Source organism: Durio zibethinus, chromosome 7 (genome assembly GCF_047325235.1).
Source record: "Durio zibethinus cultivar Kanyao isolate XHJ-2024 chromosome 7, ASM4732523v1, whole genome shotgun sequence".
NCBI lineage: Eukaryota > Viridiplantae > Streptophyta > Magnoliopsida > Malvales > Malvaceae > Durio > Durio zibethinus.
The window spans coordinates 24,288,210-24,408,365 of NC_143168.1; the positions used below are offsets into that span (position 1 = coordinate 24,288,210).

Below are 120,156 nucleotides of genomic sequence, written 5' to 3' on the forward strand. Positions count from 1 at the left end.
GAAAAAGCTCCTCTCAGCAGAGGCTCAACAACTTTAAAATTCATCTTGGAAAAGCTCCTCTCAGCAGAGGCTCAACAACTTTAAAATCTATCTTGGAAAAGCTCCTCTCAGCAGAGGCTCCACAACTTTAAAATTTCATCTGAAAAAGCTCCTCTCAGCAGAGGCTCAACAACTTTAAAATTCATCTTGGAAAAGCTCCTCTCAGCAGAGGCTCCACAACTTTAAAATTTCATCTTGGAAAAGCTCCTCTCAGCAGAGGCTCAACAACTTTAAAATTCATCTTGGAAAAGCTCCTCTCAGCAGAGGCTCAACAACTTTAAAATCTCATCTTGGAAAAAGCTCCTCTCAGCAGAGGCTCCACAACTTTAAAATTTCATCTTCTGTTTTCAAATTTGAGTTCTCATCTTTGAACAAGTAAATTTCCTCTTTTGAATTCCTTTGTTTGATCATTGTCTTTACCAAAATCTTGTTTTTTCATTAAGAAATGGAAAATTTCTATCTGGGTTACAACTTCTCATGGATGCATGTACTGAGTGCTCATGATGCAATGCATGTAATGCAATCAAAATCGTTCATTGTAGTAAAAAGGTTCTCGAAATCTCTCGCTTTCGGCTTCTTTTATCTGAATTCTTATATGACCAATCTGTCTTCAACATCTGACCACAATATTTTTTTTTTTTAAAAGTCTACAATATCAATGACTTGTCATGCTTTTCTCATCCTTTTTCATTTGCCTTTGTCAACTTTAAAAGTAATGCTGAGATCTTTCATGTTTGTTTTTCTTTTCATCATTTTAAGTTCAAGACAAATAAAATGCAATCACATTTCTCTGATGGACAAAAAAATATCGAATAAGGATAAAGGAAAGGATAGGCATTATTTTCAAATGAAGGATAATGTATTTTCTATGGCTGATACCAAGTGTATGTCAAAGTGTTTGAGTTGAAATAAAGGTGTCAAAAGAATGATCACAAGATAATCATGAACAAAATATTCTCAGATTCTTTCTCTAAAACTAAATCAGATGACTTTCTTGATTATTCAAAGTTCGTCAAACTACACTTGCCCCTACATTGTGGGATCTTTTCTTGATAATGCTTTTGCTTCACATCTAAGCCGCCTTTTCAGGTTTTCAACTTAGATAAGTCATCATTTTTTTCCTTTTTTTTTTCTTTTTTTTTAAGCAAAATATTTCTTCACAACATCTGAATTTATTGGGGTAGGCAGATCACCTCCATCCATTTCTGCCAAAATCAATGCCCCACCAGAAAAGGCCTTTTTCACCACATACGGGCCTTCCCAATTTGGTGTCCATTTCCCTCGATTATCATGTTGATTTGGAAGGAATCTTTTTAGCACTAAGTCTCCTTCCCTAAAGCAACGGGGACGAGTTTTCTTGTCATGTGCTCTCATCATCCTCTTTTGATATAATTGACCGTGACAAAGTGCTGACAGTCTTTTCTCTTCAATGAGGTTTAACTGCTCGTAGCGATTTCGAACCCATTCTGCTTCCTCTAACTCTACCTCCATCAGGACTCTCAGTGAGGGAATTTCCACTTCGATCGGTAGCACAGCTTCCATTCCATATACCAAAGAGAACGGTGTGGCCCCAGTAGATGTTATGACTGATGTTCTATAAGCATGCAAGGCAAAAGGCAACTTCTCATGCCAATCTTTGTAAGTTTCAGTCATTTTCTCCAGGATTCTCTTGATATTCTTATTCGCAGCCTCCACTGCCCCATTCATTTTTGGACGATATGGTGCCGAATTACGATGGCGGATCTTGAACTGAGTGCATACTTCATTCATCATTTTGTTGTTCAAGTTTTTGGCATTATCAGAAATAATTGTCTCCGGAAGCCCATATCTACACATTATCTCTCTTTTTATGAACTTACATACCACAGATCGGGTCACACTAGCATATGATGCAGCTTCTACCCATTTGGTGAAGTAATCAATCATCACAAAAATGAATCTATGCCCATTCGAAGCTTTTGGAGTAATGGGACCAATGACATCCATACCCCACATTGAGAATGGCCAGGGAGGAGCTAGAACGTGTAATGTTGATGGTGGAGCATGAATCTTGTCAGCATAAATCTGACATTTATGACATCTCCTAGCATAATCAATACAGTCACTCTCCATTGTCAACCAATAATAGCCAGCCCTCATTATTTGTCTAGCCATCATATGACCATTTGCATGTGCCCCACAAATTCCATCATGCACTTCTTCAATAATCTTCTTTGCTTCAGCTGCATTTACACATCTTAAGAGCACTTGATCTCGACTTCTTTTGTAAAGGATATCTCCATCAATGAAGAAGCTCATAGCTAATCTTCTGATAGTTCTCTTATCATTTTCTGTTGCATGTTCTGGGTATTGCTGGCTTTTAATGTATTGCATGATGTCATGATACCATGGCCTTCCATCAATTTCTTTTTCAACACCTGAGCAATGTGCTGGTATATCTTTCACATCCATCTTGATGGGTTGGATTTCAGTATTTGCATCTATTTTGATCATTGCAGCTAAAGTAGCCAGTGCATCAGCAATTTGGTTTTCCTCTCTGGGTAGATGCTCAAACTGAACTTCTTTAAATTGCTTAACCAACTCAGAGATGTATTTATGGTATCGAATCAACTTAGAGTCTCTTGTTTCCCATTCACCTCGTAACTGATAGATGACTAAAGCTGAATCTCCAAACACATCTAACACTTTGATCTTCTTTTCAATTGCTGCTTGTAGACCCATAACACAGGCCTCATATTCAGCCACATTGTTTGTGCAATTAAAATTTAATCTGGCTGTGATGGGGTAATAATGTCCATCAGGAGATATCAAAATTGCCCCAATACCATGACCCAAAGCATTAGCAGCTCCATCAAAATACATCCTCCATGATTTTTCAACAGGTTCATTTTTTTCAATGGCCATCACATCCTCATCAGGAAAATCTAATTTCATTGGCTCATAATCTTCGACTGCACGATCAGCAAGGAATTCAGCTATTGCACTCCCTTTAATAGCTTTTTGAGTCACGTAAATGATATCATATTCTGAAAGCATAACTTGCCACCGTGCTATTCTTCCTGTCAATGAGGGCTTTTCGAAGATATACTTAATAGGATCCAGCTTTGCTATGAGCCAAATAGTGTGATAAAGCATGTATTGTCTCAGCCTTCGAGCTGTCCAGGTTAATGCACAACACATCTTCTCTAATGGTGAATACTTTGACTCATAATCAGTGAACTTCTTGCTCAAGTAGTAAATTGCTCGTTCTTTCCTGTCAGTTTCATCTCTTTGCCCTAGCACACATCCCATTGAATTTTCATGCACTGTCAAGTACAAAATCAAAGGTTTTCCTGGCATTGGTGACACCAACACAGGTGGATTTGACAAGTATTCTTTGATCTTATCAAAAGCTTCTTGGCATTCGTCATTCCATTCTCCAGGATCATGTTTTCTGAGAAGCTTGAAAATAGGATCACACTTATAAGTGAGTTGAGAGATGAAACGAGCAATATAATTTAATCTCCCTAAGAAACCTCGCACTTCTTTTGAGGTATGAGGAGGAGATAAGTTTTGGATGGCTTGTATCTTATCCGGGTCCACTTCGATTCCTTTTTCACTGACTACAAAGCCCAATAGTTTTCCTGATTTGGCTCCAAATGTACATTTGGCAGGATTCAACTTCAACTGAAATCTCCTCAACCTGTCGAACAGCTTTTTGAGATTGACGATATGATCCTCTCCTTCACGAGATTTTGCAATCATATCATCCACATACACTTCTATCTCTTTATGCATCATGTCATGAAAAAGAGTCACCATTGCTCTTTGATAAGTAGCACCAGCATTTTTCAACCCAAAAGGCATGACTTTGTAACAGAATGTTCCCCACATGGTCACAAATGTAGTTTTCTCCATATCATCTCGAGCCATCTTGATCTGATTATAGCCTGAGAAACCATCCATAAAGGAAAACGTGGAGTGCCTAGCAGTATTATCCACTAGAGTATCGATGTGAGGTAAAGGAAAGTTATCCTTAGGGCTTGCTCTATTCAGATCTCGATAATCGACACACATTCTCACTTTTCCATCCTTCTTAGGAACTGGCACTATGTTGGCTATCCATTCAGGATATTTTGCCACTTCCAAAATCCAGCATCGAATTGTTTCTTCACTTCTTCTTTAATTTTCAGCAGCATCTCTGGTTTCATGCGCCTTAGCTTTTGCTGCATCGGCTTACATCCTGATTTTAAAGGTAACTTGTGCTCTACAATATCAGTGCTGAGTCCTGGCATATCTTGATAAGTCCATGCGAACACATCTACATATTCTCGGAGTAGTTCTTCTAGCTTCTGTCTTTCAGCTGGTAAAAGAGATGTACCAACTTTGACCTCTCTTTTGTTCTCACCACCTCCCAAATTTACTGATTCAGTAATTTCTTGGTGGGGTTCAATTGGCTTATCTTCATGTTCTATTAATTTTAACAAATCAAGAGGCAATGTGTAGTTATCTGAATCTTCCTCATTATCAAGTTCATCAACATGAATTAAGTTTTCAAAATCAAATCTGAGATTATTGCCATGATTATCTTCATGTTCATTGTTTGGGACCCTGCAAAGGGTAAGATGAAGAAAATATTGGCACACAAAGATGGAATGACAAGAAAATGTAGGAAAGAAAAGAATGAAAGGTAAAATGAAGATAAAAACAATAGAAAAAATATGGATGCATCTTCTAAGTCTTTTATTAAAATGACAAACATAAACACACCATAAAAGATCTCCTAATAAAAAGTAATTAGGGATTTAAAGTTTCACATTACTTTTCCAAAGTTTTAAAAACAACAGGCAGCTCCATAACTTTCCAATTATCCAGCTCAAAATCTGAAGGACAAGGGTACACGAACAACTCTTCACTTCGACTCTTCTTTTCCCCATCATCCACCATTTGAATGGCCAGCTCTGAAAATTTTTCCATGAATCCTGCACTTGAGGCTCTCGGTAAATCTGAATAAATGTATCCTCCTGAGTGAAAAGAATCATAGAGGTGTGGAATGACTATAGGCTCTGACTCCAGCTCATATCCCTTAAGATTAGCTATCCTCTTATCTCTTTTCTCATTCACCATTCTTGTTCTGTCCCCTCTTGTTGGCTTATATCCCAAGCCAAATCTATCTCTCTTTTCATTTATAGTCGATGGCTTCGTGATTCCTTGCAGGTTCTTCCCAAGTCCGGCTTCAGGTCGCCATCCCATCTTGGTAAGCTGTTTGACTACCATTTTAGTAGTCGTAGATAAGTATGGCGAATACAATTTAGATCCTCCAGCTATATATGTTGCATTGGCAATCTCGAAAGATCTATAAGAGCATTCTAAAGCTTCATCTGCTGATTCCACATAAGGAGTATTTATCGGTTGAGTTACCAATAAATCTTCTTCCCCTGCCACACATGTTAGCTTCCCTTCAACAACGAATTTGACTTTTTGATGTAATGAGGATGGAACAGCACCTGTCATATGGATCCACGGCCTACCCAATAAGCAACTGTATGAAGGAGAGATGTCCATAACTTGAAATTTCACATTGAAAATGCATGGGCCAATTTGCAATGGCACTTCTATATCTCCTAGCACCTCTCTTCTGGTTCCATCAAAGGCTCTCACTATCATATGACTAGGTTTCATATAAGATCCATCAACAGGAAGTTTTGTTAAAGTAGTCACAGGCATAACATTGATGGATGAACCATTATCAATCAAAACCTTAGCCATTATATGACTTTTACATTTCACAGTAATGTGAAGAGCCTTGGTACTTCCTCTACCTTCAGGAGGAATCTCTTCATCACTGAAAGAGATATAGTTTGAAATCGTCAGATTGCCAACAAGCTGTTCCACATATTCAACAGAAGCATTGTGAGACACATATGCTTGATTTAGCACTTTCAGCAAAGCATTACGGTGTGACTCTGAACTGAGCAATAATGACAATAGCGAAATTCTAGCTGGCATCTTGTTCAGCTGTTCTACCACGCTATACTCGCTATGTTTTATTAACTTCAAAAATTCACCTGCTTCACTTTCAGATACTGGCTTCTGCCATTCTTTTTCTAGGGTTGTGTCAAGACCACTCTGATTTTCATTTTCTTCTCCTACTTTGGCTTTCTCCTTTCTAGCTTTTTCTAGAGCTTCTGGGGTATAACACCTCCCACTTCGAGTTATGCCTCCTACACCCGTTATGTTGGCAGTATCTGGGTTAACTACGACATCATAATCATACTTCCAAGGTACTGTTTTATCATTCTGATATGGAAAAGGGCCAGGAACTTTAATTGTCACCACTGGTCGAGAGACGGGTTTTTCTAGCTTTGATGTTGGCTTTTCATCATAATAGATAGTTACCGGTCTACGTACAAACTTATTCTTTGAATCAATGGTAGACACTTCAGTTTTCACCAACTCTCCTCTTTCTTGATAAAACTCCATTCGACCTTCATCTATCAATTTTTGCACCTCCTGACGAAATTGATGACAATTCTGGATAGAATGCCCCAGAACACCTCTGTGATAATTGCAGCTTTCAGTTGAGTTTATTATTTCAGAGTAATTTTGAGGTTCTATTGGCTTCAACATGTCAGTTTTGACCAATACTTCGAACACCTTAGCCATAGGAGTTTTGACCTCTTCTATTCTTCTTTTCACATAGCTTGTTTGCCCATCAATCAAAGCATTTATTGATGGTCTGGTATGATTCGGTAGAGGGTTCCCATTGACATTTGGAGTCCCTTGTTGGCTGGTATCAAAATTTAATACTCCTTCATTGATTAACCCCTGCACTTTACGCTTCAAAGCAGTACAGTTCTCAGTGGAATGACCTGGATTCCCATAATGATAATCACAATGTGCATTGGGGTCATACCATTTGGGAAACGGAGGTTTCATAGGTTCAATGATAACAGGAGCAAGCAGATGTTTCTCAACAAGTCGAGGATACAAATCTGTATATGTCATAGGAATGGGATCGAAAGTGAGTTTTTCTTGGGTATTTCTTGGGGCTCTTGGACCACTATTAGGTCTCCAGTCTGGTCTTGTAGGTATAACAGGACGATTATAGGAATAGGTGGGTGTTCGAAAGGATGGCTGAAAACGGGGTGAATAAGCTGGTTGTGGTAATGACTGGTATGGTTGATATGAATGGGGGGTGGATGTAACATGGTTTACAGAAGGGTAATGGGTTTGGTAGACTGGTACAGAGTAGGGTGTGAAACCTCTGAATTGTTGCCCCATAAAATTTACTGCTTGGGCCTCATTCTCTTTCTTTCTAGGAGCTCCACTCTTTCTTGCTCCACTTGTCTCTCCCACATCAAGCTTACCATTTTTATGGCACTTTCAATGATCTCTCCTGATATCACCATATCTGTAAAGTTCTTGGTTGCATTGCCTATCAATCTCTCATAATATGGTGCTTTCAAGGTGTTCACAAATAAAATAGTTGTTTCTTTTTCAGTGAGAGGAGGTTGGACTTGTGCAGCCACATCTCTCCACCTTTGTGCATACTCCTTGAAGTTTTCAGTTGCTTTCTTTTCCATGCTTTGAAGAGATAGACGATCTGGAATCATATCCGTGACATGACGATATTGTGTAAGGAATGCCTTTGTAAGCTCTTGCCAAGAATGAATACGAGTTCTATCTAGTTGGACATACCATCTAGCTGCAGAACCCGTGAGACTATCTTGAAATATGTGCATTAACAACTTCTCGTCTCGAGCATATGCTGCCATCTTTCGACAATACATGATGATGTGGGTCATTGGACATTTTGTGCCATCATATTTTTCAAATTCAGGGACCTTGAATTTAGTTGGAATTACCACGTCTGGAACTAAACAAAGGTCAGCCGCATCTGTGGAGCCATAAAAATTCATTCCCTCTACAGCCCTAAGCCTTTCTTCCAATAACTTCATCTTCTCCCGGGCACTAGTATCTTCTACCTTTTCAGGTGTCTGGATCCCTAGCTTTTCTCTTTCCTTGGGATCATCCAAATCAGGTACTAAGATTGGCTCAGATGGTTTTTCCATCATAATGGGATTAACAAAATTTTGAAATTGTCCTGGAGCAGGTGTGGATGTTATTCCTGGATAAGGATTAGGATATCCACCAAGAGTAGGAACTGGTAGTTTAGTTCCTTGTGAAGGTTGGTTCAGTCGTGGTTCAAACCCTGGAGGATAGACAGGATCGACCATATCTGGTGATTGCTCTTGAAGGCTAGGATTTTCTTCCACTGCTTTTGCCTTGTCAAGCTTTTTGAGCATAGCCATTATTACGCTAAGATCTCCTTTTAGTTCTTCTTGAGCTTTTTCAATTCTCTCAAATCTACTGGCTTGTTCTTGCTCCATGATTCTTGTCTGTGTCCTGGTATTGTATGAATGACGAGTAGGTTGGACCGAAATTTTTGATGGGCGAGCTATTCTTGAACCTTTATTACCACAAATTTTTTGTTTTGAGAGAAAAAAAAAAATTAGAATGTTATGTGTTGAAAAATGATGCATATGATGCATGAATGCAAGTGGGAGATATTTGCTTTTGGACGAACTTCAACATTAGAAATTTTTATTGATCCTATACAACTGTCATTACATAGGATTTAACATCCTAGAGTTATATCCATAAAAGCGTTTGACTTGCGCATAATGGTCTTTCGTCTCATCTAGAAAGTTCACTAGGCGCTGTCCATATTCTCCTATGGGATTGACTTCTTTTCTTAATGCTTCTACATTTTCAACCATCTCCCATGCTTTCTTCACTACCTTGCAAACTTGATTAGTCAAGTGATCTATGTACTGTTGCCTCCCTAGGCTTTCTGCCTTCCATCTCATGTGGGCATCCCTCTCTGAATCACATGTAAAGATCCAATCTTTTTCCCTTCTATGCCACTCATCTATCATTACTGAAATATGGCTCTTGTGGTCTTGTAGTTCTATCTCTAACCCTTGGATCACCTGGTGAAGTGATTCTTTTTCATTCAGTACTTCAAAATGCTTTCTTCTCTCTTTTGCAAGCATGACTTTCAACCTTTCCTTTTCATTTTGGCATTCCACCAATCTTGCTGAAGTTGTAGAGTATAATCCCTTCCAATTCTGACATTCTTGAAAAATTCTGGTGGTCTCCTCTTGCTTTTCTTGAGCTTTGCCCTTCCATTGGTTTATTCCCTCTCGGAGCTCATCCATTTCTCGTTGTCGACTAAGGTAAGACTTGGTAACTTTTCCAGTTTTGAATTGAACTCGTAGCCTCTTATTTTCTTGGTGTAGATTTTTCAAATCACTATTAGCCAGATCTCGCTCTTTTATGACTTTTTCTAATTTGCTCCCTTGTATCTCCGCTTCATATTTCAATTGCCCTACCTTCTCGCGAAGTCTCAAATTTTCCCTTCTTATTTCTTCTTTTTCAGCTTCTAATTCTTTCTTGATAAGCTCAACTTCTGATAATTGCACTTCTTCTGAAAGATTAACCAATTGATATGAGCTATCATCTGGAGGGAGTACTATATCTCTAAGGCGCATTGCCTTCCAAATCTGGTAATCAAAAGTGACTTTATCGATGAGAGGCCCTAACCTCATTCTTTGTGTTCTCTTCCATGCTTGGATCAACTGCTCTGGGGTTCTTGATGGATTCGATTCTCCGTAAATGAATTCTACTTGGACCAGGCCATAAGTAGCAGGAACAAACTGTTTCGCACCAAATTGCCTAAGTACCATCAATGGAGCGTAGCTTACAACACCCCATAGCCCTAATAACGGAATCCATGGCTCATTTCCTCCACGATACAACAAGGGCACACGAGGCATCCAAGGCGCCATCCATTCAATTTTATCCCCAGTAAGCTTTCGTAAGAAAAGGACCCATTCTTCCTTAGTCTTTAACGTCGGCCATTGGCTTTTATAAAACTCTTCGATTGGTGCCTTGTTTCGAAGATATGGTTTTGAAAATGCACTCTTCCCACATTTGAAATGACTTCTGACCCATATATACAATAGAGATGCACATCCTATGAATCGTCCTTTCCCCTTTCGTCGACAGAAATTCAATGATCTGATAGTTTCAGCTAGGACTGCTGGAGCAGGATTAATTGCTTGGGTTTTGATTTGCTCGAAAAAGTCTACCACAGTTATCTCAATATAACCCAAAGTCTTCGGAAAGATTATCATGCCATACAATGCTAGAGCAAACACATCCATACCTTGATCGTTATCCAAATGCTCCTGAATGAAGTTTCGGAGAAAGTCCCAACGAATGCCGAGATGTTCACCTTTAGACTTTACAAAGGAATCAATGGTTTCTACTTTAACCCCCATAAGCTTGGCTAACTTTTTACGGTAACCTGATTTTGGCTTTCGAGTAAATACTTTATCTGGACATTGTAGTTCTATCCCGAGTAAAATTGAATACTCCTCGATAGTTGGCACCAAATCTTCCTGATTAAAAGTGAAGCATCTATAGGATGGATCCCAAAATTGTATAGCTGCTTTGACCAGCTGTTCATCAATCACTATTGAAATGAGGGATGCAATCTGCCCATACTTTTTACAAAAGCTTTCTTTTCTTTCCTCACTTAACTGACCCCAGATAGCAGCTAACTCTTTTAAATCATTCTGTGTGAGATCTAAATGCACTTTTTCGGGTAACTCAGACACATAACTGGTAGGCAAACAATCTCCGTTCTTTTGTTGAGCCTCTTTTGACCAGACATGTACTTCATTATACGACTCACATGGCACACTAACCGAGGATGAGCAAATCTGTAGTTCTATGGGATCCATGAAACTTCTTAGGAGAAATGTGTCCTTGAGCAAATATCTCGATGCAAAACTGTATGATATGATTAATGCAAAATTGAGTTAGTGTGATTTGAAAAAAACATTTTTTGTTTTTTTTTGTTTTTTAATGTTTTTGAGATTTTTTTTTGTTTCGTATTATACACAACTTTTATTCTTAGGTATTTTCTACAAGAAGGTAGATGGGGCTCTATATAATGCTGGTTTCCTAGGCTTATTATATGCTGGGTTTGGATTGACAGGGTCTAAAGGTTCCCAAATTGTTCCTCACTGTCGTCCATATTGGACTAGTAAGGCACCCCGATCCTCACCCATTACAGGCTACGAACGGAAAGGGTTCAATTCGAGTGGAAGTATTTCGCTTGCCATTGCGGAGGTTATCACCTCACGAGAGCAATAGGTACTTTACTTCCTCCTATAAAGGACGGAGCCCGGGTATAGAGCTCATGTATGAGATGCATCGTGCCATTGTGTGCAAATATATCCTAATTTATTGAAAGCAATATATAAAATAAAACATAAGAGGCATAGTAAGATAAATGTATGTGAATTTTTTGCTTTTTATTGTTGATTTGTTTTGTTTTGTTTGGTTTTTCTTTTTTACCTTTTTTTTACTAAGAAATTGATTAAGACTATTTAAATCAAAATTTGAGGATAACAAGTAGTTAATTTTGGCCTGACTCTCGAAAACAAAAGGCTTCCCCAGTGGAGTCGCCAAGCTGTCGTAACGGTTTTGTGTCCGCCCGACGAATTTGGAAACGAAATAAAAAATAACGGAGTCGCCACCAATCTTTTTTGGCTAGGTGCGATTGGCCACCTATTAAAACATATCCTTTTAATGAAATATTAAAATTAATTAAAATTTATTAAAAAGATAATTTTACGGTCTGCGAAACAGTCTGGGTTCGGGAGTCGATTACGCGTGGGGAAGGATTAGCACCCCCACAACGCCCGTTAAAAAACGGTACCAATTAACAACGTGTTATCCTTTGATTTTGATACAAACAGTCTTATTTTCAGTATTCGAAAAATAATTTCTTTGATTTTTATTTATTAAAATTATTCTCGAGAAAAATAAATCAAAACCTTTTTATTGAAATAATTCTTAAAATGTTCCAGTACGTTGGTAACATTAAAAGAACTCTTTCTCACCTAGAGATTTCTTAAAGCATCTCTACTCGGAATACTTTTAGAATCTCATCTTTGGAGGTCTAAATTTACTTTTCGTAAGAAATTATGTTATGCATGCCATGCAAAATATTTTCGTGTTTATGCACACATTTTATTCTCATTCAAAAATTTTATTAATTATTTTATTAATTTTATTAATTTTAATTAAAATTTTGAAGAAAAAAGGAGTTTAATCATATTGAAGATTTTCTATAAATATTCCAATACGCTGGTAATATTTTACAAAAAATCTTCTCACCTAGAGATTTCTTAAAGCATCTCTACTCGGAATACTTTTAGAATCTCATCATTGGATTAAATTTCTTTTCTTCTTATTTTTATTACTTATATTTTTTATTATATTCATTAATTTTTATTTATTATTCTTAAAAAAAGAAAACCTTTACTGTATTGAAAAATTTTTATAAATACTCCAATACGCTGGTAGTACTTAAAAAAATCTTCTCACCTAGAGATTTCGTAGGCATCACTACTCGGAATACCTTTGAATCTCATCATCGGATAAAAATTTCCTTTTTCTTTCATTTTTTTTACTACTTTAGTATTATTATTAAATTTATTTTTTATGTTATTGTTTTTAAAGTTTATTCTAAAAAATAACATAATTATATAAAAAATTATTTAACCACAATTTCATTAATTAGTCTAACAAATATAGATATTTTAATATGCATAAATATTAATAAAATAATACTTAAAAAATAAGAAAAATTCAAAAAAAAAAAATTTTTTTTTTACCTGAACCGGACCGGTCAACGGTCCGGTCAACTCCTGGTTCGGTTCGGCGGTTCGGTTCGGTCTGGTTGGTTCGGTCCGGCGGTTCAGTTCGATCTGGTTGGTTTGGTCCGGCGGTTCAGTTCGATCTGGTTGGTTTGGTCCGGCGGTTCGGTTCGGTCCAGTCAGACCGGTCAGAGATGATAAAGGCAGCGGGTCGCGGGTCGGGTGCGCGGACCCCGGGTCGGGTCGCGGGTTGACGCGCGGATCCTCCTTGGCTGAAACGGCGTCGTTTTGGGTCTTTATCTAAACGACGTCGTTTTGAGATTTTGCTTTACTATATATAGCTGAAGATTTTTTTTTTTGGTTCATTTGGCTTCTGTTTCAGAAAAAAAAGGGAGAGAGGGAGAGAGAGAGCTCTGGGGGAGAGGTCGTCGGTCGGTTGCCGGAGCACCGTGCCGGCCGCCGTCTGGCTCGCCGCCGGCAGTCTTGGACGGTGGTTTCCGATGACCGGGAAAGGTGAAAATTCTTCTGGAAGTTCTCTTCGACGCGATCTTTCCAGATCCGATGTCCTTTTTACCGGAAACAGCCCTGATCGACGTAGATCGGGGCTCAAAGTTTCGGTCTCTCTTTTTTTCTTTTTTTTTTCTTTGAATCTGCTGATCTCTCTCTTTTTTTTTTTCAGGTGGCTTTCTGGCGCTGGGTTCCCCGTTCCAGGGGACTGTTGTTTTTTTTTTTTTTGTGTTTTTGCAGAATTTTTTTTTTACAGAAGCTGCCTTCTTCTTTTCTTTTTTTTTCGTTTTTGGTTTGCAAGCTCTATTTATAGAGCTTGTTGAGATTCAAATCTCAGATTTTCTGAGATTTGAATCTCATTTTTCAACTGAAAAATCATACCTACCGTCCGTGATTGGTGGCTTGTCGGGAGGCTGATCGGGTAGTTGGTCGGGCCAGTTCGGCGCCGAACCAACCCCTTGACTTTTGTTTTATTTCTGTTTCTTTTGTTTGTTTATTTTTTGTTTTTTGTTTGTTTTGTTAAATATTATTATTATTAAAAAAAAAACAGTAGATCCGGACAAAACCGGTGTCTACAGTCATTTAATGATAATTTAGTAGTAAATAATTGATAACTTAATAGCTAACTGTTGAAAACTTAGTAATAAATCAATGGTAATTAGTAAATGCATAATAATATAATAGTAAATCACTAAATTAGCAATAAATCACTAATAACGTAATAATAAGTCACTTATAACTTAGTTATATATCAATAATAATTTTATAATAAATCATCGATAACTTTATAGTAAATTAGTTACAATTTTATAATAAATTATTAATAACTTAATATTAATCATTTATAACTTAGTAGTAAATCATTATAACTTATAGTAAATCATTAATAATTTAATAATAAATCACTGATAACATAGTAATAAATTAGTAATAACTTAATTATCATCGATGATAAGTTTTTTATATTTAAAGTTTTAGGGATTGAACTCTAGTTACTAGCAAGAGTGAAGTAAAACTTATTAATAAATCAATTATAATAATAAATCAGAGTTAACTTAGTCATAATTTATTGATAATTAAATGCTAAATCACTTATAATTTAGTTATAAATTAGTGATAATAATAAATCAATGATAACTTATTAGTAAATCAATTTTAGCTTAATAGTAAAGTCTGGATAACTTAATAGTAAATTATACATATTTTGATAATAAATTAGTGATATAACTTAGAGCAAATCATCAATAACATATAGTAGTAAATCATTACTAACTTAGTACTTTTTTTTGGTTAAATATTGATATAGAGCTGTATTTTTTAATATGTCTAACATATTTAATTAATTTAAAAATTTTATTAATTGCCATTTAATACTAAGGTATTGAGTTACAATATTTATGGATATTGTACACATATATAAATAATTAAAACAATATTCATGTACCAATTACTATAACAACATATTTTTATTTAAAAAAATTAAATTTTGGAGTGAAAATTTGCAATAACTTTATCTATATTTGCATGTCATTGATTGTCTATTTGATAATATGTTAATAGTAACTAGATTAATGCTATATCTTTACTAAAATAAATTGTTGTGTTTTATGGTATCATTTATAACATTGATAGCAATCATACAAAAAAATTTTGTCATCAAAAATATTTTTAAAATGAAAGAGAAAGTAATGAGTCTAAAATTATTGAAAAACACCATAGAAAAATTACCTATTAGTTATTTTCTCAGGTACATAATATTTTAAATTAAAGTATAGGATCTAATAATATTAACATTAGCATGAATTCTATAAATTATAATTTTATAACAATATCGTTTAAATAATAAATTTTTCATATGACTTGTACTTGATATATAATTAAGTGTTCATCGAAATTATTCCATTTTAATTAAAAAAGAGTTCAAATATTAAAAACATACTCACTATCAATTTTAAAGTCTAAGATTTAAAACGTAGTTTACCTTCAAAATATATCTTTTGATATTTGTCTAAATTAGATCATATCTTATTAATTTTCAAATTATGATATTTCATTATTTAACAAACAATAATAATATTAAACCAAAGTTAATTGAAAAAAGTATTTGAATATTTAAAGAACAACATAAAAAGCTATTTGATTAGGATAAGGTATACCTTTAAGTAAAATTTTATTTAAACTCTTAGTATAACATATTTTAGTAAGTTATGTATATTTAATTGCTTTTTAAGAAATCAGTATTTGATACTAAAAGTAATTTTAGTCAATATCCCATATAAATACATAAATAAACATCATTGATTATTACATCGAGATACTAATAGTTTTTTTATTACTTCATATCCTTTTTTTAGAATATGTTTACAAATTAATATTTTTAATTAGTAAAATTCATGTAAGTATGCATTTTTTACTATAAAATGAAATTACAAAATGATTTATATTACATAAATAAGTACATGTTAAAATTAGAAGTTAATAATGAAAAAAAAATTATATATTTACTTTATTTCAAGTAACAAAAACTTTATAACAATTTGGTTTCAAATCAAAATAACAAATTTAAATTTTCAATGGCAAATAGATGAAACGTAATAGTTTGAATGAGTTCAGCAATGATCAATTGCCTAAAAAATTTATAAAATTGAAGATAAAAATCTACCACTAAAAAAGCTTTAAAAAGCTCTAGAAAAAACATAAAATAGAGAAGAAGGAAAGTACATAATCTGATTTGATTGTGATAGAAGACAATCTTTTATAATCAAAAAAATTAAAAAAATGAAGAAAAATATAAAAAAAAATGAAGATGATGAGTTAACACTAAAATACTTAAAAGAAAACTTCCAAAAAGATTCAAAACAAAGAAACATTAAATATTTATTTTTTATTGGAATTTTAATTTTAATTTTTTTGTTATAATTATTTTTTTAACTTAAATTTACATTTTTAATTTAATTTAATATGATGATAATTATTTCAATTTTATTATTATAAAATATCAAAATTATTATATTATATTATATTATAATTATAATTTGCTTAACACTGAATAAAACTAGTATATGTAAAGATATAAACTCAAACATATAAGATATTTTTTGTGAGACAAAATCGTGTGGTTTTTATGATGTATTACTTAGCTTCCGTCCGACTGGTGACCTCTTTAATATTATTTGTAGAGATCCGTACCTAATCTGTAAGATATTATCCACTTTGATCTAAATATCTCATAATTTTATCTCACAAAAAATATCTTATAAGTTTTGATTTAAATTTCAACTTATATATCATAATAGATTTTTAAAATCTCACAATGTGAGATTGGGTTGTCACGTGTGTACCTTTGCTTTTTATTAATCTAATGACTAAGTAGAAATTAACTGTCATGAAAAATATGAAACTCTTCTTAGACCAGATCATCATAACATAAATTTATGAACGGTATCTATAAGTCTGCCATTTTGAAACAAAGATTGATTACAAAGGATACATAATGTCAAGAAAGGCTTTTTTCCATTTGGCATTGATAATTTGCTTCAATGGTTAATTAAGTTGATTAAATAAAGAAATCACCAACTGAACTCAATGCTCAAAGAGTATACATGTCCGTAAGAGTTACTATGAGTCTTCCACAATTCTTAAACAGTTCTCGCGCATTAGATCAGAGATCGATTCAAAGCAGCCCCATTCATTTTTGGATAACTGAAGTGTTCAAAAGAACCGAATGTTTCAGTCTAGCATGGTTTATTAATTGAACTTGCAAGAAATTAATAATGTTTTGAATGTGATAAGCATAGATGTCATATGATTGAGTATCAAGGAACATGTTAAAATAGACCTGGTCAACTGAGAACAAAAACTATTCATAGAATCTGCCTTGCTGGTTATTAAAATTTCCTTTTGGTATTTTCATTTCTTTTCATTACTACTAATTCAGTCTTACTATCTATTTGAATTAATTGAGGCCAGTTGAAGTTTGCTACCCCTCGCAAATGGTGACAATGGTGAAGTGGGAAAAGAAGAAGAAACAAAAAAAAAAAAAAAAAAAACCCATAATATTGGTTTTAGTACATTTTTCTTTTTCTGAATAAAGAATCAAGCATATTAGTTTTATCAGAGCTGCTCAACAGAAGTGATTGATTGAATCGTCAAAAATTTGTAGCGTAAATTGCAGTTAAGTGCAATGGACTAGTTACATGTATCATCTGCCCCATCTGCAATGCCAGCATGTTTAATTTAAATCCTATGAAAATTAAGAAAGAAGTTTCTGTGAGGGAAACTGTCAACTTCAATTGAATTGCAAGTTAAATTGGATGAAGTGCTGGCAGCCTGCAGTAACTATCAATTTATGCTAAAGTCAATGGAGTAGCTCAGTAAATTCAGTACCCAAGTTCAGAAACAAGGAAAACATTTGGAATGCACAAGAAGACCACTTCCACGTCAAAATTTAGTGATGTAAGCATTGGAAATGGGGATTCAAAATTGATATACTTGCATGGTGGCTGAAGAATAATTCATCCTCAAATTTTTTTGAGAAACAAAAACCAAGTCGCTGCTGACTTGGTAAGTCCATGAGAAACAGGTAAATACTTGTTCAAAGACTCAAACCTATAAATAGGCATGCTTTCAAGAGCGATTACTCATCCTACCCAAGCAAGAAACTAAGAAATCAAGCCTGAAACCAGCCTAGCTACAATGAAAGGTGTTCATTTCCTTGTAGCTTTTCTCTTCTTGGCTCTGGCTTCCTCATTTGCCTCAGCCTCTGACCCTAGCCCTCTTCAGGACTTTTGTGTAGCTCTCAATGACACAAAGAATGCTGGTATGTTTTCCCTTAATTTCTCTATTTTGATTTGTATTTATAAGTTGGGTGCATAGATATAGATGCCTGAACTAAGACATTCAGCAACGATGCAGTGTTTCTATATTCTCCAGAAACATACTTAACTACAGAGAATCTTTTCTTTCTGCATGGCATGGTATCAACTAACATTTTTTTCTTTCATGCAGTATTTGTAAATGGGAAGTTCTGCAAGGACCCAAAGCTTGCCAAAGCGGAAGACTTCTTCTTTTCAGGGCTGAACATGCCGGGAAACACATCAAATCAACTGGGATCAAAAGTTACTCCTGTTAATATGGAACAAGTTGCAGGACTCAACACTCTTGGCATATCTTTGGCAAGAATTGACTTTGCACCTTATGGTGGGCTAAACCCCCCTCACACTCATCCCCGTGCCACGGAGATCCTAGTTGTCCTAGAAGGCACACTCTATGTCGGCTTTGTTACATCCAACCCAGATAACCGTCTCATCACCAAAGTCTTATACCCAGGAGATGTTTTCGTCTTTCCAGTTAGTCTCATTCATTTCCAATTCAACATAGGGAACACTAATGCCATTGCCTTTGCTGGTCTCAGCAGCCAAAATCCAGGAGTTATCACCATTGCAAATGCAGTCTTTGGTTCAAACCCACCAATCAATCCTGATGTTCTTGCCAAAGCCTTCCAGCTGGACAAGAATGTGGTGAAATATCTTCAGTCAAAATTCTGGTGGGATAACAATTAGACCAATTTTCAACGTCCATGGAACAGTTACTTATTTGAACAATTTTTGACATGTTTCCATCATTTATTTAGTAATTATTGTTGAAGTAAAATAAAATAAAAAATAAAAATGTTACTTATGTATCTCTGCTGATGTAATCCTCCAATTGTATGTTGATTTTGGATATATTAAGTTATTCCAGTTTGCCCCAAATTAGGAGCTAATGTCAACCTTTATCTAGATCTCATTGAAAGCACCCTTTCTGAGAATACTTTATTTAGATCTTGGAAAGTTCCAAACTTAATTGCCAGAATCCAGAACACACTGAATTTGTTAATAAGAAGCCAAAGATCCAGTGCCGCTGAGAAGATTTAGAGAGACATCTGATCATAGTTTCAGAAAGTTGAAAACTGAAAAACCCCCAACCAAAAGATTACAAATAATGCATGGAATATTGTTAAAGAGTCAATCAACTGATCTTCATAGGGACCTGAAAACATTCTGGACCTTGACCTTTCTGTGAGTTTCATGGCATTGCTGCAGCAAGTATTTTGTCATTAACCATCTACCCAGCTTCAAGTTCAGGGCCTTTCTTGAGGGCAGTTACTACTGATATTGTCACCAAATAACTATTGCAAAATGATAAGCAACCATTTCAATAACAAACAGCAATCGTTAACAAATGACTCTTTTTTTTTCATTTGACAGTTGACACAACCTTTCCTGTATACATGGTTTCAGTAGATTTATACTTGGCAACCGACAGAACCTTCCGCAAACTTTTATGATACATTTTGCACTGAACAGTCTCGAAGCCTGATCGAAAAGTTCTATCCATCATGATAATGACTGAAAAAAAAAATTACTGTCATGAACAAGTGAGCATTATGTCTTTGAATTTAAGAATAATGCCCTTTTTTTTACTCAAATATATATATATAGGAAATCCATTTTGAATTATATTTTACTAGTAAAATAGTAATATAAATTTGACCAATAAGAACCTGTGTAAAACAGAAACTGCCGTAACTGACTGAAAATTTATTTCATAGGATATCTAACACATAAAAAAATAAAAATCAAATTTGTATAAAACAAAGACTAGTAATCATTCCTTAAAACAAAAGCTATGATAAGTCTAAGAATAATGGAAGACTACACAGCATGATTTGGGTTATTAAAATAGAAATTTTGGAATATTGTCGGCTATGGACATTAGTGTTGGATGTTGCAATTTGTTCAACATTATGTTTTTTTATTCAAGGTTCAATGTCGTCATCACCTACCAATATTTTAACCACTCTTCATCTTTATTTTCTCTTGATTATACAATACAAGTTAGCCGGCTAGCTCTATTGCCACATCTTTGAACAATTTTCTTTCCTACTTAGTTCATTAACTATAGGATGTCCCAACTGACCCTAATGATTAAGGGACTAATATTGTGTATGATGATTGAATGTTCATCTAGTTATGTGGGAAGAACCATTACTGAACCAACTACTATTTTCAACTACTGTATGCCATCCAGGAGGGGAAAAAACTGTAGCTTTGATTTATCTCAACAGTGCATATACTTTTGCTTCTAGCACAAGTTCTACATGGATCAAGTGACCAATTTTTCAAATAAACCTTTCCTTTTAGTTTCAAAGCAAGATGAGCAAACGTTCTAAATGCTTCTACTATTCAGTAAACAGTTATTACTTAAAACTTGAATGGCAGGAATATTTCCTCTGCTGACTTAATTATCAAATTTTGAACAAAATAAATCCAAGGAATGATAGAAGTATCAAGATGAAGCTTTGTTGTCCTGATGTAGATAATTTTATTTACTAATTGAAAGTTGCTGATAAGCCTCTAGTACAAGTTATTTATCAGAATTGGGGCCTAAATTCTTGGGTCTTCCGTTATTGGTTCTTGCTTTCCTGTTGTAGTCTTCATTTAACTATTTTGATGGTCTTTCTCTTGTTGGTTTCATTTTTGTTTTTTGGGATTAACTTGTTCCCATTTGTCTTCACCTACTGCTTTCCATTGGAGCGGGCCTTTCATGCTAGTTTTGGACAAAAGAAATCCCAATTACCCCAATCAGAATCCATAATGGAAGAATTTCATGAAAAATAAATGTCCGGATAAAATAAGTCACATATACCTCTAACTGAAATATTCTTGGTGAACATAGCATAAAGAAACAAAACAGGCATTAAAAGAAAATCTCGATAGCTATCGAGGCATACCAAGTCTGCACCATCTTCAAGTAGAGAAAATAAGGATAACTGTACTGCATATTCATCTATAAATAGTCCTTGTATGCCAAGTAAAATTCCTCATCCCCTCCTCGAGCAAATAGCAAATAAGTACTAGAAGTATAGAGCAGAGCGATCCGAAATGAAAGAAGTGAACCATTTCCTCGTAGTTTTTGCTTTCCTGGCTTTGGCTTCCACATTAGCCTCAGCCTCTGACCCGAGCTCTCTCATGGATTTCTGCGTAGCCCTCAATGGCCCCAAGAATGCCAGTATGCATTCAGTTCATGTTGTTGTTTATTATGCCAAAGCCTGGAGTAAAGGCATTCGGCTAAGAAGAAATGTTTTTCATCATACTAACCACACCATGAAAACTGTATTTATATTAACTAACGTCATTTTCTTTTAATCCAGTATTTGTAAATGGGAAGTTCTGCAAGGACCCAAAGCTTGCCACAGCAGATGACTTCTTCTTTTCAGGGCTTGATAAAGCAGGAAACACATCAAATGCAGTGGGATCAAAAGTCACTCCTGTCAATGCTGACCAAATACCCGGACTTAACACACTTGGCATATCCCTGGTTCGAATTGATTATGCACCTTATGGTGGACTAAACCCTCCTCACTCTCACCCTCGTGGCACGGAGATCCTAGTTGTGTTAAAGGGTGAACTTTATGTTGGCTTTGTGACATCCAACCCAGATAATCTTTTCTTCACCAAAGTCCTGAAGACAGGGGATGTGTTTGTTTTCCCAGTTGGTCTCATTCACTTCCAGTTAAATATAGGGAAAACTGATGCCATCGCTTTTGCTGGTCTCAGCAGCCAAAATCCTGGTGTTATCACTATTGCAAATGCAGTCTTTGGCTCTAACCCACCTATCAATCCTGATGTTCTTACCAAAGCCTTCGAACTGGAAAAGAAAGTGGTGGAATATCTTCAGACACAGTTCTGATTGAATCACATGAAGTTACCCATTAGTTGCTTCGTTTGAAATGATTTTTCCATGTCCCCGTTACAGTTCATAATGCAGTGTGCAATTCTGTCTATTTTCATCATATTATTAAAGAGGATATACGGTAAAGTTAAATCATGAAAAGAATTGGACCATAAACAAACCAGGGTCTTGATTTGTCTGACTTTGTGTTGAAGTTAATTTGAACAAATTGAGATTCAACTGCTTATTGCAATCTATATTATCAAAAAATCTTTTACAAAGAGGAGCAATCAATTAGTATTTTTGTTAGGCTGTCAACAATCTTGTCAATGGTTCAAACAATTACTTTGTATTTTGTTATGGAAAATTGGATATAATAGTTATGTTTATTAGTCAAATAATGACGGGTATGTAACTAAAGAATCATACTCGTTGGTCTTGTACTGTTGTTGATGGTGATATTAAAACTTACTATGATTAAGTCTAGTGAGAATATTCTTATCGAAAAATATGTTTTATGATTAAAATTTTCCGATCAAAGCATTCTCATTGAATACTCTTGCAAGCTGCAATTTAGGGTTTATAAAATTTAAGTAGTTTTCACTCAACAATTCTTTAATTAACTACTTTTTTTTTTTGCTTGCACAATTTGATTCCCCTTGTGTCCTTTTTTTCCTTTTGGGTTCTTCTTCTTGTTTATTGCATTTTGTTTGACATTTTGTTAATGTCACTACGTGATAAGAAACTTAATTTATGCCCTGTGATGGTCATGTTAGTCGAAAATTGTCTTTCCTAAGTTAACTCGGCTACATACATGAGTCTCCTCTTGTCACACAGAAAAAAAAAAAATTCTTAGTATACAAATTTGATCCTATAATATTAAAATTCATTTTAATTACCTTACTACCATATAATTTTGTTTCTAGAATACTCCCGTCCAAACCTGTCTACTTTAGGACATAAAAAAAAAAAATTTGCATTTTATTGAGGGAAATTTTGAATTTTCATTGTTAATATCCTCATTAGATTTATTATCATTTCATTATCTCCAAAAACGCAAAAAAAGAAATAAATAATTACATATAAACAAATATAGGACTTTGTATATGTTAATTTCCATGATTTTAACAGGGTGTTTGTTTTGTTTAGGATTAAAAATAAAAGAAATTATCAAATAAACTGATAGTAAAATTTTTTAATTTTATAAGTAAAATTAAAATAATAACATGTCTTTTAGTATATATTTAAAATATAAAAAAATTAATTTAAAAAAAATGAGATGTATATTATCATCTTAATTTTATTTTTGAAGTTAAAAAATTTTCCGTATCAAATAATTTTTCTTAAAAATAATTACTAGGAAATAAACTAAAATTTTTTATTGAAATAACTTTTCTCCCTCCGATATACCTAACTGTTAGTGTTGGATTCCTGCAAAAACTTGGATTGATACCACACATCCATATCAGCCCATCCAAAGTAGACCCATTTATCAAAATGGGTTGAGCTCAGTTCAAGGCCCAATAACCCAAAGTGCATTTTTTTCTCTGCTTTTGCAAAATACTTCCTCAAAGTTTTCTTGTTTTTTTTGGCCAAATAATTCCCCAATTCTTCACTCTCTCAGTTTCTGCAATCTTCATCCCCAGCAGCAAAAAAGGTGTGTTCTTTTTTTTCATTTATTTTCATTCTCTCCATGCCTTTTCCTTCTTAACTATTTTATCTTCCAATCTGCAAGCTTGCAACATTAATGAGTTATTCAAAGTTCTTTCCTTTAAGCTCCTGTTCCATTTTCTATTAGATTTTCAATCCCTTCTTTGATATTGAAAGTTATATATATGGGTTAAAACTTAAAAGTGATGAATTCAATAATGGGTATTAGCTTTTAATGGATAAAGTTGAGTGCTTTACCTGGAAAGTGTCATTTCAAGTATTGAACTTTGCTTCCCAAACTGGGTTCTGTTGTTTTTAACTTTATCCAATTCTTAAACTATGTTTGCAATGTTATGACACCGTTTTGTTTTATGTTATTTGGTATCTTTTCTTCTTTTTATTACTCTTTTTCAATGGGTTGCATGCTGTGCCTGGTTGCAAAAGCTTGGAAATATGATCAATTTCATTGAACGAGAGAGTGGAATAAGAAATATACACATTGGACTCTTAAAATGATGGGGATAGAAGAAGTTGGTTATGTAAAATGCTTTTCTCATAGAGGGCTGAGTGTACCTTTTTATGTTTTACAGTTTTGTGTGGGGGAATTATCTGATGGGGCTATGGTTCCTTCACTGGTCTTATTCATGTTAAGAATAGAATACTGATTCTACAATAGTCCACAGCTATCAGCACCTGTAGCATGAATTCTTTCTTGGACTTCTCTTCTCGTAGCGGGCTGGGTCTAAAGCAGAAAAACTTACAAAACCAAGGATTCATATAAGTGAACTTAAAATGGTGATATTTTATTTTACTCTTATATGTTACGGTATTGTGACAGTGATGTTTACCATTGATTTGAATCATCTTGGCTTGCTTCCTTTTCATTTCTGTAGACATGTTAGGTACTTTCTGTTTCTCCTCTCTTATAGTATACAAATTCTTTGAAATTGCTGCATATTTTTCCTTTGTTGCTTCAGTCAATTGATGAGCATCGAGGAGGAAATGGAGGTTGCTAGACTGTAATTTCTATCCCAAATGTTCCGGGCTGCAGAGTTCCTTGTCAGATATGGAAATAGATCCCAGAACATTATCTGTTCCCTCAGGACCCTAACCTCCAAAACTTCCCTCCAAAGTGCTTCTGTGTCCACAACTGCTGTTTCAAAAGATGACTATTTTGCAGCTATCCACCACATTTCCAACATTGTTCGTCGAGAAGTGCATCCAGAGCGCTCTCTCAACCGCATGAACCTTTCTGTGAATTCAGAACTAGTCTTCCGTGTACTCCGGTCCTGCTCCAACTCTCCTACAGAATCTCTTCGATTCTTCTCCTGGGCCCGTTCCCACTACGTCCCCACCTCTGTTGAATTTGAGGAGCTAGTCAAGATCCTCATTGGCCATAGAAAATATGAATCCATGTGGAAAACCATTCAACAAATGCAAAAGCAGAAACTTAGCCTATCTTGTGATACCCTTTCTTTTATCATTGAAGAGTATGGGAAGAATGGCCTCATAGATCAGGCTGTGGAGGTTTTCAACAAAAGCACTAGTTTAGGTTGCAAACAAACTGTAAGTGTTTACAATTCATTGCTCTTTGCACTTTGTGAGGTGAAGATGTTCCATGGAGCATATGCATTAATCAGGAGGATGATTAGGAAAGGCGAGGTACCAGATAAGGGGACATATGCAATTCTGGTGAATGGATGGTGTTCTGCTGGGAAGATGAGAGAGGCAAAAAACTTCTTGGAGGAAATGAGCAACAAGGGGTTTAATCCTCCTGTTCGAGGTCGAGATTTGTTAATTGAAGGTTTGTTGAATGCAGGTTATCTTGAATCAGCCAAGAAAATGGTAAGGAGAATGGCTAAGGAGGGGTTTGTGCCTGACATTGGAACTTTTAATTCTTTGGTGGAAACAATTTGTAAAACTGAGGAGGTTGATTTTTGTATTGATATGTATCATTGCGCTTGTAAATTGAGGCTTAGTCCAGATATAAATACTTATAAAATTTTGATACCTGCAGCTTCAAAGGCAGGTAGGATCGATGAGGCTTTTAAGCTTTTAAATAATTCAATTGAACAAGGTTATAGGCCATTCCCTAGTCTGTATGCACCTATAATCAAAGGAATGTGTAGAAAAGGCCAGTTTGATGATGCATTTAGCTTTTTTGGTGAGATGAAGATCAAGGGCCATTCTCCGAACAGGCCGGTCTATACAATGTTGATAACAATGTCTGGGCGTGGAGGCAGGTTCGTGGAGGCAGCAAATTATTTAGTGGAGATGACTGAGCTGGGACTAGCACCAATTTCAAGGTGCTTTGATATGGTTACTGATGGTTTAAAGAATTGTGGGAAGCATGATTTGGCTAAGAGGATAGAGCAGTTGGAGGTTTCCCTTCGAGGTGTTTAATGCTGCAATTGAGAACTGAAGATTATACAATATCATATTGTCAAAGTACTTGACATCTCGATGCTGCTATTAACCTCGGAAAGGTGTGTTCCTGTTTCAGGATTCATTTACTGCTAATTTAGTTTGAGTAATAAGATTCAGGACTTATTACATATTCACATACTAGATATACATTTTAAGTTTTACTGCTCAAAAATCTCACTTAGAATTAGTTCCTTAATTTTATTTCTCATATTTCACTCATTTAAGCTTCAATCATGTTATACTTAATGAGGTTTGATGCACCCCTTTGAAGAAAAATTGTGTCAAGTGATTCTTGCCTAGCAATTCATATGAGTTTAGAGCAATGTTAGCAAAGCTATTGTTATCATTAAATTGTGCAATTACTTATTTGATGAATGCTAATGCCCATGCAATGTGGAAGTATTTTCGTGGAATGTGTTAGTCGAAGTAAGAGCTAATGTTATTTTGCTTTTTACCAGTTGTGATGTTATTTTGCTTTTTACTAGTTGTGATGCTCAAGAAACTAAATCATCAAGCTGATAGTTAAGTTTATATTATTGTGACTGTTCTCAAAATATGCTCACCACCACCTGGCTGAGGAATTGATATGCCAGGTAAAAGAGTTTAACACTCCAACCTCGCATAACATTCTTCCAATGCTTGCTGTGATTAATAATTGAACAAGGTGGCATATGCACTACTAAAAACAATCTAACCTCCCATAACATCCATCTTGTTCTTTGATCTTTGACTTTGGTGGTGATGTTTCCATGCATAGCCATACTGTCTTTTTAGCTCTATCTTGTTCATAAAGGATCCCTTGATTTCAATTTGATTATGGCTCACATTTTTGCTTGTATATAGCATATTTTTACGAATTTGCTTGGGCTCTATGCTTGTGCAGATTCTGCCCGTGGGAATGGTGAAGACTGAAGAACTTCACAAGCAATTTGAAATTATTCATCCCTGCAGAGAGAGGAGGAAAGCTTTTAAAAACCTTGTTCTGTACGTTATTAGTAGGGCTTAGACACTCAGGCATCCTCCCATTGAATTTCAGTAACATCCTCTTCTTTTCTCCTCTCGTTTCTCTTTTCTCTTCCTTATCTTTTCAGCTTTTTTTTTCTCTGGTACTGGAGTTTTTTTTTTAATATGATATTGGAGTTATTTATATTAGTAACTTACTGAAACTTAATAATAAAAATTGTTTTATTTACTTCTGAGCTGTATGTTGTACCACTTTTTAATTCAAAATGTTCTTTTAAATCCTAAAACCCAGCGTACCGAGGGGGCAAAAGGATGGACAACAAGAGTAACATATCTCTCTACAAGCATGGAAGATGCTGAAGCCATCCTTATTTGACTTTGCTTGGTAGAAAGAATGAAGAGTTGAAGATGAAAAATTTATCAATTCAATGATTTTCATAATCACTTTCTTACCAAGCAAAGCCACAATTATATATACTTTCTATCAAGGTCATTCATTACATGGATGATTTCCCAAACCACAATTGTTTTATCTTGGACTACTCTGCCAGAGACAGGCTGATTGCCCAGGTAGAGCTTCAAGGATTTGCAATAAACTTGGAAATCATTTATCTCACCTTACAGCAACTTTTGCTCCTATAGAACTGATCTGATCTGATCCCACTTTGGAATCTGAGACTGCAGTGATGCCTCTCCGTCAGATTTAGTTATTTCCCTATCCTCCTTGTAGAACAGAACTTAGAAACCATCAGGATTGATTCATTCTTGTTCAAGACTAACTACATTTGCCTAACTGTTTTCCGCTATCATGATTCGGCGACTACTCAAATTGAGATTTGCCTGTTATCCAGAACAATCGGCCTGCAATGTTTATGATAAGAAGTCTAGACTTCAACGTGGAATTGGAACCCCTAGTGGAAGATGACCACCGCTTTCCCCTTTAATGGAAGACAACTAGATGTCGACAAAGTTTGTTTCAAGTTCATCAGAGAGAGAGAGAGAGAGGGAGAGAGAGGAAAATACCATTATTATATTGGGTCAGTGAAGTAAGGTGCCAAAGCCTATCCCATTCAGAATTTCGGTCAATGTCCTAATGAGATTATCCTGTTGCCATCACATGGAAAAAGAAACCAGCCATATTGGCATTTACCCTGATTCATTGAATTGAATCCACATCCAGGCCTCCGCAACTTTTTCTGTGACGATGAATCAGGAAAAGACAATCTTTCTGCAACATAATTGTCGGCCGCCATTTCTGACTTCTATTCATCAACAATCACAAGATTAACACAATTCCATTTCCAGCATACATGAATGATCAGGTGAATAACACTCGTACTAGTAATTTCATTTCTTCTTCCGCAATTCGAGTCATTGCCACGTTTATATTTAGGGCAATACAGAGATTTTGATGCATCTGCATAAAAATATCAGAAACACATCTCAACTGCATTTTAAATAATAAATTCTAAACGATCATTTTCCGAAGTAGGAAAATTTTTCTTCTATATCCTCTTTGCTTCTTTATCTACAATCCCCGTTTGTCCCTATCTATCATACGGGAACTCTAAGTCATTCTCAGCGACTTTGAAATGCTGGGGCTGCTGCCCTGAGCAATAAAGATTCCACATTTTGAAGTATGACCTCTCCAGATTCCGCACCTGCCATGGTTTGGAAGTAAATTTTTAAGCATTTATCGTGATAGGTAATGCAAAAATAACAACGTAGTGTTAATCAAGCTCACCCAGCGTGCTGTGTCAAAAAGAGGGCAAGTTAAACGAGCCGCCTTGAGTTTATTGGTAAGAGCCTGGAGCTTCGGCCTATTTAATGCCAAAGAGACGGCCCTTTCTTCATATTCCTTCATACTGTAAAACATGAAGAAATTACAATAACATAAAGGCATAGAAAATTGAGAACTAGATATGCCCAACTCGAACCACTAACGTAATGACAATTAAACTCGATACAATCGCATGCAAATCCATACTCGCCAAGGACAGTGTTAAAAGCACCCACCTTTTCACAATCATCTCCTCCCCCAAACCAGTAGCTAGACAAAGTGATCCAGCAACCCTTGTAGCCATTTTCTCAAGGGGCAGAGTCACCATAGGTAAACCAGCCCATAATATATCCGTGCCAGTAGTATGTGCATTGCATAAAGGTCTGTAAAGAAGAATAATGAAACCATCATTACTGAAATGCAGATCAAAACAATGCTGTTAAAGAACGAGAGAAGGGCAGAGAGTAGTTACGTGTCAAGAAATAGATCAGCTAAAGCACTACGCCTGATATGCTCATGTTTCATTGCAACATCTGTGAAAATAATTTGCTCTGGCTGTACTCCTTGTGCAACAGCATCTGAAACAAAAGCCCAACATCACCAATAAAAACCCCAATATTATGAAGTTTGCATTCTTATAAGACATGAAATACTATAACCTACATGCTCGCAGTCTCATTTCTCCAGCAGCTGGGAATCTGAGAAGCCAAAGTGCGCTATTTGGTACACGCTTAAGAATATTACACCTGAATGGTAAAAGAAGTATATAAGTGAAATGACAAAATTTGAGAAATTACATTCATTTAACTCGGGATCCTCGTCATATTACCATGTATTAAAGATTTCAGGATCCATTTTATACAATTGGTTGAAGCATGCAAAAATAAATTTATCTTCTGGAAGACCATAATCAGATCGCTTGTACTGACAAGTTGGATCCAACACATCCCGATTTTTCTGCAAACAATAATAGTTTACAGTATCAGGTCTGTATTGTCTAAATGACTATTAATGAACATCATAAGAGTTCACTAACAATCAATAGATTCTATTTTATTGCACCATTCAAAAACTCACCTGCTTATAATCATTCACAAAGTAGCAATGAGGGAGATGGACAAGCTTCTCAGAATAAATATGCGAATAACACAAAGGTGAAACAAACTGAAAGAGAACAAAATAGCAACTTAGACAAAGAACATATGAATCATTGAAGGTTTATGTGAGGCACCAATTCCTACCTCATCAGTGACCAAGTAATCAATGTAATTTGCCCCAGTAGTCCCAGGAAATCCCATATATGAAACCTGTATAGGTGCAGGCTGCATGGCAAATATTTCATTCCTTGCCCCCTGTATTATTGAGCAGGGCAAATATTTCATATTAAAATTTCATATTCATAAGGTTGATATTTCAGAAACATAAAATAGAACAGAATTTTCAGCACCCTACATTAAATAAAATAGGCAACACAAAAAATTAAAATAAAGGAATTTAGATTATTTTTAGTTATCATATCATAATAGCACTCAATATAGCAAGCCTCTTAAAATAAAATTAGGTTCCTCAAAGGGTGAGAAAAATGAACCTTGGTATAACCATTCAGGTTGATAAGGATCTGTACTCCATCCTCATTAATCATTTTGGCAATCACATCTGATGACAAGGCAGACACATCTATAAAATGCTCAGCTTCAGACTGGATACGCAGTCTCCACTCAGTACCATCATTTTGACTCAATGCATAGCAAAATACCTGCAAACACCATAATTTTATGTTTAATCATGACCATAGAGTTCTACAATAATAAGTTTAACCAAAAAACAAAAAAAAAAGAAAAGAAAAAAACCTCAACATTCTCCTTGCTGTGCATGCCAAATACCGATCCCATTAGATGTGACAAGGGGTGATTGCCAAAGTCACTGCTTACATAGCCAACCTTTAGCCTCTCATTTCCCCCATTGCATATAATAGGAATTTTAGCGGGATGGTTGAAAGGAGGAAGAGCAAAACGAGATGCAATCAAGGAGCAATGAGCAGCATATTTACGGCTGCAATAGAAGGACGAAATGTTAATTAAAAACTCTAGTTCACCACAGTAAATTACATATGATGGTATGGAAAGAAATTTATACCTTATATCGAGTGCAAGCATTGGATCAATGGGATATGCTATGGCATGGAAAGGTTGCACACTAGGAAGAACTGACATCTGAGATGAAGGAATATTGCAGTTAAGTGCATTGAAAAGGGAAATACTATGGAAGTAGTTGCCAGTCTTAAAATTGATATTAAAAAAAAAACATAAATGACAAGGCAAAGGAAAAAAAGTACATGAATATCAATACTCACATTAATCTGCCTTCGAATAATGTCTTCAACGTCAGTAAACATGTTATCTCGGTCCTCCCAGCTGCACACACACTGCAAATATAAAATACAATTAGATTAGTTGATCCCAATTCAATATGTTTCTCTAAAAACTTCAAGTTCCAATTAAGTACTCCCACAAGATAACCAATGTAGCAAGCTATATAAATCTTAGCTTTTAGTTCACTGAATCAAGCATTACTCTTAGAATTAGGAACATACAGTCAGAATATGATCACCTAGAAAGGGTTGAATGCCTTGAAAGAAATTGGCATGTCCAATAAATGCTTCCTACTACTACATATAATGATACATAATGCATGTAAATGTAGCTTTTGCCTAGATATTAGTTTTACTTTTTGAGCTAGCTTACACTAATATCATAGTGCATTAGAATTCAAGCCATGATACCTGTAACGTATGGAGGAGGTTACAGGTAGCTTCAGGAAAATCTGGTCGTAGAAGCAATGCCTGCCTATAGCTTTTGACAGCGGCCTCTACATGTCCACTGTATTACAAGTAAACCCAACTCGAAGTCACCAAATTATTAGAACCTTAAAAGGCACTTTCCTCAGCCCAATAGAAGAAACCTTAAATAGATGTCATCAATAAAATTTACACTGACAAGAGTAGCATGCATCAAAGCAGAAAAAATCCCAAGGAAACATTGTTTTAATTTAGGGAAGCAAAGTCCCTTTTCTCTACGTGCCCCATAAAAAGATGCTAGTGATCCTAAGAAAACTCTAGACAAAAATGGATACTCTTACGAAGGAATGTGAACATTAAAAAAATGATCGGAAACAAAGAAAATTACCTATCTTTATAGGCAGAAGCCAGATTTGCATGGGCTTCAGCCATATTTGGCCGGATATTAATAGCATGAATATAATCTTGAATTGCTTCACTCACTCTACCAATCTCCTTGTAAGTGTTACCCCTATTTACAAGCCCATCAGCTGCCAAGGGATCAATCCGCAAAACCTCATTGTAACAAGATATAGCTTCCACGTAATTTCCCTACAGTAAAAATATAATACTCATTAAATACTGAGGCAACAAAAAAAGGGCACTTTCTAACATCCAGTTAGTATCAAAGCAAAAACAGGAAGTCAAACACCAAAAAACAACCTGTTGCTTATAGATTACAGCAAGGTTGTTGAATGGAGCAGACAACCCAGTTGTGACAGCCAACGTAGCCTTATAGTAAGAAGCAGCAGTAGCAACCATGTTCCTACAAATTCCAAAACATCTTGTAAAAATGCTATTCACCAAAAACTCGTCACGAGCCGAATTTTGATCATTCAGACATCAAGAATTTGAGGATAGCATACCATTCCATATATATGTTCCCAAGGTTGGTAAGTGCTTGTGGATGATTAGGTTGCAATGTAAGACATTGCTTCACCCACAATGAAAAATGATAAGTTCAAAAGATCAATAACAGTAAATGAGAGAAGACAAAACCTAGATGACCAGAAAAGAACCTACATTATAGCATTGAATTGCCTCATCAACACGACCCACATCTTTCAATGCATTTCCCTTCAAGTCAATAATTAAAAGCAAATTAAAGTTAGCAACTACTTTAAAAGCAAAAGCATGAAACTACTATAATGTTTACAATCTCACACAAATGTGAAAACCAACCAAATTATTGTAAGCCTCCAAAAATCTTTGATCACTGGCAATAGCTTGCTTATAGTGGAGAATAGCGAGATCTAATTGACCTCGCTCATAGTACGTACTAGCCAGATTACCTGCACCATAGAGTCACATAACTTGGTACTTCAATAACATAAATTAACAGGACCATCTTTAGACGTATTATAAAAATCCAAATAGTTAATAACAAAAATACTCAGCTAAGTAATGGACCATAATAAGGTCTACAAACCACACTTTATCAAGTGTGCTGGGACCCCATTTCCATACATGACAAGGAGCAGACTTAGTGACTTCAAGGTTAACATATATGCAAGAGAAAATAAGAAACTAAAAAACAAGAAGAAAAACTACCACACAAAACAAAATAATAGTGTCAAAGAAAAAATCTACCATGTCTTGATGCCTTAGACTAAACACAACAGAAAGGAAAAATATATATCTGCAACCAAGCAGCCAAATGCAATTCATTTGAAAATTCCACCCCTCATCAAAGAGAAGATATAGTGGATCCATGTGCTTTAGTAGCACTTACCCAAAGCTATTGGATTGTTTGGCCGAGTCTGAACAGCACGCTGATAACAAACAATAGCCTCTTGAGGCATTCCCAAAGCCTGGAAAAAGCAAAAGAGATGTCTTGTTTTTCTCCAATACAAGAAGACAGGTCCAGGCACTTGCAGCAACCCAACAACATGAGCACAAGGCAAGATGGCTTACCTTATAAATATTCCCAAGATTTAAATAGGCATCAGGAAATGTGGGTTTGAGTTTAACAGCTTCCTGCAATTCGAAATTTACAATTGTAAATCAGTTTAACAGAATATAAAGTAGTTCTAGAACTAAAATCAAGGAGTAAGGGAGCAGGAGGGTTGTTGGATTATATCTCATTAAAAATTATTAACAAAGAATCAGCACATTAAAAATTTATCATGCCATATCTTTTGCAAGCAGGACAATGAAATTACAGCATACCTTGTAATACTGAAGTGCTCGATTTAAGTCACCTGAATCCATGAAAAGACCCGCAAGATTTGACCATGCAATGGCAAAAGTTGGCTGTATCCGTAGAGCCTCGAGGTAGCAACTGTATGCCTGCACAAAATGTTAGATTCTGACAATTTCGAGTCTTTGCAGATGGAAGTTACAACAAGAGCAACCATCATCTGAGCCCTGGCCTGTAGATAACAACTTGATATCTGTATTGAACCATGATATTGAGACAGTTCCAAACATGAATTACTTCCATCAGTAACTTACCAGGTAAAGACACGCTAAAAAATCTAAATATGGGAAGGATGTTTTCCCCTCACATTCTGTTCGGGCAGGATGGTAAGAAGGTAGGCCAGGTTAACCCAGCAATTAGCATACACTCACAGTGGGCAAAAGATTAGACCACTGCCTTCAAAACATGGATAGAATGAGATCCAAGCAAAATCCTAATTGCAGATGTTAAACATGGTATTTGCCAAAGGCATGAATTACATCAGTTACCATAATTCAGCCCAAGAGTTCACATTCCTGGCTATTACTTATGTAGTTGGGCTATCAAACAGTATAAACATTTCATTTCTTGACACTTACTTGTTGCACCAGCCCTTGCGCCTTCATCAGATTTCCAAGGTTACTATGAGCATCAACCTGTAGACCAATTAAAAGATATATGTCAGAAAATCTTATTGAAACCTTAAATGCTGTGTCTCAATTAGTTGTTAAGAAACAAAGGGACAAAAGCAATAGAAATTGAAATGTAGAACTTCCTGTTGAGTTAGAAGTATATAACATTTAACTGGATTATAATAAAATACAACTAGATTAAAATATACCAAAAGAGGATTTAATTGCAGCGCCTGACGGCAACACTGTGCAGCCTCATTAAATCTCCCTTTTCGCATGTAAGCACTAGCTAAATTTGACCATGCATCAGCAAAGTTAGGTCGAAGCTGCAGCAATGCAAGTTCAAACAAAGATCAACAAACTAACAAAAGATTTCACTAGCAAAGGAGGAAGAAAAATCATTACTAACTACAAACAAACCTCAATTGCAATCATATAGTACCGAATGGCAGCATCAATATCGCCTTTTTCCTACAAATTAGGGCAAAAATAAACCTCCATCAGTTGCAGTTCTTAAAAAACCCTTCTTTTTTAAGATTCATTCTTACTTCAAAAGATTGATATAAAGATTAACAAGTACCTTCCAAGCATTTGCCATGTTTCCATAACACTCGGCAAAACGAGGATCAATTCCAAGGGCTTCTTGATTTTTGGTAATGCACATATCATAATCATGCAACTGCAGACATTCACCAAAATATTATAAAACTACAAAAGCACGATCCCATATTAAAGATGACAAAAAAAGGAAATCTTTCTAACCTGATAATAAATAGCACCCAAAAGGAGCAGATTATCAGTACGAAGCGGGTTCTGGTCATAAATAACATTGCTATAATGCAGTGCTTGTTTGAAGTTTCCAGATTTATACATTTGATGAGCTAGTGCCAAGTGCATATCTTCATCAACTGCATCAAAGGCAAATCAATCATTATATCAGCAATTAAAAGAAAACCATTGCACTGATAAAAAAAATTCAACCAATTTAGAATTTTACGGAATAAATAACAATTAAAACATTTACAATAAGGCATAAAGTTTTTAATTTTTTTCAATTTTTCAGCTTTATAATAAATAATAATGATGATATAAAAACCCTAAAATAATCTAAAATTTTCGCGCTTTTAAATCTTTTTTTTTTTTTTGACAAAAATAATATCGAAGCTCGAAAAATTAAGAAATAACAATAATTTATAAAGAATATTGATATTAAAAACAATGAAGAAACGAACCTTCATGTGAATCATGTCCTTTACGAGGCACAATATCAAGCGAAGAAGCCGGCTCCTGCTTCACCGCATAAACAGCGGCTTTTCCGTTAGCCACCGCCTCAGCGTCGTAGGTATCATCAGTTCGATCGACGATTCCACCGCCGTAGGGAGAAGCCCTAGAGATCCCCACTCCGTTTTGCAACAACAACATCTCCGATCTCCCTCAACAAAATCCAATCATCAAACCGCAAAAAGAAAAAAAAATGAAAACAAAATTTGAAATTTATCAGATCAAACGGCTGACAATGAACCGCGACGGAGAAGAAGTGCACTCGACTAAACGACACCGTTTCTTATCGAACTCTCTTCTTTTTCTTTTTTTTTTATTTCTCTTTTTCAGCTTGTTTCCGCTATGTCCCTGGGAACCCTTGTCGGGGAGTTTATATAGTGAAGAGAAGAGAAATATGAGCCGTTGATTTGTACTTGTAGGGAGGAGATTAAGCCGTTAAGTGGTACGGGGAAAACAAAAAAAGAACATTCCGTTTGTTAGCGACAGCGACACTATCGAGTTTGATGATCTGTTTGGGATATTACTTTTACCGTCTTAGGTAAGTTGGAAAAAAATAAGAAAAAGGTAAAATTAAAAAAATAATAAATTTCTCTTTAATCTATAATTTAATTGCCTATTATATCAAAAAAATAATATAATTTAAAATTTTAATAAAAATTATATATGAAATTAATAAAATTTAAAATATATATTTTATATTTGACATAATGTGAATTGTGACTTAATACTTTTTGTGTTTTATAAATATTTAAAATTAAATAAGTATTATAAAAATACATAAATTATCAAATTTATTTTTTATTTAAAATGATAATTTTTAAATAAAAACAATTTTTTTAATTTTAAATTTTGAATTTGTTATTTATTATTATGGAATAAAATAGTTAAATTTAGGAAAATTTCTGTAATTTTGAGATTATTAATTGGCAAATATGGAAAGTCATGTTGTGGTAGATAATTATGAGCATAATTGCTTTTTTTAACCTTTTTAAAGGATTTGAGGAGATTTTGTATTTCCTTTATTTGGGCCGAGCTGATTGACACATTAGGCCCAATGTTGGTGGTGTGAGTCTTGAGCCCACATCTTTTCATCAATTGGAAGAAGGTCCACCGATGATGGAGCATTCAACTCAGATTTTTTTTTCTTTCGATAAAAATACGAAATGATAAAATTTTAAAAAAAAATTTATATAAACTTGGCAAAAATAAAAAAATAAATTTCATGTTAGGCATGTCGAAAATGGCATGATTGTAAATTGAATCTTTCTTTTCTTAAGAAAAAACATTATTGTTAAATTCGATGTGATCAATACCTTTTTTTTTTCTTTGTTTTTCATTTTTATGGATGATTATTGCTACAAGAATGTGAATTTCAATAATTGCTATGAGATGTTATTTAGCAACAGTAGTGAAAGATGAAAGATCATCATATAATCTTTATTTTTGCACTGAACATTTGGTTCAATAATAAATTTATTTCCTTATTCAAAAGAGTGAGTTTGAGTTTCCTTTCATCTAAAATAATAAATAATTGGTATCTAAAAAAAAAAAAAAAAAAGAAGAAAAGGCTTTAATTTCTTTCTTTTTTTTAATAAACTTTTAATAGTCTAATTGGGAGATACATCAACCTCTTATTTTTTGAAGCTTTGATTTGTGAGAAAAGAGGATAAAAGTTTCTTCCAAACTTTGGATTGAACTTGAAATATGAATGCAAAAAAGAGGCTAATGCAAGTGCACTGCCTCAAAGATTATTGCAAGGTGACATTCCCATGCATCCGTGACTATGTTCTTGTAAAAGTCTTAAGTCACATTACTGCTGAAATGGAATGAAAGTTGACAAAACATTATAGGCAAAATTAGATGAGGAAGACAGTAATAAGAGTGATGATGCTCTATGAAGAAATTTACAGGACAGTCTGCTATATTTTCTACAAGTAGAACTGAAAAATTATCCTGGTTAATTAAAATTATTATACCTACAATATCATCAGGTTCATCCAAGTCAATCAATGTCATGACTAGGGGAGGTATCGAAGTGGCTTTCGCGCCTGTTGGATTCCATGAGCATCAAAACAACTTCTCGCATTGTTGGTCTATCAGAAGGAGACATGCTTGTGCATATCAAAGCAATTTTCAAGACTGTTATCATATGAGAAACAGTACTCTCATCTTGTTGATTCAATCGAGCATCAAGTATTCCAGGTGACAATGACTGATTTCTAATGTAATTTCTCACCCATGTTACAAGATCACCGCCTTGATCTAGAGGTTGGACGGGTGTTCTGCCAGTCAGCAACTCCAATAGGACAACTCCATAGCTATAGATGTCACATTTTTCTGTGACTTTCATGGTATATGCATATTCTGTATTTAAATGATCATACTTATCAGCTAAAAGCAACTTGATGTATGCTAAAGTCTGATAAAACTGTGATGAAATGCCAATATTTTGTACAAAAATTTCAGCTATTCACTATCCTCTGTGACAGATTTCAAGCATGTAAACATTGAACTCATCAGTATGAACATGTATAAAAGTAACTCTAGCAACAACTACTGCTACATTCACTAGTTCAAAGATGATGTTACTTCCGACATCTATAGTTTTTTGGGACAGCATGATATAGCAATGAAGAAACAGAATACCTTCTTTAAACAGAATTTTTAAACTTCAAACAGAAAATTTGAAAATGAAAGGCTTACAAGAGAGAACTTACCTGGAGCAATGTAGCCATAAGAACCTGCAATTGCAGACATTGACTTGTATTGTGGCATGTCAATGACTTTTGCCAATCCAAAGTCACCGACATGAGCTTCAAACTTTTCATCAAGCAATATGTTGTTGGACTTTATGTCGCGGTGAAAAATTCTAGGTTTGCAATCATGATGCAAATAAGCAAGACCTTGAGCAGCCCCCAAGGCAATCAGGAATCTTGTCCTCCAATCAAGATTGCAAGATGTACCGTGAAGCAGCTCTCCCAAACTGCCTCTTGACATGTATTCATAGAGAAGGAGATTGGAACCTTGATGGTAACAGAAACCATAGAGCTTCACAATATTCCGGTGCCTGATATTCCCCAAGGTTAAAATTTCTGCACGGAAGCTGTTATCCACATTATTATTGCCCTCCCTGTTGGATGCAAGCTTCTTAACAGCAATTACATGACCAATTGGTAAGACAGCTTTATATACAGTTCCACAAGCTCCCCTACCAACGATAAAGCTCTCATCAAAATTGTCAGTGGCTGCAAGTAAGTCCTGGAAAGTGAATCCTTCCTTGGGGGAAAAGTAAATGTCTGAAACTCGAGCAGAAGAAGGTTTTTCTTGCAAAGGAGCAACTATTTCAACTGGACGTCTCATGAAATATATAATAATTACTATCAAAATAAGAGAAACTCCACCAATGGCTGCTGCAACTATAGCCACAACTTTACCTAACCGGCTACCTTTATCTTCTGTACCTGGCCGAAGAGAGGACTGAGATGGTGATGGATTACAACCACCAAGAGGTCCACCGCAGAGAGCTTTGTTCTCAATAAAGCTGCTGATAGCCATGCTCTCGAGGTGTGGTAGAGAAGGTATAGGCCCGGTTAAGTCATTGTAGGAAAAGTTGCATCCAAGTAAGCTTGATAGATTCGCAAAAGAACCTGGGATTTCACCAGTCAAGTGGTTGTTATTAAGCACAAGGTATTCCAATAAAATAAGATTCCCAAGCTCAGGAGGGATTACTCCAGAGAGACTGTTATAGCTGAGATTCAATGCAATTTGCAAGCTGGAGAGGGCACCTAATTCAGCTGGTATATTACCATAGAATGAGTTGCCCCCCATTTGTAACTCAGTCAAACGCAAAAGATTTCCTAGTGCTGGAGGTATTATCCCTGACAGATTATTGTCTGAAAGCTTGAGAAGCTCCAACTGAGAAAGTGTTCCCACCTCACTGGCCAAATTTCCCATAAATCGATTCCGGCTGACATCAAGTCGTTGAAGCAATTTGCAATTAAAAATTTCTTGTGGTATCCTTCCAGTGAGAGAGTTTGATGAGACATTAAAGCTCGCTAACTGGGAAAGATTACCAATCTCTCTTGGCAACTCTGATGTAAAGTAGTTATTTGAAAGGTGTAGCCTCTGCAAAGTTTTGCAGTTTCCAATCTCTGGAGGAATTGGCCCAGTGAACTTGTTCTGGCCAAGTTCAACGGCAGACAGATTTACCAATTTGCACAGACTGGATGGAAGACTTCCTGTAAGGCTGTTACCAACTAAAAGAAGTTGAACCAGTGATTTGCAGTTTGTAACACCAGATGGGATGTTTCCACTGAGTTTGTTTAACCCCAGGTTCAGAAAGATCAGGCTAGAATTTCTGCAAAGAAGAGGAGGGATCCTTCCCTTTAGTTGATTGTCTGATAAATCAACTGCCCAAAGTGGGCTATAAGCCCCAAGTTTTTGAGGAATGCTACCATTTATTGAATTGTTAAAGAGCTGAAACATGATCAATTCTGTCAAATATTGGAATCCCGTAGGAATAGGACCATGGAGATAATTTATGGAGAGATCAAGCTTTGACAAATTCTTCAAAGTGGTAAGCTCAACAGGAATAACACCTGTAAGATGGTTCTCAAAAAGATAAAGCAAACGCAACCCTTTTATCTTACTCAACTCAACTGGTATCTCTCCGGTCAACATATTCTCCGAAAAATCGATTTGTTCTGCCGAAGAAAGATTCCCAATTTCCCTTGGGATTGTTTCATTCAATTGGTTTCTGTAAAGGTATAACTCCTTGAGATTCATAAGGTTCCCAAGCTCCTTGGGTACCCTTCCAAAAAGCCTGTTGTCGTAGAGAGCAAGAATACTCAAATTTGTACAATTGCCAAACTCCTTTGGAACCAACCCAGAGAGCTGATTATCCCAAAGGATTAACTCTTTCAAGTTCTTAAGCATTCCAATCTCTTTTGGTATCTCTCCTGTCAATGCATTTTGTGCAAGACCAAGATACTCTAAGCTCTCACATGAACCTATAGCAGAAGGTAAACTTCCTGTCAACAAATTCTGCCCGGCTCGAAAACATTTTAGACTCTTAAGGTTCCCAAGAGAACTCGGCAATGATCCACTGATGTTGTTGCTATATGCAAACAATTGTGACAAAGAAGAAAGATTTCCAATCTCATCAGGGAAAGGCCCTGATATTCTATTGTTGTATATATTTAGAATTGTCAAATAAGATAGGCTGCATAATTCTATGGGAATTTGAGCTTCAAATTCATTATCATTGACATTGAGAATCTCCAAAATTGAACAATTTCCAATCTCTTTAGGAATGTTTTGAGACAACCCATTGAAAGAAAGATCAAGGGTAGTCAAATGAACCAATCCACCAATGCTTGGAGACAGAAAACCAGAAAGGTTCATTGAACTCAAATTAAGAGACTGGACCACAGGGTTGTAATAACCAATGGAGGTGCAATTCACACCATTCCATCCACAAGGAGTTGGATCATTGGGGTTCCAATTACCCAGATGGTTAAACTTGTCAACAAGATTACTCTTAATATCAAGAAGATATTGACCCTCAGAGTTGAGCTCATTGGACTGATGAACCAAAAGGACATGAATTAGAATAAAAACAGTGAACAGCCTACGTAATAATGATCTCCCCATATCCAAAGGTTGCATTCACATGAATTATAGAAAGTTTAAAGGCTGAATGACTCAAACCAATTCCCAGATGCATGAATATCAATCTTCTCCCATGATCATCAGGTTTCCAGACAACCAGCCTGAAGTTAAAAGAAGAGTTTCAAACTATCAAAAAATATATAAAATATAAGATGCATATGATCAAAAGCATAAAATAAACAGTAAACAATTGTATACAACTTTAAAACAGAAAAAAGGAGAGATTTTGACATACCTTTTTAGAATTCCAGGTAGAACCCTCCCAAGGAAAACAACTATTCCTTCCCAGAAAACCTGCTGCAGGAAAAGCTTTCTCAGTTTCCCAGAAAATATTTATACAGGGAAACCTCAGAAGCTTAAACTTTGATTGAAAATATGAACTGGTTTGCATTAAATAATGAACTGGTTTTCAATGGACTCAAAGTTCAATAAACTAAACAGCTCTTTTTTTTTTTTTTTTGTAGGATTATGCTAAAAAGAAACTAAGAAAAACCAAAGTGTTTTCGGTTTGTCTATGTATACAGAATGATTTTAAGACAATCTTTTTTGCTTGGTGTGGATGTGAAGGTTATGTAAGAAAAGAGATGGCCGACAAAGCATGACCATGCTCTTCTTCTTTTCTCTCCTCTCTCACTCTATCTCTTTGCATTATATATTTTAGTGCTTCAAAAAAGTTAACCTGGAAAGTCTGTTTATTTTTCAAGTTTTTCTTTCAGGGTTTTATGCTTTTTTTTTCCTCATTCCTTCTACAACCGAAAAGGTTTTTTTTATGGATTTCAGTGCATTCTCAGGCTTTTAGCCAACCAATTTTCAGTATTTTTCAAAAATAATTTAATAATTATTTTCTACTACAATCCAGTTGCTTAAGATGGTTTAAAGTCTAGGAATTGAATTTTTAAGCCATCAACTTGCTTACAATAGAAAAAAGGTTACCATGTTGGTACAATCCCATACTTAATGCATGATTAGATTTCTACACTTTGCACATTAATTTCGTACAATTGAAATCAAAAGATAAACGCAACATTGTTTGAGATAAATTTATAAAAGGGTCGAGCTAACAGGTGCTTACAGCACTGATTAAGTGTAATTAAGATATTATTTTAAAAAATCTTCAAAAAAAATTACTATTTTAAAAATACTATTTAAAAAATTAGATTTAATGTACTATTTTCATCAAATTCAAAAAGAAATAATATATTATATTATATATCATTTTAATGAATGTCATTAGACATCATTTAAGATTTCCATTTGTAAAATTTACATGCCAATTTAAACTCTTTCATTTTGCTATATGAAACAAAACTCTAATTAAAGAGGATGTAATTAAAAGAATAAAAAATATATAAATTTCAGCTTTCAAGTTGTGAGTTGCTAGAGTCTAGCTATGGATTCTTTCAATATTAATAAACTATGACTTGAGACTTAATAGAATAAAACCAACATTTATTTTATTCTCCAAGAGAAGTAGCTAAGGATGGTTCATATATTGCCTTGCCACTCCCTCTTCTCCCCTTCATATTGGGAAACATTCTCCTATGTCAAAAAATTTAATAATTTGAATTTAACAATTCGAAATTTAAATCTTAATATTTTTTATTTTATTTTATCCCAAAATTATGATTTTTATTCATAAAAAAACAATTTTGTCTTCTCTCTATATTATTATATGCATAAAATTTTTACTCAAGTCAACTTCTAATTTTTGGTTATGCACATTAATCAATTTTTTTATATATATCTAAAGAGTTTTAGACATTATTCCCAAGGTTACATTTTCAAATTTCAATGAATAAAATCATCCTTAGAAATGATACATAAAAAATAAAATAAAAATCTAGACATCAGATTCGAAGAAGTAAAACAAAAGGCCAATAAGATGTGTTATGGTAGGGAAAAGCCAAAAATATATATATATGTTACACAACCTTATAATTTCTTCAGCTATAATCATTACATACTATACATTAGTTGGTCAATTTGCATTATTTTCACCTAGCTAGGCCAAAAAACATTAGTCCTTTTCCAGTCTCATTCATTCCTTACCGTCCTTAATGAAATGTGCAAAACCCATTGGTCTTCCTCAAAATGATAACTTCGAATAACACTTCATTTTTTCGTTCCTAGTCTACGATGAGATGATGAGGCCACTTGTGCTATAGTTAAAAGGTCAATCCCCATTTTACACATATGATTTCCACTTCTATAACACCATTTTTTTTCATTAATTTTTTTTCCTATTTTTACAAATGTTTTGTCATTGATGACGTTTTCCCTCAAACATCACATAATTTTTTGTTCTGAAAATAACATTAAAATTGTCCAGATAATCACATGTCAATGGTTTTTTTTTTTTTTTGGATTTTTCTTTAATTATTGGTGGGATTTTTCTTTAATATGTAACCTGATGATTTAAACACATTAAAATAGATTTGGGTTTTGAAAAAAAAAACCATATATATATATATATTTTTAAATGTATTTTAGTTGAATTTGGGAGGATGGCATGGCTATATTTATAATGCTAATTACAAACTCAATAATTTTGCATTATTTCCAAAAATATTTTTATTAAAACAAAAAAAAAGACAAATAATATAGAAGATTCCTATCCTTTTTAATGAGTCAAGTTAAACAGTTGATTGATAAGAGAAAAAAAAAAGAAATTGGGTGTGAATTATGAGTGCTTTGAAATTGAAATGGTTGAGTCAAAACAAGTAAGCCACCAAGTTTGCCCTTATGGGTCCACTTTTTTTTTTTTCTTTTTTTTCCTGTGATACATTTAACCCAAAGTGGATTTCATGCTTTGATGTTGAAACATTTGTGGAGTCATCTCTTTGGTAGGTCAAAACCTACCTCATTTTTTAGGCTCTTTGATTTTGAATAAGCTCTTTTATTTTCCCTATTATTGTCGTTTTTTGCAAATTCAAGTTTTTTGCTTCCAAGCTACTTTAAGCTTCAATTATTTGTGGCCACCATGTATGTTGTTTTTTATATAATTAGATATTACATGATGAGACATAGCGGTTTATTATTTTATTGGTTTTATTTTAAAATTCAAACTCAAACTTTTAAAATAAAATCTTAAAATTTAACATTCAATTTTGTTCAAATATATATTTTTTTAATTCTTGTTAATTCAATGTAAAATTATCTACAAGAAATAATGGGAAGATTATTGCATTTGTATGGTTGGCTATAAACTTATCTAAAAACAAAGTCTTCTTGGCATTGTGAAGTGGAAAATGATCTTTCTCAATGTAAAAAAAAAAAAAATTGTTTTTATTCCTTTAGGTTTAAGTTAGAAAAAAAAAGGATAAAAATATATATAAAAAAGTTTAAATGTTGATTTAAGAAAGAAATATGAACAAGAAGAAGAATAATAAAAAATTTAAAGATTGATTGAATATGACAATTTTTAACAAAATGATTATTTATACTTTTATATATTATTCTTGTTCACCAAACCGGCAAGAAATCAGGAACGGATAATATATGATATTCATTGTATTCTAACCATCTTTTCTTTTTTTCCTTTCAAAAGGAAAAATCTGTTCAATTATTTTTTTTTTTCTAAGATGCCAAACACAGCCCTTGAAGACACAAAAAGACAGGTACTTTTGTCATATAATCAACATGGCAAGCAATCATGCCTACAAGTAATTTTAAATTATATAATTTTATTGTTATCTACATCTATGAGGAATTGTAGAACACATTTCGTGAGCTTTTGAATTTTTCCTTCATGAGTTGGTAGGCCTAATTTGTTCCCACAGAAAATGCCTGAGGGTTAGATTTTGTAGCCTCAAGAGCTAAAAGATGCATGGCAGAAGAAGAAACGGTTATAAAATTGAATTAAAATTAATCATTGGATATATGGATAAGTGTTATACATGAGCTCATTGATTGCTCACATCATCTATATGTGTCATGTGGGTATATAACAAACTCAACTTTAAGTAGCTGCATATTACATGGGGAGAAGACAGATAAACTCACTCAGGAACCCTTTGGGGCAATGTTTCTAATGCAGAAACAGTATTCTCGAACGCAGAGGAGCAGAAACATTCATAAATTGCTTTGACTTTCTAAAAAATAAAAATGTTCTGAAACATATCAGATGTCTGTATGTTTGCCATTGAATGAAAAAATATATATAATATAGCATTTCTTAAATCCCAAACATGGCTCTTTGGCATCCATAACTTCACTGCAATCAGATGAAAGGCTATAGTTTTTAAATCAACTGAAGCTTTTGATACTGCATAACGGGAGCATCCTAAGCTATTGCAAGGGAAAAGGAGATAAAAATGAGTACTATACCTTTTAATGCTATTAGCAAACGGTGGACTACCGTAATCGAAAAAGTAATCTATTTCTATTTTGTATTTAAGACAGTGAAATTTTTTAGTCACAAATGTCGACTGACTTGACTTGAAAAAGTGGTCTGCAACGAAATTACATATGAGAAGTCGAACACCTTTGACGGGCATGGAATTCCTCTAGTTCAAAAGTAACAAACAATTTCAATAGAAAAAGAAGTCCCACTGTTGGGAACAGTGCAACATTCTTCCTTCCTTCACCAGTCTCCAACTGGATTAGAAATGACCTAATGATATAAAATAGACACGATATGAATATAATATAAAATAATAAAAAATAATATAATTTAAAATTTTAATAATAGTTGAATATGGGTTTAACAAGTTAAAAAAATATATTATATATTTTTGTATTAACATAAATTATAAAATATAATTTTATTTTAACGTTTCATATGACACGAATACGCGATGGAGTTTCACAGTTGCACTGTGAGGTTGTATCCAAAATAGTGCAGATGAAGGCAAAATGGTACCTGGATACCATCTCACTGGGTTTGCAGGGATGCACCCTTAATCAGTCAGAAAAAATTTAGTTGATTTTTAATATGATATTTACAAAAAAAAAGAAAAAAATTGCAATTCATATGTATTTTTTAATTTGATGAGATTAATACATTAATGATTTAAAAAATTAACTAACCTTAACAACACCCATCAACTGAACATTTTATTATTAAGAAAAGAGTTTGCATTTGATAATTTGGCAGCGGAATTACATCGCTCAATTATTGGGCTTCGCATCGCATTTGACGGATTGGGCCCAAATAATCAACAATGTACTGGAAAAAGCCCTTGAGCAAGGACCAAAATAATGTGAAGACAAACAATGTTCAATAAATTTGTAGTGGGGTTATGGATTGATATTGAATTTTATTATTGCACTTTAATTTTGTATCATTCTAGTTTTAGTTTTCTTGATTTTATGATACATAAATTGATGAAAATTTACTATTATATTAAAAAATATATTTCATAAAATATTTTAATTTTGTTAATTTTTATTAAAAAATTAACTACATTAAAAGTAAAGTGATAAAATTTACAGTTTTACATAAAAAGACTATTCATTGAAATATTTCAATTTCATTATGTTTCATCAAAAAATTAACATAATTAAAATTACATAATAAAGTTAAATATCTTTTGAAATATAATAAAGTTTAATATTAAATCATAACATAATGATAAATTTTATTTTAATCTAAAAAAACCCATAAACGGTGTGCTAATACAGGGGCAAAACTTAATAAAATTATGACACCCATAAATCAAAGGTATTGGTAAATCATCTGACCTTATTTTCCTCTTATTTATTCATTCAACATCATCATGAGAAGACCCAAGGATCTATGATGCTTTAATGCTCTATAATTTGGATCACTTAATGGAAAAAAAAAAAGGAATAAATCAGCTAAAAATGAACATGTTTTTCTTAATTCTGGTATAAAAGGAGCTATTCACCATAGACTATTTGTTTCCTATGAATTGTTGAGCAACTTATGACGCTTTTTTTTATGTTTAAACATAAAATATTCATGTTTTGAAAATGATTAAGATAAAAGCAACAAAAATCATCAATAATCAATTTTTTAATTTCAAAATTACCCTTGATAAATGAAAATTTTTTTCCATGTTCTAAAAAGAACAAGTGCTGTTCATGGTTCACTTTCTATTAATGATATATGATAGATTAAAAGTAATTAATGGACCGTGAATGTAGTTTCTTGGTTAATTATTCAAATAAAGCAATCTTCTAGTTATATATATATATATAAACTAAGACTTGTCAAAACCTTGGGTGCTAAGGCCCCTTCATGCTTAAATGACGGAACGCTCCTGTCTACGGCTAAAAATAATCCACGTCACCTTTATCAAAATTATGCGTTTCATTAAACCTAACACCAACTCAAGTTTCATTAAACTTCTCTACGGCCTTCTCCCAAATGCATTGGCTTGGTTTCTTCTTTAACAGGTTCTATTTACAACGAAATCTATCTTATACAATAATTATACAATAACGTTATGTAATTACGAGTCTAAACAAAATTTTTTTGCCTTTTAAATAAGATTTTTTCCGCTTAACGTTGAGGCAAAGATAGAAGATAGAAGCCACAACGTTGAGGCAAAGATAGAAGCCCAGAAAGCCCTCAACTACTCATGGCCACCAGTAGCGCTTCCCCCAGCTTTCTTAGAGCCGTCATCACCAGTACAACTACCGCCATGCCCTCCATCATTTCTGCCATCCGAGGCGAGGCTCCCGCGGGATCGAGCTCTGTCCAACAATTGAGTAAAGTTCCTCATGGCTTCTTCTATCAAGCCCATCCTGATCCTGGTTTCCTCGTCAAGAATCTGACCATTATTCTCCTGAACGTTATCACCTCTTGCTAACTCAACAAAAAATACGTCCACAAAGTCATCAGTCAATTTCTCCAAGGTTTTAAGCTCTGAAAGCACTCTCTTCTTTTCTGCGAGTGCACTTTCCGCATCTCTTAGCAATGCTTTCATGGATCTTTGCTCCTCTTGCATCCTTGCCAATTCAGCTCTCAAGTTCTCAAGTGTACCCTGTATTGCATATACAAAAAGATCATGAATAAATTTATATTAAAAAAACCGATAAGAAGTGACCGTGATTGTAAACCAGGAATCAAAATCTTAGGTTTTGGATGGCATCTTTCAATGCCACCACTATATATATATATATTGGAGGGATAAATTACACTAAATTTTTTAATCATTGATTTCAATTTATCAAAGATGAAAGAGATAAATAAAGATTTATTAAAATCAATTATTAAAAAAATATAAAATTTTTTGCATAAGTCGATCTCTCTTATATATATTTTTGGATAAATGAATTGAAACTGAAATGAGAAGAGAATCTTACCATATGAGAAAGAATCACCGAAAACAAAATTTTGGTTTTAAGATTGAGCCTTCAATGACTTCAAATGAAAAGAAAAGAAAAGAAAAGAAAAGAAAGAGGGAGGTCTCAGACATGAAAGAGTAGTGAAGAGTTAGGGTGGTATTTGTAGGCAGTTAACAGAGCAAATCTGGAGTATGATGTGGGCAAATTTTAATATAATATAATATAATATAATATATATATATATATATATATATATTGACTTGCATGAGATTTGTTCTTTTCAAACTTTTATTAAAATAAAAGTATATGATTTCAATTTATTGTCAGTTTAGTTTATTTTTATTTCGCCTTGCCTGCTTTCATCCTCATTATTTCTCCTCACCTGCTTTCAATTGATTCTCTCTATATATTTCCTTAAAAAAAAAAAAAAAAACCTATTGGTGGTGGAGAAGAATTTATATGAAATTTTTTAAGTGATAAGAAGTTTTTTATTAAAAGGAATAAAAATTTTAATAGAAAATTTAATTTAGTTAAAAGATCAATAATATATAAAAAATAATTATAAATATATTTTATAAATAAAATTTTATCAATATTTATTTAATAATACAAATTTTGTTAAAATTTTTATTTAAAAATTATATTAAAATTTATTAATTTTTTTAAATTTATACACTTAATTTATGTAATAAATTTTTTATTTATAATTTTAATTTTAATTTAATTAATTTTAATAAAAAATTTCATGCGTTCGATGATCGAACGATGCGAAGTTGGAACAATTCCGAGGTCGAACGATGTTTTTTCTAAGTTGGCGCCTGTTCCCTCAAATGCTCCCATCCATCTCTCTTGTCTGTAGCCGTTTCCAAGTCGGCATAATTTCAGGAATGGTTGAAAAGGTTGAATTATGCTATTAATCCTTGTATCATTCATAAATTTCGAATTTAGTCCATTAATAATTATAATATAAAAAATACTTACACCTTTCGTTTGAAATTTTCCAATTTGTGAGGGTTAGTAATTTATTTTATTAAATCGATAACGTGACACATGATATATCATTATCGTGATAATACGGTTAGTAATTTACTTTATTAAATTACATATGATATATCATTAACCTAATGATATAAATTAAAATGCTGGATGATTAGATTTTTTTGATGACGTAATTCCATATGTCATTCCAATCCCTAAAACCCCTAAAATTTATGAAATCCCTAAACACCAAATTCTTAATCTCAAAACCGAACCCAAAGACCTCAACCCATTGCCAATACCACCACAAAGCATGAAATACCTAGCAGCCTAGCTCAAAAAATCAACCGAACCCCTACCACGACCCGTCTGCTGTGTCGAGTCAAATCTATCTGCGTGAAATCATTTTAATCCATGTCATCGCTACGCAATGGTCAACATGTCATATCAACATGTTATATCATCAATTTAATGAAATAAATTATCACCGTAAAAAATTAGATGAAAATTTCAAATAAAAAATATAAATACTTCCAATATTATAATTATTGTGCAGAGATTAAATTATTAAGATAATTTGGCCTTCTAGAAAAAAAAAATTGCTTGTCCTACAAGAAACGAGTGTCCCCACATAAGGAATCTGTAGACTGTAGTTGATTTAAAAATTATCCAAATTTCTCTAAAATATCTTTGAGAAATTAAACAATTCTCTTTGAAATGCTTTCCTAAAACAAACGGTTGTCCGCACACATGAAGGATCAGTAGTTGATTTACAAATTATCTAAAATTCTCTAAAATATATTTTTATTTTTATATTCATTTAATAATTAATTAATTTATTCATTTTATAAATATATTTTAATACAAAACAATGTCAATAACTTATAATCTAAATGTTCATGAATTTTGATTGGATTTGGTTGACACCTTAAAAATCATATCCGAACCTGCTCATTTAAATTATATTTATTAAATAAAACATTAATATTTTATAATTTTAAAATTATTTTTTAAATTAAAAAATTAATTCATTAGTATTGTTTTGTACCCCAATTTGTGGTCTCATTTTAATTTCGTTCTGAAGTGTTACATAGTTTTATGAGGGAAAGTGCAGTAATTTATAATTAGCCAATAAAAGTTGAGTATAAATTTTATATTCTAAACTACAACGTACATTATTTTAAATAGCTATGCACTCATCGAATGTTAAGAGCTCATATTTTTATTAAAATAATGAATAAATATTTATATTAAAATAGAGAGTTCAAATTATAACAATGCAAAACAAAGAAGTTTTGCACTTATTTATAAATTTAACGACTCTTATATTTATATAATATAAAATATTAAAATTTTTATATTTATATTATATTTTACATGAAAATTACGAATCATAATTTATATCAATATAAAAATATAAAATATTTTTTTATTTTATTAAATTTATATATAATTATTATTAAAATTTTAAATTTTATTATATTCACATTTTATTTTTATTTCATATTTATATTATATTATTAAATTATATTTTTTATTATTAAATTTATCTATTTATAAACTTTGATTATTATTAAATCTAATGGATGAGAAGGTTCAACCCTTATCTTTATCTCCAAACGTTTTGCTATCCTTTTTTTTTCTACCATCTACTTGTGTATTTCTTCAACCAACTGTTAAATTGAAATCAACAAGATGAATCTCTGACGATTCGGCTTCTTTAAGCTCATGAAGCTTGATTGTTTGGATTTTTTTTTTTTGTAATTATTTTTTCAAATAATTTAGAAAATGATTAATATGGGGTATGATTGGGTTTACACCATCTCAATTGTTTTGTAATTTATAAAAGTTGTCATTAAATTTTTAAAAAAATGACAAAAACATCAGGCCATCAATTATAATATACCGACAACAAAGGAAGAGGTGGGTACATGTGTAGCATATTCTGACGAAAATTTAATCTGTCAGATAGGAAAATTGGTGGGCGGTGAATTTAATTTATACGGATTCATGATTAATCTATGGATTTGATAAATTTGTGAATATTAATTGAAAAGTTTACTTTTGATTGTTGGACTAAACAATGGTTAAAAAAAATTATAAAATTTTATAGTTTTACATTGATGTTAGTGATGTATCTCATTTTTATATTTAATGCATTATTTTTGTTAAATTTTAAAAATAATATATTAATTATATTATATTTTTTATATTTCACTCTGACCCATATCGGTAGACACAAATTATATTTTAGAGAACAGGGTCAATTCGAAATAATTTTTTATACTAGTATGTGTTAAAGGGGAATGTACCCGAGAATCTTGGTTAGTGGTCGTGGTGGTAGTCAGCCGTTGCGTGCGTAGAGGTTGACTGTACCCTCGCCTTGATCTTTGATTCTGTGCTGCCTAGAGATTCAAATATTCTTTGTTTTTTTCTTTTTTTGGAGTGTTTGACGATTTTGACGGGCCTACAAAGTTCTTTTTATGGTAAATCGGATGATTCTAAATTGGATGGATCCCGATTCTATAATGGTATATTATAATTATCTAAAATTTATATAGTTTATATTTATAAGTGATAGATTTTTATATAATTTTTTATTTTAATTAGATAATTATAATATTTATATAACTAAAAAGTATTCCGAATGTGCTGATGGCTTGATAAATATTTGTTATAATGCGCTGCTTTTTAAGTTTTCTTTGTCTTGGGTTGCTGTATTCTAAGCCTTGTATGTGTGGAACTTTGAATTTTAAGTTTAACATTTTTATATTTGGAAGTTACTATTAATTTCAAGAGAATTTATGATTGTTTTGACAATCCTACTTTTCATTGCTTCAGAGCAAACATTAATAGTCATTTCATCTTGGTTAACAATTATGTATATATATACTATTATTATATATATATATTATAATAAAATATACATTCAAAATTTTTATTAATAATTTTTTATCACATTATTTTTATAGCATATTTCAAGTTATTTCTATAAGCGTCTATCATACAGACATTTATTTATCATTTTATTAGATCTTGAAGAAAATAAATCCTACACCATACACTAGAACACTAGAAACAAATCATTATCAAGAGAATGAAAAAAATTTGTCATCAATAATCAGTTAATGATTACTTATTACTGTTTATTTGCTATGATAGCATATAACACTTTTAAAATAGTTATCTATCTTGATTATGCATAAACTTCGCAATAATAAGTTATAGTTACAAATTAAGTATTTTATTACAGTTTTTGTTTAACAACTATTTTTTTTAGGAATTTTGTAACTTTAAAATGTACATCTAACATTTTCTATTTAATTTTATAATAACTTTTTTTTGCCAATTATTTAAACAAAGCTTTGTGCACTTAACAATACTAACTTATATTAAATTATTGTAAATTATAATTCAATCAAATATTAATTAAAAAAGTTATTAAAAATTAATTTAATACATAGAGCAAAGCTAGAATCCAATACTAGTTATAATAATAATAATAAAAAAAGAGTTTCTATTTGCATCTCATTTTTTTCTCTTTACACCCCATTATTAATTATGAGAACATATCACCTACAATCATTGAAATATAATTAATCAATCATAATTCAGAATTGTGATTGATCTATTAAAATTTTATGTAGAAACCATACTTATAAGTGATGGACCATAATATAATTTTTTTTATTATGATTGAATAATTGTAAGATTGTAGTAAAAATAATTGTAAATGATATGTTCCCACTAATTATACCAAAAACTCAAAAGTTAAAATCTATTTTTTACTCATTATACCTGTCACCTGTCACCCTTCCTCTGGCACCCTCACAGCCTTTGCACTCTCAAACCATTTCCTTTTCAACATTTCACCATAATCTTTCAAACTCTAACCTAAAAATCAATCAAATCACTAAGTTTCCGAGTTAATTAAGTCACTAAGCTTGAATAAAAAGGTAATCTATCTTTCATTTTGTTTGATTTTGGTTAAGTTATCTTTGATTTTGTTAAATTTTGGTTGAATATTATGCATGAGATTATAGGTTCCTAATATACATTTTTGAAAGTTTTTGAAAGCTTCTAGATTTAAAAGCATTAAGCAATGCAAATCCAAAACTTTTTAAAAGCTTTTGGATTTGCATTTCTGAAAACTTTCAAAAATTTTCAGATTTATAAATTCAAACTCCTAAAACACCCTAAATCTCAAACCTTTAAATCTTAAACCCTAATTCCATATCTCAACCCATAAACCATAAACCCCATTTCCTAAACCCTAAACCATTGTATTCTATACAAAATTATTAAATTGTTAAATTAAGTGTTTGATATTTTATTTTATGTGACAACATATATGCCACAAACTAGAAGAGGTGGTGTTGCTAGAGGTTGGGGTAGTAATGTATCGACCCTAACCTTCTAAAGGATTGGAGGCGTCTAATTGCTTTTAAGAAGAGACGATGACTAGGACTAGAAGAAATGTTGATGAGTTGGTTGTTAGCCCATCAGAGGATAATATTGTTGTAGAGAAGTTACCTTTTATCTACCAATGGTTTGTTCTTTTTTTTAGAGGACCGAAAAATACTTCTATCCTTCAAAGCTTCAAGTGTCTTGTTGTAGCCAATGTGTGGAATAGCTAGATAATCAATCTAATCACGATTATGCTTATGCTTTATTCTTATTACATAATATTTGTAAAGTTAATAACTAATTTCTATTTGTTATTGTTGTTGTTATGAGTAAGATCTGTTAAAATCGATAAAACTATTGGCCAAAGTTACAATACTAGCCTTTAAAATGCTTTTTGACAACAATTCCATTCCAATGTAATTTAATCTAGGTGGGCGTCTTTGATCAAGTGCACCAAATGTTTGGTTAATAATATGATATTGTTGACATTTTATGAAAATTGGTAGTTTGAGATGAACACATTTCATTTTTCATTCAGTGAACTGATAATCACACTAGATGACACATTCGCCATTCTCGACATACTTGCCATAGGAGCTATGGTTTCATTTCAACTATGTTGATCATGAACTGAGACTCAAGTTCCAAACTTGCACAGCTTTAAGACATGAAAATGGTCTCATTCATGTCCCAAATCAGCCTAACACAAGAAATGATGCACAGATACTCTAGACTGCGAGGCCTGGTCACCTAATATGCTGCAAAACGAAAATGCACAGCAAGTGCTAAAGAAAGGCTAACAAAAGAACAACAGAAAGTTTGAGGTAAGAGTAAGGATGTTATTATTTACTAGTTCTGATCTCTGTCTCTCGTGTACATGAGGGTGAGAGACTCTTTATTTATAGCTGAGTCCCCCTTACAATTAGTTTCAAGATACATACTTAAACTCTAGGAATTACAATAATTTAAATTTCATGATTTTGGGAGATGAGATACAATCCCTAATTCTAAGGGATATGATACTGCAACATATCAATATTTTTGATCCAATCTGAGTGAGAATAGACCAAATACGAATGCGACTAACATACTGGATAAAATTTACTAAGCATTTTTTAATTTAATTTTATAACTTTCACAACCTTTTGGGAGTAAAATCTAGTTTATGTCAACTTTTGGAACAACTTACATTACATATGAAGAATTGAGACACATACAAGAGAAAAACTTCCTGTTATTTTCGATATACAAAACTTATTATATATGAAGCAACTCAAAACTGCACCACCATACGGTAGTGATAGGTGGTAGACTTTTCTGAACTAGATATTTAGCTTGGTCGGAGCCCAAACCTTAGACCAAACTTCATTTTAAGAAAAACAAGTCATAAGCAGGAGGGAGAAAATGAAGAACGTGATTTTCTATATACATTGACAGATAAACATTTGGTTTTAAAAAAATAAAAAATTCCTGCAGAAACAAATGAAGAATTCTATACCTGGCCAAAATAAGGATTTTTATGTGTTTGCGTGATTTCTACAGCTTCAACTTTCTGCATCGTTTAGGATTTGATATGAAAAATCAAATAGCTCAAAATGCAGCTGTTGCCCAAGCAAGTATATTATGGTACAACCACCCCAAGCAACTGAATCACCTAGCATATCATGATTATTTGGCTGTAAATGAACACACTGTCCCAGATATCCCTACAGTTCAAGAAGCAGAAAATGTCAGTAATAGCGGAAGATATACAAAATCATGCGTTCCAGGGTGAAAAAGGTGTAAAATTACGAGTTCATGCAACTCTGTGAGGGTGGGCGTACCATTCCGCACTTCAAACATTTTGGCCAAGCCATTAAACTAGAAGTTGAAGCTCAGTGCTTAAACTGCTGGAATAAATAGCAATCAATAAATGGAACAAACTCTTGTCCAGACATGGAAGCACTGATAATTTGTATCATTAATGTTTTAAAATAAAAAATGAATAAAACTAATGTAATATAAATGTAAGGTTATTCGACAAAACAATGGTTGCACTTTTCATATTTCATAAGATGGTTGCTAATTTTTTTAACCACTAGAATGATCCTTTTATTTTCTTCAAATTTTCCTCTTTTATATTTTTCTTTTATTTAATACTTGAGACTGTCCCGAATTAAAATCTAATCATTGAAATTAATATTTTAATATTAAATTTTAAAAAATTACAAAAAAAAAAACACACTCATTAAAAGGGCCATTAAGGACATTTCAGTTGATGTTATCATAGAAGTGAGACACCAAAGTAGTTATGATTTGTTAGGATTTGTTTGGCTCAGTTTATTTTTATATAATGACTTCATATTTTCTTCATTTCGTTCCTCCGCTTTTCTCTCTCTTTTTGTTAGTAATACTTTCGAAACAAATTAGTATGATCTTAGCTAGCTTTGAGGTCAAGCATGAACAAGATTTCTTTTCCACTAATGAAAATGGGCTGCCACTATAATTGAAGCAAAAACAAAGAATTTACCAATAACAGCTTGGTTGACTTCAGAATTAGCTGAGACCATGATTTCAATGTAGATTTACAGACAAAAAATATTTGCTTGGATTGGCAAGTAGAGTCAGTGGGAAAAAAATACAACTATGAAGAAAAAATTGAAAAAATTTACAGTTAGATTACGCTCTGAGTTTTGCAGCACTGGAAATGGTGGCTGGCCACAAAGCCAACTAAGAAAATGCTTATTTGTGATGCTAGTTAGAACTATGTAACATGCAGATAGGATAATATACCTGCTGCTATGATGGTGGTGAAGATGATGTTGCTGTTGATGATGATGATGATGCATCGCCACCAGGAGTGTCGACCTTCTGTCTGGCAGAAATAACTCTGTCAAGGGTATGGTCAGGGACCGCAATTCCAGTAGCCTCCAGGTCTGCAACAATTGCAATGGCTGCGTCTAGTTCCCCAAGGTCAAGGCATAATGAGATTACTTCATCATAGAGGGGACTGCATAGAAGAAACAGAATTAGATGGAAAGCTAATCTAAATGAAACAAACCATGTAATACAGTCACATCAAAGTGGTTTGAAAAATCTGACAGAGATCTGAGTCAGCCATTTGAGCAGAGCTTAATTAGTAGTACTATCCAGGAACCAAAAATTGGCAAAATTGTTGAAGTTGTATTCCAGTAATATGTACAAAATATAATGTCAGCAAGTGTTTTACTAGGAACAATAATGACTCAGCTCAAGGTTGAATCGAGTTTCATCCTTAGGATCTTTAAATAAACAAGTTTGAAAGTCAATTCAAGAACTGAACAGCTTATTTCCGATGGTTGTCTAACAACCACAGCACCACCGTCAGAAAATGAAAAAATGAAGGCTAATATGTAAACCGGCACATTAATTTATCAGATTAAGGAACATGGCATACCTCCCAAAGACGTAACCAAGACTGTGTGTTGTCAGCAAGATCTTCAAGAAGGCTGAAGGCATAGGAGCCTTTATAGCAGCATGCAGTATCATAGCACAATCGCCAACAGTGGGTGTTCCACCCAATTCTATGACCTGAAAATAAAAAATTATGAAATTTCATTCAGTTAATTTGAGCAAACATAGATGCCAACGCCTGGGGAAATCGTAATTATCCAGCATGGGGAAAAAATGCACCATATCAATGCAATTTCAATTGCTGCCTGATATAGAAAGCAGGAAAACTTAACCAATGGAGAAGTAAATATATTATTAGGCTGCCATGAAATGGGGGGCATCAAAGTAAGGATTTTGGTTCATAGAATAGATAGAGATGTAGATAAAAAGAGAAATAAGCACAAACTAGAAGAAGAAAATACAAGATATTACCATTGAAGACATAAGTAAGCAGTAAATAAGAACATGCCTTTTCCATTACTTGAATTGCCAACTCAACTTCCCATTCCTGTGACCATCTTCGAGGAGGTTTATTTTTAAGTTCTCTCTCCCATGTCCAACCCCAAGCATCAGCTATTGTGTACATGTCTTCTACATCAAACACCTTCCTATTTCTCAGCTCTTGAAATGCCTCAAAAATATCCAAAGGAAACCAATCCTCATCATCATCATTCTGTATCCACATGCAAAAAGAGATGTATCAATGCTCCAAGAATTCTTTTTACAAAAGTAATTTTGACCGTCAACTGCCTATCAGTTTATGTAATAGGCACAAGATGGACTTTTTGAAATCTATAGCATTTTGCAACATCTAGGGCACTTCTATAGGCCACGAGATATCAAAACAAAAATATCTTTCTTACCTCTACAAGTGCTCGAGAAGACCTTCTTCTTGATTTTTTGTATCTAGTGGTTGTTTGGTCAGAGTCTTTCAACAATTGGACTCCAATCATCTGAAGAGGCTTCTTAGCTTCAATTTCCTTATACTTGATCCTGTCTACTTCTTGGCTTTCAGTTTGTTCTACTTCTGCTTCTACTTCTACTTCTACTTCCTCCTCTTCATCAGCATCATCATCTTCAATATCCTTTCCAGCATCTTCTACAGCATTGCCATCATCCAGCTCATCATCTGCAGTTTCTGATTCACCCTCATCTATAAGCTTCACCTGATCAACTTTCAAGCCTTCTCCAAGAAAACGGCGTTTCCAAAACTCTGTATTTCCTTCTTCCAACTTAATCTGAGAAATTAGCTCATCTAACTCCTCATCAACCTACAGGAGATACACAATCAACAAAAAAAAAAACTTAAATGTACTGAAAGGCTAGAATAAAGAATTTGATATGCAAACGGTATGATTTTGTGAATAAAAAAAGATATTAGTAAATTATAACCTCTTCTTCTTCCTCTTCCACGGGAGGAACCCAAAGAGGCCGACCACGTGAGCGGTTAATTCTCCTTGCTTTTTGTACACGTTGGTAAAGAACATTTCTTGTTCCATCAGTCGGTAGACCTTGTGCTTCAAGCTCTTCCTTTAGCTCAGATACTATCATCTTACTGGCAGCCTTGGGTTTTAAAACATTCTGGTCAGGACCTTTTATTAGTTTCTTCAACCTCTCCATGACTCTCATATAATCAGATTCAGTTGCATCCCCCAGAGCTGCAAGACCTTCATTCTGCAAGGTTTTCAAAAGTTTCCGGTTGTATATCCTCCACTCCTCCAGACGTCTTTGCTTGAAGGAGGTTTCCATAGGGTTTGAATATATAAATCCAGCAGCATCAGGATCTAGAGGTGTTTTTCCGCTTCGAGGCACCCATCGCTTGCGCTCACCAGTAAGCCCACCTTCTTCAATGTACCTGGTTTCCAAAGATAATAAGTTTTTTAGAAATCAAATTAAAACCATCAATGCATCAGCCAATTTTCGATATTCCTACAAATAAGATGCAGAATAGCATCATCAAAATCAATTTATTAACAATGTAAATAGTAAAACATAATAGAAAAGTTTTGGGCAAAATAAGTTATGTGACAACATCTTAAGTGAATAATACAGAGGACATATTAATGTTGAAATGATGCACAAATGGCTCAATAAATCATTCTCTAAATATGACTGATTCACGTATAATGAAGGTAGCATTTGAGAATGAGATTTAAATTTTATTACATAAATATAACAGAAAAAATTAAATTTATTTATACTATCTATATAAACCAAGCATGTGAATGACAGATTCTATTCGTATTGTAGCCATTTGTAAATAAAGAGGGTCAAGCATTAAAGAAATTTCAAGTTTAAGTTTCAGAAAAAAATCTTCCAGTAAAGCACATAAGGCTTTATTGGAGAACTATAAATAAGTTATGAAGTTATTGAAGCAGACTTGACCGTTGATTAAAAGGCACACCTAGCTATGTAATCAATCTCATAACCAAGTTCAGCTTCTTCTTGTAGAGGTTCAATCCATGAGCTAACTAGAGAACGATATTTTCTGCTTAAAATCATAGCTCTTGGTGGAATAGGTTGGTTATCTTTGGACATAACTTGCAAAGCTTCTAGCAGTTCAACAATTCTTCCTGAACCAAGCATGAGTACAAGGTTATAAATATTAAATCTTCAATCAAGAAAGATTAACTTTAATGACATATAGAACAATAATACATAGATACCTTCTCGACATAATGCTCGAAGATACAAAGAAAGTGGATCATCGAACTTTCCTTCGCTGTGCAACACTTTTGTCCCCCCTTCAAAGTTTTTCAGTGCACGAAAATGCCGAATAGCTTCCCTTATAACACAGTACTTGGTAAAGCATTCCACTAACAGCCTGACATATTGGCATGACATCATCTATCAAGGACAAAAAGAAAAATAGTAGGAAAAAAAGCGAAGCAGTACACTATGAAAGTTACCAATTGATCAAGAGTAAAAAGTGTATGATCATAGCATTCAAGTATGCATTGCATTAGCAAAATTTAATAGAGAAGACAAATCAAAGCTGGTTTCACCTAGGGAAATGTTTCCCAGAAAAAACAAGCTAAGTGGATGAATATTTGAATCTCAGATGCTACCACGGAATTACATTCAAATAAGGCAAATAATCCGTTGTTTCCCTGTGAGAATAATAGACCAGTGGTATATTGATTTATCTACTCATATGAAGGGTAATTAGATGTGAACCCCATATTGTAAAGCTAACTTATGTTGAAGGAATTTCTCTTCCAGCAGGATATCCATCCTAAAGACAATAAAGCATATGCACCAATAAATATGCTTCAATTATTTGCAAACAACAGAAAAAGAAAAACTTTTGCTTACGCATAGGTTTTCACATTAGGCTGCAACCGCTTGTGGTCTTCAACCATCATCCCAAGTAACTCGGCCACATCTTGCACCCTGTAATTCATATCAAAATCCAATGTAATGGGGACTCCTGTTGAATATACCAATAAGTTATGTGCAACTTAAAAACCACTTAGTATCCCAACAGAAATGGAACTAAAAAAATACAACTTGATAATTATAGGCTCAAGAACCAATTCTATGCTATTTAAGTTTCCATATGAAAATGATCATTTCATGCTTATATCAGACAGCATGACTGTCAAACAAATAAATTGAAAGTTTTCAAGTATATCTGCACAAACAATGCCCCAAATAAAGAAAAGTGGTGTGGCAAGTGATGTGTTAGATAAATTACCTATCATAAGATTCAGCTCTAGTGTACGCTTGGATCACCCAATTATATGTCTCTGTGTCAGGTTTCATATATTCTGTTAAACAAATACAAAAATGTATGTTGAAGAAACCTTGAACAATTGGAGCACTTCATGTTATAAAATGTTGACAAAGCAACAAAAAGAAGTGAAATAAATGCAAACCTTCTCCATATTCCATGTTCTCAAATGTCGCAAAAGCTATTTCGGGAATCCCACAAGTGGCCTAAGCAAAGGAAACAGATGAAATTAGCAGCACTATCTAACAAACCAAGGGGGAAGGATTCTAACAAACAGAGATTAATAGAATCAATCAAGTACTTGAAGATGCTGTCACACACAGACACCATAATATTATCTCTTTCCTTTCCTAATGAGTCATCACAATCCTATTGTTTGAAGGATACAATTGACTATAGGAAGACACCATCATCACATTACGAAAACAGTTGGCTACAAACAAATGTTGTAAGTTGCATGCATCAACCAAAACACACACAGTCCAGAAAGTTCAAAACATTAATGCAACCTGCAAACCAAATCAAACGCAAAATATCGAACTCCATTTGAAGGGTCAACAAAGTAGTTCAAAATTCCATTCACATAATCAGAAAACTCACTTGCACACTAAGGAGGCAGTTGAAATGAAAAGTTGTTGCCATCCGTCCAGCAGCCTCCATTTCATAGGCAATTTCTAACGCATTAGAATGATCCCCGACTTTACAATCCTCCTCAATCATTAGATCATACAGCTCATTTGTAGCTCTCAACCCACTTTTGGCACCCTCCAAAAACACAGAGTTGGCATCTTCCAAAAACCTATTCCTTACAAGCTCCTCTGCACGGCGAAACTTCAACCACTTAGTATAAAAATTATGGACTATCCACATAAAAACTTAACTCAAGAAGTTCTATTAAGCATTGTACCAACAAGAATAATCCAAGCTTGACGAATATCGTAGTTTAACTTTTCCATTGCTGCAAGGGCATCCAAGCCTTTGGTTGCAAGGCCTTTAGACCCAAACAAACGAATCATCGAAACAAACGTTTCATAAAGAGGGTGAACACCCACACTCAATTCCCTCCTCAATGCTTGCATCTACATTTCAAATTCCCAAAGTTTTATTCAAAATAATACAAAACAAAACAAGAACCCATTTGAGTTTTTTAATCTAAGTAAACAAAATTCATTCATTTCGAATAAAACAATTGAGTTTTTAATCAAGGGAAGATAATTTTATACATTTTCCACTAAAAAGACAAATTCTTTTCATCCAAAGAATCCAAACTCATTCATTTGTATCGAAAGAGAAAAACCATTTAAGTTTTTAATACAAAGAAGCCAAATTCATTCATTTCCAAAAATAAAAAAGACCAATTTATTGCAAAATTAGAACATACCGCGCCTTCAACATCACCATTTAGTACATGAGCAACAACAAGCCCATGAAACGACCTGGGGCCCGGAGTGAGGCCAGCAGCGATCATGTCGTAAATGACATCGGAGACGCCGGAGGTGTCTCGGGACCTGGCTTTTAGCATAAGCTCTTCCATAAAGGTGAGGCGGAGCGATTTCTCGAGGGCCGACATGACAGCGTTTGGGGAAGAGAGAGTAGCATTTTCTTCGTCTTTTCTTTCTTGGGATTGGCGCTTTTTCCTTCTGGGTGATGGCTTTCTCTTTGTGGTGGAGGCGGCGGCATAGTAAACGACGGCGTTTCGGTGGCGGGAGAGAGGAAGAGCTGAAGGGAGGAGAGTGTGCGAGAAAAGGAGGGACATTTCTTTTAGGAGGGAATGGATAAGAGAGTACGAGAGAGAGGGTTCAAGGAAATAAAAGCGGATCTTCGATTTGAACGTTGAAGTCTTGAAGGGAAAGGGGCACGTGACTTGTGAAGAGAGCACGTGATTTTGAACTTTTTTTCATAAATTCTTTTTTTTTTTGGTCCTTTTGAAAGTAAAGTATTTATAATAATCTCTCATAAGAAATTGACATTAAGGAGGGTAATGTTTTTTTATTTAGAAAAATAAATATATTATGACTTGAATTATAAAATTTATCCAAACATATTATGACCCCAAGAGATAGAATGGAGTTTTTGGTTATTGTTTCTTTTAATTTATTCTTATATTATATGATTAAAAATAACATATAAAAATTATGGAATCTCATTTAAATTATATGATTTATTGATAAAATGTTATATTTTTAATTTTCATAATTAAAATTTAAATTTTGACTCTTCAAATGTAAAAAAAATCATAAAATTTCCTCTAATACACATTAATTATTATTAAATTCAAATTTCAAGCAATCATATCAATTAAAAAGATGAACTCTAAAAAAAAAATTCAAGTTAACATTTGGAATAATTTGAGACAATATCCAAATTAATTACTAAAATAAAAGCATTATCCATTACTTTCCATTAATTTAATACAGGAAAAGGAAAATACTACATATAGAAACCAAAGGCCAAAGCAAACCTACACATATATGCTTATATAAAGCAAGAGGTATGCATTTTATTTGTAGCTATGGAAGTTTTTATTTTATATTTTTACTTAAAACAAAAGATAAGCTGAAGGAGTAACATCGATCAATGGTCAAATATCTTCAACCAAACAGATGATTAGTTGTTCTTGTTGAGCTCTTGGAGAAGGAAAGTGATCTTATCAGGAGTCAAGGGCTTTTCAAAGCAATAATCCAACCCTGCCTCCATGAAAGCTTGCTTCTCATTTGGTGAGCCACACGAAGTTACACCAACGATCAAGCTATTCACCCCCATAGCTCGCAACTCCTTGGTTGCCTGTAACACAAAAAAAATAATATATAGGCAATGGAACTTTTGTTAGCTTGTAAGCCAAATGACTTTTGAAAATTATATATTTATAGATACCTCGGCACCATTCATCACCGGCATTTCCCTGTCCATCAGAATGAGATTGAAATTGGCTCCAACATGGCACAGATCAACAGCCTTTTTTCCATTTTCAACCACTTGAGCCCTCAGTCCAAAATTCTTGAGGTGCATATCATGGAGTTTTCGGATGAGAGGATCATCATCAACAACTAGTACAGTGAAGTTGTTGTTATTAACCATGTCTTCAGCTCCATCAGCCATTTTCATGCTCAATGAACTCGATGCCCCTTTTCCTAGCACCATTTTTCAAGCTGCAGCTTCTTTGAAACATTGAAAATGTTAGCCATAAGAAGTCATAAAAAAAATACACTCAACTACAAGCAATAACAAGTAAATCTCATAAAAGAAAGATATATAGCTTAATTTGACAACCTCAATGCTAGTTTCTTGCTTGCTTGTATGCTAATTTTAAGAAACGAATTCTTCAATGGCAAACTTGTATCTCTAACTACCTAGATTTATATAGGGAATGGAAAGTGATACCTTTTCATATTGCATTTAAGACACATGATATGCATGAAGAGTTTAGGGTTTGCAACTAGATTTGTAGTTTGTCACTTAGCCTTAAACCAGTGGTATTTTGTTTAAAATGGTTGAAAGGAAAAAGATCGAAGTATTTAAGATGTAATCTAGTTGCTTGGATTCTTCTTTCCTTTCAAAAATTACTTTTAGAAATGAAAATTTTAAAACTTTTTTCAAAATTTTAATAAATTATTATGAATATCATCTTTGTCAGATCTGCAATTAAGAATATAAGATATTTTTTCATAAATACAATCTAAATATAAATTGAATCCTCTTAGTCAAGAGTTTTCTCTATAAAAACCGCGGGTTTTTGATCACACAAGCCCACCATTTTAGAAATTAGAGATCGAACACGTGCTTTGTATTGCATTTATTTTTTTTATTAGATTTTACAATCATATATATATGTGTGTGTGTGTATGTATTTATATATATATATGTACGTGCATTCACAAATGCATTTTGGGACATTGACACCTAAAACATTCAATTTTTTAAATACAATAGTTTAGTTCAATTAACATGCATGAAACGGATCAGCTTAAAGTATAGGTAAAGTATATCTTATATTGACAACAATTCGGATATCCAAAATTTTTTTTTTCTTTTTTTCTTAAAACATGACTTAGTAGTTATCAAAATTGATAAGAGTTTCAAGATTTTAACATAAAAGAAGATAAAATTAAAATATCATATTAATCAATGAAATGATCAAACATTGAGGGTCCTACGTAGATGGATGAAGCTGCATTTCATTTTTCTCGCACGGGCTGGGCCAAATTAGAAAGCTTGAGATATGCCTATTTGAGATTGGGTCTTGACAGCTAACCCAGTCCAAATAGGCTTAGACTTGAGCATTTGTGCCCAAGTTTGCCTTTAAAATGGCCCAAATAACTTGCATATTGAACCGAATAATCTGGCATCTAGCCAGTTAAGAAACCCAATTTTATTAATAAACTCTAACAAGCCCAATTTCAATAACAAACTCTTGTATTATCGGTCTCTTAATACGGTAATTTGTATGTTTGTATTATTTTGTTTTTTTGTGTTAAAATATATAGAACAAAAAATTATAGTGTGATATACAAAAAAATATATATTTTTTTTTTTGGTTTTTTCCAAACAAAAATACAGTTTTTGTTAAAATTTTAAATTGTCATTTTTATATTTTTTTTTGTATAATTTTTGTGTTGCATTTAAAATTGCTAGATGAAAAAGGGTTACAGTGAAAGAAGGCTTTTTCCCATTAAACCAAGTAAAAAGTAGAACTTATGTCTCTAACTTGATTAATTTATATAAGAATTATGACAAAGATTAGAGGCATTAATGCCTATAACCAATGCATTGCAAATGCGTACCAACTCCAACATCACAATCCATTGAATTCCATTACATTCAAGACAAAAGCAAACAAGTTGAAAATAACATTAATGACAGTTGAAGAAACAGATTATTGCAGAACACACAGAAGATGAAAAAGGAGAGAAAAAAAAAAAGAACATGTCAGATCCTAGAATCCAAGGCCATGATAGTGCTTAGATTCATGGGGTGCATGTACTCATTAGAGCCAGTCATTATTTGTTCCACAATCAATCTGTTAGCCTTCTCTGATGGATGGAATGGATCCCAAAAGGAATAGAGAGCTCTGTCAGGACACAAATTTGACAATTGAGTGCATAGACCAATTCCATTGTAAGGGCCTTGCCCACAACAGGCTACCTGTGATGTTGTAAATCCTGTTTCAACCATGACAAAGATTCTAGTTAGAAAGTACACGCTATAATATAAGGATACAACTTTTCTCAGTTCTCCTTGTTACAGAAATAATTTAGTGTTGAGATTTTGGACTAGGAAAGTACCGAAGGCTCGAGGGTCACTAACGAAATCATTGTGCATTCTTTGAGTATTTGCACTAATGAACACATCTTTTCCAATCTTACTGTTGAGTCCATTTAACATCTGAACAAGTTGTGGATTATATAAGGATGCAGCCTGTTGCAGTTCTTCTGAGCATTCGCCATTCCTGCCCCGCATAGCCAGTTCTGCTGGAACACAACCTAACGGTCCAGTGCCTGTCACTAAAACCCTGCGTGCTCCCAGCTTGTACAGCCTCTGCAATAATGATGATGATGAAGAAAATGTGGTTTATAAACACGCAATGAAGAGAGTTTGTAAGTAAACAAGTTAAGAACCAAAAAGGCCTACAAAAACTGAATGTTGTTTGCTTGCTTGAAAAGCCAAACATGAAACATGTGATTGGTGCAGCCTAAATTTTGTTCCTCTTTCATATGTTTACAAACTAATAGCAATGTCCACTATCTTTAAAATGTTGCCAATTTTCTTGTGACTGCCAGTGCATGGTAGAAGACAGATCAAGGCAAGAAAATTTGTCAAAGGAAAAAAAAAAAAAGAAAGAGATTACCATCAAGAGTCTTCGATATTCTGAAATGAGAAACTTGACATAATCAGGCAATTTGTATTGGCGAGATCTTGCAGAGTAGGGCACCAAGTAGTAGTTGTTGACAAAATCATTGCCACCAACAGTGATGAGGACGAGTGCTTGGTTTACAAGTTGATTAGCTTGCCTTGATCCAACGAGACACGACAGTCTTCGCTTGTATTCTTGAAACAACTCCAGCTGTCTATACATTCTTAGTATATTTACCTGTAATAATTGTAACATTTTTGGTTATTACCTTATTGGTATCAGCATTCCTTGTTCCAATGTAGCTATATATTCAAGCAAGCATCAATAACTAGTTTTTTTTTTTTGGTACAAACGAGGCCACAGCTTAAGGATAGGAGAAAGGGTTTCAAGTATTACGATTTGAACCCTAAACATGCATGAATCATTAAAGCTATGCCTTGGGTTCAACTAGTTTTAAAGTTAGTATGGCATAAGCTTCTGCTTTTAAATGAACTTCCATCCAGGAAAGAAGATTTTTTTTTTGGCCAATGAAGTATGGTTGATTAGCTGCTAAACTTACAAATTGAACTCCAGTGTCATTAAGGATTCCAACCCCAGCTGAAGCAAAGTTGGCACCAACAAGCAGCCTTTTCCTATTAAACTCTGGGCTCAAATATGGCAATGGGGATTCTGATAAGCCAATTTGCTCACCTGGCAAGCATGCAATTGACTTGAATACATTTATATTGTCTGTAGACAAGATCAAAACAATAAAAAAAAAAAAATTAAGGAAAACAGCATGACTGTAACTATTATTAGAAACTTAACCAATCAGGTCTGGGATGTTAAGGCCATTAGAGAAACGCCCGGTGGGTCTTCCAGTTGGATAATCAATTCCATAAGGGGGTGAATCTGCACGGGCAGTTGTTGCAAGGAAGTTGTTGTTGCCACTATCGACAAGTGAATCACCAAAAATAAAGAATGCTCGAGCCTCAGCTAAGGAAGCAATGCTCACCAAGACCAATAGGAAAACCAAAACCATCCAAAAATCAGAAGATATTGATGAAGAAGCCATTAACACTATCACAAGAAACCAAAGGAGGACTTCTGTGGGCATAGGAAAATAGTGGGGGTGCTTTATAGAGCTGGGATTTCAGCCACCGTTGAATTAAAGAGAAGCTGCAAAGCAAAAAAGCTAGCTGTTTTTGTAGTTGTATCCGTATACCAACTTTTGTTATTCCTTTTCAATCACCGTCAAGAGATGTGGATATGGAATTGCACCTTTTTATCAGGAAATTTATTGCTACTTTTGCATTTTTCATGCAAATGATCTGTCTGTCCTGGAAACTGGTTCTCAGTCACTGTGGGCTAGGGAAGATATGAATTTATATGATACTTCAGACTTTTTGTGTAGATCAATGGTAGAAATTAGGCATTGCATTGGTTTACTAAGCATACCATTGAAAGGTCATCGTTTTAGCTATTGGTAAATTACAGATACACAAATGGCAGAAATTCTGGATGAAAGAATTTGGTTGACTCGTGAGGGTTTAATCTTGAAACAAGTCGTATTCTTTCTTACAATGAAGCTTTCTTTAATGATTGTAACACAAAAGGAAACATAGTTTAACTGTTTTGAGTACCAAAAAGATCTTCTCAGGATCATTTTTGATCAAACATAACCTTGACAACTTTGTCTGTAAGGAAAGGAACCAAAGTGTTTCAAGTACATAAATGTCAAGTAATTCTCTGATTAATGTTCTCCTTAATTTTGGGGATGGCTCTTGTTCTAATAATGTACATTAGCTTTCCTGCTCTGGCCTCCAAAATTTCAGTGACATGTTTTATGAAAAATCTGTCTGGCATTTCTTACTCTTCAGAATTACAGGTAAAATTTGATTGAAATTTCAAGACCAAATAGAAAGTGATATACAAACTAAATAAAATTCATTGGCATTAGAGCAGTGGAAAGTTGTCAAGGAAAATAGTCTATCAGGACATGGAATCTAAAACTATAATGGTGCTGAGGTTCATTGGGTGCATTTATTTGCTAGGGCTGGTCATGATTTGTTGCACAATCAACTTGTTTGCCTTCTCTGAGGGATGGAACGCATTCCAGAATGCATAAATCTCTCTGTTTGGGCACAAGTTGGAAAACATTGTGCATAGACCAATTCCACTATAAGGTCCTCGTCCGCAACATGCTATCCATGATGTAGCATACCCTGCCAAACCATAACAAATGCAGCAAAATCCAAGATCTAATTGCTTCATGATCAACGCCAACTCGAAATCATTGCCGTAGTGTTTTAATCATCGTATGACATAAAGCTATATGTGGCTGTTTATATAATAGCATAGAATGGTGGGAATGCTGGCATAACATATATTTGAAGATCACTAACAAAATCCCTGTGCATTTGTTGTGTATTTGCAGCAATGAAGACATCACTGCCAATTTTTCTGTTTAGTCCATTTACCATCTGAACTAGTTGGGGGTTATACAAAGATGCTGCTCGTTGCAGTTCAGCTGAACATCCGCCATTTGTTCCCCTCATGGCTAATGCTGCTAGAACACAACCTAATGGTCCAGTGCCTGTCACAAGAACTCAGCGTGCTCCCAGTTGATTTAAAATAGAATTAACAAAGTCTTTATAAAATGTTACATTTTATAAATAATTTTAGATTATCTGCACCTAACACAATCTTATTCTCTAATAAAGATCGATATTATACTTTTGTGAAAGGTGAATTTCGATTTCAGGACTATAAACCATATAGTCTACATATATTGCTAGACACTTGAGCAACAATTTCAAGTTGTCGCAACAATGCTTTACCCATAAACAAATGGCAACCAATGAAGCATCCTATCATCATAATAGGTATAGATGGTAAGGAAACTACTGTTGGTTATAAAGCAAAAAATATTCCTGTTTATTTTAATAATGTTAGATTCATAATACCAAAAATATTATGTTTTCCTAACATGCATGGAGATATATTACTAGTTAATAATTTTTTACATACTTATATCCCATTCTCTATCTCCAATACTCATGTCACCCTTACAATTGATAAAAAATCAATTGAAATTCCTTTATTACAAGAACATAATCATATTTGCGATAAAAACTTTCAACCAGAAAGATTAACAAATACTATAAAAGCAATCAATGAAACACATTAGCTTTATAAGATTTTGTAGGAAAACTTCAGTGAACAACTATTGAAGCTTTGGAAAAAAAATCCAAGATACTGTGAACTTACTCTTCACAATCCAAAAGAGATTATAAGAGTAAAGCCCATAATCTATACCAAACAGGGTATAGATGAGTTTGAGATTCAAATCTCAGAGCTATTGGAAAAAGGTCTTATAGAACCAACTACCAGTCCACATTCTAGCACAGCATTCATGGTAAGAAACCATTCAGAGATTAAACGAGGTAAGCCCCGTATGGTTATCAATTATAAGAGATTAAATCAAAATCTTATATTTGATAGCTATTTTATTCCTTGTAAAGATGTCTTAATAAATCTAGCAAAATATGCTAAATATTTTTCTAAATTTGATTGTAAATATGGTTTTTCGCAAATCATGCTTAAACCTGAATATAAACCTTTAACTGCTTTGAGTGCACCAACAGCCACATTACCAATAGACTATTATGCCTTTTGATCTATGCAATGTACCACAAATATTTCAGCGTTAGATGGACACTATTTTCAGCAAACATAATCAATTTTATTATGTATATATTGATGATATACTTATCTTTTCTAATACATTAGATGAGCACAGGAAACACTTGAATATTATTGTTTAAGAATTTATCTTACACGATATTATTTTGAGTCCTAAAAAGGTTGAACTCGAAAAAATAGAAATTGAATTTTTTGGTCTGAATCTATCTGTTAATGGATTAACATTGCAGGATCATATTATCTCGAAGATCAAAGAGTTTTTAGAAGAACTGGATAATATCAAACGACCTCAACAATTTCTAGGTATTGTTAATTATGGCAGATAATTTTTTAAAAATCTTTCTAAAAAGGAAAGTCTTTTTTTGCGTAAATTACGTAAAGATAATGAATTTGTTTGGACAGTAGCAGTCTCTAATATTATTAAACAAATCAAATCAGAGCTAACCTATATTACTAAAGTTTATCTACCTAAAAGAGAGATTTACTGATATTAGAGACAGATTCCAGTGAAGAAAATTGGGGATGTGTCATTCAAGCAAAAAATTTTCATCAAAAAGATAAATTGATTTGTGGTTATAATTCTATTAAATTTAAACCAAATGAAATTAATTATATTATTTATGAAAAAGAGTTACTTGCTATAAAAAATAGTGTACACCAATTTCATATTTATCTAGCCCCTAAAGCATTTGTTATAAGAATAGATAACCAGGCAGTCCAAGATTTTCTCAAGAATAGAAAACTCTTAGACAACCCAAGAATAATCAGGTGGTATTTTTTTTTTTTTGTCAGTATAATTTTCTTATTGAGTTTATCTATTCTGATAAAAACATTTTAACTGATTTTCTTAGCAAGCCAAATGGATCGAGGTAAAACACCTCAAGAAAACCCTGGAGAATGGAGAATTATAAAAAAAAAAAAAGCAATCTAAAAAATGTTCTTCTTCCTCTTCCTCTTCAACCCCTGCTTTTCCACGATCTCCTAGTTTCTTTACAAATTCTAACATTGGATTTGACTTCTACAATGATCCTAACCAGGGATTATTTTTCTATCAACCTCAAAATTTTAGACCACCATACATGCCATCTCCTTTGAGATTTCAAACAGATTTATCACAATTTGTTCAAGACCCAAATCAATAGACACCCCTAAGCTATTCAGAAATAGTTTCTTCTACAGAAAAACTATTGAAAAAAATAAAAGCTTTTAGCCTACAATCAAATATTTTTATAATCCTGAACTTGAACCATGAGTCTATATTTACTAAACAATGTTTGAAAATCTCATCTCTCAAAAAACAAATCTAGCTTTCAAAAAGCGATGATCAAACTAGCTGAATTTCTAGTCAAACAAGCTGATGAAATTCAGAAGTTTAAAGACACAGCTTTCCAAAGCCTTTTTTTCACTAATCTGCTAAAACAACAAGATATTGATATCTTTGCTTTGGAATAAAATCAGTATAGTATTCAAGAAATAAACAATTTCTTGAATTTATGTGAATATTTTGAAAACTATAATTCTCCCCAGCTAAACAAGCTCAAGATAATTCTTTTGTTTGAAAAAGCTATAGTCTTCCTAACTAAGGAACTGTTTCAACAGATAAATTTTTCTATTACTCAGACAATAAAAAAACTGTTGATCAAAAAATTTTTAGAACATTGTTTTTCTACTTATATTTTTATTACAGAGATTGGCGATTCCATTTCAAAAATCAAATTTCGCCTTAGCCATGAACCCTTTGATATAATCAGTATCGAATTGGGTATAGTTGGCCAAATCTTGGTCCAAAACTTTTTTTTTGAACTTATCAAAACTTTTTCAGCCTTTATTAAGCATCAATTTTACCAAACCGTAAAATATGCCAAACACTTCTACTATATACATTTCACCATAACTAGCCTTATTGGAGTCTTTCAATGAAAAAGATTTTATCAACCTTATCAAATATGGAAAATTGAAAGAGTAATTACATGAGCCTTCTTTGACCCTCTTACAGATGCTCAAAACCACTCTAATGATTTAAACAAAATCATATCCAAATATATCAACCCCTTTCAATACCAATTCCAAACAAGAATCTCTATGATGGAAAAAACAAAACACTTGTTTTATTTGGCTACTACAGAGTTTCCCAGAATATCTGCTGAAACTGATGGATGAAGAATAATGGTAAGATATTATTATTCTTGTCATGATGACCTGGAAATAGAAAGTGAACCAAAAGTAATCCAACTCCTGGAAAGACTTTCCAAAATGGAATACATTGATCATCTTATGGAGATGCTATACTAGTATCAAGAAGGATTGCAGATGTGGAATAAAACCAGAACCAATTCTCCTCAATCTTTTAACCCAAAAGATGAAGAATTGCACAATATGGAAAATGTTATGGAAGGATAACCCATCTTGTAGATATTCCAAGCAAGTATTAACCTAAGAATAAGCTAATCCAAGTTGTCGACACAAAAAAATAAAATTGTTCAAAGTCAAAGACTAGTCGTATTGTAACAGTTACTGTACCCGACAAAAAATCTTGTAGCAATCATTGTAGCAGACAGCCGTTCTAGAAGATAGAAACTTATTATTGAAAAACTATAGCAAATCACTATAACAATTACTGTAGATAAAAATTTTACTGTATATTGTAATGGTAACTGTACATAATTACTATTCCTAATTTGTTTATAAATAGCATGTAGGATAACAAAGAAGAGGAGGCTCTTCGGTCACTCTCATCTCTTCTTTTCTTTACTCACTTTCCTCTCGCTAAGACCATCCTCCAATCTTTGTATAAATCTTTATCTATTTTATCGATTTACCTTTGATCCTTTCCGGGTTCTGCAATGATAGATTTTTTGAAACAAAAATAATTATGTTATGCTCAGTTTGATGTATGCTAAGTACTTTTTTGTCTTAATTAATTTTTGTGCTTTGTCATGCCTTTGGGAGACCGGTATGAAATTGGGGACTTAATTCACATCTGAATAAAACAATAGGTAGTAGAAAATTAGCAATAAATAAATGCTGGATTTCCCCCATCAAAGCCTTTCATATATCTCGTGAAAGCTCATTCGCTGCCTCTTTCACAAGCACATGGACTTATTTCCATCTGTAAAATAATGGTGCTTACTTTCATGTGACATTAAATTGCTGGCATATTTGGGAAACAAAACTGTTGGAAAGTAAAAATAGGGAATGGAATTACTGTCAAAAGTTTCTGGTACTCTGAGATGAGAAACTTCACAGAATCTGGCAAATTTTATTGAAGAGACCTTGCTGAGTAGGACACCAAGAAGTAATAATTCACAAAATCATTCCCACCATCAGTGATGAAGACAAGTGATTGGTTTACAAGTCTGTGCGTCTGCTCAGCACCAATGAGGGCACTCAATCTTTGCTGGTATTGTTCAAAGTAATCAAATTGTCTGAACATTCTTATTACGTCTACCTACAATACGGAAATTCTATGTTATAGTACAAACTAGAATACAAGCTTCTATACAGTAGTTCATATATGCAGGATTGCAGAGAAATTTATATGAAACAAAAGAACGGTTAAATTGAGAACTGAAAAGTACCAAGCCAAAGGAAATTTGGATAGAAATTGGATATATGATGATGGGTGCTATTCCTGCTCAGATGAATATACATGCGGAGGGGAGAAAAAGTGCCTAATATTCGTCATAGATAATGGCTGTGGTAAATGGAGAGTTCGATAACAAGGGTGCAAACTTACAAATTGAATTCCAGTGTCATTGAGGATTCCAACCCTTGCTCAAGCAAAGTAGGCACCATTAAGCAGCTTTTGTCCTCTGAGCTCTGGACTCAAGTATGGTAATGGGGGTTTTGATAAACCAATTTATTGGCCTGATGACAAGCACATAAATGACTTAAATATGTCTACATGTTCAGTGACAACCAAACAAGATTGAAAAGTTAATTCAAGTTGGAACCTAACTAAGGAGGTCTGGGATGATAAGGCAATCAGAGAAATGTCCCGTTGGTCTGCTAGTTGGGTAATCAACTCCATTAGTGGGAGAATCCGCACGAGCAGTTGTCACAAGGTACTTGTTGTTTCCACTATCAACAAGTGAATCACCAAATACGAAGAATGCTTGAGCTTCAGCTTGGATAAATACAGCTTCAAGAGCGAACAGCAGGCCTATAACTATCCAAGAATTGCCTACTAATGAAATAGCCATTATCTGAATTCCTCGTAATCCTCTGACAGGCTCTTAATAAACCTTTTGCTTCTATCGAAAGAGATTTCTTGGAGGCAGACTGGGAGAAATGGAAGGTCTTAAATTGCTTCTTGACTTCTGCAATCACTCTGACAAGTGAAAAACGCCCCCAAAACAAAGGCAAGTTAGTATTGGTGGTTGTGTATATGGCACAAGTAGTACTATATGCATGCAATTTAAGGAAATATTTAAGTTCATCATAATTTCTACTTCTTTAAGCTATGATGAAACTTCATAGAAAAGATCTACTAACTGTTCCTAATAGAGACATTGATTTCTTATACCAGAACATGGTGATCAAACTTGCCACCATGCTGGATCAATCTGGGATAGGCAAATTCAATATTCATGTTAATATTGATTAGCACAGAAAAGCTTCTGCGACCGACACGATCAGTATCTGACAATTGCCTGTTCCATCATTAAGCAATTGGGCGAGAGTAAAGTCCCATGTAAGTCATTCATGATTCCAAATAATATGGCATAACATCAAACAACTCAAGAATACATTTCACTCTGTTAACATCATTCAATCATCAATTCCAGAAAATTTCGGTTTTCGAACTTCTACCTAGGAATCAAATGTTTCTACCCAGATTGGTTTAGCCTAGCGAATTGACTTGAGACGATACATTAATCTATCTATAAATTTAGTGTACGAAACCAAGGTGTATAGTAGAGTTTACAGATTCTTTGTCATCATAAACAAAACCATACTGTTCTAAAATCTATTCACATGATCTTCTGCTTGAAGCGTGCTTGCTTGACATGCATAATCAGGTTTGTTATTTATATCAAAGCTCAGACATTTTTTTTCTAGAACAGGAGAGTTTGAGCATGTTGTCTTGGTACATATATAGTAAGTTTTGCTTTTCCTTGCTATGAAAGGTGGACAAAGAATCACATTTCATAACATTTTGGTTGTTCAAAATATTCCATTTTCAACTGTCATACTTATGATCATGATAAAAGCAAATGAATCTTGTAGTTCCATTAATTAAGTACTGCTTCCTATTTGGATATACTCATTTAATAGAGAAGGAAAAAGTAAAGCACTTTTTAGCTTTGCTTCCATGTGATAAGTGTAAATGGTTTTTGCAGTTGAATTGTATTTAATACCCCAAACCACCCAAAGAATTATTTCCATTGCACCGCCCATAGTTATCTCATTGCAAAGATCAAAATACAATAAATACTTACATCCAACTCCAAGCAATCAAAAAGAAATCTTGTATGTATTAATTTTACCTGGCAAATTAATTAGTATTTGCACATGTTTAGAACCAAAAGTAGCTGGAAGCTGATGTTCTTAAACCTAATTAAATCATTGAAAAGATCCATTTAATTAAATTGTTAACCCAATCCACAAGGCTTACACCAGTTGGTGAGGGAGGAACCCCTTCTTTGTCGACCAAGGTTTGATTTCTTTGAGAAACATTTCGAGAGTAAAATCTTAAGTGTACTATACCGGATGTGTAAATCGGCCCTTAACTCAAATAAAACTTGTAAATAACATTGATCTTCTTATAAAAAACCTCTATCCCCTGTTTCATTTTTTGCTAATTAACAAAGGGTCTTTTAGTGGGAAACTGGGAATCAATAATCCCGGAAGTTCTCTGTCTCTTGCTCCTACTTAAAACTGAAAATTTCATATGGTGGTGGGGTACATAGATATGATAATTCGTATATTTATATAATATAAAATATTAAAATTCATATATTTGTATAATATTTTACACAAAAATTTAAGTATTACAATTCATGATAACACAAAAACATTATATATATTTTTTTATTTTGTTAAACTCATATATAATTATTGTTAAAATTTTAAATTATATTATTTTCATATTTTATTTTTATATTAAGTTATTATATTATTTAAATTGCTAGATGTACGTTCAAGGCATCAATGGGCCTTGCCATAACTGGAACACTCAACTTCGGACGCACCAGGTTAGGAATGCAAGGGTTTGGGGCCTATCTCCTGGCATCCATTTCAATTTTCACACACCAAAAAAGGGTTTTGTCTCCTTTTGCAGTTTTGCCTTTCTGGGGAGTTAGTAAATTCTCACAATATACTTGCACCAACAACTGTTACCTTCAAATTCCAAATTTAACGAGATTGCATTTATTGCTTGACAACATCACTATTTCACTTCAATTTGTATTTTATAAATCTATCTGCCAACAACCAAAGTCCTTACCAGGAACAAAAGACAACAACAACAACCCAACTTCACTCTAGCATTTCATTTTTTATTTTTCCCAGCTGATTCATCACTACTTATAGTCAAATCATCCAGGTCTGAAATTGTACTCCTATTGCTTTGTTTTCATCATTTAATGCCTAGACAAGATCCTTTAGTTACTAGTACTTAGTAGTAATATTCTTTATGAAGTAAATATTTCATATACATGCAGTCTCTATATTCTACTACGATTCTTATTTTTTGCTGTATACAAAAAATAATTAACCGAAGGGTTTCATTTCTCCAATTGTAAGTAATTTTTCTTCTCATTTTTCTGACCCAAGAAATGGAAGAATCCAAGTTTTACATTTGTTAATGTTTAGGTCTAAATCATCGATTTGAATGAGAGATACTACTCATCCACTAGTCATAAATTTGGCTTAATATAGTTGAAAATCCCTGTCCCTTTAGGTATAGTGTTGAAAGAAGGAAAAACTATCAAGCAGACCAAAGAAAAGTTGAGATCTGCAAAATCTCAACATTCGGTTTTCAATTTCAATCTTTCTAAACAATTTTTATGTGAAACTACCCATTGTGAATAGCATTTTGTGAATAAAATCTTGAAATACATCATACGTATATGGTGCAATAATTTTCATGAAAATATAAAGTTTGACAGAAACTAAGCAAAAGATCATCATCCAGAGTAGATGGCAAGAATTTAATTGGAACATTGAAGTGATGATGAACTATTGACTCGTTCAAGACCAAAAACATTAAATATGAAACGCCATTCACATCGTACGCATTAGTCGACGTTCATCCCTAATGTAGTAACCAAAAGTAATGAGGCGCCGCATTGGTCGATAAGGTTGTTTCTTTTTCCCTCGTAAGAGTGAAGCTGTTGAATGTTGAATGCTCAGTTATGAATAAAGATGTTAATTTTATCCAAGAAATTCGATTTTTTATTCGAATGAAAATGAGAATGAATATTACATTATGAATATGATATTAAGCTTAGACAGGGGTAGGCATCTTAATTTTAGGCTGAACCATAGGCATTGGAGCCAGCCTGGAGCAGAGTTTTGTGGTTGAATCTGAATCTCCTTCATCCAAGTTTGAATATCCCTAAACAGTAAATGATTGGTTGCCACCATTGAAAAGCTTATGGTAAAGGAGTTTTATGTTTATCTTTCAAGAAAGTTAAATTTAGATTTATCTTTCAAAATCATTGAACAATAATTTCATTTCCAAAATTTAAAAAACAAAGTATGAAAATGGAAAATTTTTCTCTATCATGCAGCCGACTAGTCATCCACTTTCCTCGACTCATTAAAACCAAACCTAGTCTATTTCATAGAACGTGCTTAGTTTGAAAATATGGGGTGATGATAAGGACAAATATATTATGGTACGAAATGTAATTAATTAAATTAATATAATCTTTTTTATATAAAAAAATCATAATTTGAAAATAAAAAATTAATTAATATAAATTAAAATTTTATATTTATTAAAAATTATCTTTAAAAATGATTGTACAAATTAATTATTCAAATTTTGAGTTTGGACTTATAATTATACCCAATTCATGAAACAAAATTTACCATGCAAAAAAGATTTTGGGAAAATCTGAAATTTAAAATAAAACCATTGAAAACTTAAAATAATTTCGATATTGACTCCTTAAACTAGCTTATTATTGTTGGCCAACAAAGAACAATCTAGCTTATTATTATTGAGACGATTGACAAGTGCTCATTTATAACAAATTTTGATCTAATGAATGCTAAACAGCAAGTTATTGTTAATTTCAATGTATTTCCAATCTTATTCGAGTGAGATTGCATGTGAGGTTTATTAACTAATATATGATTAGACTCGAGAGTGACATGAAAAGTGTAAAATTTTATTTACTCAATCACTCTTTTCAAATTTAAGCAATAATTATTTTTGGTATTTGTAGTCGACGGGGACAATGACAATAAAATGTAATTTAATGAAATTTTATGAATGATTTTTTTCTTATCGGATTAATTCAAATAAATAATTAAAATTTTGCGAATTTAAAAGGATACCATATCAATTTTTTTTTGTCACAAGAAATGATCAATCATACATGGAGGCATAATATGGAAAACAAATTGGGGGCTATTTAATTACTTAATTAATTATGTAAGCAGATTGAAACGTTACATTACAATTCATTAAGGAAATAATTCCAACCACTGGAACAACATATAATAATCAAACATGTCTGGAAAAACATCAAACTACAATGGTATAACACAAGCTGTTTTCTTAATTATCCTTATTAGAATGTACCTAAGTCCTGGTGTTGGTGTCCAAAGCCAAGAAGGAGCTGAGATTCATGGGGCTCATGTAATCTGTAGAACCACTCAAGATCGAGTCAACAATGATCTTATTGGCCTTCTCAGATGGATGGAATGGATCCCAGAAAGCATACAGGTTGCGATTGGGGCACAGATTTGATGCCAAAGTACATAATCCCAGACCATTGTAGGGTCCTTGGCCACAGCATGCTATCTTTGATGTAGTAAATCCTGCAAAGAAGAAGTATAGCATTCAGCTGTTCAACATTCATGTTAAAAATAATGACATGACATGGTTTAGTTCATCTCCTTTACTAGTTTTTATAATCTTTTTGCTTGTTGATATTATAGGGGGGCAGAGGGGAAGTTTGGAGCAAAAGCCAAAATCTTTGGTAGCTTTCATCATAATTTCATAGTGATAGAACTTGGGATTAGGTTGATATAATTAAATGAATTTTGGGTACTTTGGTTTAGGTCAACAAAAGTCACACTTTTTGGTTGTTCATATCCTTGGCCCCTATCTGCAGCATGTCCCTGCCTTTTTGTCAGTTCTTCCCAATCTTCTCTAATTAATGGCTCATTCATTACTCTTAATTGTTAGTGTTCCTTTTCGATGTGACAAAAATATAGTAGAATTACTTCAAATAAAAAGTGATCAAATATTGAATTATGGATTTACTTACCATAGGCTCCAGGGTTACTAACAAAATTATTGCTTTGTTGACGCGTATTAGCAGCAATGAAAATAGTTGCACCTAACTCGCTATTGAGTCCTTTTATCATTTCAGTCAGTTGAGGATCAAACAAGGATGCAGCTTGTTGCAGCTCGGAATCACACTGACCATTTGAGCTCCTCATGGCCAATTCAGCCGGAACACAACCCAACGGTCCGGTCCCGGTCACCAAAACCTTCCGAGCTCCTAGTACATATAGTTTCTGCAAAATAATTTGTTACAGTTTTGATGTATATTTTTTATGTTACCATGTAAGTCACTATAACACAAATTTGAAACCAAGGGGAAGAAGTTTACCAATAGAATTTTTCTGTACTCAGAGATGAGATATTTAACATAATCTGGTAGACTGTATTGGCGAGATCTTGCAGAGTAAGGCACTAAATAGTAGTTGTTCACAAAATCATTGCCACCGACAGTGATGAGGACTAGAGCATCGCTTACAATCCGCTTTGCTTTATCTTTTCCGACAAGGCCAGCCAAACGGCCCTGGTATTCTTTAAAGTATTCTAATTGATTGAACATTCTTATAATGTTTATCTGCCAATGTATCATTTGAGAAAAAGAATTAGCCAAAATGGGGCTTGGACAGTGCCACATTGCCATGGAACTGTAAACGGATTTGAGAGGATTGAGAAAGAATTTCAGGACTTACAAATTGGATGCCAGTGTCATTGAGGATTCCAATACCAGCAGAAGCAAAGTTGGCGCCAACAAGCAGCCTATTTCCCCTGAGTTCTGGACTCAAGTATGGCAATGTTGGCTCTGAGCCAAGTGCATCACCTGTTGTATATATAGACACATTAAGTCAAATTCAAGTAACATGATACAAACAGCATTGAAAATACAACAAGGGTAAAAAAAAAAAAAAAAGAAAGAAGACAGAAATCCCAAACTGATAAAATCAGGAATATTTTTGCCATTTGAGAAGCGGCCTGTGGGGAGACGACTAGGAGTGTCAATGCCATAAGGAGGTGAATCAGCTCTAGCAGTGGTTGCAAGGTAATTGTTGTTACCATTGTCAACCAGAGAATCACCAAATACAAAAAATGCCCTGGCAGCCTCAACTCGAGTAGTTGAAATTGCTATGACAAGGCCTAAAAGTAAAACCATCCATGAACCAAGAGCCACTGGACTTGCCATGGAAGAGCAGAAGGAGAATACACTAAAGTATTTGTTTATTGGAGACTTTGTCCCTTGCATGTAAATCAAAGAATAGGCACTGCTTATATATAGGTAGGGGTTCTTGTCAAAGGAGAAAAACATGGCCTATAAAAACAAAAGCGATGGAGTACAGGTGTTGTGATTGGCAATGCTATGAGCTCACCACTGACCCCTTCCCCCCATCTCCCCCTCATTGAATCATCCACATCTATTTTCCTAAATTAATGAATATATTTCTATGTTTTAAGGCTTGCAAATGGTCTTTGGGTTAGATTTGCCATAAATTTCAAAATGGTAGGTTTTTTCAACTCAAATCTATCCTTTTACAACAGTTGAACATGAAAATGTTGTACAAGATTAATTCCCATAATATTTCGGCTTTCATGTGCTTAACTTTTACAATCCTTGAAAATTTGCTTCCCAAAAATTTGATCAGTCACTTTCAACTGCCCCATATTTGTTCATATGGTTTCAAATGGTGGCAGTCATTCACTATAGCTACTGAAATGGCAGCAATTGGTTTGTGATCATTGTTCTAACAATTTAATATCTATCTTCAATGCTATTAACTGAAATTCCTATGATATCAATTTACTGCTTACTGCATTTTCTTTGGCACATTATTAATCTTCCAACATTCATATCACTCCTCGTTCACCAAAATATTTACTTAAAACTTTTATTTTTGAATTTTTCATTTGAAAAAGTAAATCAAATTCTACTCTTTAAATAAAGAATAATGGATCAACTATTGAATCAGATGTTATTTTTAGGGGTTTTTAACCTAATAATGAAGAAGCTCATCTAAAATGAGATTAATTTGGAATTGAAGAGCTATAAGTTCAGAGTGATATTGACATTTGGACCGAGACTAGAGAAATTATTTGTGATAGATCTTCATTGGTATTCACCCACAAGGTACATCAACAGCTTATTTGGATTTTGGATAAAAGCTGTAAGTTCACGGTGACATTGACATTTGGTCCGAGACTAGAGAAATTATTTGTGATAGACCTTCAGTGATATTCACCCACAAGGTACATCAACAGCTTTTGGGATTTTGGAAACCCCCCCCCCCCAAGAAAAAAAAAAAAAAAAAAACAACATGACTGCCATTGTCGGTTTTAATTGTTGTGGACCTGTCTTGTTTGTTGGGTTTTCTTCAAATTGGCATTGTCGGTTTTTATGCAAAAATAATACTGCTCCTTCTTTCTTGACATTTGGCTTATAGAGATATTGAAATATCTAATTACATTTTTTTTACAAAGATGTCATAATTTAATAATTAAAAAATTATAAATATTAAAATTTAAAATTATTAGATATCATTTATAAAATTTAATTCGTTATATAATTGTTTTTCAAAAATAACATTTATTAGATTCAGAATTCAATTTTTATTAACTACAAAGATTTATTTTATGCATATATATATATATAAAGTTTGGATTCGAATCTTAATTGAGATTTGATATATTTAGGTAGATTTAATTCAACAAATTGACCCTTTTTTTTGTTGGTAATAAAAGGAGATTAATTTTCTACAAGGTTATTTATCGAAGGGATGAAAAGATATATATAGAAAGCCCTTGATGAAGTTTCCATGTGATCAGTATAAATGGAAACTCATAGGAAAACTGAAATGGGATTAGATCAAGACTTTTTAAATTGTTTGTGGCTTACATACAACTTTCAGTTATTTCTAAATTACAAAAAAAAAAAAAAGTTAGGAAAAAAATTTGAAAAAAAAATGAAATTAGTGATCAATTGTCTTAATCAAAGCAAATCATAGCAAAGTTCCCATTTGGATGTACCGGTGAGATACAATTAACACTCAAAAAATCAACAATTGTATCCAAATGTTATTTCAATGAGACACGTGTAACTAATTTATCGTACCACATTCATAGTTTGTCATTGGACCTGTTAGGTTCAGTAGATCCTTTTTTTTTTTTTTAATCATAGCTTTAATTTTTAAATTTATCCTTATTTTTTGCATTTTTTAGTTCTTGGAATACAATTTAGGGACCACTTTTTTTTTCTTTTTTTTTATTCAAAAAATTTTAAATAATTAATCTTGAGGTATAGTATAGAGATAAAATAATTTCATAACTTTTTATTATTTATTAATTTTATAAATATTAAATAATTAAATATTTTTATTACACATATATTTTAATCCAATATCTTTAATAGTCATTTTTTTATCTCAATACAATTTATCTCATTGTCATTATTGTTTTTATATTCAAATGCATATCTCTTTACTAATTTTAATCTTATTATTATAGTAATTAATTTCACAACTATAATAACTAATTCTATATCCATCGTTGTTTTCAATATTACCAAAATTAATTTCATCACTCATTCGAATAGACCAAATCAATGTTTGAAAAAAGATAAGGGCTTTTTTAAAAAAATGTAATTATCATAATTTTAGGTTGAGACTTGTAACGTACTACAATTTTATTTAATGAAATGAAGCCTTGAATCCAGCATCTCATAATGTTCATATATATATATATATATATATATTATTTTATGAGATATAATCAACCAATACACTAATCATTGAATCATAATCTCAATCTCATCTAGATTAGTAATTATTCAATAATTATCATAAAATTTTAATAAATTTCAGTTTGATTGGTGTTTTTACTTTTTATTTTATTAAATAATAAAATACAAAATAAACTGAATAACAAAAAACAAAAATAAAAGCACCAAATCAAACAAAACCTTCATTTTAAATTAATTTGTGATTAATCAAAAGTAAAATTATTTATCAATTGATTAGTCAAGAATACATTAATTAATACTATAATTTTAAGAGTCAATTATTTCATAAACAAGAGGAAAAGGCAAGAAATAGACTTTGAATGCTAAACATAGCATCACAGACTCAGCACTTACAAACTTTGATCAATCAAAGTTGCTTTTGATAGATCCTTTATTACCAATAATAATAATAATAATAATAATAATAATAATAATAATAATTATTATTATTATTATTATTATTATTATTATTATTATAGCTCCAATAGTGTAATATACATATAAAAATAATGTGTTTATAATTGTTGAAAATGAGCATAAAAATTGTAGTTCTAATTATAAAGATTGTTGGACCACCTAAAGTTAAAAAATGTGCTAAATAAAGAGGCATATAAACATATAAAATTAAAAGATGTCTAAGGCTTTAATTAAAAAAAAATACTAACTACTAACTCAAATTAAAATGAAAAAAAAATCTAGAAAAATATCCAAGCCAATACTTAGCTGGAAAAATAGGTCAACTAACTACTGTCACCAAAGTTTTCATACTAATTTAAGCTACTATTTATTATTACACCTCAACCTGCTTTTCAGGCTCTTAAATTCTAGAAAATCATGCAAATCTTGTCCCTACTCATCCATTGAACCATATTGACACTCCTACAACTACAATTATTATTTATTTCATAATGCAAAACATTTTTATCATATAAGTCTTAAATCCATTGAGTATGACACTAAATTGATTATTTGTATTGAAGAAACAAACATACACATGCACATGTGCACTCATAAATTAACTTTTTATTTTCGTGTATACAACTTTTATAAACAAGCTTATCTTAATTTGATCCATATTTGTAGTGAAAGAAACAATTTTTTTTTTTTTTTTAGGAAAAAAAGGTTAAAGTGTATAATTTATAATTGAATAGATTAGCTTGATAAAGGAAGCCTAGGCTCTCCAAGGGTACATGGATGGAAAATTAATGTTATATCATGTAAATTGTTCTAGAGATTAATTTTTTGACAATTTTAAATATAAAAAAATATAGTCAAAAATCCTTTGAAAAATAATTAAAGGGAAACGTCTTTAAGTGAAAGCTATGAAAGAAAGAAACAATAATTGGCAATCTATATTTAAGGAATTTTGATTGGCCTTATTAATGTTTGAAGTGTTAAAATCTTGACTTAAAGATCCTTGTTAGAGCTTATCAAAAAAAAAAAAGGGGGGGGGGGGGTGGGGGGCAATTTTTTTTCTCTAAGTGGGGTATTTCCTTTGAATGTTCTTATAATTTTTTTTTTTGGCTTTTTTAATTCGAAGCTTTATTTTTTTAATTCGAAGCTTTATTATTGCTTCGTACCTATTGCTTGCTTGCAGCCACTTTTTCTGTTTAGTTTAATGAAGTTGCTTATTCTATTTTTGTTTGGCATATTTTGAGCATTTTTAAAATTTTTTTACAAGAATTATTAGTAAAGTTTAAGATCATATTTTATGCATAAAATTATGGATAAAATAAAATGATAATTATTGTCATAACGTCTAGATCCGAAGACCTATCGTTAGACATTTTTTTTAGGAGTCGCCACCAATCTTTTTTATCTATGTGCGATTGATTACTTAAAGAATCTATCCTTTTAAGGAATACCTAAGCCTAAGGGTCTCTAAAATAATAGGTTCAGGTCTACTAACCAGAACAGGTTTCGGGAGTACGGTTGCATGTGAGAAAGATTATAGCACACTCACAACGCCCATCGAAATATGGTACCATCTTAATTTTATATTATCCAATAAGCCTTAAAAATTTACCAAATGATTAATTATTAAAAATTATTCTCAATTGACTCTAATACTTTTAGCAAAAAATTGAACAAATTTTCTCACCTCAAGAGTATGCAAGGAGACTACTGTTTCACTTGCAGAGGCTTTATCGTCGAATTATTTATCATTAAAGAAAATTCAAGAAACAAAAAGAAAAAGAAATAAAACGAAAAAAAGAAAAAAATTTATTCAACTTTAGGTATAAATCCTTTTCTCTTCAAAAACTCATTGCTTTTGTACAAGAAAAATTGATATTTTCAACTTTTCCTCGAAAATATTTTCCTGAGACTTTAATTTCGAATAAAATTGATATTTTCAACTTTTCCTCAAAAATATTTTTTTTTGGAATTTTATTTAAAGAAATTCAAAAAAAAATAAAATTAAAGATAAAAATAAAAATAAAAATAAATAAGAAATACTATATAATTCTAATCTAATCAATAAATAATAATAATAATGATAATGATAATAATAATAATAATAATAATAATAATAATAAATAAATAAATAAATAAAAAGAAAAAAAAAACTTTTTGAACGGCTCAGCTCGACTGAGAAACGGCTTGACTCAAGATAGAAAGGGCGGCTCGAAGACGTGACTCGAGGACGTCGGCTCAGCTCGGCTTGGCTCGGCTCCAGGGGTTGGGTCAACGCAGGTTAGTCGCAGGTTGGCACTCGGGTCGGGTCGTCTGATTTCAAAACGCGCGGATCATGAGATTTTCTTAAGCTCAAAACGACGTCGTTTTGGAAAGCTATAAAAAGCTAATTTCAGCCTTTCCCAGCAAAACCCTCTTCTTCCCTCTCTCTCTACTTCTCTTTTTCTCTCCCTCTCTCTCTACCCCTTCAAGAACATCGGTTGATATTTAACTAGATTCTGAAAATTCTAGTCGAAATCTGGGTTTCTTGTCGGAAAGTCACCGAAAAATTGGTCGGTTTCTGAAAAGTTATGTCGAAAAGTGGATAACTTGTTGAAAAGTTCAAAGTTGGCCGGAATCTTGTCGAAAAACTTGAATATCGTCAAAAAATTTCATCAGATTCTGAAAAAATTTCAAAAATTTTCCAAAAAAAAAAATTTCAAAAATTCAAAAAAAAATTCTCACAAATTCCTAAAGTTGTTCTGACGCACCAGAACCTTTTTTTAGCTTCTGTTTCTTCTCTGTGTGTTTTCCCTCTGATCCCTCTCTCCGTGTGTGTTTTCTGTTCGTTTTCTGTGGATCTATTTATAGGGATTCAATCTCAGAATCCCTGACCAATCCAAATTCTCTTTCTGATTAGGTTTTTAATGGTTTAATCCAACTATGATTCTCTATTGCCCTTATTCACGGCAGAATGCATCCTAATTTTTTAATCCTAATCCTAGTCGAAAATTATCAAGAAAAGATAAAATTAAAGAAAAAAAAAAGATAAATAATATAAAGAAAAACATATATATATATATTAATAGATAAATGATAAAAAAAATGTTAATAGATAAAAATAAATATATTAGTAGATAAATAATAAATATATTTAAAAAATAAAAAATAAAAAATAATACTAATAAAAATAAAAAGAAAAAATGGACCTATTTTACCCATTTGGACCAAGTCCAATTGATCCAGGCCTGGATTAAATTGGGTGTCTACAATTATTTCATATTTTATTTGGTTTGTATTTAAAGAAATGGATATAATTGTAAAAAGAATTAATCATCCTTTTGATATAAAATGATTCAATCCTCCTAAAATAGAAATGATTGTTTTTAATTTATGAGATTGAACTATATGTTTTATTACGCCTTTAAAAATTATATTAAAAATTTAAATTATAAAAATTTTGAAAAAATATAATTTTAACCAATAAATAAATCTTATCCTAATTTTTGCATATATAAAAAATAAGATAGTATAATATTATTTAATCTAATAATAATTATAATATAATTTTATCATGTCCTATCATAATTTTATGCACTAAACACACTATAAAACTTTTAATTTCAATGCTTAAGGTTCAATTTTTGACACCTTCCAATTTCTTTTTCAATTAATTTATTTACCTCACTAATTTATGGTAAACTTGGGATTAAATAATGGTGATGTTTTTTAATGATTATAATTAAATGAGGTTAGGATAAACATGTATTTAATTAATTAATTAGTTGAACTTAAAATTTAATTTAATTAATTTATATAATTATTTTTAACATGTTTACGATTTAAAGTTTAGTACATGAAACTTGTTCACTTACTATGATTTCTTTTATACAAAAATATATATATATATATATATATATATATATTAATTAGCTACAGCTAATGATACAACAAAATTGGGGGCTACCTTACTTAACTGCCGTGGTGGATTTGCATCACTTCATAATTTAATTTTAGAATGTCCTACCAACAACATGATATAAAATGTCTTAATTAGAATTGCTAAGTAACTCTTCCAAGCCTTGCTTAATTTCTTTCATTTTTTTTAATTTTTTACTATAGTTTGGATCCTTTTATCATGATACATTCACCTAAATGTATATGAACACGAACAAATTTCATTCATATTCTAATAACATGTTAACGGGCAAACATATATGAAAAAATCTAAAAACTCTGTGAATGAAAAATCAAGTTTTTTAAATCACAGAAGAAAAACAAATCGTAAAAAGATCATCAATTGATGATGCAATTTATTCATGAATTGATGAATTGGTGACGTGCGTGATGTTACGTCCACATGGCATGGTGAGTTTGAAAGAGTCCCCAATGTAACATAACAATGACTTGTATAACAAAGACTTATAACTTAAAAGCCTTTGTTAATTAAAGTTGCCAAAGAAGAAAATTATCAAAGTCAAATTTATGCACTGAAAGCTTCTCAATGTATTACAAAATTCATGTGGGATATATGGGTCATGACAACAAACTTTCTCACATTGATTAAAAGGGATTTTTTTCTTTCTTTTCCTTTTAATAAGAAGGATTATATTTTTTTGTATTTGACGTGTCAAAAATTAAATTTTAGTTATTAAAATTAAAATTTTAATATTTTATTAATAGGGCACACAACTGTTAGCAATATGAGAAATTAAATGCTTCTTTAAATCATAAATTACCGTTGTCAACATCTATTTTCAAAACATGTAAAAATATTATTAATATTTTATAAATTTGTATCTATAAATAACATTAAAATTATTAACTTATTTAATTATTAAATAATGATTATTTTAGTATTTCCAAATAAAGTAATATTCAATATTTAGTAATACAAAACACAAAAATCTTTAATTCCTAAAGATTAATAATTGTTAAATAAATAAGATGATTTCAAATCACGAGTGATAAAATTATTAAAGTAATAAGATTATCTCAATAATTGAATTATCATGATGATCTTAAAAATAATATCAAATCACATTTTTATATTAATTAAAAGGTAATGAAAATTAATTAACCTAGTTAAAATTTTTAAAAAAATTTAGGAATAATTTTTTTTAGGAAAAACTTTTTGTATAAATAGTTTGCAACAAATTTCAAATAATTCGATTTTTGGACAACATAATTATCATAAATATGGAAAGAGTTTAAAATGTATTAAGAAATTTTTTTAACTGGAGTTCAATAATTTTAATGGCGGTGTGTGAAAAAAAAAATTCATTATCTTAATCCATGTAGGAAAAATCTTTAACTACTTATAGGAAAACTCTGCATTTTTTTTTTGACAATAATTTTGGCCCATAAAAAAAATAATAAACCAGATTTTCCCTCCAAAATTCCAAACTTGAAATGGGCTAGTGTTATGAAAATGGGCTCATGATCTCACTCAACCAAATAAATTTTAATTTATTTTAACGTCAAGAAATAGAAAACAGGTCTTAAACAAAGGAGTAAAAAACGAAGCAAAATGGAGAATAAATTAATATATCAAAACTATTATTCAAGAAGAATAATCTGACCTTTCACCAATGCTTACTCATTAACCGATATTGCATACAATTTGACGCATATCATTATAACAATTTCTCATCTGATATGACACTAACCAGGCATATAACTAAGTAAAAAAAGCCCAGTTTAATAAGAAAAATAGATGAGTGAACTGTAAGATTGCTAGACCCTTGAATCTAATTCCACAATGGTGCTAAGGTTCATTGGATTCATGTACTTGCTGGAGCCAGTCATGATCTGTTGCACAATCAGCCTGTTTGCTCTCTCTGATGGATGGAATGGATCCCAGAAGGCGTAAATGTCTCGGTTAGGGCACAGGTTTGATGCTATTGTGCAGAGTCCGATTCCATTGTAAGGTCCTTGTCCACAGCAGGCTACCTTTGATGTAACAAAACCTGTCCCAAACGTATTATGCAGATGATTAGCATGTGCTAGTAATAAGGTTTCCGCTAAATTTTTTTGGATACTAGACTACAGCTTTATGTGAAATTTAATAAGGTTGTGACACAGTTAATTTTTTCTAGTCACATTTTACGACAGAGTTCTCGTATTCAAATTCCATCTTCAGCTACCCAACATTTAAAATATTGTGAGTTAAACTAGTGTTTTTTTTTTTTTGGTACGGCTGTCAGGAATTGAACCATTCAACATTCTACCAACAGATCAAACAGTGTGTTAAATCATTGACGAAGCCTATATTGTGTGGAAATCTGTACTTAAAAGCAAGGTTTATGATCTGGAAGAACAAAGTTATGCTTACAAGCAATGGTTTAAATAGATTAAGATGGCCAGAGAGAACACCCTGGCTCTATGTTATTAAAAACAGTTTCGCGCTTTTACAGTTTGATAAAATCATTATTGATATGTAGCAGTATTAGCATTAACAATTGTGTACTAATGCGGATAGGCGTACCATAAGCTTGAGGGTTACTGATCCAATCCATGTGCATTTCATATGCATTTGCTGCGATGAAAACATGTGATCCAAGCTCACTGTTGAGTCCGTTTAGCATTTGAACAAGCTGTGGGTTGAACAAGGCTGCTGCTCGTTGCAGCTCAACTGCACATTCACCAGCTATGCTGTGCTGAGCCAGTTCTGCTGGGACACAACCCAAAGGTCCAGTTCCTGTCACCAAAACCCTCCGTGCCCCCAACTTATATAGCCTCTGCAAAGCAAAAAGTATATACTAATTCAAGTAGCATATCAATATTTTAACCCAAGTAAACCTCTTCACTGTTTTTTATTTGTCCTTCAGCAATCGATAATCACATTGGAAACATGATTAAATAACTAATCTTGTTTCTGATCTCTGAGCTTACTTATTACAGAGAATTCAAGTATTCAGAATTTATGCAGACAAGTAGGGTTTTTTATACATAGAAGATCGTAGACTGGGAATAGGGGAAGGGATCTGAGATTCGAACTCCAAACTTACTGATGCCACCTCTTAAAGATGACTATATGAACCAATCAAGCTAAGCTCCAGGGTTCCAAGTGGGGTTTTCATGTGCATTCATTATGAAAACATTAATGACAAAGTTAAAGTATCATCTATTCAAACATCAAAATGCATGTTGGCTTTAAATATAGCAGCAGAGAAAAAAAAATCACAATGCTTGTTGGCTTCACAAACCAAACCAAGCTTGATGTATGACAATAAATCAGCCACTGCTTCTTCACAAAAATTAAAGAAGAACTCTCTGTAGGTTCCAAAAAAACAGGAGCAAGGATACTTGTCCCCAAATCATTATATTAAAATATATCTTCTTCTTACTCTCTTAATTGGTGATCACATTGTGGCATTTTTCCTAGCTAGACCAATCCCAGTTAGATTTGTAGTTATGCACATTAAATTCTGCAATAAAGATGAAGGGTGTGTAAATGTGATAAGGACAATGGCAAGTTTACCACTAGAATTTTCCGGTACTCGGAAATTATATAGATAACATAATCTGGGAGGGCGAATTGGCGAGATCTTGCAGAGAAAGGCACCAGGTAATAGTTGTTTACAAAGTCATTGCCACCAAGGGTCATGAGAACGAGTGCTTCATTCACTAGGCGTTGAGTTTGTTGAGGTCCAATAAGTGCACTTACATGTTGCTGATATTGCTTGAAGTACTGTAGTTGCTTGGAAATTCGGATTATATTGACCTACAGATCATCATGTAGCAGTACTTTAAGACAATTTGGTAACTAGGCATAGCTTAAAAGGAAATTGCACTTGGAATTTGGACTTACAAATTGAATTCCAGTGTCATTGAGAATTCCAATTCCAGCAGAAGCAAAGTTCGCACCAACAAGTAGCTTCTGTCCTGTGAGCTCTGGGCTCAGGTATGGCAATGTTGGTTCAGAACCAATTTGCTCACCTGAATAACACATGTAAAGAAAAAAAATGTAGCAAAAGCAAATTGAACAAGGTTTACTGCAAAAAAAAAAAAAAGAGTCCGAAAAACATGAAAGAACTTACTGATAAGATCTGGTATGTTAAGGCCGTTAGAGAACCTGCCAGTAGCTCTACGAGTCGGATAGTCAATGCCATAGGGGTATGCATCAGCTCGGGCAGTAGTAGCTAGATAGTTGTTGTTACCATTATCGACTAGTGAATCTCCGAACACGAAAAATGCCCTTGCAGCCTCAGCCTGAGGAGCTACAATTCCTAATGTAAGTAGCAGAGCAAAAATCATAACGAAATTGATCAAATTATCCAGTGAAATGGTTCTAAGATATCCTACCAAGTACATTTTCTTTCCTTCTATAGTGTACCCAACCCCCCTCGACTGTGAAAGGATAGATAGCACCACTGGCTATATATAAGGGTTTTTTTTTTTTTTTTTTGTATCCATTTGATCAAATATTAATGCATTGTGCTACCACCTATGGAGTTAGCTAGATAAGAGCTACCATAACACAAATGCAGGTACAAGTAGTTCCAGCTATGTAAATGAAGAGTTAGTATTTTTTTTTCAACAAAGAGCTGTTCATATCATCCTAGATGGCCTATAAACTTTCTTTTGCAATTATCATATTGTTGTATAGGCTAAGAATCAAAGTATAGCTGGCAATGGGTAGAGCCTGGACATTATCATATGGATTTTAAACTTGGGCAAAATCAAAAGATGTTTAAATTTATAATATTATAAAACTTTAATTGTAATCAAATTCTTAGAACACTAATTAATAAAGTTCTGGTTTTAATGTTCAAGTAACCAAGGACTCCATCAACCATGAAACTAGCCAAGGGATAGTGTCACGCCAAGTGTTCCAAGAGGAGTAGGCAGGGTACTCAAATCCCACACTAAACATGAAAGGGGAGTTACTAGGGTATAAAAATGTTAACACTGTACACCCTGATAAGTCGGTTTTAAGGGGAGAGGGTAATGATCACATGACAAGTAGTATTAGAGTAGGTTTTGGACCATTCGATCCATGTCAAACCTCTCGAGGAGTACGCAGAGTGACCAGTCTCCGTGACAAGAGTGTCATAAGATTGGATTAGAGAGAATGTCACACCAAGCCTTTTAAAGGGGAGTGATAGGGGTAATAATCACGTGATAATAGAGCTAGCTTGCCAGGTGTATGACCAAAATTATCCAACTAAGAAATTACCAGTAGATAATCATAATAGGTATCATATTCATATAAAAAATTGCTTAATTAGACAAATTTAACATAAAATTGAACTAAATCAATATATGGTGCGACTTGAAAACTGGGTAGATTTGGCCATACACTTGGCAGGCTAGCAGACATTCTACAAGAAATTTTTGTTATCAATTGGCTAAGTTTTGAAGTGAAATTTGTCACTCTCATGACACAAACTTTTTGCATAAAAGAAGCATCCAAGGCTCTCATGCATCAATTATCGATCATTCAAGTCCATTTAATGAGATAGTGATTGAGCTTATGCCTTATATTAAAGAGATGTAGATGCTATAATTTGATGATCAAGAGGGAAATTATTAAACAAAAACAATTAAATAGCCCATGTGATCAACATAAACCAAGTTAGGGTGGCTAAGTGAGTACGTAGTAACTATTTTCAAGCTCTCCTCCTCCCTTGTTTGTCAGTGCAATTAATATCTTAATCATGTATAAGACAGCAGATATGTTAAAGTGATACATTAGTGCTGCAAAGATAGACATCCTTTCTATTAAAAAAAAAGATTAATTACACATTTGATATAGTCAAAACCTCAAATTACTACCAAAAGGTTAAAATTTTCTAATCTTGCTTTTGTCTAGTATTAGTTTGCACAAGAGAATAATATGACTAGTCTAATAGATGAAGAATCCAAAACATCCAATAAATTAGATTGCAACATTTTAATTAAAAGTGTCCATGAATTGAGTTAGGCCAAACTTGATTGATCTTTGAAGACCTTTGCCAAAGACTTGACCGAACCCGTCGATTTTGTAGATTTGCAAATTTTAAAAATATATATTACAATTAAATATTTTATATTCATTAAATAAATAACAGGTTGGGTTAATTCGAGATTCAAAAATCTTACTTAAGACTAACTAGCAAGCCAAATAAGTAGTCGTCCTATGGATAACTCTAATATTAATGTGGTCTTGTTAGACACATGATATAATTTTATTAATTATTTTTGGACACCTCATCTAATATATGACTAATACTATTAGTCTTGTGTACTAACCAATGGACAGAAATAAAATTTTATGTATCAGATTATAAATTTTTAGACTTTAATTACAAAAATCAAAAATTAAATTACAATTCAGTATCAAATATATGTAATTAATTTTTTTAAAAAATACACTACATAAGATTAGTGTGTCCATATTAAACACATACTCTCGTCTGCGCACAACCAATAATATAGATGTATGTAAAATTTCTCACATTGGCCATGGGTATTAGCTGCTGCAATTATTTGTTTGTTAAATTTGTTAAGGCATTGCAATTCTTTTGCTTCTAAATTTTGATTTTGATTGAAAGAGAAACAATGAAGCAAATAATCCTAAATTTGAAAGCATATATCCTAGTTGTAGGGTGAATAGCTTATGTAATTATAAGCACTACTCTATAACTGAGCCTTTGGCTCAACGGGGTGAGAGTCTTAAGGCATTGGAGAGTTGTCAGAGTTCGAGACATAATCATCTTTCCCATCAAGATAAGTTCTTGTAGCAAATGGGGTCGGGTGAGGTCAAAGATAAAGTAGTGTAGAATTGGGATTAAAAAAAAAAAAGAAATTATTCATAGATAAAGCTGTTAACTGTAGCTTTCAACCCTGCGACTTCATTATAGTGAAGCAGAAAATGATGTTTTTGAGGTTTCAGGAACAAATATCTGCATAATACAGAATGGCAACCGGTGGATGACTGGTTGAAGAAGCCATGTGATCAATATAAATATGGTGGTGGAGTGTGGGGTTTTTAACTATGTCCAATATACCATATAATTATACTGGTCCACTCTATACATATATGTAAATAACTCTAGTATAGTTGTGATTAGAGCAGTGTAGGGCTTATAATTTAAGAATCCATGAAGTGTAAAAGACCATTTATTGTTAGGATTAGTACTATTCCCTCGGGTACTTTTTTCAATGTAAATGATTTGATTTTTTTTTTTTAACTTTTCTTTATATTTACATATATGTTTTATTTCCTCTTACATGGCAATAATTTCAGCAGAAAGTTTCAAGCAGCTGGCCAACAAAAAAAAAAAGGTGAAGACAATATTAACTGTCAACAGGGAAAGAAAAGAACCGATAAATTTTTTGAGGAAAGTGATGTTGGCATTAGTAGTTTTCATGAGCAAAAGCAGTGCCACAGCCCACCCAAGGAAGAAAAAAATGTCAGAAAGAGATCAGCAGTGTGAAATATTGTGGCTGATGAATATTATGATAGACAGCAGAACCATAATTAGCTTGCTAGATAGCTAACCAATTAAAGCTGTTCGAAATAATTTGCAATAATGTCTTCTTTTTGGCACTATGCAACTGTTATCAAATGAAACATTTCTGAACTGAAAATCTCCATGACTTTAACTAAACCCCATAGCTGCAATATTCTTCATGTTTCAAAAGGTAACCCAGGGTTTATAAGGAAAGAAACCTGTCTTCTCTCTTATCATACCGATGAACATACATTATTTTCGAGATTCTTCACTTATATAACTAATTTTTATAAGGTCCTTGGGGAGTGCACTCATTAACAAAATTCTTTGTAAAAAATAAGAAGAAGAAGAAGGTAAAATGTTTACAAGGCAAAGCCTCCCACTTTTTTTAAAAGCTAAACATAACAGACAAAGCTTTAAATGATAGATCCAGAGGATTTCATCATAGGTGGGTAGTTGGAACATATGATTTAATATGGCTTGCATTAATTTGGAAAGATAATGAATTTTACACTCGTCATTCACCTCTATTTTTTGTTATCTTTTGCTATTTTAACCATAATCAATAAACTCTACATTTCCCAAATCCAAATCTCAACTGTTAGAAAGTCTAGAACTATAGTAATGAGACGTGAATGGATCCAATAAAAGCAATACCAAAATCCCCAAATTCCATAGTTTTCCTTTTCCTTATGCCTTTTTGGGAAATCAAATCCCAACCATAGAACCAATAATTTACCTGAAAAGTGAAAGCATGGGGGATTTTTGAATGTGAAATATTTAGTAAGGCCAACTACTTCCTCAACAAATTTTTAATGGGTGAATTAATTCAACCGTCCAAAAGATTAACAGCCATTTCCAGCAGATCATAAAATTTAACTGTTAGTTGCAGCATATCATTTGAGGGGCCAAAATTTTCAGGCTCTTCAATTCTTAGTAGTAAATGGGAATGAATCAGATTATCAAGGACTAGTTTCCATAAGTCAATTTCTTTTCTATCTTTTGCTTAGGCAAAAGTACATAAGTTTTGTTTTCCTATAAGTCAATGTAATAATTGGCATTCAGCATTTCAAAAAGGGTTTTTTTTTTTGTTCCATATTCACAGATTTTTCAACAGCAAAATCCTCTGAAGCCTGAAGATTTTACGAATGATCAGACACCGCCAACTTGGACGAGTATGCCTTAAAAATCAATGAAACCTTACAGCCCCATGATTTGCTCAGTGATGCAGCAAATTTTGAACAATTCTAATATCAAATTATGCAAGAAGCATGTATATGCTAAAATATAATTGAAGATTGTCTTGATGGTAAAGAATAATCTAAAATTTCATTTAATTGATTCATACAATCACTTTTAAAAATTATCATTCAACAAATTTATAATTTGAATTTTAATACCTGCAACATTTCTTTTTTTTATCTCAAACTATCACCTTCTTTGTATAAAAGAAACAAAAGCTAAAACTTTTAGATCTAAGATTCAAATGTAGATAATATAAAATTGACTCACACAAGTGAAATTTCTTTGTTAAGTATTCTCAAATTATGGGTAAGATTGTTTTGAATTGGATAATTCAATGATTATAAAACTTTAATTAAAAAGTTTCATATTCAAATTTTATCTAAAAATTATATTTAACAAAAAGAAATAATATTATGCGTTTTTTTTTTCAAATGAGGGGTTAATTTATTCACATAACATCAAAGGAGAAGTTTTAAGTTTAACAATCCCCATCAATGAGATTAAGCTTCATAAATTTTTGAAAGTGCTCGACACCTGAAATCAGTGATATATATAGTAACAATATTGTAAACACCATTGTTTTATTTTTTTTTATCATTATTATTATTATTATTTTTCTTTCTATTTTCCTTTTTTTTTCTTGCTTTCTTTCTTTTTTTTTTTCTTTTTTTCTTTTTTTTTCCTTCTTTTTCCTTATCCGATTCAAGTTGACTAAGGTATGAGTGCATTAAATGCACCATCACCAAAGTCTAAAATACTAGTGGCCACCACCACCGATAGCCGTCGACACCCTGCCTAACGCGTGAATATCGGCCACCAAAAGTTTATCATACCAGTTGAAAATTTAGGATTTGAATCCCAAAAAATCTGAAATTTGAGTATCAGAAAACTCTATAAATAGAGCTTGTTACCTGCAATAAAGGAGGAGAGGATAAAAAAAAAATTTAGAATAAAAAAAAAAGTGTTATGTCAAAAAGATACCCTGCAAAAATAAAAATAAAAAAGCAAAAAAAATCCAGAAAAACACAGTCCTCCCTAAAAATGGAGGAACCCAATGCCAAAAGCTTTCCTGCAAAAAAAATCAGCCTAACTGTTTAAAAAAAAAAAAAAAGGTTTCACCGAACCGTTGAAGTTCGATCTAAGGCGTTCCAGTGATATTCAAGCAAAACTAGGCACAGATTTGTGTTTAGGGAGTCGAGGAGAATTTTTTAAGATTTTTTAGGATTTTTCAACCGTCAGATACGACGATCGATGAACGACGGTCGACAGTCAGTGGTCGTAGAGGTGGGCGGCCATCGTCCGACAGGCTCTAGAGAGAGAGGGTCTGAGAGTGTAGAGAGAGAGAGGGAAAAGAGAAAATGTGAAATTTTTTTTTTTGACTTTTATAGAAAGTGCCAAAACCAAAATTACGTCGTTTCAATAATGCTCAAAACAACGCCATTTTGAGCCCTTAGGATCCACACGTCAACCCGTAACTCGACCGAAGTCCTCGTATCTGATCCGACGACCCGTTTTTCCTTCATCCTCTGACTGGTCCAGTTGAACCGACCCAGACCGAATCGAATCAAACCGAACTGCTGACGCCAGATTGAACTAGATCGAACCACTGACGCTAGACCGAATCGCCCGTTGATCGGACTATTGACCGATTCGGTTCAGGTAAAAAAAATTTTAAAATTTTTTTTTACATTTTTTATATATTATTTTTGTTATTTTAATTATTATTCTTAATATTTATGCGTGTTAAAATGTTAAAATTTATCAGAACAAATTTTTGTTATTTTATAATAATAATTAATAAAAGTAAATGATGAAAATATAATAAAATTTTTTATAATTTTGAATAAACCTTATAAAATAATTGGTAAAAAATGTTATAATTAAATAAAAATAATACAAAATTAATAAAAAATAAAAAAATAAAAATTTTATCCGAAGATAAGATTCAAAGGTACTCCGAGTAGTGATGCCCACAAAATCTTTAGGTGAAAATTTTTTTTTTAAATACTATCAATGTATTAGAGTATTTATAAAAAGTTTTCAATATAATAAAATTTTCTTTTTTGTTAATAAAGAACTAAAAATTAATTAATTTATTAAGGAAAAAAAATTTTATCTAATGATGGGACTCTAAAAGTATTCAAAGTAGTGATACTTTACAAAATCCCTAGGTGAGAAGATTTTTTTTTCAATATTATCGGTGTATTAGAATATTTATAGAAAATATTAAACATAATAAAATTCCTTTTTCTTCAAAATTTTAATTAAAAATAAAAAATTAATAAAAAAATTAATAAAATTTGTAAAAAAAATGAATAAAATGTGTGCATCAACATAGTAATATTTTGTATTGCATGCATGACATAATTTTTTACGAAAAGTAAATTTGAGCCTCCAAGAATGAGATTCTAAGGTATTCCGAGAAGCGATGCCTAAAAAATCTTTAGGTGAGAAAAAATTCTTCTAATGTTACCAACGTACTGGAATATTTTAATAATTATTTCAATAAAAAAGGTTTTAATTTATTTTTCTCACATAAAAATGAAACAATAAATAATAAATAAAAAAACAAGAAAATTATTTTTCAAACACTAAAAATGGGACTGTTTTTTTATCAAAATCAAAGGATAACACGTAGTTAATTGATACCGTTTTAAAAGGGGGCTATGTGGGTGTTAATCCTTCCCTACACGTAATCGACTCTCGAACCCAGACTGTTACGCAAACCTTAAAATTATCATTTTAATAAATTTTAATTAATTTTAAGATTTCATTAAAATGATATGTTTTAATAGGTGGTCAATCGCACCTAACCAAAAAAAAATTGGTGGCGACTCCATTTTTTTATTTCATTTTCAAATTCGTCGGGCAGACATAAAACCGTTATAATAGTTTGGCGACTCCGCTGGGAAAGCCATTTGTTTTCGAGAGTTTGGTCAAAATTAACTACGTGTTATGCTTAAATTTTTATTTAAACAGTCCTAATTGTTTTCTTAAATTTTTATTTTTCACTTTCAATAAAAAAAATGAATCGAAAACAAAAAGAAAAAATTCACACACGTTTCTTTTACTATGCCTCTTATGCTTTATTTTTCTGTATATTTTACTCTCAATAAATTAGGATATACTTACATACACAATGACACAATGCATCTCATGCATGAGCTCTATACCTGAGCTCCGTCCTTTATAGGAGGAAGTAGAGTACATATGCCCTCGTGAGGTGATAACCTCCGTAATAGTAAGCGAAATACTTTCACGTAAATTAAACATTTTTTGTTCGTAGCCTGTAATGGGTGAGGATCAAGGTCCCTCACTAGTCCAACGTGGACAATAGTGAGAAATAATTTGAGAACCTTTAGACACGTGTCAATCCAAATTCAACATGTAATAAACTTAGAAAACTAGCCTTAGGTAGAGCCTCGTCCACCTTCTTCTAGGAAATACTTGAGAATAAAAATTGTATGTAATACAAAACAAAACAAAACAAAATAAAAAACTCAAAAATATAAAAATACAAAAAAAATGTTATTTTCAAATCACATCCTTACACTAACTCAATTTTGTTTTGATTTTTTTTTTTTTTGCATTAATCATATCATATAATCTTGCATTAGATATTTACTCTAAGACATCTTTCTCTCGAAAAATCTTCATGGATCCCATAGAACTATAAATTTGCTCATCCTCAGTTAGTGTCTCATGTGAGCCATATAATGAAGTATATGTTTGGTTGAAAGAAGCCCAATAAAAGAGTGGAGACTACTTGCCTATCGGTTATGTGTCTGAGTTGCTTGAAAAAATGTATTTGGATCTCATACAGAATGATTTAAAAGACTTAGTCATTATCTGAGGTCAGTTAAATGAAAAAAAATGAAAGCTTTTGTAAGAAGTATGGGCAGATTGCATCCCTCATTTCAGTAGTGATCGATGAACAGCTGGTCAGAGTAGCTATACAATTTTGAGATCTATCCTATAGATGCTTCACTTTTAATCAGGACGATTTGATACTAACTATTGAAGAGTATTCAATTTTGCTTGGAATAGAACTACAATATCCACATAAAATGTTTACTAAAAAACCAAAATCAAGTTATCATAAAAAGTTAGCCAAACTTATGGGGATTAAAGTGGAAACCATTGATTCCTTTGTGAAGCCTAAAGATAAATATCTCAGCATCCGTTGGGACTTTATCTAAAACTTCATTCAAGAGAATTTAAATGATAACCAAGGCATGGCTATGTTTGCTCTAACATTGTATGGCATGGTGATTTTTTGAAGATTTTGAGTTACATTGAGATAATTATGGTAGACTTTTTTTAGCAAATTAAAATTCAAGCAATTAATCTTGCACCAACAGTTCTAGCAGAAACCATCCGATCATTGAATTTCTATCAACAAAATGGAAAGATATGGTTCATATGATGTGCACCACTATTATATGTGTGAGTTAGAAGTCATTTCAAATGAGGGAAGAGTACATTTTCAAAGTCGTATCTACGAAACAAAACATCAATTGAAGAGTTCTGCAAAAGCCAATAGTCAACATTGAAGACTAAGAAATAGTGGGTCCTTTTCTTACAAAGGCTTATCAATGTTAAAATTGAATGGATAGCACATTGGATGCCTCGTATGCTTTTGTTGTATTGTGGAGGAAACGAGCCATGGATACCGTTGTTAGGGTTATGGGGTGTTGTGAGTTATACTCTATTGATGGTGCTTAAGCAATTTGGTGCAAAATAATTTGTTCCTGTCACTCATGGCTTGGTTCAGGTAGAATTCATTTACGAAGAACCAAGTTCACCAAGAACCTCAGAGCAGTTGATTCAAGCATGAAAAAAAATATAAAAAATGAGATTAGGGCCTCTCATCGACAAAGTCACTCATGATTACCAGATTTGAAAAGCAATGAGGCCTAGAGATATAATACTCTCTCTTGATGATAGCTCACACCAATCGACTAATCTTTCGACATAAGTGCAATTATAAAAAATTGAGCTTGTGAAAAAAGAATTAGAAGTTGAAAAAAAGAAATAAGAAGAGAAAATTTAAGACTTTATGAGAAAGTGGGATAATTAAAATATAAAGTAGAGATACAAGAAAATAGATTGAAAAAAGCCATAAAAAAATGAGATGTGGCCAATAATGATTTGAAAGATCTTCACTAGAAAAATAAGAGGTTACGAGTCTAATTCAAGACTGAAAATGTCACTAAGTCTTACCTTAGTCAGTAACGTAAAGTGGATGAGTTTCAAGAAAAAATGAACCAATGAAAAGATAAAGCTCAAGAAAAGCAAGAGGAGGCCACCAAAATTTTTCAAAAATACCAGAATTGGAAGGGGTTATATACTACGACTTCAGTAAAATTAGTGAAATGTCAAAAGAAAAAGGAAATGTTAAAGGCTATAGTCACAAAAGAGAGAAGAAAGTACTTGAAGTACTTAATGAGAAAGAATCATTTTATCGGATGATCTAAGGGATGAAGCTACAACTGCAAGACCACAAGAACCATATTTTAGAAATAATAGATGAGTGGCAGAGAAGAAAAAAAGATTGGATCTTCATATGTGATTCAAAAAAAGATGCTCATATGATATGAAAAGTAAAAAGTTTAGAGAGGCAACAATACATAGAGCACATAACCAGTTAAGTTTGTAAGACATGAGAGATGGTTGAAAAGGTAGAAGCGTTAAGATAAGAAATCAATCCCATAGGCAAACATAGATTGCATCTAATAAACTTTTTAGACGAGGTGAATGACTATTATGAGCAAGTCAAATGTTTTTATGGATATAATTTTAGGATGATAAATCTTACATAATCAAAATTGTATGGAATCAATGAAAATTTTTAGTGTTGAAATTTGTCTAAGAACAAATATTTCATACTTGCATTCATGCATCATCTTGTTTTATTTCAAAAAAATAACAAAAAATAAAATTTTTGACACATGACATTCTAATTTTTCTAAAAAAATTTTATCGTAAAAGGTTTAAGAATAGCTCGTCTTTTAAAAATTTTAACTCAATTCACTCGTCATTCATACAACACTAAAACTCAAACAAGAATCATGGAGCAAGAATAGACCAGTCGATTTGAGAGAATCGAGAAAGCTCAAGAAGAACTGAAAGAAGATCTCAGTACAATAATGGATATGCTCGGAAAACTTGACAAAGAAAAAATGGTGAAAAAAAATCTCAGCTTTCAAGAGCAATCGTCAGATATGATAGATCCAATTATCCTCTAGGGTTTAAGCCATGATTGGTCCAACCTTCTCAAGGAGCTAGAGTACAAATTTTTACTCCCAGTGGATATCCCAATCCTTATCCAGGAATGATATCCACACCTACTCTAAGATAATTTCAAAATTTTGTTAATCCCGTTATGATGAAAAAATCACATGAGCCAATCTTAGTTTCTGATTTGGATGATCCTAAGGAGAGAGAAAAGCTAAGGATAAAGATATCTAAGAAAGTGAAAGATACCAGTGCTCGAAAGAATATAAAATTATTAGAAGAAAGCCTTAGAATCGTAGAGAGAATGAATTTTTATAGCTCTACAAATGCAGTTGACCTTTGTTTAATCCCAGATGTGATCATTTAGCCTAAATTCAAGGTCTCAAATTTTAAAAAATATGATGACACAAAATATCCGATGACCCATATCACCATGTATTATCATAAGATGGTAGTACATGCTCGTGATAAGAAGTTATTGATGCACGTATTTCAGGATAACCTTATAGGATCTATAACTAGATGGTATATCCAACTAGATAGAACTCATATTCATTCCTGATAAGAGCTCATAAGGACATTTCTTACACAATATCGATATGTCACGGATGTAGTTTCGAACCATTTATCTCTACAAAGTATGAAAAAAAAGGTAACATAAAGTTTTAAAGAGTATGCACAAAGATAGAGAGATGTAATTGCATAAGTTCAACCTCCTCTCATCGAGAAAAAATAATTGTCTTATTTGTTAACACTCTGAAAGTACCATACTATGAGAGATTGATAGGTAATGCAATCAAAAACTTTACAGATATGGTGATATCAGGTGAGATTATTGAAAATGCCATAAAAAATAGCAAGCTTGATGCAGGAAAAATGAGTGAAATAAATAAAGGTAGAGTTCCTAAAAAGAAAGAGAATGAAGCTTAAACAGTGAACTATGTGGGACAACAGTTCAGAGGTTTCACGTCCTACCCTGCATTAGTCTACCAAACTCATTACCCTCCTATAAATAATATTACATCTATTTCTCATCCATATCAGCCATACCAACCATTACCACAACCAGCTTATCCACCTTAATTCCAACCATCTTTTGGACACCCACATATTCTTACAACTGTCTTGTTATACCTATCAAACCAGAATGGAAACCTAATAATGGTCCAAAAGCCCTAAGAAATACTTAAGAAAAACTCACTTTCGACCCCATTCCCATGACATATACAGATTTGTATCCCCAACTTATTAAAAAACATTTACTTGCTCTTGTTATTGTTGAACCCTTGAACCTTTCATTCCCCAAATGGTATGACCTCAATGTGCATTGTGATTATCATATAGGAATCCAGGTCATTCCGTTGAGAACTGTACTATTTTGAAGCGTAAAGTGCAAGGGTTAATCAATGAAAAGGTGTTAAACTTTGATATCAACCAATAAGAGACTCCAAATGTTAATGGGAACCTCCTATCGAATCATACCAGACCATCAATAAATACCTTAATTGATAGGCAAAAAAGCCACGTGAAGGAAAAAATAGATAAAGTTAATACTCCAATGGCTAAGGTGTTTGAAGTCTTGGTCAAAACTGACATGTTGAAGTCAATAAAACCTCAAAATTGCTCTGAAACAATTAACTCAACTGAAAGCTGCAATTATCACAAAAGCGCTTTGGGGCATTCTATCGAGAATTGTCACCAATTTCGTCAAAAGGTGTAGAAATTGATAGATATGGGCCAGATAGAGTTTTACGAAGAAAAAGAAGAATTAGTGAAAGTTGTAGTGTCTATCATTAATTCAAAAAATAAGTTTGTGCGTAAATTGATCACTATTTATTATGATGAAAACCTGACACTAAAGCTAGAAAAGTTCGTCTCCTGACCAATGGTGACAATTAAAGTTTCTAGCCCTTTTTCATATCAAAATGATAAAATAGTACCATGAAAGTATGATTGTGATATCATAGTCAACCCAAATACTGCGAATATAACGAGCGTAAGAGGCATGACTTGAAGTGAGAGATGTTATACCCTAGAGGCTCTAAAAAAAGCTAAAAAGGAGAAAGCTAAGGTAGGAGAAGAAAAGGCAAGTCAGAGTAATTCTGTCACATCCCCAGAAAAAGAATGTCAGAAGCCAGTCTTTAAAAGTGAAGCATGTGAATTTCTAAAGTTAATAAAATATAATGAGTATAACGTGGTAGAACAACTTAACAAGATGCCAGTTAGAATTTTGCTATTATCATTATTGCTTAGCTCAAAGTCGCACCGTAATACTCTGCTGAAGGTGTTAAATCAAGCATATGTATCTTATAATGCTTATGTTGAATATGTGAAACAGCTTGTTGGCAATCTGACAATTTCAAACTATATCTCTTTCAGTGATGAGATTCAAAGGTATTCCAAATAGTGATGCCCATGAAATCTCTAGGTGAAAAGATTTTTTTAAAATACTATCAATGTATTGGAGTATTTATAAAAAATTTTCAATATAATAAAATTTTTCTTTTTGTTAATAAAGAACTAAAAATTAATTAATTTATTAAGGAAAAAAGAAATTTTATCTAATGATGGGATTTTAAAAGTATTTAGAGTAGTAATACTTTACGAAATCCCTAGGTAAGAAGATTTTTTTTCAATATTACCAATGTATTTGGAATATTTATAGAAAATCTTCAATATAATAAAATTCTTTTTTTTTTCAAAATTTCAATTAAAAATAAAAACTAAATAAAAGAATTAATAAAATTTGTAAAAAAAATAAAATAAAATGTGTGCATCAACATGGTAACATTCTGTATTGCATGCATGACATAATTTTTTACGAAAAGTAAATTTGAGCCTCAAAGGATGAGATTCTAAGGTATTCCAAGAAGTGATGCCTAAGAAATCTTTAGGTGAGAAAATTTTCTTCTAATGTTACCAACGTACTTGAACATTTTAAGAATTATTTCAATAAAAATGTTCTAATTTATTTTTCTTGAATAAAAATGAAACAATAAATAAAAAATAAAAAATCAAGAAAATTATTTTTTAAACACCGAAAATGAGACTGTTTTTATCAAAATAAAAATATAACACGTAGTTAATTGGTACCGTTTTAAACGGGAGCTATAGGGGTGGTAATCTTTCCTCACACATAATCAACTCCTGAACTCAGATTGTAACGCAGACCCTAAAATTATCCTTTTAATAAATTTTTATTAATTTTAAGATTTCATTAAAATGATATATTTTAATAGGTGATCAATCATACTTAATCAAAAAAAAAAAATTAATGATGACTCTATTTTTTTTAATTCGTTTCCAAATTTTTAGCGAACATAAAATCATTACGACAAATATAACCTGTCATATAATGTCATTTTCCAAAGGCGGACCGTAAGCAAAGCTTGGAGGGGCCTTGCCCCCTAAACATTTTGAATTTCTTATACTATATATACTACAATTATTTCATTTAAATTAAATTAAATGAATAAACTGGCTCATATTAAAATTATTATTTATTAATTTTATTTTTAATTTTTAATTTAAGCTTATGCATTTATAATTTTTAAAAAATAAAATCATATTATAATTTATCTCTTTATTGTACTAATTATTCACAAACCTTTAAAAATAATAAACTTGATACAAATATTAAGTCACACTTATATACACTTAAAAAAAAATTAATTTTCTAGTTTCTTTAAAGATTTTAAATATTCAACCAAGTATTAAAAGTACAATATTTTTTCTTTTAGCCAAACACTTATCTTTTTTTTATAATCGTTTTCAAAATTTTCTATTTGATAAAATTTGAAATGAATTATTTTAAATTTTCAGATTCATTCATTTTCCTTGAAGTATCTTTGTTCAATACATGTACAATAAAAGTGAGAATAAAAGTTAAATAGTTCAAATATATCAAAACAAAATTATTAAATACATACTCTAATCTAACACTCCGAATTCAAATAACATAACAAATATATATATATATATAGTACAATTATGGTTCACATAATGATTAAGACCTTGTTGATGTTAACTATAAGCTACAAGTACTTTTAAAATTTATAACAGATGAAAATAACACTTTTAATGCTTACATTAAAGCAAGTACAATTATAGTTCACAAAGATTAAGACCATGTAATTTTAACTAGCTACAAATAATTCTTGAAGTTTATTAGAAATTAAAAGAACACTTTTGAATTCATAGTTTAATTTATTTAATTCATACCAATATTTTTAAAATATGATATCTAATAAATTTTTAATTTAAATCTCAACATTTGCAATTTAATAACTAACATTTGCTTCCTTAATAAAAGATTAAATGTTGGGAAACAAATGCATGTCAAGGCTGTTGTATTCATGGCCATTACACAAATTAAGCTGATGTTATTGTTGTTACTATAAGATGCCCACACCCTTGATAGATTATTTACTTAATTAAAAATATACTATATATAATTATTATTCCAATAAGAAAATTATGGAAAAAATGTTTATTTATCCATCTTAGGCTAGGCATATTCTTAGACCATTTGCATAATGGAGTTGCAAAAATGGGCTCTGCCCCCAAAACATATTGGGTTTAGAACTTGGACCCTGTCATCTTAAATCGGCAAATTCTAAGTTTGGATGAATGGTTGAAGACTTTTAGTTAAGATTTGTTAATTTGTGTTTAATGTATATAGGATACGAAAATTATTTTTTACCTAAACAAACATTTAGTTCAATGAATGGTTGGTGTATGGTTTTTTTTTTTTTTCTAAAAACATGGTTTGAATCCCCTATCTCAAATCAAAAAGAGAAAAAAGAAGTTGGAGACTTGGGAAGTTGGAACTATTATCGTTAGTCTCATGGTGAAAAGCATAAGCCCAACCTGAAACTCTAGTGATTATGGAAAATTCATTAATTACATATTCACTCACCCAAGCCCATGGATTAATGGACTCTAGAAATCTGAATCTTATAAATTCTGCTTGTTCTCTAGTTTCAGACAAAGAACAAAGTTCTGACATTACTGGTTGATTACCTTATTCTATCCACAAGATGAAGATATTGTGCTCCCATGCCATTATCTCATTGGCAAGACCATAATTTCTATTTTGATTGGTCCAAATAATTATTCCCCCCCCCCCCCCCCCCCAAAAAAAAAAAAGAAGAGTATATTCACGTTTCTTCCAAGTTCTTTGCTGCTTGATATTTTTTAATTTTGATGACTAAGTAGAGATATTACAGATTCATAATCAGTCAGAAGGAACAAAAGTTGGTAACAATGGCTACATGTCAGATGGCAAGTGCAGCATCTGGGTTTGTCCTAAAATCAAGTTTGGCACCAAAGACAAGCTCAACTCCAAGGAATAGCATTTCCTTTTCTTCTAAGCATGGCAATAATATTTCAAGAAGGCTAGTGGTACGCGCAGTAGAAGAGGGACCATCACCGCCTCCACCCCCTCCACCACCAGAAGTTTCTACTACCAACACCACCACTGCCCCTGCTGAAGGTGAAGCTAAGCCAGCTCCAAAGGCTGCCAAACCACCTCCAATTGGACCCAAGAGGGGTGCTAAGGTAGTGTTTTACAACTACGATAATCTTTCAACTTTTTTTAGTTGGTTGTTGGGTATAATCAATTCACATAAGAGGACTGTAATGGAAAAATTAGGAGTTTTGGGATTGATTGATTGATTGATTTTATTTTTTGCCTTGAATTAGCAAATAGCAAGAAATAAAAAAGGAGGTTTAATCATTCAGTCCTAGAAAAGCAGAAAGAAAGACAGGAAGATTTTGTTCCAGAAGTTCTTGGTTATTCTAGATGATTATGTCGTAGGTTATTATTTTATCTGTACAGCAACTCATGAGTGTCAAGAAGTTGATGCCCCTAACATGCTGAAATCTTTGCTGCTTGCCAAAAGGTTAACAAACTTTTTACCTTCCCCCCTATCCCAGAAAACATGTCTAAACATTCCTGAATTCCTAGAACATAGTGTCAGACATTCCCAAACCAATGTTTGATGACTTTGATATGAAAGAGCTTGGCACTCAGGATACAGAGTCAATCTCTACGATCAAGTCAGCTAATTCATGGCCTCAATCCATCATCTCCCCTCTAAAAACAGTACTAGTGTCATAATGGCTGAAGAATCTGATTTTTTTTGTTAAAGTCAGGTGTGATTCTTCTTTCAAAAAGTATTTTTTCTGAATTATAAATAAATGTTCAATGTGATATTTGAACTTTAAAAATTAATAATGTGATAATTGAATTATAAATTTTACCTAATGTAATACTTGGAATATTACTTGTCTTTTCACATGTTATCATTTGAAACTACTATGTTACAAGTGAATATAACATTAATTAACATATTCATAATTCAGTTATTACATTAACGATTTTTAAAATTCAAGTATCAAATTAAATATTTCATTACATTAAACCTTTTACAATTGCTTCTTTTGCATTGACAGCTTTTACAAAAAGAAAAGAACTACTGTATTTTAGCACTCAGAAGAATCAGAACGAGTTCTCTACTGTATTTGCTCATTAATCTTCGTGCCTTTCACAGGTGAAAATTTTAAGTAAAGAGTCTTACTGGTACAACACTATTGGTTCAGTTGTGGCAGTTGATCAGGTTTTTTTCCTCACTCCCATTTCTTACCAACACATGCAAATTATAGCATAAAACTCATTTAATTCATGTATCCTCTTCGCAATGAACTGAAACAATATCCTCAATGGGAACAGGACCCAAAGACAAGGTATCCAGTTGTGGTTAGATTTAACAAAGTGAACTATGCCAATGTGTCAACCAACAACTATGCATTGGATGAGATTCAAGAGGTTGATTGAAAGAGTAATTGAAACTCAGGAACTTTCTTCTGTTAATACATAAAATTTCTAATATCTTTTCTCATGTTTATAAATGTATTATTCTGGTTGTGATAATTATGTTCATAATCAATTATGATAGTAATTATATATATATATATATATATATATATATTCATCAGTTATGTTTGAATCATTTGGACATGGGCACTTCATTTTAGTCTTCTTTTTTATCTTTTTTTTGTTTTCCTTGATCTCCAGCTTTGAAACATGAAAGAAAATGGTTGACCATGAATAGGCCTATTGCCAAAGCCAGAACAGTGTTCTTCAAAACTGTACAATCTAACTTTCCATTTGGGAACAAAAAAAGTGCTACAAGTTACAAATTTAAGTGCCATTGCAGAACCTATTGAAAAAAAAAAAATTACAGAGGCTACTGCAATGACAGGAAAGGAATTAAAAGAAAAAACAATCCCAAACTATGCATTATTTCATCATGCTACGGACCTCAAAGTCCTTAAACTATGCAAGAAACCTGAAAATTTTACACCTTGAAAAAGCTTAAAAGAACAATTGACTCTGAATTCCAGCAATTTCATTTCCATCCCAATTATCCTTAAACTCTTGACCCATCGAAACCTCAATATCATTCATTTCCAGGAGAACATTATTCTCTAATGAAATCACAGGCCAACAAAAGACTTCCTCTCCTTTATCACCTAAACTTGTTCCCTTAAACCCTTCTGTATTTATTTCTCTTCTCACCACCCTCTCTTCACTTCGGAAAGAACTTCTACTAGAACTTGAAGGGTCTTTCATGATCATGCCAGTTTCTTTGCATGACTTAACCAAATTTCCAGGCAAAGAGGTAAGAGATGGGTACTGATGATCATGAGGCTGTGGCAGGTTGAGTTTAGCAGATTGACCATAGAGTTTTCTAGTTGCTTCATCATAAGCAAGTGCAGCTTCAAATGAAGTATTGAAAGTTCCAAGCCAAAGCCTATTGCCTCTGTTTGGTTCACGAATCTCAGCTACCCATTTGCCCCAGGTCCTTTGCCTTACTCCTTTATATGGGCACACTGCATTTTCTGGACCCCCTTTCCCTCTGTTGCACCCTTTCCTCGATTTCCTTATGGTAGCAGACCTCTTATAATTATGTCTTTCTTTGTACAATTAGCGTTGCCTTCAGCTTCCATATTTGCACTACCAAAAAGCAAAAAACAACACTAATTTAATGGGGGGTTGAAGGCAACTGAATGACTGATGGTGGCAGTTTCAGTTGAGTCAAGAGGGAACTGGGTTGTTGACACGTGTAAAGCAACTGCTTGGCTGTTAGCTTTGCGTGGGATCTAACTGTCCAGATAAGACTAGTGTCAAACTGACAAAAACACTTGTCTTAAATCTTGTAAACTCCTTCACCCTTAAGGAGTTGAATTAATTAGTTTCCCATTTTTTTGAAAGCAAAAAAACAAATTTCCATGTATTTATATTCTTCCAACTTTGAAGAATATGGATTGAGCTTTGAAAGCAGTGGCCTTTCATGCATCATTTGAGCACATGTCCGGGACTGATGATGACGGAAAAAGCCACCTGTTAGCATTATATAGGTTGAGTGGGGTTCTTGTTTCTTCAATGAAAAGAGAAGGGAAATTATTAGGTCCTGGTTTTGAGGAAACATTGGTGAGCCCTAGTTTTGAAATGAGCATGATTTTCAGACTTCATCTTATGTTTGTTTAATACACATATTCATGGAGATGGTTGAAGGTTGTCAGTTGCTTACCTCTTGAGTAAACTGTGGGGGGTAATAATATTGGATCATGCTCTGATACCATTTATACACAGCGACAGGTAGTACGATTAAGGCTCTGACAACTGACACGATTTCAGTTCTGGGTTTTTCGGGTGATAGAGTCCTGACAATACTATCTGATATTATGACAACAGCGTGAAGATCGATCAAATTTGACAAGATAATATTAACCATAAGCTTTCCATAGATCAGACATATAATCAAGATATTCTAGCCGGTGTTCAAGACTCTGGCGCCTTTTTGGCTTAACGTCGAACTGGGGCCTGACTTTTATGGAGATATGTCTTTCACTATAGTAACTTACTATTAGTATGATCTTGAGGCGGTATGACTTTTCTTTAGCTGAGGAAAAAGGATCAATGATTTGTTTAACAGATTAACAAGAGTTTCTGTTGCAGAGGATCCATAATAATATGGCAACTGCAGAGCAGACTCAACTTGTATCACTGCAAACTTTGAATAGATTGAAGAGAAGGATGAAGCTGAAAGATGTAACTATGGAAAGAGAAAGATGGAATCACCAAAAGAGAAGAGAGGTTTTTAGCCAAACATATTTTATAAAGAAAGGTTTTCTTACAAGAGAGAGGTTTGATTTTTCTCGATTGCTAGAGTGATAGATGATTACTTCCTAGAGAAGTATCATTCTATTTATACATGAAAAAGTAAAGGACTAGTAGCCTAATAAGACAAGACTAGGACAAAGTAACTTTACAAGTGGCTTAGGATAAGACTAAAGGACGGTGAGTCATAACTAAGGTACAATAACTCATAACTAGGGTACAAAGGTTCATTATTATGGTATAGTGACTCATCACTTAAGGTACAATGACTAAGCACTATGACTCATACTAAAGTACAAAAATACATTATGACTTGACTAAGACATAAAGGTGATGAAGACTTGACATAAGGTTGTCTTGATGTGAAGGCATCATTATCAACTTCTGTGGAGTCTTTTAGAGAAAACTGAAATTAGCACGCGTAATTATACAATATTTGGACTGGAGAGGGAATCTTCTGTCTTGTAGCACCATCAGTATCATCATTCTGGGAAATTTTCAAAGTACTGAAAAATTAGAGAATCATTTACCCATCTGAAGAGTTCTTGTTCAAAATTATCAGGAGTAGAATCACAACATTGGAATAAGTGATTGTAAATTCTGTGTTCAAATCTTGCTCGAAGTCTGGAGAGATCTTCATCATTCTGCCAGTAAGGATTTGTTGGAAGTTCTATTAATTCTGAAGGACAGTGAAGATCAAAATTAACAAGTCTGTGTGATAAATCACTCCACCAAGTGTCATAAGGTGGTTCAGGAATCCAATGTGCTAGGTGAATATGTAATTCTTGGATGTATTCTAGAGGGTACCACCACCATGGTTCTTTCTTGAAAGGAGGAAGTTCTGCAGGGACTGGGAGGTTGTTGATTTTACAGAGTCTTTTTAATAGGAGCTTGTATTCATGAGCATAGAGAAAGATAGAGTTGTACAGAGAGTAGGGATTACACACATATATGTCTGAACGGGGTTAAAAGAAAATATAATCTTCAGAAAGGTCACAAGGTCGGTGGAAGAAGAAGATAACATGGTAATGAGAGAGAAAGTGTTGGGTGAGAGAAAACCAAGTATGGAGGGATTTAAACCACTTCAAAAAGGTTCCTAAATGAACATGAGCTTCATAAAGGAAGTCATTATTAGTGAAAGTGATTGTGGCAAGTTGAGTTCAAAAGAGTTAAACTCAATGGCAATGGTGTAGAGTTGGCATAAGTACCATAAAAGAACTAAGGCTTCTTTGAATAAACCTGAGGTATGAGGGATCTGAAACAAGTGTAGAAAAGGGAATTGAGGATGAAAACCAATGGGTCTGAGACCATGATCATGTTATTTTTTGATGAGGATAGCCTGCATTTTGTAAATGAGATCATGAGCACGTCTTTCAAGTGTCTTTTTGGCAATGATCTGTTGGATTTCAGAAGGTAGATTGTGAACTGGAAAAATTGGTTGAAAATCTGGATCTGGAACAAAGGGTTTGTATTTCGAGGTGTAAAGGTAAGGAAAGAGAAAAAGATTGGTGACCTTTTGAGGAACAGGGTCAAAAGAGGGTAAAGGTAAAGGTAAGGAAGACATCATGCAAAAGACTGAAATAACCTGAAAAATGTTTGAAGGAGGTTTCGAAGGAGGTCTTGTGAGCATGTCTGGGATGAAGTTGTCTTTTCTTTTTATATGCCTGGTGGTGAAGGAGTACTGTGAGAACCACTGGATAGCCTGAGTAACTGTGCATTTGGCATTTTCTTTTTTTTGAAATTGAGCATCTGATCAAAGGCTGACATATCTAATTCCACGAGAAAGTGAAATCCAATAAGGTGAAATTCAAATCTTTGGATACCATACTTTACAGCTAAAATCTCTTTTAGTGTAGAGTGATAATGAAGTTTCGAATCTTTGAATTTTCTGCTTTTGTAATCACAGATATGTCTGGTTCCATCTTTTTCTTCAAGAAGAATTACTGACCAGAACTGTTCACTAGCATCTGTCTGCAATATTCTTTTACCATCTGAAGGAATCTTTAAAGTGAAAAGTGACTTTGCTTTTATCTTCAAGGCTTGTACTACTTTTATCTGAATTTGAGACCACGTGGGAGGTTCTTTTTTGAGCATTTGTCTGAGTGGATATGTGAGTTGAGCAATATCTAAGAGAAATTCATTCATGTAATTGACTATGCCAAAAAATTGCTAGATCTGCTTCTTTGAGAGATTTGCATCAAAAAAATCTGCAAGTGACTGAGCAATATGAGATTGAATAATGTACTGACCATCTTTGAGATGCATGCCTAAGAAATCAATTTCTGTAACACCAATGAGCATCTTTTTCTCTGAAAGTATTATCCCATACTGTTGAACTATGCGCTGGAACTTATCCAATAACTGTGCATGAGATGTATCATCAGGAGAGAACAGTAAGATATCATCAATGTAAATTAAGGCATTATCAAGAATTGGAGCAAATATCTTGGTCATGACTTTTTGAAACAGTGAAGGAGTAACTTTTAAACCAAAAGGCATTACGGTCCACTGGAAGTGGTGTTGAGGAATGTAAAATACCATTTTGTATATGTCCTGTGGATGTATACCTAGTTGCCAAAATCTTGCTTTGAGATCAAACTTTGAGAAGACTTTTGCATTTGCTAAATTTACGAACAAAGTTTTTCTGTCTGGAAGAGCAAACTTATCATCTGCAAGGAAAATGTTAAGAGGCTTGTAGTTGATTATCAATCTGAGTTTTTCACGAACTTGTTCTGAACGTTTGTTGACATAAAACGCTTCACACGCTCATGGAGAAGAGGTTGGTTCAATTAATCCTTGAGCCTGGAGAAGGGAACATTCTTAGATTGCTTGCTTGAAATGATCTGGGTTCATGCCTGAATGACTAGCTTTTGTAGGATTGGCATTTTCATCTTTTTTGAAGGGAAAGGAAATAAAAAATTTAAGGTTTTGCCAAAGTGGGTGATCACATTTCTGGAGAAAATCTGAGTGAGTTTCTGTACATGAAAAGTGAATAAACTTATGTTTAAAATCTTGAAAAACATCTGGTTGAAGGGTAAGGGTAAAGAGGTTGGGAAGGTTTTTCCAAGGTCTGAAATAACTTTCAAACTTGATACCGTTTCCACTAAGCTTTAAACCTGGTATACTGGTAATAATATCAAAACCAATAACAAGGTCTTTTTGAAGAAGTGGAGATCCTAAAATCTTTTGAGTTATTCGACATCCTGGAAAGATTTGAAGGGTAACAGGGTTGCTGACAAAGTCTGTAGAAAATACATTTTCATCAGCGATTTTGAAGAAGGTTTTTTGTTTTATCCAAAAGTGTTTAGGTAAGACAAGGGGGTTTGCTATGGTTTGGGCTGCACCAGTATCAAAGAAAGCTGTGACTGTTATAGGAAGAGAATGTTTGTGAGTGAAAATCTGAACTGGAGCTAAGGGTAATTTTGAAGGTTGAATGGGTTGGATTTTTTAGAGTTCTTAAACTGACATATACTCATAACATTGATCATCCGTGAAATTATCTGAGTATTCTGAATAGTCTGAGTCTGCATACTCATCATCATCAAACTGCTTTATCATAAACAGGGATCTTTCATTCTGCTCATCATTAAGGGAAAAAATTGATTCAAGATCATCATCTGAGAGATTGATACTTGAGATATTGGCAATGTCTTGGATCATCTTGACTGATTTTTTGTCTGACTTTGGGCAGTTCTTTGAGAAATGTCTTGGTTTTCCACAGAGAAAACATTTTGAGCTTTTGATCTTTGGGTCTTTCTTCTTTCTTGCAAATTTGAATCTTTGAAATCTTCTGGGTTTATCAGCATATCTGAAGAATTTTTTGTGTCTGGGTCTGGAGATTTGTGGAGGTCTGAAAGGTCTGAATCTTCTAAAATGCTTCTTTTTCTTGTTGTTGTAAAAACATGTGGGATCTTTGGAGGAACATTTGATTTGTAGTCCTGAGAAAGAGTAAGAACAGGGCTTTTCAAGCTTTTTAGAGTTGTGCACCAAGGTTTTGATGTATTTGTGCTCTTTGCAAATCTTATTAAAGACTTTTAGCATCATCTTGTAGATGTCTCCAAGAGTCATAGATTTGACATCAAGAGATCTGAGATTTAACTGGGTTCTTGTTTGCTGGGCAAGTTCTTCTGGAACAGAATTAAGAAATGCTTGCTTTAAGTTGACATCATCGAATCCACCAAGTATGTAAAAATACTGGAAGAATTATTGATAGTGCCTGTCAAGGTCTTTTGGATGGAAAGAACAGCATTTGAGTCTGAAGAATTGCTCTCTGATCTTTTCTAATCTGTGAGTTTCTTGTCCACAAAAGATTGCTACAAATTGAGAGACAGCGTCTGTGATTGTTGGGCATCGAAGAAACTGGAGTTGTCTGTATTCACCAATGTTGTCCCAAAAATTTTTCAGGGTTCCAACTAGTCTAGAAACAAATCTGATCAAAACTATGTTCATCATAACATTGGGATGAGAATTCAATTCAACAAGTCCCCATGCTAAGAATTCTTGAAATCTTGAGGGCCATTTTAAAGGAAGAACATCATCAATGGTAAAGACTGAGAATTTTGATGTTGAAGGAGGAGCATGTGATTATTGTGGAAGAGGGTGTTGTTCAGCATCCATTGCATCAGGGTTATGGACTTCTGGAGTATCATCTGAAACTTCAACTGTTGGTTCTGTCATGAAAATCTGAGAGAGCATCATTTCATCTGAGTCATCAGTATCATCTGTTTCAACTGATTCATCTGATTTAACAGTATCCATGTGAGATTCATTCTCAAAGGTAGAGGAAAAAATATCTTCAATAGAGAACTGAGGAAGGTTATCTTGTGCCATCTGGTGAAGTATTTCTGGAAGGGTTTGTGTAGGAGAAATCATGAGTTGTACAAGTTTTTGGTTTGGTTGTGGTGTAAGGTTTTGAGGTGTGGAACTTGAGCTTGGGTATGGTTTTGAAGGTTGAGAAAGTGGTTGTTCTGCTACTCTTTTGGGTTTTGGATCAACTGGTTGTTTTTTCTCTAAATATGTGAATCCATTTTTCAGTTGTACCAAAAGGGGGTTGGTCTGGTTGTTCTGAAAGAGGAGTGAAGTATTGTGTTGGTTGTGAGGATGTTGGAATAGATGTTGGGGGAGGTTTATACTAAAAAGGTGTGAAAAAAAGTTTTGGAGGTGAGGTTGGAGGATTGTATGGTTGGAATGGAGGAGGAGTATAGGCTTGATAAGGAGTATCATGCATACCAGTATGATATGGTGTGAAGATGTTGTAACTCGAAGCTACTTGTTGTTGTTGTTGTTTCTGACGAAACTGATTTTGAAGATCTGCAAGTTGAATCTTTAGGCTCTTCATTTCTTTCTCTCTTTCAGTGAAAGCATAAGTGATACCAGTGTTGGTTTCAGCCATGTATCTGAGTTCTTGATCAAGTGTGATTATCCTTGATTGAATTTCAAGAATAATATTCTGGAGATTGATAAGGCTCTGATCAAAGTGTTGACTGACTTGGTCCAACTTATGTTCAATTCTGTGCAAGTAGGAATTTTACTGGAGAGAATTTCAGTTTGCCAGTTTAAAACTGCTTCAGCACGAGAAACACTTTTTTGGTTTCCATATTCATCTCTGTCGGTGGGAGTGGGAATTTTTGGAATGTGTTTGTATTGGTCTTTATAAAATTCTTCAAAATGAGGGAAGGTTGAATTGGGATAGGTTGGTTGCATCATGGAGATTTGTGGTAAAGGTGTGGGTAAAGGTTTGGTGGAAGGTTGGGAGGAATCTGGTTTTTGTGTGGGTTGAGTTGAGTAGGTTTGAGAGGGTGGTTTGTTTTTCTTAGGATAGATGACATAATAGTCCAACTTTCCTGAGGGTTCACCAAGGAGATCAACTTCAGGGTCTCCATTTTCATATCTTTCTTTGAGCTTTTACTGAGAAGACTTTTTCTTCTTTTGCTTCTTTGGAATATCATCATCATCATCATCCAGGAAGCTTTTATCTGCATCGATCTGGCATTCTTTGCATTGACAATTTATGTCACAATAGCAATGTCCTTCTGGAGATTTATATGCATACACGGGATTTCCATTGGACTGAAAGTGTGTGACTGGAACATCAAGGAGATCAACATGACATCTTTACATCATAAACTGGGTTGAAAAGATTGTTGGAGGAGGAACATCCTTTCCTTTACTGTGATCAAATTCAATTGTGACAGTACCATCCTGGTTTATCTTGTATGTTGGATCAAAATGTTCGATTGGCTCATCTTGTTTCCAAATTTTTTGATAACTTGTCGTCCACGTCTTTGAGAGAAGGGTGGCAAGTTCTTCATTGGAAATCTGCTTTGGAATATGAACATGTTTAGGAGTTCTGTCTGCTGTTTCCATTTTAACAAAGACTGCATCACTGGAGTGTGAAAGAGGCAAGTTAATGGCATGATCTTGAACTCTGTATGCCATCTGGTAGTGAAGGGTTGCCTGGAGGCCTTTCATTTCTGTGCCTACGATCTGGACTTGAACTTTTAAAGCATCTAACAGGGTTGGATCATGTAGAGACATATTGTAATTTGGGAAGACTGTGAAGAAAACAGTTCTTGCATTGAGTGTCGTTTCGACGATTCCAAGGACTGCATGCTTGTAATCTTTAAATCTGGTGTCCAATAAGGCCATTCTGGTACAGACAGGAATTTCATGTCTACCATGGAAGGTTAAAGCGATTCTGATAGCACCAAAGTGAATGTGAGTGTATCCTTGTTCTGACCACTGGTGAGGAAATTTTTCTGGGATTTGAAGAGTAACAAAGTGTTCTTGGGGTCCTGTTGGAAGAATACATTGATCAAAGTTTGTGGCTTGAACATATTCTTTTAGAGCTGGATATTTGGGTTTTAAAAGAGTTTTTAAAGATCTGGTAAGAGAATGAGAGGAGTTTGAGAAAGCTATATAAGGATTTACAAGAGGTAAGACTGTTTGTTGGGTTTTCTTTTCTTCTGGAATATAATCTACTTCATATAAGAACTTAAGCTTAGAAGAGGATGACTTTTTAAGTACAGGAGATGGAGGAGAGGACAAACTAAAAGAAGATCTGGAGTAAGATGGTTGAGAACTAGAGTTGCTAAGAGTGGATAGATCCATGAAAGTAAGACTCTCTTTTGGCTTTTCCTTTTCCAATTTTTCAATAATCAAATCTTTAGAAACATACTTTTCTTCTCACTATCTTGGTAAGTTGTTAGGCTCTGATACCATTTATACACAGTGACAGGTAGTACGACCAAGGCTCTGACAACTGACATAGCTTCAGTTCCGGGCTCTCCGGGTGGTAGAGTCCTGACAATACTATCTGGTATTATGACAACAGCGTGAAGATCGATCAAACTTGACAAGATAATACTAACCATAAGCTTTCCATAGATCAGACATATAACCAAGGTATTCTAGCTGATGTTCAAGACTCTGGCGCCTTCTTGGCTTAACGTCGAACTGGGGGCCTGACTTTTATGGAGATATGTCTTTCACTATAGTAACTTACTATTAGTATGATCTTGAGGCGGTATGACTTTTCTTTAGCTGAGAAAAAGGGATCAATGATCTGTTTAACAGATTAACAAGAGTTTTTGTTGCAGAGGATTCATAATAATATGGCAACTGCAGAGCATACTCAACTTGTATCACTGTAAACTTTGAATAGATTGAAGAGAAGGATGAAGCTGAAAGATGTAACTATAGAAAGAGG

The 120,156-nt window shown here is 33.0% G+C and overlaps 13 protein-coding genes, 1 long non-coding RNA gene and 1 pseudogene across 23 annotated transcripts; 5 read left to right on the forward strand and 10 right to left on the reverse strand.

Annotated features, from left to right (window-relative positions):
- Nucleotides 1–12,652: 12,652 nt before the first annotated feature.
- Nucleotides 12,653–13,761, forward strand: LOC149518223 (uncharacterized). The gene is made up of 2 exons (XR_016343830.1): nucleotides 12,653–13,271; nucleotides 13,438–13,761. It is a non-coding gene; the product is annotated as an uncharacterized LOC149518223 (long non-coding RNA).
- A 4,151-nt stretch (nucleotides 13,762–17,912) lies between these two features.
- LOC111277847 (germin-like protein subfamily 1 member 13) lies at nucleotides 17,913–19,007 on the forward strand. The gene is made up of 2 exons (XM_022864275.2): nucleotides 17,913–18,084; nucleotides 18,273–19,007. Exons 1-2 carry the CDS (start codon nucleotides 17,961–17,963, stop codon nucleotides 18,824–18,826), a joined length of 678 nt encoding a protein of 225 aa, XP_022720010.2. The 5' UTR covers nucleotides 17,913–17,960; the 3' UTR covers nucleotides 18,827–19,007.
- Nucleotides 19,008–20,854: 1,847 nt separating this feature from the next.
- LOC149518224 (germin-like protein subfamily 1 member 13) lies at nucleotides 20,855–22,052 on the forward strand. The gene is made up of 2 exons (XM_089764376.1): nucleotides 20,855–21,317; nucleotides 21,460–22,052. The coding sequence occupies exons 1-2, from the start codon at nucleotides 21,191–21,193 to the stop codon at nucleotides 21,996–21,998; spliced, it is 666 nt and encodes a 221-aa protein (XP_089620502.1). The 5' UTR covers nucleotides 20,855–21,190; the 3' UTR covers nucleotides 21,999–22,052.
- Nucleotides 22,053–23,550: 1,498 nt separating this feature from the next.
- On the forward strand, nucleotides 23,551–27,249 carry LOC111296174 (uncharacterized). 3 transcript variants are annotated; one of them, XM_089763953.1, is made up of 3 exons: nucleotides 23,551–23,637; nucleotides 24,608–26,116; nucleotides 26,941–27,249. In XM_089763953.1, the coding sequence occupies exon 2, from the start codon at nucleotides 24,666–24,668 to the stop codon at nucleotides 26,031–26,033; it is 1,368 nt and encodes a 455-aa protein (XP_089620079.1). In that variant the 5' UTR covers nucleotides 23,551–23,637; nucleotides 24,608–24,665; the 3' UTR covers nucleotides 26,034–26,116; nucleotides 26,941–27,249. The 3 variants fall into 3 exon arrangements, with proteins under 3 accessions (XP_089620079.1, XP_089620081.1, XP_089620080.1); XM_089763955.1 differs by lacking the exon at nucleotides 23,551–23,637 and adding an exon at nucleotides 24,404–24,425 and having other exon boundaries at nucleotides 26,941–27,172; XM_089763954.1 differs by lacking the exon at nucleotides 23,551–23,637 and having other exon boundaries at nucleotides 24,529–26,116; nucleotides 26,941–27,172.
- Nucleotides 27,250–28,335: 1,086 nt separating this feature from the next.
- Nucleotides 28,336–36,072, reverse strand: SEC (Tetratricopeptide repeat (TPR)-like superfamily protein). Of its 3 annotated transcripts, none has more exons than XM_022863265.2 (27): nucleotides 35,680–36,072; nucleotides 35,210–35,355; nucleotides 35,028–35,126; nucleotides 34,868–34,918; nucleotides 34,657–34,773; nucleotides 34,415–34,471; nucleotides 33,806–33,925; nucleotides 33,551–33,613; nucleotides 33,369–33,447; nucleotides 32,819–32,928; nucleotides 32,660–32,713; nucleotides 32,503–32,570; nucleotides 32,300–32,402; nucleotides 31,986–32,188; nucleotides 31,583–31,679; nucleotides 31,154–31,225; nucleotides 30,937–31,013; nucleotides 30,651–30,852; nucleotides 30,389–30,556; nucleotides 30,042–30,152; nucleotides 29,878–29,964; nucleotides 29,630–29,757; nucleotides 29,464–29,546; nucleotides 29,273–29,378; nucleotides 29,037–29,183; nucleotides 28,765–28,885; nucleotides 28,336–28,681 (listed from the first exon to the last, which is right to left on the reverse strand). In XM_022863265.2, exons 1-27 carry the CDS (start codon nucleotides 35,867–35,869, stop codon nucleotides 28,568–28,570), a joined length of 2,973 nt encoding a protein of 990 aa, XP_022719000.2. In that variant the 5' UTR covers nucleotides 35,870–36,072; the 3' UTR covers nucleotides 28,336–28,567. The 3 variants fall into 3 exon arrangements, with proteins under 3 accessions (XP_022719000.2, XP_089620077.1, XP_089620078.1); XM_089763951.1 differs by having other exon boundaries at nucleotides 33,806–34,029; XM_089763952.1 differs by lacking the exons at nucleotides 34,415–34,471; nucleotides 34,657–34,773; nucleotides 34,868–34,918; ... (1 more) ...; nucleotides 35,210–35,355; nucleotides 35,680–36,072 and adding an exon at nucleotides 34,144–34,227 and having other exon boundaries at nucleotides 33,806–34,029.
- Nucleotides 36,073–37,584: 1,512 nt separating this feature from the next.
- On the reverse strand, nucleotides 37,585–42,024 carry LOC111277104 (uncharacterized). Its single transcript, XM_022863269.2, has 3 exons — nucleotides 41,634–42,024; nucleotides 38,446–41,499; nucleotides 37,585–38,092 (listed from the first exon to the last, which is right to left on the reverse strand). The coding sequence occupies exons 2-3, from the start codon at nucleotides 41,393–41,395 to the stop codon at nucleotides 37,731–37,733; spliced, it is 3,312 nt and encodes a 1,103-aa protein (XP_022719004.1). The 5' UTR covers nucleotides 41,396–41,499; nucleotides 41,634–42,024; the 3' UTR covers nucleotides 37,585–37,730.
- Nucleotides 42,025–47,610: 5,586 nt separating this feature from the next.
- On the reverse strand, nucleotides 47,611–48,842 carry LOC149518225 (uncharacterized). Its single transcript, XM_089764377.1, has 2 exons — nucleotides 48,671–48,842; nucleotides 47,611–48,348 (listed from the first exon to the last, which is right to left on the reverse strand). The coding sequence occupies exons 1-2, from the start codon at nucleotides 48,671–48,673 to the stop codon at nucleotides 47,938–47,940; spliced, it is 414 nt and encodes a 137-aa protein (XP_089620503.1). The 5' UTR covers nucleotides 48,674–48,842; the 3' UTR covers nucleotides 47,611–47,937.
- Nucleotides 48,843–55,442: 6,600 nt separating this feature from the next.
- Nucleotides 55,443–62,991, reverse strand: PTAC3 (plastid transcriptionally active 3). 5 transcript variants are annotated; one of them, XR_002688657.2, is made up of 15 exons: nucleotides 62,563–62,991; nucleotides 62,089–62,260; nucleotides 61,782–61,999; nucleotides 61,327–61,387; nucleotides 61,146–61,218; nucleotides 60,764–60,841; nucleotides 60,115–60,272; nucleotides 59,853–60,021; nucleotides 58,841–59,303; nucleotides 58,312–58,719; nucleotides 57,918–58,121; nucleotides 57,453–57,586; nucleotides 56,810–57,026; nucleotides 55,861–55,923; nucleotides 55,443–55,743 (listed from the first exon to the last, which is right to left on the reverse strand). XR_002688657.2 is itself a non-coding variant. In XM_022863271.2 (14 exons), exons 1-13 carry the CDS (start codon nucleotides 62,935–62,937, stop codon nucleotides 56,816–56,818), a joined length of 2,724 nt encoding a protein of 907 aa, XP_022719006.1. In that variant the 5' UTR covers nucleotides 62,938–62,991; the 3' UTR covers nucleotides 55,443–55,743; nucleotides 56,810–56,815. The 5 variants fall into 5 exon arrangements, 3 of the variants coding, with proteins under 3 accessions (XP_022719006.1, XP_022719005.1, XP_022719009.1); XR_016343677.1 differs by having other exon boundaries at nucleotides 55,603–55,743; nucleotides 55,861–55,926; XM_022863271.2 differs by lacking the exon at nucleotides 55,861–55,923.
- Nucleotides 62,992–63,788: 797 nt separating this feature from the next.
- LOC111277647 (two-component response regulator 24-like) lies at nucleotides 63,789–64,411 on the reverse strand. Its single transcript, XM_022864045.2, has 2 exons — nucleotides 64,056–64,411; nucleotides 63,789–63,965 (listed from the first exon to the last, which is right to left on the reverse strand). The coding sequence occupies exons 1-2, from the start codon at nucleotides 64,320–64,322 to the stop codon at nucleotides 63,789–63,791; spliced, it is 444 nt and encodes a 147-aa protein (XP_022719780.1). The 5' UTR covers nucleotides 64,323–64,411.
- Nucleotides 64,412–65,991: 1,580 nt separating this feature from the next.
- Nucleotides 65,992–68,135, reverse strand: LOC111277848 (GDSL esterase/lipase At5g33370-like). The gene is made up of 5 exons (XM_022864277.2): nucleotides 67,840–68,135; nucleotides 67,592–67,722; nucleotides 67,027–67,269; nucleotides 66,464–66,716; nucleotides 65,992–66,340 (listed from the first exon to the last, which is right to left on the reverse strand). The coding sequence occupies exons 1-5, from the start codon at nucleotides 68,126–68,128 to the stop codon at nucleotides 66,108–66,110; spliced, it is 1,149 nt and encodes a 382-aa protein (XP_022720012.2). The 5' UTR covers nucleotides 68,129–68,135; the 3' UTR covers nucleotides 65,992–66,107.
- An 868-nt stretch (nucleotides 68,136–69,003) lies between these two features.
- LOC111277849 (GDSL esterase/lipase At5g18430-like) lies at nucleotides 69,004–74,972 on the reverse strand (annotated as a pseudogene).
- Nucleotides 74,973–79,282: 4,310 nt separating this feature from the next.
- On the reverse strand, nucleotides 79,283–81,476 carry LOC111277850 (GDSL esterase/lipase At5g18430-like). Its single transcript, XM_022864278.2, has 5 exons — nucleotides 81,113–81,476; nucleotides 80,872–80,999; nucleotides 80,514–80,756; nucleotides 80,166–80,418; nucleotides 79,283–79,713 (listed from the first exon to the last, which is right to left on the reverse strand). The coding sequence occupies exons 1-5, from the start codon at nucleotides 81,417–81,419 to the stop codon at nucleotides 79,475–79,477; spliced, it is 1,170 nt and encodes a 389-aa protein (XP_022720013.2). The 5' UTR covers nucleotides 81,420–81,476; the 3' UTR covers nucleotides 79,283–79,474.
- An 8,435-nt stretch (nucleotides 81,477–89,911) lies between these two features.
- LOC111277851 (GDSL esterase/lipase LTL1-like) lies at nucleotides 89,912–92,704 on the reverse strand. Of its 2 annotated transcripts, XM_089764378.1 has the most exons (6): nucleotides 92,646–92,675; nucleotides 92,381–92,552; nucleotides 92,152–92,279; nucleotides 91,822–92,064; nucleotides 90,826–91,078; nucleotides 89,912–90,307 (listed from the first exon to the last, which is right to left on the reverse strand). In XM_089764378.1, the coding sequence occupies exons 1-6, from the start codon at nucleotides 92,652–92,654 to the stop codon at nucleotides 90,075–90,077; spliced, it is 1,038 nt and encodes a 345-aa protein (XP_089620504.1). In that variant the 5' UTR covers nucleotides 92,655–92,675; the 3' UTR covers nucleotides 89,912–90,074. The 2 variants fall into 2 exon arrangements, with proteins under 2 accessions (XP_089620504.1, XP_022720014.1); XM_022864279.2 differs by having other exon boundaries at nucleotides 92,381–92,704.
- Nucleotides 92,705–108,264: 15,560 nt separating this feature from the next.
- Nucleotides 108,265–110,259, forward strand: LOC149518226 (photosystem I reaction center subunit IV, chloroplastic-like). Its single transcript, XM_089764379.1, has 3 exons — nucleotides 108,265–108,820; nucleotides 109,816–109,881; nucleotides 109,995–110,259. The coding sequence occupies exons 1-3, from the start codon at nucleotides 108,527–108,529 to the stop codon at nucleotides 110,097–110,099; spliced, it is 465 nt and encodes a 154-aa protein (XP_089620505.1). The 5' UTR covers nucleotides 108,265–108,526; the 3' UTR covers nucleotides 110,100–110,259.
- Nucleotides 110,260–110,412: 153 nt separating this feature from the next.
- On the reverse strand, nucleotides 110,413–112,062 carry LOC111277529 (uncharacterized). Its single transcript, XM_089763443.1, has 4 exons — nucleotides 111,859–112,062; nucleotides 111,549–111,765; nucleotides 111,340–111,431; nucleotides 110,413–111,245 (listed from the first exon to the last, which is right to left on the reverse strand). Exons 1-4 carry the CDS (start codon nucleotides 112,060–112,062, stop codon nucleotides 110,640–110,642), a joined length of 1,119 nt encoding a protein of 372 aa, XP_089619569.1. The 3' UTR covers nucleotides 110,413–110,639.
- Between the last annotated feature and the right edge of the window lie 8,094 nt (nucleotides 112,063–120,156).

Excerpts from the sequence above, each read along its gene's own strand:
- LOC111277847 (XM_022864275.2), top strand. The coding sequence starts at position 17,961 with ATGAAAGGTGTTCATTTCCTTGTAGCTTTTCTCTTCTTGGCTCTGGCT. Across the intron at positions 18,085-18,272 it reads CAATGACACAAAGAATGCTG|TATTTGTAAATGGGAAGTTC; the intron begins GTATGTTTTCCC and ends TCTTTCATGCAG.
- LOC149518224 (XM_089764376.1), top strand. The coding sequence starts at position 21,191 with ATGAAAGAAGTGAACCATTTCCTCGTAGTTTTTGCTTTCCTGGCTTTG. Across the intron at positions 21,318-21,459 it reads CAATGGCCCCAAGAATGCCA|TATTTGTAAATGGGAAGTTC; the intron begins GTATGCATTCAG and ends CTTTTAATCCAG.
- LOC111296174 (XM_089763953.1), top strand. The coding sequence starts at position 24,666 with ATGTTCCGGGCTGCAGAGTTCCTTGTCAGATATGGAAATAGATCCCAG.
- SEC (XM_022863265.2), bottom strand. The coding sequence starts at position 35,869 with ATGTTGTTGTTGCAAAACGGAGTGGGGATCTCTAGGGCTTCTCCCTAC. Across the intron at positions 33,926-34,414 it reads CGCAAGGGCTGGTGCAACAA|GCATACAGTTGCTACCTCGA; the intron begins GTAAGTGTCAAG and ends CATTTTGTGCAG. Across the intron at positions 29,965-30,041 it reads ATTACTTGGTCACTGATGAG|TTTGTTTCACCTTTGTGTTA; the intron begins GTAGGAATTGGT and ends GTTCTCTTTCAG.
- LOC111277104 (XM_022863269.2), bottom strand. The coding sequence starts at position 41,395 with ATGCAACCTTTGGATATGGGGAGATCATTATTACGTAGGCTGTTCACT. Across the intron at positions 38,093-38,445 it reads TTATGGCTACATTGCTCCAG|AATATGCATATACCATGAAA; the intron begins GTAAGTTCTCTC and ends ATTTAAATACAG.
- PTAC3 (XM_022863271.2), bottom strand. The coding sequence starts at position 62,937 with ATGTCCCTCCTTTTCTCGCACACTCTCCTCCCTTCAGCTCTTCCTCTC. Across the intron at positions 60,842-61,145 it reads AGAGCTGAATCTTATGATAG|GGTGCAAGATGTGGCCGAGT; the intron begins GTAATTTATCTA and ends TATGAATTACAG. Across the intron at positions 60,022-60,114 it reads TCGAGCATTATGTCGAGAAG|GAAGAATTGTTGAACTGCTA; the intron begins GTATCTATGTAT and ends TGCTTGGTTCAG.
- LOC111277647 (XM_022864045.2), bottom strand. The coding sequence starts at position 64,322 with ATGGTGCTAGGAAAAGGGGCATCGAGTTCATTGAGCATGAAAATGGCT. Across the intron at positions 63,966-64,055 it reads CGGTGATGAATGGTGCCGAG|GCAACCAAGGAGTTGCGAGC; the intron begins GTATCTATAAAT and ends TTTGTGTTACAG.
- LOC111277848 (XM_022864277.2), bottom strand. The coding sequence starts at position 68,128 with ATGCCCACAGAAGTCCTCCTTTGGTTTCTTGTGATAGTGTTAATGGCT. Across the intron at positions 67,270-67,591 it reads ATGACACTGGAGTTCAATTT|GTAAATATACTAAGAATGTA; the intron begins GTAAGTTTAGCA and ends CAATTATTACAG. Across the intron at positions 66,717-67,026 it reads AATATCGAAGACTCTTGATG|AGGCTGTACAAGCTGGGAGC; the intron begins GTAATCTCTTTC and ends TCATTATTGCAG.
- LOC111277850 (XM_022864278.2), bottom strand. The coding sequence starts at position 81,419 with ATGCAAGGGACAAAGTCTCCAATAAACAAATACTTTAGTGTATTCTCC. Across the intron at positions 81,000-81,112 it reads AAATATTCCTGATTTTATCA|GTGATGCACTTGGCTCAGAG; the intron begins GTTTGGGATTTC and ends TATATACAACAG. Across the intron at positions 79,714-80,165 it reads TAGTAACCCTGGAGCCTATG|GATTTACTACATCAAAGATA; the intron begins GTAAGTAAATCC and ends TCTTCTTTGCAG.
- LOC111277851 (XM_022864279.2), bottom strand. The coding sequence starts at position 92,654 with ATGTACTTGGTAGGATATCTTAGAACCATTTCACTGGATAATTTGATC. Across the intron at positions 92,065-92,151 it reads ATGACACTGGAATTCAATTT|GTCAATATAATCCGAATTTC; the intron begins GTAAGTCCAAAT and ends GATGATCTGTAG. Across the intron at positions 91,079-91,821 it reads AGTACCGGAAAATTCTAGTG|AGGCTATATAAGTTGGGGGC; the intron begins GTAAACTTGCCA and ends TTTGCTTTGCAG.
- LOC149518226 (XM_089764379.1), top strand. The coding sequence starts at position 108,527 with ATGGCTACATGTCAGATGGCAAGTGCAGCATCTGGGTTTGTCCTAAAA. Across the intron at positions 108,821-109,815 it reads GACCCAAGAGGGGTGCTAAG|GTGAAAATTTTAAGTAAAGA; the intron begins GTAGTGTTTTAC and ends TGCCTTTCACAG. Across the intron at positions 109,882-109,994 it reads CAGTTGTGGCAGTTGATCAG|GACCCAAAGACAAGGTATCC; the intron begins GTTTTTTTCCTC and ends CAATGGGAACAG.
- LOC111277529 (XM_089763443.1), bottom strand. The coding sequence starts at position 112,062 with ATGGTTAATATTATCTTGTCAAATTTGATCGATCTTCACGCTGTTGTC. Across the intron at positions 111,432-111,548 it reads ATATAAATACATGGAAATTT|TTAGATCCCACGCAAAGCTA; the intron begins GTTTTTTTGCTT and ends TTATCTGGACAG. Across the intron at positions 111,246-111,339 it reads AACTGAAACTGCCACCATCA|AAAGAAAGACATAATTATAA; the intron begins GTCATTCAGTTG and ends CGCTAATTGTAC.